Here is a 122,333-nt window from a genome sequence, read left to right as displayed (position 1 = left end):
CCTTAGCCATACTAAACCAAATCCTGCTCGGCATAAATTACCATATCTTGGATGCTTTGGTCGACGGTGCAAACTGAAGTACGTACACGTAGGAAAAGGATACGCGAGCGAGCAAGCGAGGTTCGTCAACTTGAACCATCAAACACAATAGAAGAAGTTCCAAGACTTTGATCAGCTGTGTTTCTTTGTCGGAATGATCAACGCCAATCGGAATGACTTCACCACCGCTCATTAGCACTTGAACTTTATACAACGGTTTCTTTTCTCTTTTTTTAAATCTGAAATCGGAATTGTTAGAAACTGATTTGCCGACTGCATTCTCCAACTAAATTCCTTTGCCCAATCTCTGTTACACGGATGAATCTTGCACAAACCACAATTGAAGAATGTGAAGGAAAAGAAAGAACCCAGTAAAACCTTCTTACGATTTTGATGACAAATTTGGGACAGCACAAATCGAAACTTGTCCACGGAGGACTGCTACATTTGTTGGATCCCTCCGTCCACGTCAATATAAGTTGATTCAATTGATAAAAACAGATCACTTTCTTATAAAGAATTATTTGTTCGAATCTCACTGTTGCTGTGAAGGTTATGTTCGAATGTCACATTATCAATGAGTGTGTTTGGATTGTAAGTTATTTGCCTAAATATATTTGCTTACATCACCGTTACAATTTCCAATACACCTTTTTATCTTCCCAATTACCTTTTTATCTCACATACATCACATCACAAAAAGTGATACAGTGTTGATTAACAATTTGTAATAACTCTGTATGCCATCTACGATGTCTTTATCTGTAAGAACTCTATAAACGACTTATAATGTTAAAAGGCATGTCCTGTTACGTCGTAACAACGATGAAAGTCAAATCAACAAAAACTTTGAATTTTAAATGGAAAAGACTCCTCCATCCATGGGCATGGATTCACCGAACATGGAGTAGTCGTGTTCGTGTATGGCATAAATGGATGCAGGCATGCATGACAAATGGTTGTCTGACGTGACATCTCATACAAATACGTCCCCTCTTTTTTACTTTGCCTAGTAATTCATACGAATAGTTAGAGGACCATTTTAGTTAATTGTACGTTAGGTATTTTATGACACAAATTTTTATCCCTGGACTTTCAACATTAAACGCTTAAGTACCGAAATTCCTCGATTTCTTCTGGAATAATTCCGCCTTCAAAACAAGACTTAAATGGGTAGAACATTACGAGGGAAGAAGAAATTGATAGTTTTGAAGTTTATGTGATGCAAAAAAGTCTAGTATGCAATATATATATATATATGTTAGTATTAAATTTGAATTAATTTTATATATACTACATGTGTGATATATGTAAATTTTAAATTTTAAAATTCAAATTAATTACTATCATGTATCAAGTAACAATGTATACTTTATTAATCCATTGAATTTGATGAATTTTTTGTATTTTGTTAATCGTGATAGAGCTACTATCTTCATTCAACTTCTTTTATCGTCTTTTTAGACTAAAGAAATATTCGGCAAATGACTATAAAAGTTGAATCGAAACCAAAATCACCCAAACTTTTGAACGGTATTATTTCTAAATCACTGCAGAAATTATCGAATGGAATGAAAGTCTAATTTCAACTCCTATTATTATTTTTCACTCATATTTTGATTTCTAAATCACTAACTCAATAGAAGAAGAGTTTTGTTAGCCCATTTTATGTAGGAGTGAAAAAAAAAATACGGGTAAAGAAAGAATTAGTTAGAGAGGGGTGGGGGCGGTAGAGGAGCGTGGGGCGTGGTGACGTGTCGGATTAAGACAGACAGTTACGCCGGCCAGTCGGCTGCTAATGGGCAAGCGGTTGGTTGAGAATTTGGGTGGGCCCCACCCCCCAGCGGAGGAAGAAAGTGATGGCGTCCTTCTCCTTCTGCTGGGAGCCTTCCTTACGCGCCACGTTGGGCCACAATATTCAAACAGATAAAATTGGATAGAGAGAGACCAGTGGAGCAAAGCCGACAAAAGCAATGCCGCTTTACCAAATTGATTAAAATAAATGGAAAATTGAATGAAGAAAAGTAGTGATACCCGATAGAAACAGCCGCTGGAAAAAGGGTGAGAGAGAAGGTGGAGTGCGTGACGTGAGCGTGTGTGTGTGACTGTGTGTTAGGCGCGGGGGGCGGCTGCTTCTCCAACCCGCAATTCGAAGAAGCGAAAGTGAGCGCAATTTGCTGCTGCCTCCTCAGTTGACGGCAGTTTCAAATTCCCCACCCGTATTTCCACTCCGTTGTCCGGTCCCTTCCTCGGCCTTCTTTTGTTTGGAATAAAAAAGAATAATGGAAAATCTTTTTCAGGAGCCAAAAAGTTGCCCTCGGACTTAATCAAATAATTTTGCTTTGAGCATTCATAGCGAGGAGGAAAGGAAAAATATTTTGCTTTTTTGTGCTATTGCGTGCAGTTTGTACGGTGAAGTTGACCCTTTGTCCATGCAAGCATTTTGATCCGTACTGTGCATGGGTTTATATTTCAATTCAAATTAATAATATATGTCTATATATTGCATTATATGATAGAGTATATGAAAAAATTTTCAAAAAAATGTATACTTAACATGTTGAAAAAAATTACTCATTTCGTGAGCACAAAATGGGCTTAAATTGAAGCCAAAACTTGTTTGCCTATTGTTTGTCAATATACGATAAGAATTTGAATAAAATAATTTAATTTATAATAATTTACATGATAGAGCAGTTGTAAACCTTTTTATCAATAATCGATGAAAGATGTTATGTTATATCCATGTATCAAAATTATAATATAGAAAACATAAATTATAACTAATTCATTTTTCTTGATTTTAGAAAAAAAATTTCTCCCATCTTGTACCCCTAAAATTGTTGAGTGTTTATAGAATAGTGTTTTTCATATAATTTAATATAGATTAAAAAAAAACAATTTTTGGAAGATATGTTGGTAGAGTTTTCAGAATTATTAAAAATTATTACTCTTTTTGTCAATTCTTACACGTCAATTGGCTATCTGTTACCTCTTATAACTTTCACATATCCTACCATGGTGCCATCCCTCATATTGTTTTTTACCATCTCTGTCGTATTCCCATAATTCTCTTCTTTCTTTCCTCCTCACTTCGCATAACCTTGTTGTTCACTTTCATTTTTCAATTTTTCTTGCCACTTTTTAATTCCTCACTATTCTCTTCCCCCTATCTTTAGCTTCCTATTCTCGCTACTTAATTTTGTATCCCTATCCCCCATCATTCTCCCAAACCCTTGGATAGTCCCCAACTTCTATTCTCCACGGTCAACTTTCTCCATTTCCCTTTCTTTTGCTTCTCCCTTTTTCTTCTACTCGCCCAATTATGTTATCAAAAATCTATAGTTTTCTCTTATATACTTATAAGAATTATATACATACATGTGTATATAACATGCTTTGTGTGCGTTAGAATTTTTTTTTTGTATTAATTATGATCGGCATTTCTAACATTTATTGATTTGAGAGCCTTAATTTTTCTATTTTTTTATTCAATTTTAACTTAACATATTGTCAATGTTACGTTATTATAAAGTGAATTTGGTGAGTAAAATATAAAAATGAAAATTCAATACAAAGTATAAAAACACCAACTTTAGTTATTTTTCATATAAATTTTGAATTGAATAATTTCAAGTTTTCAAAAGAGAAGTTGAATTCATATTCAACCCCCTCCCCTAAAAATTGAAGAGTTAAAATTTGAAGTAAAAGAAAAAAATATCCATAACTTATTTACTTTTTTACTTTTAGTAAGTTTGGTGATGCTTCCTTTTTATTTAGCCTCACATTAATATAATTCAAACTAAATGTCTGTGTAAGTGGAGCCACTTCTTAATTTTTGAATTCAAAAGACATAAAAGGATATATAACAATTTTAAAAAATCAAAATTCTATATAAAAAAGGAATAAAGAGTTGGAAGTATTTTGACTTAATCATATTAAAAACCCCTTATCAAATTTATATAGATATTGTAAAGCTTTTAATAACATTAATAAAATATGTTGTCTTAAAAAAACTTAGTGTGTGAATGTGATAGGATTTATGATTATTTACGAAATTCTTTTGTTAATTGTGATATTTATATGACATAAAAAATACACTATCTCTCTATACTTTTTAGTTCCTCAAGTTTAAATACAACATTTTGATTCCCTCATATTTTAAATCGCTATGATCTGAAAATACATTTTTTATGCACTGAAAAATGCATAGACACATTGGATGACAAAGATATGCTCGATCTTCATAATTTCTTCCCCTCGGTGTATCATATTAGATAAAAAAAAAAAAGATATAAATGATTCGATGTTGTGATGTTGGATTATACGCAACTTTGAGAGGGAATTAGACATAGAACAATGACCTTATCGAATTCATGGCTAAATGATTGAATCTTCTGTTGTTTTCACGTGGATCGAGTGTGTTTGGATTGCACATTATTTATACTTTATTTACATATACTGATTTGTTTGCATTATCAACATACTTTTCAATCACTTTTTTATCTCACATATATCACATCAAAAATATTTTGTTCAAAAAATTATCCAAAATAATCTCCTATCCAAACAATGACCTTAGATATTAGTACTTTGTACTGTATTTTACTTGCTTCAGCAGAAATCATCGGACCGCCCAGCAATTTGAGCTGCTTCTTGTTACTTTGCCTCATTTTGATCTATGCTGATAACCCTATATATATATATATATATTTATTTATTTATTTATTTAAAAAGATAACCCTGTATTCTTGTTTGGTAGAAATTTTACTATAGGATTCCTTGAGACTGTTGTAGAGTATCCAATCAGTGGACATTTATAATATCTTGTGGCAGCAGCATGGAAAGTCAAGTATGAGAAGCTTTGGCTGGGTTGTCTGCTATAATGCATAATTTTCTTAGATTCAAATTATCCTCGATTTTATTAGAAAAATGAGATGTGAAAATTCTGCGTCACTTGTTCTCATTTTCACCTTAATCTCTAGCGAAATCCACCCACCAAATAAGGCCTTATTGCTCCAAATTATGGGTAGAGGGAAATACATTATTAAGGGGACGTTTGATAAAATTAAAAATTTAAGTTTGAAATTTGAAATTTGAAATTAAAATTTAATAAATGAAGTCTTAATTTGTCGAATCCATAAAGTTCGATCTACTGGGGACAACTGGTTGAATGTAAGCGTTGAATTAAAATAATTTTTTTTTATATGGTTGAATAGTAAATTTATGTTCTATTTTATATTATATTAAATATTACTATTTGATACTAGTAAATAACATTTTTTTTGTCACGATAATATTTCTATAACCTAATCTATTTTATTCAGGGGAGGAGGAACCTAAAAAAGCAACGTGAGGAGCTAGCAAGTATGCAAATCTGACTAAATTAAAGGGGTGTTTTGACACCTCATTTTTTTCAAAACAAATAAAGTTCGAACTCCCGACTTATAATCAAAAAAGAGATTTAATCACTTTTTGATGGCCACTAAGCCAAACAATAGTGGTTATACTAGTAAACTACATACTAATACGAAAAGTGTGCTTTTATGTGTGTGAATGAGAGAGAGTATGTGTTAATACTGTGGAAATGTATGTGTTCGAGAGAAGATATATATATATATATATATATAGTGTTTGATGAAGAAAGTATGGGTGTGTTTACGTAGGAGATTATTTGAAATAATTACTGCAGTATTTTTTGTGATATGATGTATATAAGGTAAAAATACAATTGAAAAAATAAAAATGTGTGTTAAAATATGTGTTTGTGATGTAAATAAATAATTTTTTGACAAAAATACAATCCAAACACGTATTTTGAAGAAAATATGTGTAAGATGAAGAGTTTGTATGTGTATGATGATACGTGGAGTATGTGTCTAAGTCTAAGAGGGAGAAATAATGTCTTTATGGGGGAAAAGAGAGTATGTTTATATGTATGAAAGTATGTAAGGATGTAAGAGAGAAAAAGTGTGTTTGTGTGTGTGTAAAAGAGAGAACGTGTGTGTGATGTATGTATCAGTGAAGTGTTTGCATGTATGTAAGAAAGAGAGTACATATATGTTGGTGTCACTATATGGTGTGTAAGCGCAATGGATCTTCTGTCCCACACTCTGTGTCACTCTCTGTCCCACTTTTTATTATATTGCTATTTCTCCTACATAAACATCATATTTTAGTTCTTTTTTGTTTCCTTAAGATCTAATAACTATTAATTCAGTAAAAAATAAATACAACAGCTTCAAAAAAGTAATATATAATAGAAAATTAAAAAAATACAATAGAAAATTTATAAAAAAATATCATTTTTTATGCATTTTGATTTTTTGAGTTTGATAAATTTTGTGTATTACTGAATTAATAGTTATTGGATTTTAAGGAAACAAAAAAGAACTAAAACATGATGTTTATGTAGGAGAAATAGCAATATAATAAAAAATGGGACAGAGAGTGGCACAGAGTGTGAGACAGAAGATCCGTTGCGGTAAGCGAGAGTACATGTGCGTGTGAGATAGATTGAAAATTCATTAGGGTAAAGGACTAGTCAGGAATTGGATAAAGTTGATACTAAAGCGTTCGGTTTCATCAATTGAACCGCAAAGCGGTCATGGTTTCAATCCAGTTCTATATTTAACCCAAAAAAGTCAAATGAACTGATCAATCTTGATCAATAATTGGTTCAACCAGTCAAAATATGTACAAAATAAATAAATAAAATTGGCCTTTGAACTAGTTTTTCACTAAATATTTCTTAAACAATTATAAAATCATTGAACTGAAATTGAACCGGTTGAATTGGTTAAACCTTAAACTAGAAGCTCATCTAGTTCACGCGTCGGTTCGGGTTTCAAAACATTGAGGTTATGGATGTAGATTTTTCAATTCATCTTTTTATATTCTCAATCACTTTTTTAAATCACATACATCACATCACAAAAGGTACTATAATAATTATTTTAAATAATATCTCAAATAATCTCCTATCCAAATACATCCAAAATTTACATGTGAAAAGTTCAAACTTCTTGAGTTTGACTCGAGTTCGATTTGATAAAAGGTCGTTCAAACTCAACTCGAGAAATAAATAAGTCAAACATGAACAAAATTTTAAACTGTTCAAAATAATCAAACAAATTTAAATATTAGAGTGTTTGACTTGTTTAGACTCATTTACACATCTACTCTAATCTATCTTTCAAATGAAAGTTGTTTAACATAAAATGTAATTACATATTTGCTTTAAAGAATGAGCACATGCAAAGCAAGTATTTTATTTTTTTTCTTGCCAAAGTAATCTGGTGAACCTTAAGTTTTGTTGTAACCGCCAATCATCGTTATAGCCTTATAGGTAATTCATAGTTAAATATCTACATGCATATTTTTATTTCATTTATTTTCCTACATATCTGTTGATAAAATTTAAATTAATATCATGACAATTGATTTCAACAAATCTAGTAAAAAAAAAAAACTACATGTATACGCATATACTAATTACTCATACATCACCAGACTTAGGACCCGTTTGGAATTGCGATAATTTATTGAAAAGTACTTTTCTAGCAAAACTTTTAATAAAAGTACTTATCAATTACTTAAGTACTTTTAAATTTATTGTTTAGAGACATAATTCAATAAGCGCTCATTGTATTGGATAATATGTAATTTGAAAAACTTTTTAAAAGTGTTCATCTCTTTATTTGGTTCATAATATAGGATAAGATGGTTAAATTTGATATTTTATTTTTTAAATCACCAAAACTATTCTAAAAGTACCAAATATGATCTTCTACTAAAATTACTTTTAACATCAAAAGTTCTATTCTAATTTTGTGGGATGATATTTAACAAATACGTTAAAAGTATTTTTTATTAAAACCATTGCAATCTCAAACGGGGCCTTAGAGTCTGATGCAATCATAGAAAAAACCGCATTTTCTTTTGACGACCCAAATCAGCTCATCTGAGCTGGGGCCGATATGGCCCATCAACTTGAAACATGTAAACATTTCAAATGGACGAGCCAGATCAATATCGGCTCGGATAGACTGATCGGAGCCATCAAAAGTTCTCTGCAATCGCAGAATCCAATTCTATATCACATGTGCCTTAAAATCACTGGGAGTGTTTAGATAGCACAAATATCTCAAATAATATTTCGTTTGCATCGTAAACACAACCTAATATATTATATTTTTAATTACTTTTTTATCTTACATACATCACATCACAAAAAGTGTTACAATATCATTATTTCAAATAATACTCTATCCAAACAAACCCACTAATTTCCCGGCCAGCACTGAAAATATTCCGGAACTTGAACCTTTAAGAGGAACAACTTCTAAACTCTTGGGCTCCGCTCAAACTCCAAGCTGCCAAACTAGGCGGCAGTGTGGCCCAAATATAGTGAGTAATTAAAACATTTAAATCCTCTCAAATCCATCTAAGGTTCCGTTTGGGAGTTCCGATGGCTCATCAAAATGTACTTAATTAGTAAAACTTTTTATCAAAATACTCATTAAGTGCTTATTTACATTTTTTATGTCTTTTATTTTATTTTTATTTGAGTGTAAGAGAGAGGTCTCGAGTTCGGACCACTTACTTACACTCCCTCCCATAAGTGGTTAATTACATTGTTTGGTTGCTTACTTATACAAGTACTTATTCTATTTGATAATGCACAGTTTTGAATTTCTAAAACATATTTATCTTTTCATTTAGTTCAAAATTTATAATAAAATTATTAAAGTTAATTTTGTAATTTTTTGGAACATAGAAGTTGCTCTAAAAGCACCCATTTTGAAATTAGGCGAAAATTGCTTTGTTGGCTAAAAACTTTGCTCATAACTTCAAAGAATGATGCTTACCAAACAAGAAAAAAATTGGAAACATTTAAAATGTCCTATATAACTAAATCTCTTTGCCTTCACAAAAATTTCGAACTTCTAAATTTCTCCAAATTTTATAAGTATGTGCATGAATTTTCTCCTCTTAAATCGGCACCCTTTTTAGCTGTAATCCAATTACTACCACAATAACCAAAATACCATTCAACACTACTAACATTTGGAGAAGTGCTCATTCCCAAAAGCAAAAGGTCGATTTGGACAGATTTTAGGCGCACGCAATTATTGGACTTCTCAAAGAAAATAGACACGCATAAGAAGAAGAAGAAGAAATTAATGGAAAAAACAAAAGAACACAGAAAGGTGGATAGTGATGCAAGGGCAACGACTGAGGAGATGTGTTGGACCGTTCATGATGGGAATATGTTCTGCGGCTGCTGCCAACATCAATGACCATTTACTCTTATCAAAATTCCAATAACCAATAATGTTTCGTTTCCATCCATCATGGTTCATGATAACGCCTAGGTTGAGATTTTTATTTTATCCTTGCATGCACAGTTTTTTTAATCCAGTGGGCTGCTAATTGACCGGCCTAACTTACTTAGATTTTAATAATGTTATGCATCTGAAATAAAAAATAGTTATAAATATATTTAAAAAAAGGAATTCAGAATCAATGAACCTAGTGTGTTTGAGATGTTTAATTTTGGTGGTTCATTGGGAAAGAGAAAAAGAAGTTTTCATAACAACTCGTGATAATTGAAAACTTTGGGAGACTGCATATGTTTGCATCACGAATATGATTTTTAAAATTGTTCTAATTACTCTGTTGTGTCGCACGTATCATACCATAAAAATTATCATCGTAATTATTTTATAAAAAAAAATTTTCAAATAATCTGCATCCAAACAAGTATAGTTTTTTATTAGAATCCAAAATCATTTAACTGCCTATAAGAAGGTGGAGTTTCACCACACCTTTTGATAGGCTCATATGTGAAAAAAGAAAAGAAAAGAAAAGAAAAGAAACTTTTTGTTAATGCGTTTATGGGTGATAACTGATAAGTAATGTGGTGATGCATATTATTGGCTGGATGCGCACCGATGCATGGCCAACAACACACAAGCAAAAAGGCTTGGGACATAGAAAAGGACAGGTTGAAATGTTGTCAACGTAGGGAAAAAGTCGAAGCGGTTAACGGCGCCGTTAAGCGGGATATAATGATTAAGACGAGTTGGGGGGAAGCTGCACCCCAATTGGAGGACCGTCAACGCAACAACGAGAAGGGACGTGGCCGCGGCCGCCGTAAACGACAAGAATGACGGAGCCTACACGACACGACACGTACAGCGAAACAAAACCACCACCACCACCCCTCTACAACGTAAGACTAAGACGGCCGTGACGCTTATGCTGCCGACAGATTCTTCCTCGTCGAGATACGTTTTTGTGAAGCAATTTTTTTTTTTTTTTGAACCGTTCAACTTTAATCTTTACTAATGCCACGTTACCCGTTCATTTATTATCTTTAGTCTTTCACTTTTGCACAAATCACTTCTCTACTAAGCTTGACGGAAAAATTATACGGAGGCAGCCATGACTGTCATCATTTTCTTGATTAGGAAAATAGGACCAAGAATAAAGAAATGTGAGGGGCGTTTGCCCCTTTTGCCATGTGATCTTTCGGCTTTATCCCCAAAGTTTGTGAAGTATGAGTTGCATGTGAATTTTTTTTTTTTCACAATAATATTATTGGAAATGAGTCGAGGAAATAAGAATGTGTATTATTCGTCTGTGAAGGACGAAAAATTATCATTTTTTTACGTAAGAGGCATACAAGATACAAAATCAATGTGTGACTGACGAAAAATCATCATTTCATTTGCAAGGGATATAAAAAGTAACAAAATTATATGTGAACGACTACTTATATCATTTTTCTAATTTTAAATCTATGTTTTCTTTTAATATTTAACATCAAAATCAAGTAAGGAAGCTCCATCTGGTATCTAAAAAAGTTAAAATGGTTTTTTTTTTTTTTTCTATTTACCTAGAAAAGTTTTGGTTGTTCTAGCTTCTTGATTATTTATTCAAAAAAGTTTTACACAGCATATTGTGAACAGATGAAGTAAATTATGTTGGGCTTAAGCCGATCAGCCCTTCTAAGGATTATACATTTTTTGAAACTCTTAAGGATTATACTTAACTAATGAAGCTAGGTAGGAGTATTTAATTACTCTGTTCACTAGATGCAAATTTATAACCCCACAATGACCATGACATGTCCCAATGGAAGACATAAAGAAGAAAAATTTTTATCACTGAATTACTAAGAAGATCACCATCCCATTGTCCAGAATTTCATTTTTTTTTTTTTTGAAAAAAATGTTCACAGGGTTATGCTTTAAGCCCCCCCATATTAAGGGCCCACGGTAATGTTTAAGAACTTTCTTGAGAAAGATAAAAAAAAATATAATAATAATAATAAAACAAAGAAAGAATTGAGGAGTGGGTCTTTGTCTCCACTATCCACAGATTGAGGCTGCCACAGTCATACAATATCCATCCTGTTCTTTAGAAAATGGTCCCTCCTTTCTCTTTCATTCACCTTTCCGCCTTTTCGTACTCTAATGCCATAATTCTCCCAGTTGCAACTTCCGTGAAATTATAAAGAAATTGGGTCCTGAATAAAATAATACAACACCACTGAAGATAGATTAAGCAGTAGAAGGAAGGAAAAGAGTTGAAAGTTTGAAAGAAATGACGGCCGGCTGAAAGAGAGCAGTGGCAAGCTATCAAGTAGCTGTTGGTGATAGATGCGTCATCTGGAGCGGGGGGCTGCAATATCTGAGAGAATCTGTGGACTTTCTTGCTTTCTGGCTGCTGCAGCTCTTTGTCTTTGTGCCTACTGCTGCTGACACTTTATTAGGTATAGACAGAGAAAGAGAGAGAGAGAGAGAGGCAGAAGGGGAGAGAACATATTTTATTATTGGATTACTGTGTGTTGTGCGTGTGTTTTTGATGTGGGACTGGGATGGGAAGAAGAGGAAAAAGGAAGACAAATAAGATGTGGGGACTTGCGTATTTCGCACAACTGTTCTTTCTTTCTCCTCCCATCTTTTCTCTTCTTTTGTCAAATAAGTATCGTCCGTCGTCTGCCCCTTATCCCTCACATGTCAGTTTTATGCTCTTCTGACAATTTTATATTACACCCCTTCGAACCCCCTTTGGGTTTCCATACATTTTTTAGGTTAAAGACGTGGTCCACTTTTGTTTTCTTGATTGCTCAATTCGGATTGGATCCTTTATTTAGTACAGTAGATTGGTATTTAGATAGAGTGGGTGGGTGGGAACTGTTCCCTGATGGAGGTTTAACTGTACTAATCAACTGAATAAAATAGGATTATGTTTCCTTTCTTTGGATACTGGAAATAGACAACATAAATTTCCGATGGAATCTTCATTAATAAAAGTTGTTGCTTTCGAAGTAGCAACCATTAAAAATAAATCCAACGTTGCATGTCTTATAGGATTGTTGCACTACATAAACTTTGCATATATTATTATTACTTTTTTTTTCCTTAAATAATCTCTCACCACTTTGACAGCAACTAGAATTCGTTCATGCGTACTCCTGTTTGTTTGAGGACCTCTTGACACGTAAAAGGCAAAACTAAAAGACAAGTATTCAGTTTGATTATTGTGTTTTGTGCGTCCATCCATTGCACCTATTTAGACCCCCTGTTTGGATAGTCATTTTCAGTCGAAAAATTGGGAGTCTCTTTCCGTAATCACATTTTCTTATTAACTTTTTTCCTCACATACATCAAATCACTACAGTAATTTTTCTACAAAAAAATCTAAAAAAATGCAATCCAAACAAATTTTTGTCATAAAAATTCATCATAGTATTGTATTGAATATACATAAAATATTTTATTCATATATATTACTTCTATCTGAATATAATAATATAATATAATTATACACTAGATTATGTAAAAAATATATAGCAATCGAATCGAAATACGCACAAGACTTCAACCGTCCTGGCCCCTCTCCCAAACTAAAATACTAGTTGGTAAAGATGCATATTTGTTTTCAATGGAAGGTAATTTAGAATAAGAGCACGCTTTCACTTCTTAATTAGACATGACAATATTCACGACTCAAAAAAAAAATTTTTTTGAATGGTATCTCTACCATTAAGTGGAATATCAAATATCCATGTCCAAGTGATTATCACTTATTTTTTGGAAACTATATAAATATATATATGTGGGGAAAACCGATTGGATCCAAGAAAATATGTAATGTCGAATTATTGTAGCAAGTCATGAGTCGTGACCAATAGCAAAGTCAATTAAAATGACGGAGGAGGAAACTGGTGTAACGCGGATAAATGAAGGAGATATATTATTCTGTCCCTTTCTTTTGTTTCTGTTATGTGGCAGCACTGCGGAATCTTTAAAGAAAGTGTTGGCATGTTGAATAATGACTTGGTCCCTTTTCTATAATTTCGATGCAAACTTCTATTTGGGCACCACCAATTCCATGACTAATTCAACCCATAATCATTTCCCTATCTTATAGTCTGTTAAAAGTATGTATCAAAACTCAAAAGAGAAGACGTTTGACTCCTATCATGTAATGGCCGTCTACACCCTGTGTGCAGTATTGTAGTAGTAGTAGTTTATTTGGCTATACATAATAAACAAGGATTTAATTTTTGGGTCAGGAATTGCAGTCCTTTATTTGCAAAGAGGATAGACACCATATATAATTATATACAAGTTGTGTTGCATTCAACCATAAAAAACTGTAATACATCACAATAAGTTTGAGTCTTTTATTTAATCATTCTGACAATGCCATGCACTAAGCAAGATCTTTTGGTTATGATGATATTCATTGAGCTGGCCTATATTTGCTAATGATGCACTCTTAAGTCTTCACCTCCTCTAAAGAAGTAGAATATAGTAGTTTAAAAGCTAAACATGTTTAAACATAGATTTCAGTCTGCTCGAGGTTAACTAACATTTGGATATTCCTTTTTTCAAATAATATTTCGCTTGCATCATAAATACATTTTCCAATCCATCTTTTTATATTTTTAATCGTCTTTTTATCTCATATACATCACATCGCAAAAAAGTGCTACAGTAATTATTTCAAATAACACTCGATCCAAACAGACACAAGCCGGATTGTCATTTTCCAATAGTTTGACAAACATTTTATACGACTTAGAATAACTTATCAAACGCCAAATTGCATCTAACTATTTTTCTAAAAGCTAATTCTCATTTTTTTTTTTGTTCAATTAGTTCACATCTGACGGGTACCTGGGCACGGTCATTACTAAGTACTAACCAAACACACCAAAATCGGTGGACTAACAAGAGAAATCAGAGCTCAGCAGCTTATTTTGTTCGCCAACAAATTGTACTTGTGGGCGGGCACGCTCTTGGGAGTTGAGTCCGTCCATATTTCGTTGAACAGTGCACTTGTGAAACATTGCTGGACTGTTGATCATGTCCTTGTTCACCAAATTTGTGAGTACAATTGGGAGGACAAGATTCGTGGAGACGATTAGAGAGAGAGCGACTGAAAGCCGGCAAAATCCCACTTTCAAACTCCCTTAACAATCCAATTGTAGGCTATTTAATGGCCTTTCCATCTTTAATCATTGTAGAAAAGAAATGCATGTAAATCTATAGTGTTAGCGTGTTTACGTTCTTCACCATCTAATATTTAGATAGTGGGGGTTCGACAACGTCATGCTACACAAATAAAAGTTAGAAAAGCAATTTTCCTAGACCAAGAAAGTATTTTACGCTTGAATTGGAGATTTCATGCAGCTGGATTGCTTGTTTCCGTCGGAAAATATTATCGTTTTCCGTGATCACATTTTCCTATCACCTTTTTTTCTCACATATATCAAATCGCTACAGTAATTTTTCCATGAAAAATGACAAAAAATGCAATCCAAACACAACCTTAAATAAAAATATTTACGTTTTCCGTGATCATAATGTTTTAAATATTTTTTGATCTCAAGTACATCAAATCATTACAGTATAATTTTTTAGATATATAAAATTCAAAAAAATGTCAATTCAAACGAAAATTCGATGCTTCTGTAGCTTTAGGCTTTAGCTCAATAGCTGTCCGCCGGTGTTAAAGATTCTTTTATTAGCCATGCCGCCATTGAGGCTTGAGCTCGAAACATTTCTTAAGGAAAAATTGTGAAGTGAGAGAGGTAGCCCTACGTTGGAAACTGGGGAATCATGGCGGCATACGTGGGCTAAATCCATAATAATCTGTGACGGCTATTATACCATAACTCTATCCAATTACAACAAAATTTCGGTGGACAATCTCCCGGTCCCCTAAATTTTAAAATATTTCTTATTTTCAGGAGTGTACCCTAGTGGCATTCATTAGTTTATAATATAATAAATAAATGAATAAAATATAAAACACATGTACTGCAGAATAGAGTCACGCGCTGGTAATTAAGAAGTTTCACTCGAGCCTGAACAGCACACATTGACATGGAAAAAGGTTGAAAAGGTTACAATCCCTCATTTCATTTTAACCTCCCAACCCAACTCTGCCCTCGTCCGATCAAACTGTAAATTCATTCCCAAGAAAATGAACATTTGAAACCAGAGATTATTTGTGAAATGAACCATTTCTGAGTAAAGTCTTGCAAGGTGAAATGAACCATTTCTGAGAAGTCTTGCAAAATCCATAAACAGTCCCTCCATCCAAGTTGAGAATAATGATGAATAATTTTTGTACGTTGACTGGAAAGGCCAGAACAAGATAAGCAGCAAGTCGTACGAGCTTGAAAAGAAATTGGAAAAGTGAATCTACCACTACTACAGTACTACTACTCATCTGTCCAAAGAAATCTACCACCATCAATATGGAGGAGTCCTTCCTATTTTCTTGCAAAATTTGAGCTGAAAAAGTAAATAGGACCAAGGGAAACCTTGTACCATATTTGCTGAAAAAGGGGAAGGGCAGCACTTGCATTATATGCTCTCTCACACGTTTGGCTCTCGTTTTTTGCAGTTGCAGTAATTTCCTCTTTTTACAGTTCGTGCTCCAAATATTCTCTACATCCCATTATTCATCGTCCTTTCCGCTAACTAGCTTTTCTCGCGCGTGGTCCATATACTAAACTTGCAACCAGAAGAGAAAAAAAAAAAACAATTATAAGACAATTAACTTATTATCAACTAGTAGTAGAGAAGAAAGAATGGTGTTCTTTAGCTCACGGTGAGACAACTTGCATGATCTCTGCATGCAGGTGTTTATATATACATATACATATCCGCCCCCGGCCGAGAGGAGGTTGGTGGCGCCGGGAGCCGAAGTATCCAAAAATAAACAAAACAAGATAGAAGAGAAACAAGAAATCCACACGAAAACATTCTAATGCAAGAGTGGAGAAAGATCTCATCGGGTCAATACTCAGTAAGTAATAGAGGATGATTAGGAAATAAATATTTACAGCCATAAAGATAACAACATCTCTCAAGTTAACCCTTTTTTTTTCCCGGCTCTCATCTCGAAAATAAGAACTCTATCCCGAAATGTTCAAAGCAGTAGTATTACAGGAGCTAAAACGAAGTCGTGGAGAAAATGCCACACCTCCATCCACATTCTTCACATCCACAAAGGCGGGGGCTCGTTCAAATCTATGGGCAACCCACGTCTCACAATCCCAAAAAAATTCCCGGGCCCTTCGATTTCCCTAGCCGGAAGCTCGCCGGAGGCCGCCACGTGTTGCTCATTGGCTACCTGAGAGTCAACAGCGGACCTGAAACCGACATCGTTAAGCACTCCAGTCTGCAGAAACTCCCCGATCATGAGCCTACCAGAAGGCGAAACCCACCGGTTATCAGAGGGCAAGTTCAAGTCCAACGAAAGCCCAGTTGCGGCGGAAGGCGGCGCCGGAAAGTTGGTTTTGGCTTTAGCACCTCTGAGGGACCTAGCAGCACCATCGTAAGCTAAAGCAGCTTCTTCCGGGGTGTCAAAGGTGCCCAGCCAAACCCGGGTTTTCTTCCATGGATCGCGTATTTCAGCAGCGTAGCGACCCCAAGGACGCTTTCGTACGCCTCTGTAGTGGCCTTCACGAGGAGAAGCCATGGGGATTTTTTTTTTTTTTTGGGGGCCTTCTGAGAGGGAAGATTGGGTGGGGCGCTCTCTAGCTAGCTGGAGCTGAGAGCAATGGGATTGTGTGTTGAAGTGGAGGAAAGGGGTGGGGGGAGGGGCCGTTATGAAGTAAGGAGGAGGAGAGCTGCTGGGAAGTTGTAAAAAGTGGAGGGACCCACGGAGTCACCCGTAATCGTCGGCTGGACGGCACGACCTCTCCTTAAATAAACTGCTGAGAGAGGGATTGTGTAATTTTAAGGACAGGGCCGTCTTCCCATGTCTCCACCGTCCGATTTGATGCATCATACAGCATTATGTCACTTGTCCAGAGACAGTACTAGTAAGTAAATGAAAAATACTTGGACAAATTTTTTTGTCTTTTAAACTAGAATGCGACTTCTAGGTACGTTAGCATAGTACTGTATGCTAGTAGTATTGAGTGCCTTTGAATTATCTTCTATTTCACTTTATTTACATTTTATTTAAACATGTTAATTTACTTGCATCATCAACACATTTTCTAATCATTTTTTTATCTTACATACATCACATCAAAAAAGTGCTACAGTACTTTTTCACAAAATTATCTCAAATAATTTACAATCCAACGAGTCAATACAATTATAAGATATAAGACAATCCAATGAGTAATTTATAAGATAAGTCACACAATTATAAGTGAGTCAATAAATTGGATTTTTTAGATAAGAATTAATATTATATATATTAACATTGTATACACTATCATTATTAGACACATAACAACTAATCTCATGAGTGCTTTTGGATATTCATTATTTGGTCAAAATTATTTGTTTGCATCACCAACACAATTTTTATCTTTTCAATTATCTTTTTGTCTTACGTACATACATCACTCTGCATTGGTGAATTGAATCAAGTCCGGAGTTTGAAGGTTCTCAAGTTATTTCAAAGGCAAAAGGAAACAAATGAAAGAAGGAAGAAAGAAATGGATACGAGGCATAGCATTTCCAAGTAACTGTTTAGAGCATACTTAGAGCACCAGTTAAATTCTTTTTTTTTTGGGGGGGGGGGGAGAGAGAGTGGGAGGGGTGATAAGAGAGTACCAATGAAGTGTACAAAGTGAAAACATATGTCACCTTAAAAGGGTCTACATATCTAAGGATAGACATTTATGACATATTAAGGTGTGTTATTAGCATTATAGGAAGTATACTTCTAGGAAGAAACATGCAAGATCGTAGCATATTATTAGCATTTACGGCTAGATCAACTTTTTCAGACACCGGGGGGTCAACCCATTAATAAGAGACACCAGAGTCTCTTTTGCTATGCATATTATGTTCAATGAATCAATGTATAAGCTTTAATTTGTCTTTCCTCTCCATCAAAAATGTGTGACAAATTCTAAAGCTTCGAGTGTTAAACAGTTGTTACGTGCTGCGGCCGCCTACTCCTTGCGTTGTAATGAGATTGTAAAAGTCCTCCCCACAGCTTCGCATTTGCTAAACTCTGTGTATCAAACTGTCATGCCTTAAACCGTTGTTGATATGCATATTAAATCAGAACACATCACAACCTAACTTTGAACTTAAAAAGTTCTTGTCTTCTACCATTTTCTCTTCTGCAAAACCCTAGTGAAACTTATCTCCAAGGCTATGATTTCATGTCTCAGCAGTATTCTATCTGTCTGCTGCCATCTCATCAAATGAATTTACTCCCACAAATTTGTTCCCGGTTTTATGCAATAAAAAAGCGGTTACAAAAAAATCATTTCCATATCAAAGGAAGAAAGGAAAACGCTTGAGTTAAACTTGATCCGTCTATTTGGATACAAAAAATATTTTACTTATTATTTATTTGGATTATAAACATGTTTTTATACTTTTAATTATTATTTCATCTCACATATATTACAACGCAAAAAATGCTACTATAATTATTTTAAATGACATTATTTTAAATAAAATTATTTTATCTCATTGCAAAAAAAATGCTACTATAATCATTCTAAACAATATATTACATCGCAAACAATGCTACAATAATTATTCTAAATGATCGTGTGTTTGGACATTAATTATTTATAAAAAAATTATTTGATTTCATCACAAACACATTTTTAATACACTTTTTTATCTTTCCAATCTTCTTTTAATCTAACATATATTAACGTGCCATTATATGTGTTTTGCTAAATTCATACGGATGTGTAGTACACCCATCTAGTCTGACAATTGTTTAGTCCCCGTTGATTTTCCATTGGACCTGTCCCAATTGTGTTTGGATTGCATTTTTCATGGATTTTTCGTTGAAAAATTACTGTAGCGATTTGATATATGTGAGGTAAAAAGGTGATAGGGAAATGTGTTCACGGAAAACAAAGCCATTTTTCGGTGGAAAATGGCTATCCAAACAAGCCAGAGTGGGAGTAGGAATAGACTAGACTAACTGTTATGGTCTGACTAAAAAAAAAGTGTTATACTAATTATTTCAAATAATTTTTTGTCATGCACACCAATGTTTAAAAGATTGACACAAGAAAGGCGCCGCTATTGCGACCTTATGGACCAATTTCTTAAATAATAATAAATATTCTTAATAAATTTCATCAGTTCGACCTTATGGTATTAAGCATATGGTTATTGCATATTTTAGACACTATATTCATGTGTCAATCTCTAGAAGACGTTTGAACGGATGCTGGACAGTGCATGCACCTTGTATCTAAATGACTTTCATCTTTTCAAACCTCAAACAGGGCTTTTGAACATTTTGAGCCTGGAAAGTCTACATGACCAATTGCCAAGCAATAAAACAATGTGAAAATTTCGGCTGAAAGTTTAAATAGACATATATATATAAAGGGATCCAAAACCAAGACTTGCCAACAGCAACAAGAATAAGTATTTTAGTGTAGAGACTAGAGAGAAGAGGCCAATCCAATCCCTATTCCCTGGTCGCAAAATGGTAAGAACATCCAACAGAAGTTCTAGACTAGGGTCTGAGGGGATCCGTGGTTGTCCTAAAGTGGACTTTAGTACCCACAAATCATCATTTATTCAGTTGACCAGTCAATTGCAGAGGCGGTGTAATTTTTTCACAAATCGGTGCAGTCTCTTGATATGATCCAACGGTGGACGGTGGGGTGGGAATGGGATACCAACAAGGCAGCGGTACACGTGACAGATTGAAGATAGGAAATAAAAAGGGCAAAGTGGTGGGGGCCGCCGCTGAAGGAGAGAAACAGAGGGTGGGGGCCTCGGAGGAGGCAAGCAGGAGCCGCCGCCTGATAAGACGTGTCGAAGTGTGGGGGTGTGGGCTTTTGTCTTGTGACTCTACCAACAATGCCTTGCGTCAGCCCTACCCTGTTGTACGGCTCTGCTCAGCGGCGCCTCCCATCCACCTTTTTTTTTTTATATAATTCTTTTCCTCGTCCAATTGTTTATCCACTCATGCAATAAATTATGCCGCCTACAGACATAGTAAGTAAAATAAAACAAGCACTGCTACTATTTTTTTCAACAGATACTCATTAATACTACATCTAAAATACATGTAACTTATTATGTAAATACACACTATCATAATTAATTGTACCTCCACATTTAATACTTTTCTATTAGGCACTCATCAGTCAAACAAATAAAATAAAGAGTGTGTTTGGATAGTAGATTATTTAAAATAATTTTAAAAAAATATTGTAGCACTTTTTGTATATAATATACGTGTCAGAAAAAATGTGATTAAAAAATATGTTTATAATGCAAAAAAATAAATTTTAACAAATAATTCACTATCCAAGAACTTATAAATAAAGATTAATCTTTCATATACTATCAATGTATATGCTGATGGGTTTACATGCATGCCACAATATTTAAATTTAAATTTAAATAAAATTTTTATGTATGGCATATATCTAAACCCAAAAGTATATATCTATTCGTCGAAATGAGGATAATTTAGTATCTTATTTGGGTTGTTATGAACATTTTCTTGACATATTTCTCATGCACTATTTTACTTTATATACATAACATTCCAAAAAAAAACGGCTGCTTATTACAAAAAAAAATTCCAAAAGATACAATTTAAACAAAAAAAAAATGGGAAAGATAATTAAATCGGTCACCTTTTACCTTATTTTCTTAGCACATAGATGAAAAGAATCTAGAAATAAATACTCCTGCATCCATTCTTACCACAATAAATTGTGTATTTTTTATACAGTGGGCTGCCGCTGCTGCTCTGATTGCTGCTTACATCATATCATGAACAATTTTTCAAAGTCACCAAATGCTTTTGTTTTGCACTTTTGTCCGCTCCATAATCCACGATATCGTATTGGGAATTTGTAGTCTCCTGTGAGACCCTAAAAAATTGTCGGCTTTTATGGGTTCTCACGGGGTTTAGGTCTGTCAAAATATCAAAAAGTCCTTTGGGTTTGGAAAAAAGACATTAGCCTTATCTCGGGGGGTTAGGGTCTCGTTAGGTCTTAGCAGCAGGCTCCCTTGTGGAGGTTGATATCCCACATCGGGGTTTGGGGTAGAGTAGATAAGTCTCCTGTGAGACCCTCAAAAGTTGCCGACTTTTGTGGGTTCTCACGGGATTTAGGTTTGTCAAAATATCAAAAAGTCCTTTGGGCTTGGAAAAAAGTATTGGGAATTTGTAAATGTTTTTTATTAAGCATTTGTCATCATTTTAGAGTATTTCTTTTGAATAGGTTAATGATGAAGATAAACAAAAGTAGACACTGCTAATGAACTGCAATGACTATTAGTAACTTATTGATCACATAGATCAGATTAGAGTAGTAATTATTAAAAGTCTTTGCATTTTGGCTGAAAACATATTTTGGTCACGCGCGTACATCTCGAAACGTTGCGTCTTTCTCAGCCAATGGATTCTCTCCGCTTTCTTTGTGGATTGTGACCAATTAGGCGATAATGTTTTCAACCCAGCATTTGGATGATGACACTATAAAAGTTTGTTTATATGCTTTTGACTATTCAAAAAGTTTGTATCTAAAAGTTACGTAAATAGTTTTGGGATAATTTCAAACCTCTCCTGAGGATTTTGACACTTTTACTAATCACCCCTAAAAAAATTTGCTTGCAAAAAATGTAATGAAAGGATTAGTTTGAATTAAGATATTATGCTTTTATTACAAATGGATATTTGATAAAAAAAAAAAAGATTAGGGTACTAAATAAATGGGATTAATTAATTAAACCAATATAATGAGTGTTTCATCTCAAATTAGTGACCATAATTATAATAAAAAAAATGGCGTCAATTACAACCATAAGATGGTGCCATTTTGTGATAAGGATAAACAACATTGTATTATCTGCATAGAAGGATTTTATGAGCAAGAGAAGTAGAAGTATTTTTCGACTGACTTATTTTATTAAATCTTTGCCTAAACAAAACTAATTCGTGTATTTGTTGCTAATTTGTTGACCAAGACTTGTATATTTTCTACACCAATACTTTATTTTCACCTTGCTAGCTATAATAAAAAGAATTTTCACCTCAAAGTCAGATGCTTCTACTGATAATATGATAGTTTTATAAAGTTAGTTGTATTCTTTATATGTTGTTGTAAAAAGATAAAAAAAAATATGGCTGTTGCAACTTGCACTAACTATTGCAAAGGTCACCGCATGTTACTTCGGGTTGTTGCCAATGCATCTGTTCAAAATTTACTTATACCTCTTGATTTTATTAATTATTTCATTCTTTGCTAATACAACTTGAGGAGACAATTAAAAAAGGACATATATAGAACAAAATTATCATCTCACTCCTCAAAATACTATTTTCACTTGAATTGATTATGTTACCAAAACCTTAAGTTTAAAAGATGTTAGTATAATTTTCAAAACCTCATAGAGATCAGTGAAAGTGTTAGAAACTTCAAGGGAGGTTTCTGAAATTATCATAATAGTTTTTGTTGTAAACATTTTGATTTGTTAATCTTTTTTTGTATATTGAAGTATTAATTCCGCTTCATACATTTGATTTTTTAAAAGTATTCTGAGAATAAAAATAAAAAGGGTTAGACTTTTATTGTGTGTGATGTATTAAATTACCGAATAAAGTAAGCTAAACTGCATACACATATAGCTGAAAAATCGAACTGAGATGATCATGCCACTTGTCATCTGTTTGTTTTATTACCCTGTAGGCAAGGATAGATTTGAAAGTCGATTCCAACATATATGAACGACAAGACCATAGTAAAATTTTCTTGTTATTCTGTTCCTTTGCTGTTCAATAGTGCATATTATTAATAATAATTGAGTCACAAGCCTGCATAAGTTAGACCGATAGAATCTAAACAAATGCAAAAGCCAAGAGATAATTTTATCAAAGGGATAATTTCAGAAACCTCCCTTGATGTTTCTTACAATTTCACTCGGCTTTTCTCATGTTTAAAAAATTACACTTACATCTCTTGACATAATAAAATAATATAATGCCCTCTACTTAGTAGACAGTTTTAAATTTAAGGTAATAAATTTACAAAACCTTAAAAAAATATATTTTTCTACCTCTTGTCTATTTTCTAGTTAATATAACCTCTTTTTTATTATCTTCAATTTTGTGGATGTTAACAAATTGAAATTACAAAATCTGCAAAAGGAGTAAATTATGTGTCCAACTAGAAGGAAATGAAAAGACTCGCAGCGATAGAGAAATAAATAATGAAATTGGAAGAAGAACTAAAAATGTAGAATTTGTTATATTTTGTTTGTTGTTAAGAAATTTTTTTATAAAATGTCAATAATTACTTAATGATTTCTTTCATTGGATTAGAAAATTTTTATTATGATTTTATTGTAGAAGTAGAATTTATTCTTACTTTTGAAATATTAATATTTTTAAGGCCATAGGAAAGTTGTAATGTTGGTTTTAGGTCAAATTAACTTATATTGAAAAGGTATTTGAGCATTTATATTTAATTTGGGGTAATAAAATTTGATTGTCAATGGGGTTTTGTATGTTTTTTTCTATCGTGATAAGTATTAATACTGTATATACAATTTATGATATTTTGGATGACTATTTGATTTTAGAACTTATGCTTGGATGGTTGTTAGGGATTTAGCTAGTTGATTTATGCAAAATATGGAAAAAAAAGATTGAGTATGCTACGTTTTTCTTTCTTAGTTTTGTACAAAAGGGCAATTTAGAATTGTTAAAAGAAAATGTAATTTCTTGGACTTATATTGTTACTAAACAGAAAAAGTAGGGGAGTTATATATAATTTTTAAAATCTAAGAGGAGCTCTTTATAATTGTGAGAAATCTCAAGGGAGCTTCGTGAAATTATCCCTTTATCAAATCAATTTTCATGATTGATCTTTGTCCAATCGAAGTCAATTCTGCACTGGGGCCTTTAGGTACAAAAGAAAATGTTGGCTCCTTCGTTGGAAATCCTAACCAAGAAAAAAGTTTTTTTTTTTTTCTATAAACCTAAATCACAACTCTTAACAAATGTGTTTATAATGTAAGCTAAATAATATTTGAATTTTGTTTCCAAATTATGGTATTCAAACAGACCAATAGTTTTTTGTTTTTTTTAGATCAAACTGACGTTCAAATTACAGAATGAAGAAAATAATTACTCAATTTCTTAACATCTAATCTTTATTAGCTTTATCTAATCAAACTGTTCCCCACCACTTACTGCAACAAAACAATTATTCAAGAATGGCTTGATGTTTAAAATAAGGCGTATGGGTGCACATTCTTGAATCTTGCTACTCAGGCATTATGTTGAAAGCATCAACATTGTAGAATATTCACTAGTAGCTAATTCATCAATTTATCTATATTTTATATTTATATAAAATTTTTAATAAATTACAATTTTTTACTCACATCAAATCACTAACACAGATCACGATGTATTTCAAAACTATAAATTACTTATAAGTTACTACATACTCCATCCGTCCCACTTTGATAGCCCTGATTTTTTTTTTACATAGTTTGAGAAAAAGTAGTCAACTTTGTTGGAACAATTAATTTAGGTAACTATTTTTCTAAAATACCCTCACATTAATTAGAGTACAACTTTATGGGAACTTGAATTGACGGTAAAAAAAGAATTAACTCTCATTAAATGGGGTAGGTTTATAGTAACAACAACTTACATTGAATAAGAGTATTTTAGGAAAATTAAAATACAACTACATTATTCAATTAAAAAGTGGACTACAATTTGGGACAGATGAAAAAGGAAAATAAGACTATCAAAGTGGGACGGAGGGAGTACAAATTATTCACCAACATAATTTTCACCCATCCTTCACATATTTATGTAGCACTGAACCATGGAAACCTCTTATAATACTCGGAGCAGAAGCAGAAGTGGAGGAGTAGCAGCAGTGGATGACACTGGGCAGGTGTGGTGTCACATTACTAGTGGAGGACAGTAGTAGTATTTGTGCCCTGCTGTGGGGTGGGTGAGGGGTGGGTAGTACAGAGAGAGACACCCTGGCCCTAGTCACTCAGCACAGTGGAGGACCCCTACCCTGCCCCTGGCCTGGCAGCTGAATTTAGAAGAGAGGGGGAGAATGGTGCGGTGCGGTGCGGTGCTATCTGCTCTGCAGGCAGAAGACTACAGATTAGAGTGCAGTAGTAATTGGTGTCAGAGGCCCACGTGGCGTACTGGGTACATTACGTGGTGTCTGAGTTGAAGGAGACAGCCGATTTTGTGTTTAGTTTTGCTGCCGTTGGGTGGTGGCTTGGGTACGTGGGTTGGCTCGGGGTAGGGTGAAATCTGTAAATTGACGCGGCTTGCGTGGTCAAGTGGGCGGTGGTGGCAGGGGCGCGGGGAGGGGATATGGGGTCCTATACTTTGTGTCCTTTTTCTGTGTCTTGAGTGTTCTGAGTGAAAATTTTGTAGGGTAGAGTGTAGTAGGGTAGGGCAGTAATGGAAGTTGGTAAAAACCAGACGTAAGCACTGAATATGGCAATAGACCCGCTTGTTGCGAATGACACGTGTGTGATGCTTTGGTTGGAAACTGGTTTTTGACTTTTTTCTGATTGATTGACACTTCTGCCCTTCTGTATGTCTCTTCTGTACCAACACTCGATGTGTCTCTTTCATTGGGTTTGCGTCATCAATCCTTTTCTTTTTCTTTTTTTTAAAAATTTTTTGTTCTATGAATCATTTCTGTCTAATTCATCGTACAGGAAGTTCCCATGTTGCTCTCTCTCTTTACCCCAATTCTTACGGAACCCTTTAGTCAGATCTCTTTCAGCAGTGACAAGCTAATAATTTGTGAATTGCGTAAATAATTTGTTTTACTGACAAAATATTTCACGAGAAAGCACCAAAGAATTTTTAAAGAATATAGACGTCATTTCTGTTGCAGGCTGAGCGGATGGAGTTACATTACATATTCGGTCTTCCTTTGCATTACTCCTTGTTATTTTTTAAGAGTAACTGACAGTAGCTGTTAAGAACGAACCACCAAGTCCTTTAAGGCTTGGTGGAGTGGAAGGTTAAGAGTTCAAATCTTATCTCTTATCAATTGCTACGATATGTGGTTTCCTTAAAAAAATTTATACGGATGCATAGTACATCCGTTTGGTCCAGTGATGGTTCAATTCCCATCGATCCCCGTAAACCCAGTTGAGCCTCCCCCTTGTATTAGGATAGAGTAGAATAATATAGAAAATTCATACGAGTGCATCGTCTGATCCAATGATGGTTCAATTCCCATCAATCCCTCATAGGTCCAATTAGGCCTCCCTATTAGATTATGATAAAATAGAATAATATAATAAAGTGACGATGACAACAACAAAAAAAAAAATAGCTATTAAGGGTGCAAAATGAGAACAGTTAAATCTTTAAAGGTGCCACGTAGAATTAATCTTGGTTACTCTGCCTGTCAAAAGCTAGAAGAGTTTTTTATCCAAAATAAGTAAACTTAAACCCCCCCCCCCTCCCCCAAACAACAAATGCCCCAAGAAGGAAATTAGAAAAAATAAAACAAGGGTTTGTCTATATATGAGCACCTGTTAGTATGTAAATCACGTGTTAGATTTTGAAACGATAAGATTAATTACGAAAATTATATGAATACAAAAGAAGGTATTAGTTATCAGTGTGTGTACATATATGATAGGATGGTGGAATCATAAAATAATAAGAAATTTGTGAAGAGGAAAGAACAATTAGGACTTTTTTTTTGGGGAAATAAGTAGGACGGACTTGAACCTACCTCACTAATCTTAATGTAGCCTATGCTCTATCAATTGAAATGTGAAAGAAAAAGGTCCTATGCAGCCCAAACTTGTATTTAAAATTCCGGAAAAGCAAGAGCCCTGGCACTTACTTAAGCAAACGAAATCAGTCAGGCTACGTTTGACCCAAAAAAAGAAAAAAGTCCCAATGCTAGGCGTTGCTCTTCAATTCACAGACAAACCAATGGGCACGGAGTCCAAATACTTCTGCATTTTTTGTGATCAGCATTGGGCTGGACTTCCATCCAAAGATATTCTGGGGGATCTAATCTAAGGTTATCTACGACTGCCCCTCTGCGTGTTAGTGGATCAAAACCCGGCCCACGATTTAGCTACTTAATGTTGAAGGTTTCAAGTTTGAAGATTTTAATATTCTGAGTAAATCTTATATGCAAAATATATACACAAGGGAAGTGATATTTATACTTCCAAATTAGTCTCCTGCACTCTTTGAAAAAAAATGATTAAAAAAGAAAAAAGATGCATGAGAGCCCTACACCACGCTATTAGCATCCAAGTAAAAAGTCAAAAATAAACAACAGCATCTTAAACATTAATATGAATGGCAAAATTGATAAGTTGACGAGGAGGATGGAGAGTCAATTTGGAACTGCAAGGAGGTCACGAGGCTTTTCTAATCATACATCCTTGGACGCTCAAGTGCATTAAGTTTTATACACGGGCTTTCCTAAATGCTACGTATTTCTGATACTGCTGCCAAAAAAAGAAAATAATGACACAGATTTACAGCAATCTTCCCATCTCGGACATTCATATCCAAAACAGCACCTGGTTAAAGATTAACTTAATAGTTCTGAGGGTATTGCTATTTTGTGGTATAAAAAATAGAACTTTCATGCCAAAATCATGCAAATTGACACCAGAAACGAATGGTAATGTACACCTCATCCAGCCAACAAAAAGGGATGTCAAGTATGGCTGCTAATAGCTAGCTGATCATGCAAGCAAGCTTGGCCCATTTTCAGCAGCTGTGCGAGCATGTTCATGACCATGATGTCTAGTCAATTGCACATCACGGTTGAACTGAGTTCTTGCCTTTGCATAAGGAGCATCTCTTGCTGAAAGATCAAGATTTACAAAGAGCAACTTATTAGAATTGATACTCGCGTGTTTATCTAAAACAGCATCAAGCAATACACCTCCTACTGCCCTTTCTCCCCTTTTGCAAATTTACATAGTATGTGCAAGAACATGCATGCCTCCATATGCTCTTTCTGAACGTGTTTGTGTGTGTGTGTGAGAGAGAGAGAGAGAGAGAGTGTTTGTGTTTGTGTTTGTGTTTGTGATGCATGCAACCTTGTTTGTGGCCCAATATATCTGGTTTTCCATTATGGCAATAGATAATTAAACCAAGAAAGGAAAACCAAAGCACATTTTATGAGCATGGGAGGATCATCAATTTCAGAGGGTACTAACTTCCCAAAGTTGCAAATTATTGCGAGAATATGAACTTGAGATGAATGTCCTTACCTGCAATTCTTTGAGCTCGGAGAATATTTTGGCGCCTTTTCCACCAACAAGTCAAGCAGGTTGCAATCAGCAGGAATGATACACATACCCCCAATCCAATGCCAACTCTTGCACCGGCTGAGAGATGAGGCCCACATGTTCGCAAGCCAGGAATACCACAGAGACCAGCATTGTCCGTGAAACTAGAAAAAATCCAGAGTGAGTTTCTGAACAAAAATCTGCACATCAATTCTAGTAATTCTGTTATTTGATACAGTGCTGATGTTTACTGTAGCTGACACATAAGAATCCAAATCCTTCAGACTTGACTAGTAATGAATACTTGTTTTTCAAGACAAATAACTTTTAATCATATAACATGACAAAAAACATAGACGGGAAATCATGCAAGTTATTTGAACATGAGTAGTTATTAAAGGTCATAAAACCTTTTATCATGAGGGCAATTTAGGCAAACACAAAAATGTTTACCAAGGAGCTGCTAATATTTTATTAAAGTAGTAATTAAACCAAAGAGGGACAAGGGCAATGCACAGTAAATAGTCATATTCCCAAGGCTAAAGCGCTGGAGGAGCTAGAGGTTAATGTTTTCCATTGTTTTGGGGGGGGGGGGTGGTTGGGGGTGTTGGATGGGTGGAGAATGGTAAAGATGTGCATTTAAGAAGGTACTCTTATATGTTGAAAAAAAAATTTTTGGGGGGATGAGGGTGGAGAACTCTAGTGTTTACATGGAAATTTTTGAAGTTTTCAAGGGGATGTTGAAGGATTTATAAAATTTTGGGGAGGCAAAATCAAACTTTGATACGATATAAATGAATACTTCGATTATTTTAAAGGATAACGAAAGAATTCTAGAAATCTTGGGGCCGCTCACTGCCTGCCATTAGATCCACCAGTGGGCTAAAGTAAGTTAACATTCCACACTGGGATGGTAGCTACACTGACATCCTGGGACAAGTATTTACCAGACACTTCAACCTATAGTCAAATGTTTTGAAGACCATGAGACTACAGCCCAGTCATCAGGAATTCATGGTATTGTACACATCTGGCTTATACACATTAAACCAGTTCGCAAGCTAGACAAGGTTCAAAACCAGCAAAAGTTATGGTCTTAAGACTAAGTGCAGCAGCTAAATAGTACCCTGAGAGGCTTCTATCAGTGAAGCATCCCATCCCAATGGGCCGGATTTTGACTGAAACAGAATATCTAGGTCATACTAAATCTGCTATATTACCAAGCATGGAAGGATTTAACCACCCACAACTAGGCCATCCTAGGCCTTGCTGAATATGACTACCCAAAATCAAGCAGATGCATAATCACTACCATAGCCTAAAAACAGAGTCAATAGTGAACATACTTAAAGCTAGCTCTGTGCAACAATCTTCCTCCTAATGCAGCTGGGACTCTTCCTGAGAGAGAGTTACCATTGAGATTCCTAAACAAACAAATCCAACAATAGAAGCCAACTCCCAAATATCAATACGGTATTGTGATTGTTCACTAAAACCCACAAAGCAACAAATTTGGATAACCTTACAGTATTCGTAATGAAGTCAACTGGCCAAGGCTTTCAGGGATCGACCCATTAAAGAAGTTGTAAGAAAGATCCCTGTAAATCAAAATGGTCTTCAGCAATCAGAAAGAAAGATCAAAATCAACATAAGCATCAAAATAGTTGTGCCTCGTACAAATACTAAAGATGCAGAAAGTGAACCCAAAAAAAAAAAGAAAATAAGGATGATGCAATCAGACCATCCATAATTGGTCCAGTTATCTGCAGCAATTAGATTGGACTGTTTAACATGATAGGAACAGTATTATCTTCACTTTATGACAAAAGAATGACAGTGTGAAATCATAAATGTGGTGTCACTCAAGGCTCACTAATTCTAGATATATATGTGCATGCACACTACAAACAATCACACAAATGATGACCTTTATGATTCATAATGAGTAGCTTTTGCAAAACTGAATTAGAGGATAATTAGGCAATAACACCTCTAACAACCCTCCCCCCAACCAAAAGTAATAGCAATGAAAATGTCAAAATTTGCGTAATGCTAAATTCCTATGTAGTATGTATTGAGATAAGAAGCATAGACGGTGACAGATAGAATAAATGCTTGCTTGGAAGTTCCATATGCATCTTATTTGTAAGTCTTTTACTTTGCGACATCAGAGATTAAAAACATGCAAGGCATAAATTTGCAGGATAAAGCTAGTGAAAGGTCTACTGGTTTAAACTTATTACACCATAGTAGATTGCTAGAGATATATCACCAAACACAACAATTATCAGAACCTAATGAACCATAGCTAAGTAAGAAGAAGTACTACACACACAACCCACATTTAAGTGATATTCTGTAATTATCTTAGTTTGATAATTGGTACTAGTCATTGTGAGATGAACTGCAACAGCACATATCCATGAAGAAGCAACAATAGTTGTTAAAAATTGAGAAATTATTCTTTTAACTTGGTTTTTTGCTCATTTTCGCATCAAGAACAAAATATCAGGTCAGTGCATATGAGCTCACCAATGACTCAATTTCTAAGTAGAAGGTGGAGAGGGAAGGTGCATCCAGCATAAATGTTAAAAAATAAAGTATATCGAAGAATTTTTGGCCCCGAACAGTAAGCACAAAACTAAATCACCGTCTTAATTTTGAGAAGGATGGGGAAAGGGAATCCCAAATGTAAAGGATGTGGTGAAGGAGTGGATACAACTAAACACATGTTGCCCTTTTGCTATTTTGCAAGAGGGTGGAACTGGCATGGAAGGAATTTCAAATACAGACACATGCCTTAAAGGAGGAATGAAGGAATTTCTGGAAATGGTGGAGAAATTTCAGCTAGCAGAGTGAATGCAAGAGATCGTACTGAATTAAATGCAAATTTCTTATGGAAAGCAAGAGATGAACATAACTTTAATGAAGGTAATATAGATGGTAATTCCATAATTACAAAAGTAGCAAAAGAGCGGGGAGAATTTAAATAAGTGAGGAAGCAGGATAAACACGAGGAACAGTAGGCTGCTGTAGCTGAGGAGGAAAGATCAATTTCACCATGTCCCAAAATAATCAAAATCAACACTGATGCAGTACTGCACAATAAGAAAATCCAAGCTGGAGTGGGAGCAGTAGCTAGAAACTGGCAAGGGACTGCTAGGAACCTGGGCTATCCATTTAAATCATTCCACAGATGCAGCTGTTTAAGAGGCAGCTGCAATCTGACTGGCAATGCTAAAAGCCAAAAGAGAAGGGCTGGTGAAGAATTACCATCCAATCTGATTGTACATCAGTCTTCAACAGAATTAGGGAGGATTACACTAATGAGAGTCTTTTGTCTACTTTGTTAGAAGACAAGAACATGCAAAACTACCCTTTTGAGAAAGGTTGGGAACCGAGTCATGGTTTGGGAAAATTTACAACCTTTTGAAAGAAGTAAAGTCAGAGAATGGCTTCCCTCTTTGGCTAAATTAGAAGGCATATATAATTACCGGATACATTATTCATTACACATTCACCACTGGCATTTTGCCAATAAAAAATGGATGTAAGTTAATAAATGCAGAAGATTTACTCACAGTACTTCTAGGCTAGAAATTGTTCCAAGAGAGGAAGGAATTACTCCGCCAATGCTGTTTCCACTAAAATTTCTGCAATTACACCAATTATAGAGATAATATGATAGACAAAATGATTTTAAAATCAAGAAAACAGAATTTAGTACAAGAACAATTGACATGATGACAAAATAAAGCTCGTGCTTAGCACTTCCCCTTCTAAGATTATGGTTCATTACTCAATAAACATGATACTAACCAATCTTAGCATCAAAATCAACTACTGATCATGCAATGAGATGGTGTAAGAGATGTTATGATTTTGATGCCAATGAGGACTAAATGGAGTTGTAACCGTGCTTCTTAAATAAAAATATAGCTTACATGCTCTGCAGATTGTGCAATTTTGATATGTCAGCTGGCAAAAAGCCCCTCAACCCTTGGTTGTCAAGACCACTGTCATTGCAAAGCAGATAGATTTTAGGAAATAAACATGAGACGTCAACATCAAATAGTAATTCACGGGAAAATCATTTGTGCTGTATCATATACAGCAATATTTTGACTTTTCCGAAGTTAGAATTCAGCATACAAACTAAATCTTAGAAGTACTGCTACATACCTAAATTTCTTATATACTTTCGCAAGAATCTACAGAAAGATTAATCTCACTTCTTGTGCCTGATACTTTGCTTCAAGCAGACTAAAAATCAGTACAATTTTGGAAAATTGCCACCTTTTGTAAATTTTGTCGTCAAGATGTCTCATGAAAAAAGGGGAAACAGTGTATCATGGTCAACAGCATAACTAAAAACCCAAAAGACAAAATTTGTACGATAGAACAAGTAGAATAATAATAATAAAACCAGGGAGATGTACTTTGGGCAAAGGAAAATTAAAATAATATGCAGATGTGGCCATAAATTTTGTTATAATTTGTTAAGTACTTGTATAAAAATAAACTTGTCTAATAACATAAAGTCAATGATCAAGTAAATTTCCACTCTCTGTGCCCTAATCGGTGTAACACTTCTAAGCAGCTGAGCTGTATACTGCTAAAAAGACTGCCCATAATGCCATAAATACAACTGGAAGAAGCCCCACAAAAGAGATCACTAGATCCCATTCTAAACAATGTTAAAAATATGACTTATTCAATTATCTTCTCAACCAACTTAGAAGTTTACGTACAGACCAGTGTCTAAAGGTCTTCCAATTTTGCAGTTTTGCTCCATTAGCTCAAGAAATAATTTCACTAAAACTTAGACACTCAATTTAGTGGTGGTAATACATATTTGGGTACCAGTAAAATTTATATCATGAATAAAGGGTATAAAACTTCAATTACGTACAGCCCATCAATAACCCATTTATTTGAAACTTTGTCAAATTGGCAATCAGCTCCACTCCACGGATGCTGCTGGGGAACACAAGGGTCTCCATTCCATCCAAAACGAAGAGGAAGCCCAAGAGCAGTCTTCAATGACTGCAATGCTCGAACTATCACAATGGAAAACAAAAGATTTCCCAAAAGCTTAAAATGGCATGCCTTAGTATAAGGGAAATAAAATCAAACATAGGCGACAACAGTGGTAAACAGCACCATGCAATGACAACATAAGAATGCGGCGACGACTCATGACTAGACCAGTAAACCTACACCCTCAAAAGAGTTTCCAACATGAAGACACATAGACTATCATTTGTAACATTATCTCCACATGCACTAATAAGCATCCCAACATACCATGCTCATAGTAAATGAAGGGAGACTAGAGGGAAGAAACATATCTAATTAATGTAAAAGCTTTTAACAAAACCATTTAATCCAGAAAAAAAACAAATAAAATGTTGGGATGATAGCTATGTGACAACCATTTCAAGGAATGAGAACAAATTCTATAAGCACTATGGTAAATTCCATGTCCCGAGTTATGAAGGATCATGAACAAATTCCAGTTTTTCACTCCTTCCAGGAGATTATGGTGGTGTTACATCTCTCTTGTTACATACAAAAGTAAAAATTATTGAACAAGCCATCCCAAAGCCAGCACGGTAATAAGAACAAAAGGAGAAACTACAGAATAGTTTCATTTTGCTGCATAGCTTGACCATTACATTGTAGGTAGCCTATGATAGTGTTTCTAGTTGTAAGGGAACAAGGAGATTAGTGTACATGAGTCAAGTGAGCTTCACCCCAAAACAAAAAGGAGGAACTGCAGCATAGTTTCATTTTGCTGCATAGCTAGCCTCATGGACCATTACATTGTAGGTAACCTATGGTAGTGTTTCTAGTTGAAAGAGAACAAGCAGGTTAGTGTGCATGAGTCAAGTGAGCTTTACCCCAAAACAAAACATTAGCTAAGAAGACATGGGAGAAAGTGAGAAAATTTTGCTCTGTACCTTCATCAGGTAATGTTTTGGATTCTGCTGCTACAATCTCAAATATCTCAATAGCATTGATTATGGCATGATTACCCTTTGTAGGGTGCAAACTGATTGTCAAACCTCGACCACTAACAGGAACAGTTGTATTCAGCACTAGAGCTGTATTAATAGCACCAGTCATTTTGACAATGTCAACATCTCGAAACACAGCATCACCATTTATCAAAATGTCAAATACCCTTTTCCCTGCAGCAGTTACTGAAGGATCAATTTCTGCAAAATGCAACCAAACTGAGTAGTTTCTGTTTGGGTCAATATCCATTGTGTAGACTAAATCAGGTTGATTATCTGTACTAATAAGAGCAGTCTGGTAGAGAGCTTCAGGATAGAAGTTAGGTGATGATGAGGGTACTTTGATGCTGTTTGTTGTAGATATGGTGTGATCATTACTCTGACCAAAAGTTAGGCGGGAATCCCAAAATCGATCCCCACCCCAACTGTCAGCACTGTAGTCAGCACCAAACTTTTGATGCTCGGAACCACAACTATATCTTTTAACAGTCCTAAGAATTGTCCCTTGACCATGTCCAGGGCCAAAATAGTATGCTCTATCATCAACTTGAAGAATTTCGATTGCCATTACTGCTGGATCTCCGTGACCAGTGCTATGGAAGCAAAGTGATGCAGTCCCATCCTCAAGGAACACAAGGGCTTCGACAAATGCCTGCTCATCATCATGATTGCTCCACCCAGATGGCAAAGAATAAGCTAGTGTTCCTTCTATGGAAACATCAAACAAGGGTTCATTGTTAAAATTTGGCTCTGCAACTAATCCAAAGAAGATCCTAACAGTGTAGTGGCCATGAGGTACTCTATTGATATTGTAACAATTTTCAGGTCCCTCAGATAAAGGAAAATAGCGAAGAGTATCAAGACTTGGAGTTATAAAACTTGGGCGGGTTCCATTAGCTGGTATTCCTCCCGTATATGCAAAATCCTTATACCATAGAGTATTAGTTGGGGAAGTCCGGACATCTGCACGAGCTCCACAACTTATTCTCATCACATATGGTGCTGCAATAAACAAAGGAAATCATGAATCAAATCTTCTTCCATGTCCTTGGCCTGTATACACTTTGGGTCTCAAATTAATGTATAAGTAATTTCATGCATTTGTCATAGTAAAAGTTGTTAACTAGATAAGAACTGGAAGAAGACTAGCTCAGATAGCAAGCATACAGCTATAACAGTTTAACTATTTGCCTCATTGTATGATGGCAAGGTACATCTTTCTGTTTATGTTGTGTTTTTGAGTCTTAACATCCATTGTCACTAATACTCTAGCAATAACTCTTCATTGATCTTCCAAATAAGTAAACACGGTTTAAGAAACCAGTAATATTGTTGACACTGCATTTGAAGTGACAAAGAACTGTGCTTTTTATTCTTCTACCTTACCTTCACTTTGCGGGAGAGAAATAAAAAAATTTAGAGAATTAAGCATGAAAGAACTTCAGAACTCTTACAAAGCTAGTAATTTGACTTCCAAAAGCCCAATTTAGTGGATGAAGATAGAAACTTTACTGGCAAAATACCTCATTTTGCTCATTTCTTTTTGGTCCTCGTTCCCCCCAACCCCTTCTTTCACCTTCTCTTCCCTAACCAATTTGTGTACCCCAGCAAAGACTAACAATACAAAAAACAGTTCCTTTCATAGACTGATTTCCTTCCCTTTTGGGGGAAAAAAAAACAAAGTGTGGTGAATATTAGGAAAGTATCACAACTTTAAGTAATACTTTCCTCAACCACCAACTAAACACTCACCAAATTTTGGAGCTAGTATACAATTTCCTTAACATATCAACTATCCACTCTATTAAAAAAGAATCAAAATTAGCCCCACAGTTACATCCAACACCCCGAGTAATTATCCTACTAAATGAATCAAGAACCCATGTTTCCAAATTATCCAGGTCAAAAAAAATTCGATTTGACCTTTCAGACAACTACCAGCCAACTCACAGAGAGCACTGAATTAGTAAAGAGCACTTTCCTCATTACCCCAACAAAGTGCATAATCCCAGGGATTGAAATTTATAAATCAAAGACCCTTTGAGTAATGCAGACTAAATGCAATTCTGGGCTCTATCCACAAGTACATAACAAATCAGTTCAACTATAGATTATGCAATAAATGTGAAAAAAGATAGTACTACTAGTTGCTTGCTACTATATAATGAGAAAAAGAGTAAAGTAAGTAAGGAAAAGAAAGACTAACCAGGACGAGGGAATGAAGGTTTGAGAGATGAGAAGAAGCAGAAGGAGATAAAGAAGAGTACGAAGAACCCTCTTGGTCTCGGCATATTGCAGACTTCTTTTGCCCTGCTCTTTTGCTTGGTTTTGTTTATCCAACCTTGTCTATGTACTATGTGGTGCTCATATCACATTCTTCTCCCACTGATCCACAAAGCTTATTCTTAATCTAGTAGTATTTTTTTTCTCCGAGGTGTTTAGTTTCTACTAGGAGCAGGGGACAGGGAAGTACGAGACAATGCACTGCGTGTTTGTGCGTGAGAAGAAAGGAGAGCGTTTAGGGACGTGCGTGATGTACAGGTAGAGACAGTTGAAGATTAATTATTTTTATTCAGAAGCTGCTAAGTTTTGATTGGAGTGCCGAGAGAGGCAAGCCGGGTTCCCTTGGTGGAATTGGTTTACTATGGAAAATGATTCCGCGGAGCTCCAACTATTAAGGAGGTGATTGAAGGAGGTAATTGAAGTAATTATGTCAAGCACTAAGGTAACGGTTGCCTCAAACAATAAAATCAAATCAATTTATTTATAAAGGAATGATTGGATTAGGTGATAAGATGAAAACAATGTATTTGGAAATGGGAGCTCTTGATATTGTTATATCATATTTTTCTAACATGACCTTGCAATTTAGAGGATTACCACTTGATAATTTATTCCATCTTAGCTCGTCTAATCTATTTTATATGCAATGTACACCATTAATATAATTCTAGTATTTTACCAAAAGTTAATATTATTGGGTTTCATTTTGTAAATACCACTTAATTTTCTCCATGCAGCTTTTTTGTGGAAAACAAATTATGAAGGAGATGGAGTGCCACTAATAATGCCCTTCACTAGAAAAGAAAAAGAAATACAGGTTTGTCTGTACATTTTCATGTCTTTTAACAAAAAAAAATTATAAGGGAAAGGGCGTGTTATTAACAATTTTCTTTACCAATATATTCTAGCACTTCCATAGAATTAGAGGGTTGTCTCTTGATGATTTACATCACTTTAGCGTATCTAATTTTTCTTTTTCAATCTAATTTATTTTATGCTATGTACGTTATTAATATAATTTTAGTATTTTACCAAACGTTAAAATTATAAAATGAATAAGAAAAAAAATAAAAAGCGGCACCCTCATCGGGCAATTTTTTCCTTCTTCCGGAAATGAAATTTGACTAACTAAACCTTAATCCCAGAAGTCAACCAAAAAGCCGGCCCTCATCGGCCAATTTTTTTTTTTTTTGTCAATTGGGTATGCAAAAAATATCAGAATCTATCACATCAAAAAAAGGTTGCATGCACCGAGTTGGGATTTAAAAATCCGCGTGCCGGGGCCCCGACGCCTGCCTTTGTCCTCCCGTGACCATTAATTCGTCGCATAACTCTCCGAGTGGACTTCTGAGTCATTTTCCCATTTAAATAAGGGATAATTTCAGAAATCTCCCCAGAAATTTCTTATAATATAACTTAGCTCCCTTGAAGTTTTTAAAATCTCACTTACCTCCCTTAAATTAACTTTTCTTATAACATTTTAACCCCTTTGGAAGAAATACAAGAAAAATAAAAATAAAAATAAAACTTTTGTTCTAATACTACCCTTATGTTATCCTACTTATGAAATTTATAACAACAATAAAAATAAATTAAGGTTAAATTTTTATAACTTGTAAATATCTTGAAAAAATCGCACGTATGAATAGATTATTTGAATTTTCAATACAATTTAAACTACACTATGAATTAAAGCACATTTTCCTAAAAAATATCTTGACTTCCTTAATTGTAACTTAATTGTGCACGAAATCATTTAAGATATTAATTACTCACCAAAATCCTTGCAAGTGGTTGACTTTAATTAGTTTTAATTTATTCATGTCTTTTGCTATTCTACCATGATCCCAATGTAAATAAATATGAACCATTATTAGCTAACAAATTTTTTTAAAATTTACATTTTTTTGTTTTAAAATTTTATTTTGTTTTGACTTTTTAGTTAAATAGTTATTAAGAGCAAGGGCAATGTTGTCAATTTGTGACATTTGATAGAAATATTTAATCTTGTCAAGTTAATAAGAGAGGTAAGCAAGATTTTGAAAACTTTAGAGGAGCTGGGTGATATGAAACTATCCCTTTGAATAATCAAACCTTCTATTGCAAACAAAGTTCCAATTGCATGAATTAATGCGCCATCAACGGTGCTGCCGTTATCCGCAATGTCAACATGAAGTTGGTTTATTTCCTTTCTTTTTCTTTTTTCTTGCCCGGATTAAAATTATAATTGGCAAAAATTATGCTTGTTATCTTTCTAATTTTTTTGATAAAGTTTGACTTCTTCTTCTTTTCTTTTTTTTTTAAAATTTTATTATAAGGCACTGGGTTCCTTTCCACACGTAATTATCTGATGATAATTACATATTGCAAAACTTTATTTGCTTATATTATCAATAAAATTTTCAACCATTTTTTTTATCTCACATGTATCACATCAAAAAAGTGCTACATTATTATTTTTTAATTATTTCAAATAATTTATTGTCTAAACACACTCATTGTCTCTTTATTGCACCATAAGTTTCTAAAAAATTTCATATATACCAGTGATCTTTCACTTTGTATGGGTTCTTATATAGTGAAGAAGAAAAGAATTTGATGGTTAAATATTTACTTTGAAAAATTGTGGAAGGTTGTCGGCTAGGCCTGTCAATTGAGCCATTTGAGATGGGTTTTAATAAGTCCAGATTCGATTCATATAGTTAGTACCATTTTAAATTATGAGTTTCGAGTTAATAAATATGAAATTCATATTCAATTCACAAAATATTCGAACTATGAGCCTAATTCAGGATTAGCCCAAACTCACTTATTGCTCCTTAATTTCCTTAATATAACTGCTATAACTATTAAATTTTAAAGCTAATTTAATATCCACAAGACCACAATATTAAAACTATACACAAACCAGTAACAATTCATTAAAAAGTATATAAACCAAGAAATTTTCAGCAATAACATGTCCAATTAGTTCAATGTACATGAAAAATAGTAATAAAACGTGATCAACAACCAATACATTTTAAAAAATCCTTAATTCGCTTGTATTAAGATTTGTTCTTTTGAATCTTTTGACATAATTTTGCATATTTAATATTTCTTGTATATTATTATATTTTGACACACAACTCATAAATATAAAAATTTAATATTATACACACACATACATATATGCAGGTTTAAGGGCCAAACTTATATCAGGTTTGAATCTAATAAAACCAAAACTCGACTCTCATTTAATTTGAATCTAATATTTAAGTTCAAACTCAACCCAACTCAATGAAAGATTAGTCTCATTGAACCTTTTTTGGGTTGAATGGGTTGAGTTCGGACTGATCCAACTCCATTAACAGTCATATTAGTGGTTTAGGTAATCTCTTGCATGAAATATTGGCACCGAGTTTATACTTTCCCATAAAGTATATCAGCACTGTAAGAAATACCACGAATAGGTACACACCTAGCAGCTCTAGTTTTATTCTTTTTTTTTTTTTAATGATTCCACTGTTGGATACCATTTTCAGGATTTAATTCAAAGTAAATCTTGTGCACAGTAACTCAAATCTCTTGGTTGAATATACTCTCTGTCTTTGAGGGTCTCTCTTTAATAGCTGTGCAAAATAGCTTTGAGGGTCTTTGAGGTTTCAGTTAATAGCTGTGCAAAATGGTAGGCTGCCATGGTGAGGAGGAAAAAGAAGAAAAAAAAAGGGAGATAAAAGTAAGAAACTACAGAAGAATTACTTTTATGCACTTACGTTGATAGACATATTCGCATTATTTGATAGAATAAATATATACGAACTACACCGATGGTCTTGCCATTGAACTTGTGATACAATAAATGTTAAAGGGTAAAAAAAAAAAAATTTGTTTACAGGGAGCCTTGTTTGATTAAGCCTACATTCTATTGAAAAGCTGCACTTGTAAGTTGTAGAACCCTTGTAAGGCTATTTTACGTTCTCACATAAACTTGCATGCTTCTCCACAACAGCATCTCTTGACCTTTTCTAAACTGAAGTTTAGAAATTCGGCTTTTATAAACCTAATTCCAGAAGAAACCTCAAAAGCCGGCAACTCTTGAGGTCCTCCCAGGGACTTATAAACCAAACCCAAACCCCCCCCCAGAACCGATGTGGGATGGCAAACCCCACAAGAGCAAGCCAGTAAGGCCGCTGCTGCTAAGAAGTAAAGACCCCTCACGACACTCAGTAAACTACCCCTGCATGAATTTGCCTCTTGACCTTTTCTAAACTGAAGTTTAGAAATTCTCCACAACAGCATAAAAGGACACTTTTTGAAGAAAAATTGCTTTCTGAACAAGTAAACTACGCAAAGTGAATGTTCAACTCATCTTGCATATTAAAGAGCAACGTGAAATGGCCATAAACATACGTAATGCTTCTCATGGTATTCACGTAACCTCGATGGCGAAACAGGAATTCGATCAAAGATATGTGCATCAGTATATGCTGATGTACCAAATGAATATATTAGAAAATATTTTCAATGAATATACTTAATTTACATAACAGAGTAGTTTTTTCACGATGGATCTGCCAAGTATTGTGATGATATGTGCTTTGTTTTGGTAGATTCAACATATTTTGAAGTTATCTCTATTTTATAAAGCATTAATTCAATGTATATTGGCAATGCATATTATATATCAGTGAATGCACGGCACTTGATCCAATTCGAATTTAAATTCTAAATTTTGCATATATTCATCTAAATTCATTAATTGATAAACTGTGAATTTAGGAAAATTTGTTCTTTTTCACGAGGGAATATCGTATGCGATCGTTCTATAGTTCCTTTTGAAAATCATTCCCTCAATTTGAATATCTAATAATGATAATTATGTACTTTCTAATGCTTGAAATTATTGCAATCTAAGAGTTAAAAATACTAACCTTTTTTTCATAATAAACTCGTGAATTTAATTCAAAGATACGATATCAAAAAATAACCATCAAAATATCCCGTATGACATGAACTTGCATCAATTGTTTTTTGTTCTCTCTTTTCTTTTTGGTTTAACAGAAGGCAAAGGCCCATTAAGCGCAAACTAAAAGTATCATTGTCAGACCAATTACATTGACGCCCAACAGACCACAACTTAATGCGGTTGGATCCGTTGTTCATTATGTGTTTAGATTTTTTATTTTTTATTTTTGGGTAAACGAGCGAATTTGAGTGCAATGTTTCTTACTTATTACCTTTTGAAACTAATCATCATAATTGATAAAAAAAAAAAAGAAGCGAACTAAGCACTAAACCAGTAACAAGTAATACACTAGGATCTAATAATGAACCAAAGCTTCTACTAAAAAATGAATAAAAGAATAAACATTTTTCTCTAATCGATGCCCAGAAGGCAATAACCCTTTTAATTTTTTTAAAAAAAGAGCTCGATTTGTTAGTATCTTGAAAAAAAAAAAAGTTAAATTAAAAACTATTTGAACGTGGAGGTAACAGATGTTAGTATGGTACATTTAAATGGTAAATAAATTAGAATTGCTTAACCATTTAGAAAAAAAATCATAAATAAAACACACAACCAAAAAATCAAAAGAGTCAAGCAAATTGTTATTAACACTTTCCTCATTCCGAATTCTAAACTTTTTTATTATTTCAGTTACAGATTGATCACAAGGGGTGTTATCAATAAAATGAAAAAAAAAACGAACTAAAGAATCTTTCTGCCAAATTTAAGAGGTGAGAAAATCAAGAGTAATTAATGAATTGCCAATAAAAGCAATTCGCAAATATGGAGTTGCACGACTCCATTGCATGCGAGACATTCGTCCGCCAAACCTATAACTTATAAAGCTGTCGAAGCCTCGCTCGTCATCCGGTCCACCCAGCCGTCTGACCCCCGCTCGGTTCTTGCAACATGATGCCATTTTTCCTACTCAAGCTCCAACTTCCAATTTCGCCTCCTCTCCTGCAAAAGTTTTCCTCCGATGACTCTACGTAGCTTCTTTAATCGACTAGGTTGTCTTTTATATTTGCGATTTCTTACCCTGACCCCAAATTTTTAGTTCTCTCGTCTCGTCCACCGTTGAGAATGGTGGCGGCGGCGACGGCCAAGGATCCGTCCTCCGCGGAAACAAACTCCGAGGCTCTTTCCGACGAAGACATAGAGTACGAAGAAATTGAGGAGGAGATTGAGGTGGAAGAGGAAATTGAAGTTGAAGAAGAGGAAGAAGTCGAAGAAGAGGTCGAGGAAGAAGTGGAAGAAGAAGTGGAAGAAGAGGTCGAGGAAGAAGTCGAGGAGGATGTAGTAGGAGGAGGAGGAGATGTCAAAGGAGAAGTAGATGATGATATTGATAAAGAATTTGGCGAAGAGTTAACTCCAAGTAATCAAGTAAACGATCAAAATGGTCAGTCTTTTCTCCTCTGTCCTTTCAACGTATGATCCTAATTTACTGGGTTAATAGTAAATTTATTTGCTTAGTGATTGGTGATTCTGTGATAATAGGATTTTGTTGAATTTTGGGTGGGTTGTTCTTGTATTTATCTTTTTATTCATCTAAATTTTACTCGTGTAGTTGTATGACGTTGTATTATATTGTCAGTGGCTATCATTCTGTTTCCTTATGATTTTCATTTTTGAATTACATTCGACATCGTCTTATCGTCTTTGCTGGTCAGGATTTGATTCATTAGTTGATTCATGACGAGCATTGGCTTGAAGCGTATATATTCTGTTAGTTGTTATTAGAAGGTTACGGATGTTTGCGACTGACTGTATGTGAATGTATTCACTTTCCATTGACTAATTTTTTGTCAGAATGCAAGAATTGGTTATTTGCACATTCTATTGACTAATTTTTCATCAAAATGCAAGAATTGGGGCACTCAGTTGTCAGAAATGATATCTAACATTAGTTCAATCTGACTGTGGTTTATCATAAGGGACTATTTTTAATCATATAAAATTTGCAAGGCAATTGACTTAATAAATTATTAATTAGGTGTTCAATCCTGTAATGAAATTTGGGGAGAAAATGCACATTGAAACAGTTAAGGAGAACATAAATTGCTCAAACTGGATGAGATGCAACTAGTTCATTTCTATGTTTGCGCGGCACATATTGGTCTGTTCACATTCCCTGTTACGTGTTTCCCTTCATAAGTATGGATTTTGAGTGACTATCTTTTTCCATCATGTCTTGCCCCGCTGTTGTTATATTGTAGGATTAGTGACCCTTTTAAGCATCCCTTGGCACAGTTGCTCTTTACACATGCTTGGATGTTTGGTTGCTGTCCCAATTCCCTTAATTGCATGTGAAATTTGTCCAGCCCTGAGCCAAAGCCTAGAACTAGCCTTGTGCTGGACTTATCTGTCGTTTGCAATGGGATTTACAAATTTCAAGTGGATGTCTTGAATCAGAGTTGAGCTAATTCAAAGTGCTATAGATTCTAGGGCCTTGGGGAACTTATACTTCAAGACAAAATGAGACACGCATATGTGGATTTTAAGGTTGTTTAGTGATCGGTTATCCTCTTTTAGTGGTGAAGGTTTGATTTCAACTATGAAGGATTAAGCCGGAAACTCATTTGTCAGTTGCATTTATCTATATGCAAGCATGATATAGAAGATTAGAACAGGGCGTACTTTATGTATAAATTGCAGGGTTTGGCTTTTTTCCTAAAAGCAGAAGAGATTAGTCTTGGACATAGAAGTAAAGCTTGTCAGAGTTAGAAATGGTATTTGCTTTAGCGTTTTAGTTTTGCAGATATTTGGAAGATGAGTGAGAGTACTTCATAGAATGCTTCTGTGAACCTTCTTCAGTTAGTTCATATTAGATGGCATCTCAGAACTCAATGTTTACTCATTTGGGGTACAATGTACGTCCTTCATTTTTCCAGAAGAGAGGTTGATGGAGTAAAATAGTTTGGATGATTGATGCTACAAGTCTGGAGAGGTGACTTTTATATTTTCTCTTATTTATGTCTGGTGCAATTGTAGATATAGTTAAGAGTGGTCAAACGAAAGATCATTTGGAGCAAACATTTTCCTGTAGTGTTGACTGAGATTATATGAACTTAATGCATTGAGAACCTATAATTACGTTATTGTTTTAAGAGCAGAATTTGACCATTTCATGCTTCCAAGTCAAGCAAAAGCATTGTGGATTGTTATACTCATGAAATTGTGCAAAGTACTTTCAAAGAATACAGTGATAGAGAAACATGATCTTTGGTTGGACCCCTTTTTGATCTGGGGGAACACACTGTTGGTTCTGTGCTGCAGAAATAATTCCCAAGATGCTCACGGTAGCTCAGATCTTTTAGATGAAGGGGTGTGAAGAGGTGTGAGGCAGTTATGATCAGGTGTCCACAGCACATTGACAAGATAAAGATACTGCATCAAAAGAGGGGGTGTTCAATGTGTGTTACCTTTAGATGTGTGGGTACTTGGCTGATAAAGCTTGACATAAGACAAGCGATAAGTTCGGTGTAAGAGTGAGTGAAGTTGTAGCTATTTTCAATGAAGGATCAAAGATGGATCATAATGCAGGCAAATAGGTTTGACTTTCATTTAGCTATGCATGTCTGCCACAATTTGGGTTAAATTTTCTAAAATAGGATAGGACCAACAGAATCATATTCTAAATGGGAAAATGTGGGCTTGACTTGGGATTCCTATGAGAGCATTTACTTGTTGTTGTTTCACTTTACTTTGGGTTAAAGTAAATTGTGGAAAATAGATTAAACTTTCATTTAGTTACACATGCCCGTGATAATTTGGGTTAAATGGAGTCGATTAATAGGGTATGGGCCAAAAATGAGATAGGACCAACACAGTCATAGTTGAAATGGGAAATCTGGGCTTAGCTTGAGATTCCTATGAGAGCATTTATTTTTTATATTTTTTGTTATTTTTTCACTTAACTATTTATTTTATTTTGTCTCTTTTCCTTCTCATCCGACTGAAGGTTTGTTGCTTGCATCAACCTCTTTTCTTATCGAAGTCGTCTTAAGCTTTGTCATAATGACAAGCATAATCCCACAAAAATGTAAGTGGCAAGTGGAGCTAGAAGCGTCCACTGAAAATGTTAAAATCATACAAAAAGCGAGAGGAGCTAGAAGTGGCAGCTCCATCATCCAATCGCACTATCAATACAAATTCAAAAGAATCGAACAAAACCTCCTTCTCATCGTCAAGAACAGGGGTGTAAGTGAAAGGAGCTTCTAGCGAGTACCTCAGCTTGACTCCATTTTATCAAAACACAAGGTAGAGCATAAGCTGCTCAAGTAGCAAATGAAGTTGAGCTCAAACTCCACAATTGAAGGCACGAGGGCTAGTGAGCCTAATCGAGCTTGTATTATAATTATTTTTTCTTTTTACAAAATTACTTCCAAGCCTTTTTAGGAGAAACCTTGAGTCTCTTATTTCTTTTGTAGCCGCTGCCCAACTCTAGTGATTAATCTCTTTTGTCATCAGTCATCCCTCTTTCCCGCTCTTCTTCACTAACAATTTTCATCACTCCCTCTCTGCCATCTCTCTCTGTCAAGTCCTTCCTCATCTTTCAATAATCAAACGCATAACCATCATGTCAATAATTAAATATGAGTTACTTTGCGGATTATTGAAAAGAAGAAAGCGAATCTTTTAATGTGAGACAGAGATGGTGGAAATTTGTGCCAAAGTTATGCCATGGTATCCTTTCCAATGAGATGTAGTAGATTTGTATGAGGGGTTTGAATATATTGCTAATTCGCTATAAAGGATAAGGATTAAAAATAAAGAAAAAGAAAAAAAGTAAGATAAGCAAAAATGGAGTATTAATGAAACACGGTGATACCATGTTTCAGAGAAATTAGATGCATGGATATATGGGTGGTGGCAATATGGCACTTAGCCCACACTGCTAGCGCCCATATTAGTCCCATGACAAATATGAGACTATTTGGCTGTAATCCATATTTTTCAATTCCACATAAATTTCCATGTGAATCATCCATCTGGCCCATTTGCCATTGTGTGCATGTACATAATAATTAATTTCCCAGCACAAGTCCCGTCCTTCTTGCCCATCTATATAAATACGCACACATTTAGTAATCTGCTTTAGGTAGATGGCCAAGATGCGAGCGACTCGCGCGAAGAATTAAATTTACACACATAAGCTAATTGATGGGATTAGCATAGAGGATATCCTCAGACAAACATGTACACTTGTATAATTTATTCCTCAGAAATGGGCAGATGGATGGGACTTGCGCGGGAAGTTAAGACTGGAAAGTAAGAGCTAATTCCCAAGGAGTCACATATTTGTTGTAGGACTAATAAGGGGAGGTGTATATGTTGAGTCATGACTCCTTAATGTAACTTCTTTCTAGCTTATCCATGAAAGAGGGAGTAGAGGTTCTTCAATTGTCTGTATTTTATGTTATCAATGGAGTTTTTCCAGATTTGTAATCTCTTATAGTGCTGTAGTGACCCTTCTCATTCTGGATAGTAGTTCCTTACAACTAATGAGGTGAAAAGCAATGTATAGAAAGTTAAATGGTCAGTTTAGGTTGGATGGTTTTAACTGCTCTATACTCTAATATAATGAAATGTCTAGTGAAATTGGAAGAAATCTAGGCATCATTCCCAAGAGATAGCTGCATCACGAACTCCTATTCTCTGAAGAAATATTCTTCACCTGTCTCAAAGATGTCAGTAGGATGATAGAAGTACATAAGTAGTTTCCCAAACTTTCTTGATAAACCTTATGTACTTCTGGACTCCAATTTGGGAACACTCCATAGACTAAAGTGCGCAATATTGCATGCTTTATGGAGATTATAGAATTATCTCTAGCATGAGATAAAGTACGGGTAAAAGTTTTTTGGAATATTATTAGATACTGCTAGATATTCGCCAACTCAAGTTTTTGCATCATAGCAATTTGAAAGTAGATATTCTTTGGGTCCCTTTTTTGGATCTCTTCAGGCTGCCTTGGGCCTTAATTGCTACCTCACAGACAGTTTTTTATGCCAGAAAAACTGCATGAATATGATATAGCTGTAGTTTGTGTCGGTTTAGATGACTAAGTTGTAATTCCTATAAGATGAATTGTATCCTTTTGGGGCCTGCTTGGATGATCTTTTGTATCCATCTGGATGTATATCATCCTTTTCTCTTTGTTGAAATTTCTATAGAACATAAGCTGTTTGGACGTAAAGTGAGCTAAAGCCACTAGAAATAAACTCATTGAAAAGAAATCAGGAGTACGAAGGTTCTATCATTTGAGGAGTAGATGCCTGGATCTCCTTTTAGAATTGGGCACGTGGATAATGTACTTATTTGAGACTTGAAAATTCTGAGAAAGATTGGAGTCAGGTTTCGTGATTTTTCACTGTAGATGGGCACTCTGATCTTTCTGGCAGAAATTTGACCTCTGAATTCTATTTGACCGAGAAGAAGCATTTTCTGCTTAGTTGCTCTGTTTATGTTTCATGCTCATGTTGAGTCAGCAGATTCATCCCCTTGTAATGTTCTCTAGGAGCTCTACTTTTCTATAATGGAATTAGTTTGTCTGAGCAGATGGCTGGTGTGCTTCATTTGTTGATGTTCTGTTTCTTCATTTTAGATACTGGCCAAGTTATTGAGCCTGATTGCAATGAGGATCACTTCATACCAGGTTTTGCCACTCCAGGAATATCAGTGGCAAATCTACTGCCAGATACTCATGTTGTTCAAGGCTGTGCTGGTGATTACAGGATTTCTGGGTCGAGTGTGACGACTCATAATGAGGAACCTCATGTTGATGGTGAGGATTTTTAGCATCATAATGAATTTTAGGGAGTTCCTACAAGTTTTATGATGCTTCCTTATCATATATTGCTTCTAGAGTTCTACCATAAGAACTGCTGGTTCAAAAATCATTGTGGGCCCTTGCAGGAAAATTATTTTTTATGGACCATAATAATGGAGCTTCACTATGTGACAAGTGGGGGAGGAGTGGTGATTCTACTAGGCTGCCCGTTCACGAATTGGATGCTGCAATCTCACATATTGATACTGAAAGTAAGAAGGATAATGAGGATCCCTATTTCGAGAAAGGAACTTATGACATCTCTGGGAAAGATTCAAAAGGAGAGGCTCCAAGGTCAAATAATGCTAGTGTAAACTTGTGCTGGGTTTTAACTTTATAGTTGAGTCTTGTCTTTGTTCTATCCTGGCTTGGAGCCAGCACTGATTCCTCCTAGAATTTTCAGGATTAGGCCAAGAAGTTCATCTCCTGAATCCGTGTTGAATGATGGAAATAAACGACAAGCAGTTGTTTGTGATTTTTTTGCTAAGGGCTGGTGCATCAAAGGGCATTCTTGTAGATTTCTACACATAAAAGGAGGAGCGGCTATTACTAGTCACGATAAAGAAGGAACTGTGGATGCTGCAGCAAAGAAAAGTGAACTACCAGACAAGAAAGGTAATTTATATGTTGTTGTGGTGTGTGAGGATGCTTATATTATCACGTTATTTTCCTTAGGATTCCTTAGTCTTTGTTGATAAACAACTAAAAGATTAAGGCTGCATGATTTTCTTTATATGGCAGCTTCTTCAGTTCAGCTCACCCCACATGGTGGAGAAAGCCCAAACAAGAGGAGTGAGACTAAGGAGTTGCCTTTACTTAAAGATGATCGATTGGTGCTCTCTTCCCAAGATTTTGGGCGACCCTCTTCCCAAGATTTTGGGCGACAAATGAACAGGGAGGAATATCTTGGCTATGGTTCGTCCATGGCCAAAGGCAACTCTCTTCATGGAACTTTCTCGAGAAGTTATGCTAGAACCTTAGAAACTTATGGGAGCACAATAGGTACCCCTCACAGTACAAGTTTGGAAGAAATGACTTGTACAAGAAGCAACTTTTTGGCAACTGACCACAGTTTCTCTTCCCTTCATAGGTCTCCTTTGTCTTTCGCTTACCCCTCTTGGAATACAGATTCACTGAGCACTCAAAAGCAGTTAGGGAGTGGTCAAGGGGATTATGCTTCTAGATCTGCTTCTGTCCAACGAAGCTCTTCACCTTTTTCTGGTTCTGAATCAGAAAATGTCTCTCAAACTAATGCTGTTAATGATAAGCAATGCTCGGCCTGGTCTAAGACCAAGACACTTTATGATTGGGAACCATCTGTTCCTTTTCGACCCTCATTTTTTATGACTAGGCACTTATTGTCTTCAGCAAGCCTATATGATCCCATACGTGATAGCATTGAGCAAGCCAGCTCAGTTGTTGGACACTCAAAAATTTCACAATCTGGTAAGGAAGCTTCAGTACTTGGAGCACACGTGCAGGCAGATGCTGATTCATTTCCAACAGGAACTCTTGGTACAGAATGTAGTTCCAACAAATATTCAGTTCTTTTTTCTGCCAAAAACTTTTCTAGTAAAGATTCTACAGCAGAAGCAAAAGAATCTGTTGGTACTCAATCGCAAAATAAAAAATCTTTTCTGAAGGAAGAGAGGTTTTTGGAAAATGAATGTGTCAGAGATGTCATGGAAGCAGACCAAATGCCTATTGATTGTGGTTCAAAGTCAGTAAGCAGTGGGCGACATAGGACGGAAAGTAAAGAAGAGATGTCTAGACAAATGATTGAAGCTGATGCTGATCTTAAAGTAGAGGAATCAAGAGCGTTGAAAAATTTTCATGCATCACTTGTGGAAGTTGTGAAAGAACTCTTGAAGCCAAGTTGGCATAAGGGTGTTCTGAGCAAGGATGCTCACAAAATCATAGTTAAAAAAGCAGTAGAGAAGGTCCTTAGCACGTTACAACCTCACCAGGTCCCAAGTACTTCAGAGTCAGTGAAGCAATATCTTTCTTTATCTCAAACAAAACTTGCCAAGCTTGTCGAGGTGAGTGTGGGAGTGATGATGTATTTGGTTAGAAATATGTCACTGAAAAATATATTCACTTTTATAGTTATTAATACTTAGATGTGTTAACTGCAGGGATATGTTGATAAGTATCGAAAATCTTCACTTGGCTGACTAGCTGCTCTCACTTTTACTTTATGGATGTTGGTGAACCCTTTGTTTGGAGGCTTTCTTTTTGTCAAAATTTTAACAGCTGGATAAGGGCTGTAAAATGGAGGTCATAATCAGACATGTTTTCATGGACAAACTTGTTCTCCTTGTACATTCAAGTAGTTGTCGTTGGTACATCTTTTCTTAGTTATTGTTTTTTAATCCAACAGCTTGGACCGAATTGTGAACCTGAAAATCTTGATAATAAGGTTTCTCATTATCTGGATGCTTGATGCAAGTTGTTTTACGTCTTTGTAGATTGTAGTTATATGGCAACTACTACTTTTTTATTGGCTGCACACCAGAAAGTATGAAAAAATAAGTAAACAGTATCTATTACACCTTCGGTAGACGTGACCAAAGTTGCTAAGATTGTCTCCTAGCACTGACTCAGTTATTGTATGCTTTTGCTACTTTTTCATTTATGCAACCTAATTCTGCAGTATGAAGGCTTTACTAAGTGAACCTTTGGTAAACGAATTTACATTTACTAAACGGATAATGTCAGTGGAGAGGTTTCTTACAGTTCCACTGACCTTCCTTGAACTTTCAAAAATATCAGGTACCTTACCTGTGAGCCATATGGGCTCCTATGTCAACATCAATACTGATAAATTGACTCTTATATCCTCATTGGTCATGGTTGTCCCCTATTGTTTACAACCTCGAAGTTAAACTGAAGATAATTTTGGCATCATTCTTAACATAAATTCCATCACAAATTTGGTGCAAGTGTAGGCTCTTGAAACTGTTATGTACCTAGGCATAGATGAGCTCTGTCCTATATTTCCTTGCAGATCTGTGAGTTGTCAATCTAGAGCACTTGAGAGTTTGCTTTTTTCCTGCAAAGGAGGTGCATCGGCTGGTGGGAGATCACTTTACTGAATGAACCTATATTTGGTAAGAGTGCTTCCCCCTTTTTTTGGCTACTGAATGTACCTCTCTTTGGGATTCAATAAGTTTTATTCTATTTTATTTAAGTGGATTATGTCAGATTTTACTTGTTTCAGTTTTTCCTCTTCTATTGTTCTTTCAATAAATTTACTTGATTTATGAGGCTCCTCAACATTAAATAACTGGGCATTTAGATATTTGTTTGTTGGGCTTATCCTGTGTACATATATACAGACAGGAAATCGCAGAAGTAAGCTTATCATTTTGCCTGGGACGTTCAGTATCGAGAATTTGATTTTTGACAAATCTTTGATGGTTTATCTGTTAACCATTTTCAGTTTCTATTGCCATTTTTTCGGATAGCAATTTGAAAATGCTTAAATTCTTAAACACAGTCATGGAATGAGAAATGATATATGGTAATGAACTTCTGTGCAATATCATCTGACGATATGACATTTTCTATTGCTAATGTAGATGATATGGAAATCATTACTCATATTCTGTTAATTGTTTAGAGCACGTCTTATTACATACTTGTGCTACACTACCTTAAATTTGCATTTTCTCAATTGTGCATCAACTTGGATTGCTTGGAATGGCTTTGTGAAATATTTTGTATGTTTGGTGCCTTTCAAAGTATGTTTGTTGAAATTTAGCTCCCTAAAGGTGGAAGACTGGTGACTTTCAGCAAGCTTGCCATCAAACATGTGTTGGTAAATGAATTGCGTATGGTGTACTGGTGAGTTGCTTAGTATCCATGACTTCATGCGTGTTAGTGTTAACTGATGGGTGAAACTTGCTGTAATTTCAAGAAGAGCAAGGGATGCTATATATGTGCTTATGCTTCGACTGATTCGCCTGAGTAATATAGGATCAGCTGTTCTGTGGCTTTTGGTCTTGTCCTCAATAGTTGTAGCATTTATTCCCTCAAAGTAGTTAGCAACCTTGTATAGGAACACAAGCATTTTGAAGCTAGTAGATTTTGATATTATGTAGTACAAATTTGATTCTACGCCTACTCAGTATGTTGTGCTTTGAATAGCTCTCTCACAATGCTTGGTTCATCACCTGTGCCTGGTCCATAGGTTTGTGATCATTGGTGCTGAAGTTACTTATTCAATGAGTTATGACACACTTTATGGGCTGCAATTAGCACTACGCCATTGTATATACTTTGAATCGAATGGTAAATATATATGCTCCATACTAAACAAAAAAATCCCTATGGTCTATGTTAAATATGTATGCTATCCAGTTATACTATGCAAGTGTGGATATTCTGTTGTTCTTTGACTCTAGACCTCATCTCGTGGTTTGATCTATGGGTCATGACCATTTGCTTGCCCATGCCCGCTTGTAATATATGCTGGTTGAGCTCCAATTACATGCGCACAGAACTGGGAATGCAATGGGGAGGGCACCCATCCACGTGGGGTGCAACCTCAGGGTTGGAGGGACGAGGGCAGGGATGGATGGAAATTATTCCTCTGGTTCCTGCATGTTTATTGTGAAACATATAGCGTGTATGGTATATTATATGCTTTTTGTTGTTTGCCACAGTCAAAAGTGCATATTAGTTTGGCATTAGTTGACAAGAGTTTTTTTACTCACTTACATTTAATATTGATTTATTGTGAATCCATTTAGGTCAAGGGGAGTCGTATGTGTTGATCTATGAATTCTTCAGTGTGTTTTGGTTATTGCTAATTCTTGCTAGGCTAACTAAGGTTCATTAGTTTGAGATTTGGGGCCAAGTGTTTTGATTGTCTTCATGTTAATCAAGGTGGGAAAAATCGCAAGTGTGGTTATTGTGTCAAGTTTTAGTTGTTTAATCATATTGACAGTTATTTATTTTTGAACTTTAAAATAGTTATCCTAATTCCCTTCAAAATAGAATTTAAGTGTTTTTGTGACTAGATGGCTCTTAAACTGTTTATTTATGAGGAATTTAGTTTTGTTGGGTATTACCATCTTTTCATCTCTACCTTTGCTTTTCTTGGCTTCTGTTTTTTCTTTAGTCCCTAATTGTAGTTTATGTGCATCCTTTATATGGTACCATTCACAGTGCCAAAACAGTCTCAAACTGCTAACAAAAGGAGAGTTTCTGATTGAACATATCCTGGATTACGAGCTTTAAGATGATAATGGTACGAGTGATATGGTTGCTGAAAGAAACAAGAGCATATTCCTATGCGGCTAATGCAATAGCCACATCCATTTTTACCATTAATTGCTATGCTTTGGCAGAGTAGTCCAAATTTTTCTGCATCTGGTCACTCTCTACTGAATTAGGTTACTACTTAAGATGCTATACTCGAAAGCAGTAATCTGAAAGCTTCAGTTAGTATTTTCTGTGAAATCAAGGCAATGGATATGTAAAACAATTTACCTTCCTTCATGCATTGGTTTAATTTTGTAGAAAGAGGTTGGCACTTAATTAATTGAAAAGAAAAATATCTCTCAGGTAAAAGCTTAAGATTTTGCAAGGTGCAAATGCACAAAAGTTTTTTTTTTTTTTTTTTCAAGAAAGTCCTATCAACTCTTCAGCAAACCAAACATGTGCAGAAATAACAACTGTTCTAAGTACTGGATAGAACAAGGAGAAAGCAGCAGACAAAATTTAGGTGCTTATATTGTTGAATGGTGAGGTCATTTGGCAACTTATAGACAATATGATAGTGCAAAGTGCTACATATTTCATGGATACTACAACGTCAGCAGGTTTGTTCCTTTTACCTGCCTTGTGTTGTTTCTCCTGTCGCTGAGACCTGATGCATGAAATTTAAATTACTTGAAAATTGGACTCAGAAGCGAGCTTATAATCAATAGAAACATAATTAATGTCTAGTAGTATCTATTTACCTGTTCAGCATTCACATTTTGTTATTTCTCACAATTATATGATGCATTTTTACTTATTCGTTCTGCAATTTTATTTTGATGTTTGAGCAAATGAGATCTGATTGAACATTAATGGATATGCCATGCTGATTGTTTACAATGTACATGCTTGGTTATAAGAAGAGGTGTGCTGAATTGCTTCTCAAGAAATGAGGAATCTTAGTTCTTCCAAGTATTTTGCTCTTTGGGAAATTGAGTTCCTGTTTTAAGCTTGAAATGAGATACAGCGGTCACAGATAAAATTTGATAACATAGAGCAATTCAAGATTGAAATGAACCATGGAAAGATGCAATGTCGACATATTGGAATGAAATTTTGCTGGAAATGTATGTTGCCTATTCATTGGAATGCTTGTTGTTTAATGAAGTTTGTCGGTTTCAATCGCACGGCAATCTCTGCATGCAAATGAATTAAAAATTTTCTGACTAAACCTGGAGTTGGTCCACTTCTTTTCTGCTGCAATTTTAACTCTAGTATTTGATTTTCCAGTGCATCTGTCTCGACTTGATTCTTTTGCATCTGATCTCCCATTGTTGATCTGATCTTGCCACATGACTGTCTTGGAGCAGGTTAGTTTGCCTGTTTGAGATTGATTGGGAGGGAGTGCAATCACTTGTTTAAGGAGCTGGCCACTTGAAATATCGGCAGAGTAACTTTTTCTAGGAGTAGCTTGCCCAAATTCAAATTCAGTCGAAGCTGTGTCAGCATGAGCTAGTTGGTGGACGGGCTCCTCTTGAGGCATTAAATTCTGGTTCTGAATGCATACCATGCCTGCAAACGAGAGTGAGTTATCTGAGGTAACATCGGCAGCAACATCCAAAGACATTTTATTGAGTAGAATTAGCTCTCTCTTCTCAAGGCTTTGTGACAGATTGCATTGCAACTCTCTCGCCTTTTTATAGGGAGCTTATGTATTTCTTGTTGGATGCTTGCCTTTGTCCTTTTGCAGATATTTTTTTTGGCTGTCAGGCTTATACCCAAAAATGGCTTGATCTGGGTTTCTTCATCATTTTAATGGACTTAAGGTTGATCAGTATTTTATTCTGTTGAAGTGGATTGCAAGTATGATGCTTCTGTACCCCAGCAAATATGAGCTGTGAATTTGTGGGATGAGCAATATTAATGGACTTGGTGAAGAAAGTTGGTTAAAATGAGGTAATAGATCAAAATCAATTGGGCTTTCATGCTAGTCTAGGAACAAAAGTCTAGGAACAAAATTGTATTTTCCTTCGTGGCCTCATGAAAATGTACTGTTTAACTGATACAGGCAATTCTGTGAGCGTGATGCCAATAAGGGCAACTGATTAAAATTCCTTAAAGCTCCTTGAGTTCCGATATGCTGCTTCTGAAAAACAGAACTGGAGATGTTGGTGAAATTGGAATTGTCACATTACCAAGGCACCATGCCAAAATGCGTTGTAAATTATGCCAGAGTTTTTGAGTGATCGCATTGATAGTGTCCAAGATGTGTATATACGTAGTGGAGTGACTTGAGCAAATGGACAATTCAGAATTGTGAATTTTATTTTATTTAATTTTTCTCCGCTCGCTTGTGGAACTTGATCTTAAAGTCAATCACCTTCTGAAAATTTGGTCACGAGGGTTATCATTCTTTTAGTTAGAAACAGAAGATAAACTGCAGGGCAAAAGTACGACCTCGTAATAGTTTTCGATTAAAACAAAAAGAAAAGTCGATAATACCAACGTTGATGCACATTTGTTGGCCTTTCTCACAATACTGAGTAGGTAACTTCAAGGTTATAATTTCTGTGATTTTTTCTCATATGTCATATGGGTTATATTTTTCTTGAAGAACGGTTTTTTTTTATTTTTATCCGGCTCATATTTTGGGTTGTTATGTTAAGAAAATCATTTTTGAAAAAGTTGATGCTGTTGTTTGCACGCATCAGGACACAATCCTTTGGATGGGAATGAATCACAGCGTCTTGTGGCTTCTTCCTTAGTTGAATCACCTGGATTTTTTTTCTTTTTTCTTTTTGGTATTAAGGAGGATGTGCATAAACAGATTGAAGACTTCCAGAAGACGAATTGGACTACTTTTCCTGGTTTGTGAATTTTTTGAAGATCATCTGATTATTCTCCCTCCTAGAGGCTGCACTTTGTTTTTTTTTTTCGGGAAACCGAAAGAAAATACACACACGCACACAGTTAAATTACACTCGGAGTTAACGGATAAACCGGTCCGAAAGTAGTCTAAGGGAGACCCACAAAGAACCACGTTCAGCCAATTGGTGACTAAACGAGGCCCCTGGGGACCTTAAACCTAGAGTAACTACCCTACGATCTTCCGAAATTTAGATTATTTAATTTAATGTGACTTGAAAAGAGTAAGTAAGGGAGGTCATTTCTAGGTGACAGATGTTGGTAAATTGGGTGCGATAGTCCATCCATTTGGTTCTTGGCTAAGTCGTAGTTAAGCCCAGCTTTCCATTTCCAGAGAGCTTGAAAATGATCAGGCAAAAAACAACTCAATGCCGAGGAAGAAGACTTCACCGCCTCCAAATGGACCTCAGAATCGTTTGTCAGACTGAAAAACTTAATAAAGAACTCAGAACTTAATAAATACTTCTTTTTTTTTTGGACACGATAGAATCTGTTTTAAATTTACTTCTATTCTATACTAGAGGAGGAGGGATCCAAATGAGTCCAAAGGGAACTCGAAAGGGACTAAACCATCGTCGCCTCAAAAAGGTGACTACACACCCGCTAGTAAACTTTTTTAGAAAAGTTTGAATTTTTTAAAATGCAGATTAAACCTACATTCAAGTTAGATTTAAAACTTTCAATAGGTAATTGGTTAAAACTTGATAAAGAATTCGCCTTCCACAGATGGATGCTACAATTGCGTCGTACCAGTAGCCAATTTAATAGCAGTTGAAGTAGACATTTGACCCACTCCTTCCCTGTCCTTTTAGAATTTCCATAGTAGAGGATTCCCGTTCTTTCTTACAGCTAGTTTCTTCCTTTCATTAGGCCGGTCCAGGAAAGGCCCACAAATCTGAATACTGGGGCTTATTTGGAGACTCCAACTTAAATATACCTACACCTGACTTATGGGCTTTCCAAGCATCCTGCAATTGAACAGCGGGTTGCTGAGACTTGAAAGGCCAACGAGCCCCCCTCAGTCATCGGCCTGTTTAGTCAAGGCATATGGGAAATATTATTTGCATTTCATTTTTTATTAATTACACTTTCAACATTTATTTAATCACATAGTCTAATAAATGAAAATTATATGATAAAAATGATGGTGAGAATATGATTAATAAAAAAAAGAGTGCTATATTTAAATAGAGGCCTATATAGGAATATAATCTAAAACAAGTGAAAATAACACAATTTCTTTTCACGGAAAAGATATAAAAATAAAATAACACCCCTTATAACTATTAGCTCTCTTTGACAAGGTTAGTGTTTTTCTGTTTAATTTACTCAAAACACTCTGTATTTGATACTGATTTTTCCATGATTTTCAACAATTATGAACTCTAAAATAAATACAAATAATTAAATTAGTTAAAAGGAACTAAATTAGTCAGAATCAGGATCTAATACATTTGTAGCAAAGGTCTTGAGTAGGCTGAAGGAATAGCAGTTAATAAAATGACCTGCCACGGTCACTCCAGAGACAACCGTTCCTGAAGGTTCACAGCCACGATGTGGCCTCAGAAATTTGTGCGGCTCAGATTACAGCATGTAACTCGATTTTCACGCCATGTATGAGGTCCACAAAAATTTGTTCTAAAGTTATTCCATGTGTAAAGAAAATTACGTGACGTGCACAAAATATTACGTACTGTTGAAAAATGCACAAACCGCCACAAACTGTTGCACCTGCAATTGTTTGTGCCCTTGTCCCCTCACTCCAGACCCTTCCAAAATAACCTTTGATCATGACAAAGATAAATTCAGCACATTTTAGTGATAAACAAATCAATGCATTGATTGTCAACGTCAGTGGAACAATGCACTCCATATTCATGGCATTGGGTCCCTAGACAAGGCATGGGCCAAAAGGTGATAGAAGTGGCCCGTGATGTTGATTTATTTTATCCCATGGTATGGTTAGTTGAGAACAACAATAATAGCCTATCATGTAAGCAAAGAAGGTGATGGGATGCTCAATAAAAAAATAATAATGATCAATCCCATGATCTTATGAATTAATTTTTTGTATACTATCTACATTATCATCATTAAATATATATAATTATTTTAAATATGAGTTTGAAATTCAAAATTTACATATGTATTATGCATCCAACTATAATAATTATATACAATTAATGTATATAAGATTAATTCTACTCTTACTTTAATTAAAGTCAAAACAAAATTTCTATTGTCGGCAACCGCAATTATCTAACATTGTCTGATAGGGGAGGGGTAGTCTGAAAAAGCTTGTATTGGAGTTGGGGATGAATCACCAGAGTAGTCACTAATCTTTTTTTTTTCTTTTTTTTTTTGTTAACGACAACTATCTAACCTATTCCTATGGGGAGAGACTAGCCTAAAGAGAATTGCATCAGGGTTAGGGGTCTGATTTGTTTAAGAACAAGAAATATTATACTTCTTGTGTAATATATTAGACGGAGGCTGAACCTCCAATCTAGTAAATTGCACCAAGTTTTACGGGCTCTCATTGGTCATTGAACCAAGTTCGAATGTTTCAGTAGTCACTGTAATTAGTAAATTGTACATATCTTACAGTTAGCGGAAAGGTTATTACTACAGCAATCCACGGGCTTTTGTAGGCAAAAAAGGTTGTTATTCTTTTTTTTGAAGGATCCGATGCCAATTTCGAATAACTAAATACAACTTGACTACAAAAGCCCGTGGATTGCCCTTTCAAAAAAGAGTTGGAACCCACTATCATATTAAAATTGGACTTCAATTCGAAAGGCATCCTAATCAAATTGGATATAATTGGCACTGTATCCTCCTTTCAAATCGTAAAACATTTCCTTTAGGCCAAATTAACAGCCAAGCAGTAAGGTTGTGTTTGGATTGCATTTTCCGTCATTTTTCATGGAAAAAATACTGTAGCGATTTGATATATGTGAGAGAAAAATGTGATAGGGAAATGTGATCACGGAAAACGACAATATTTTCCGACGGAAACAAGTAATCCAAGCATGGCCTAATTCTTCTGATTTTTTCTAACCATGGGTGTGATGATGGCAAAGTAACTAGTTCCATCGTGTCATGTGGATAGCGGATCCCAATCACTCTTCTCTTATCAAAACTAGAGGTACTTGAGCTGCAGCTTGGGCCCCCTAGAAATTTAGTCAAATACATAACATCAAATTATTTTGGCACATGATAAATTAATAGAAATATAGGAGAAAATTGGGTCTCAAAACAATTAAAATTAGCAAATGTTATTTGAACCTCATTTTTGTTAATCACATTTTCACTATTATTTTTATCATATAGTTTTTATTTATTGTAGGAATACAATTAATAAAATATGGAGTATAAATAAAATTTCCCTCAAAATTTGTTGTGAAGAGAAATTCCATCTATGAAGTTAATGCCTCTATTTATTGTGATTTGAATAAAGATTTTTGAACTATTATTATGATAATACCCAAAAAAGAGAGAAAATCAATGCACTACAAGTGCATTGATGTATTAATTAGCAGCATAGTCTTAGTTGTAACTAAATCAAAAGCAGTCATAATGCTTCCAGTATTTTAATAATGAGAAAAAGTTTAGAAAGCCACTAAGACATGTCACAATTTTCAACATCAATATAACTTACTCTAAAGTTTCACATTTTTCTTTCTTTATTTATTTAAATCCCGTTTAAAGGTGACAACATTATCCTGCAGTTCCAGAATATAAATAGCAAGGTTAGATAAAAAAATATGAATTGCTACGTTTCCATATCTACATATACAAATTAGAATTGAACCATTTTTTTTATTGCAAAAACATCTTCTTAATCAAAATTGAATTTTCTAACAATTTTTAATTGTGACTTCTACCACCAACTATAATTTTTATATGCCAACTCAATTGATATTACAGAACCTGAATAATAAAAAAATAAACAAAAATTAACGTTAGTTTAAATATATACAAAATCTTATAGAACACAGAGGTAGAAGAATGCCTAACTAGATTTATCTTGGTGGAAGCATCACATGATATATCTTTTCTCTTTAAAAAATACACAAAATTGTAGATAATTACAAAATGTAACCAAAAAACAAAGAAAAAGAAAAAAAATGTGAAGTAAGAAATCAAATTGTGGGAGGAGAAAAAAAAAAGAAAGAATTATTGTTCTATTCTTCATAGAAAATGATCATTGGTATAAAATGAATTCTAAGATCTTTTTATATATTTTAATATTTCACCTTTTATTCATGAAAAATACCAAATAATAGCATCATCCTATAAATTTAACAAACAAATGCCAGTTGACTATAACATTATGATCGAAGAATAGAGCAAATATGAGAGATTAGACATGAAGAAAAAAAGGAAGAAAAGAAAATGTAAAATGGGATAAAAAAATAATAAAAACTTCTCTTTGTTAAGTAGCTAATCATCTCGACGAAAAAAAAAGAACATAGCAACAATTTTAGTTAGATTAGTTTTAAAAAATAAAAAATAACAGCACTTGCTGCAAGAAGAAGAAGAAGCAACACAGTTGATTTTCTGAAGAAGAAAAAATATTTTAATTATTTTGGCCCAATTGAATCAAAAAAGGGAAGGAAAAGTTTAGCTAAAATGACCAAGAATCCACTTGTCAAAAATATGTGCAATACATGTGTCAAAAAAGATGGGGTGCTACAGTAACTTGGCTTTTTTCTTATATAATAGGTAGATCATTTGTCAAAAAAAAAAAAGAGAGAAAATAAAACTAAAAAGACTTCCTATTCTGCAGAAACCAAAGAATAGGACAACATTGAATGAGGAAGGTGACATTTGTACTAGCAACCCTCCACCTACGCTACCGCTAACTGATAATATCACAGCGGTCCCACATTTCCTCCCAGTCTTCAATCTTCATCCTTATCCGCATTGATTTAATCCACTATTTTTCTTCCACTTAGCAGCCCCTCCGTGTCATGCTACAAACTAAACAGGGCTGTTGTGTACTGTACATAGGAAAAAAGTCTTGGGAGTCAGCATCTAAATTATTGAAAAAGAAGAAATAAAAAATAAGATATATTTTTTTTCTTTTGTTAAAACTAATTTCTGGAGACAAGGAGATATTTTGGCTCTCCCTTCTATTTATTCCGAGCAGTTGAGGCGTTTCATCAAGAAAAAGCAGAAGAGGAGAAAAGAAAAGAAAAGAAAGAAAAATCAGTAAGCAGCTGAGTGGCTAAAGCTTGCAGCAAGATGGTTCTGATAGACAAGCTGTGGGATGATGTTATAGCCGGACCTCAACCTGAACGTGGCCTGGGAAAGCTAAGGAAGCTCCCCACCCAGCCCTTGAACGTCAAAACCGGTACCCCTTCCCCTTCATCATCCAATTCTAAAGCTTCAACTTCTACTTTTATAGTGTGTGTGTGTGTTGTATATTTGTGGATGTCAGTTTCTTTTGTTAGAATATGAATTAATAAAGGCCTGCCTGCATGGGTGAGCTGCTATAGAGTACATCTTGCAAGTGTTACAGTCACTTGCAGGAATCAGCATGATGATCTGAATCTCTGCCATGAGATTCTGTTTTTTTTTTTTTATAAAAAAAAATTAAAAATTTGACGATGATCACTTTGTGTACTAGTTCTATTATGTGTGACAAATACTGGGCATGTGGTGTTATTGATTTAGATGGGGGGGCAGGTGAAGCTAGCAGCAGCAAGTATCAGAGGTCCATGTCTATGCCACCCAGCCCTGCAACCCCGGCAACTCCGGGAACACCAACCACTCCGTCGCCGACGGCAGCCCGCAAAGAGAATGTGTGGAGGAGTGTTTTTCACCCGGGGAGTAACATTGCTACCAAGGGGCTTGGATCAGATCTGTTTGACAAGCCTCAGCCTAACTCTCCCACTGTCTATGACTGGTACTTGTTTCCCAAGTCGCATGTAAATTTATCCAGATTAAGATAAATTTAACTCGAAATTGAAAAAAAAAAAAATGGGGGTAAATTAGTGACCAAGTTGCATGTCCTAAGCAGAGAGATCGGTAATTTTTTTTTTCTTCCCATTTGATTCTTTTTTTTGGGAAGATCTTCCCATTTGATCCTTGGATCCTGGCTTTTTGGCCCTCATGAAAACTTGGAAGTACGTATGATAAAATCTGCAGTACAAGTTGTCAGATCTAGAGTAGCCATATCGTTTTTTTAGTTAATGAACTATGACAACTGAACAGACTTAATACATGCCTCAGACCGAACCTCTCCCACCGTCTCAACTTAGGCAGTAGTAGTGTTTTCATTTAACATTTCTTATGGAGAAATTTACCCAAAAAAATGGCAAAAAACATGGCAAGGGGAAGAAAAAATGGGAAAGTAGTTTCAAAGTTGCATGTCCTAAGTAGAGATCTGCACAGTATTTTTCATTTGATTCTTGAATCTTGGCATTCTGTCCTAATAATCTTTCTTGATGCATGATAAAAGCCTTTAGGACCAGTTGTCAGATCTAGTGTCAGCAGTAGTACTCTTTTTATTTTGGATGCCCAAGTGGAACTATAAAAACTAATCAATCGTGTCCATTGAGCATACAAGCAGCAACTTATTGGGGTTCTAAAATTTTTGATTTCTTGATACTATGGAGAATAAAAAGTACTACTTGCTAGTGGTAATCAAGATAACCATATACTAGTAACTTATACATAAACCTTTCTCTCTGTTTTTTTTTTGTTGTCAAATTTAATTACAGGCTCTACAGTGGGGAGACTAGGAGCAAACATCGCTGAAGCGAGCGATAGCCGATGGCTCCTACTACTACTGCCTATGTAAATAGCGCGTTGGAGTTATTCTCAACCTAGTAGCTCTCATATGATGTTGCAGCTCTGCAAGAAGGCATCTCAATTAATGGGTTTTTTTTTTTTTTTTTGTAATTATGGATCCATGGTGTCTTTTTAACTAGGGAGTTTTCCAAAGCTGACTGCAATGCGTTTGTTTTTCATCTCATCTCAAGTGCTTTTTAATGTTTGATGAAGAATCGGTAGTGTGTGTTGTGTGTGCGCCGTGGAAGGTGGACACAAGCAACCTCCTGTTACTGCTTGCTTGCTCTTATCTATGCTACTGCTATTATTAAATAAGAGAAGTTGGATTTGAATTTTGTTACAGGTATCATATTACCATGTTCTTGTACTAAGTGTGACTACTTCGTGCTTATCTGACTCGTCCCGTGGCATTAAGAATTGATTGAGACGCCGTACATCAATTATTGAGGTCCAGTTACAAATAAAAAAAATTGATGTTGATGTTGATGTTGATTATTTTAGTCTGATTAGTAGACAAAAATAATTGAGGGAAGGATGACGGAGTGGTTAGAGAGCAGCTTCAAAGGACTAATTATATGCTTACAACTCGCAGTAGGATTGCCATGTACAAACTAGCCTGGTCTGTATCGTTACAAATTGGAAAGAAAAGGTTACTCAAAGGGAAATATATAGAAAGTCTACGATTGTGATTTATTCCTTAAACGGGGAGTTTAACACCACCCCTTGGATGTAGATATTATTGATTAAGGATCAAATCAAGTGCGGGGCATTCCGAACATAGAAATTTTGTGTTGCTTAGGAGCTCTTGATATAAGGGTTAAAGTCGAGACTCTAAAGTGCTGAAAATTTTTTTTCAATTATTGGATCAAATCTTATCCAACCTTAAAGCAACCCCTTTTCGATTAATTGTAGTATGTAATCTCTGGCAAAGAACCTAGATTGTGTTATGTGAAGGGAAATGAACCTTGATATGTCCATTATTTCAGACGTAATCGTGGGCTTCCAAATATTTGTGGACTTCCAGTGAGCGATAAAATACCCGATATAACAATTGTACGCAAATGCGTGTGGGCTTAATTTGTCCATCAATCAATCGTCGGCGTGAGGCTTCCAAATATTGATGGGCTAAGGGGTTTGTGAAAGCTAAGGGGTTTGGGTTTCACACGTTTGACCCTCTTACGCAATACATCAGTTCATAAATTGATTTTCTTCCGAACCATCCATCTTTTCATCTGAGGAAGTTGCTGCATTTTCCGAAGGGAGTCTTGGATGGGAAGCCTCTCTTTGTTTTTCTTACTTTAAATCTTTTTCTGAAATACACGTCCAACATAATGCTATAACGCTAGATAGAGGAAAACCAAGAGTGAGAACTGTGAAGTGTAGGGCGTCAATCTTAAAAGCTCTTGCTTTCATTGCCTACTTTTTTTGTAGGAAAACAAAAAAGAGGAACGGAAATAAGTTCTTTAAGCCTACCCACTCAAACAGCACAATCCCTATTTCAGACCAACCAACCAACCCATTCTTAATCACTTATCCATCATCACCGGGTTTGTTATGTATGCCATTTATGAAGCCTAATCTTTCTTGTGATGTTATAGAAATTTTGTCACCTCTTCCAGGATAAATCTTGCCTGTCACTTGTCACGACGAGACATTGCCGGCTGATGCAAAACTGGTAATTGCCAATAACAATCTATCTATTGATATACTAAGTAGCACAAGCAGGTTTTCCATGCCAATATTAACTGCCAATAACAGGGTAACAAGAGAACATAAAAGGAAGAAAAATATGTCCTGGAAAACATAGATGAACAAAATCAGCGGAACAAATCCTTCCATTCGGACTGCATCAAACATGCAACAGGTTATGGGCTTCATGAAGCAATAACTTGGAACGAGTACTTGTTTTCGGATATCAACGAATTAATTAAGCGAGAGTTTCATATACGTACCTAAAAAAACAACAGCTGAGACAAATATTTAAATAGGGTCAGATGGGGACTATGTCAAAAAGAATAACAAGCATCTCCAATAACTCAGACAAGTACAAAATCATAAACAAGATTATGTATAATTGTCGTTGAAACTTTATCTATGCATTCTTCGGCTACTGAGAACAATCCACTCAAAAGGGCCATACATACAAGAGCTTCCCAGTTTCTGAACTAAATTAGAGTTCCCTTAAGCACTATATCTGTATACATCTTTCCTAAACCCTTCTACTTCCGCCTATATGCCAAAACCTGCAAGCAGCAAGAACATAAGCAGAATACCACTGATCAACACACAGGGCATGAGAATTCTAGTTTAGTATTTAGTAAATTTACAGTTCATGTTCTGCATGTTAAAGTCATCTCAAACAGAAGGCTCACCAAATTGCACTGACTGGAACTGTAAATAGTTCGAATGTCACCCAGGGTCTGATGCTCTTCCAACCTTTCCGTATTTTCAGACTGATCAAGAAAAGCAGATGCACTAGGGGCTTCATTGTTGTGTTTTGAGGGAAACCCCTTTTTAAGTTCTCTTTTCCACCAAATTTCAATTTCCTCAGCTTGCATAGAAGTTTGGAGAGCAACATACTGTACAGTATAGACATAAGAACTAGTTACAGACTAGGAACATAAGCTCCTCAATGTGGATTGCTATATATGAGAAATGACAACTTAGGATGTGTGAGCATCTTACTTGGCACAAGTGTCTCACTGACAAAGTAGGCTTACAACTAAGGTAAGGCCTCTGCAAATTGGGTATTTCTTCTTTATCCATGGCAACAAGCTCAAGACTGACATCCAACTGAAACAATCAAAAGAGAAACCATCCTCATGCTAGAACATTGTGATGTGACGAGCTAAAAAAGCAAGTTATGCTATTTTTGTTGCAGAAGTTATCACTAATCTAGTCCAACATCCAGACAAGCAGGATGTCCATGGCATGTACCAATAAAAAGAGAAGTAAACACTAATTGGAACAAAATCAACGTACACCTGAGGAAAGCACATAATGTATAGTCTACCTCCTCATTCTTTACATCTGAACAACGTAAAGAGTCCATCAGCTTTGAAAGTCGGCTGTTTCTAGCAAACTTGCCATTGCCACCACTAAAACCACCATGTCGGGTATGACTGCGCATGCCACCTTTTCCCCATGCAAGAATTTCTGTGCCGCCAATCAGTCCAGCAGAAGCACCAAGCAGCTCTCTGTTTACTTCTGAATCATTCTCATCGTACCCTGCATCAGAATTGGCTGCCGCAGAAGACTGTGAAAAACGAGCACCTCCCCATCTTTTTTGTCTTTTTGGTTTCACTTCTGGACTGCGCTCATCAGCAGAAGATGAATCTTTTCCACCATAAATTCCATTAGCATCATCATCTTCGTCAGATCCCTGATGTTCAGAAGTTCGAAGATTTCTCCTTCCCCTCACATTTCGGTAACTGCCATGAGATCTCCTTGCTGCAGCCCTAGCTGATCTTTTTCTTCCCAGTGCTTCTGTCTGTCGGCGAAAAGTCTGGGCAATTGAAGCTTGTATCTGACCAAATAACCAAAAAGATGAGTAAATGACCAATTCTAGGAAACCAATGGTCCAAAGCAGACATGCAATTGGGCTGTAAACAAATCAAAGACAAAGCCATACATTGGAATGGTCATTTTATATTTGTTAGAAAGCTAATGTCTTGTTTACATGGGCATATACAAAAGTGTGCTAAAGAATAAACAAAATTGACGCATAGGAAATGAGATCCAGACAAAAGGCAGAAACTGGGATTCCCACATTTGTCATTCACAATTAAGGCAAAGCTATTCCTGCAGTGAAGGTCAACTGTTGGCTGTGCTAGTTACTGCATAGGAATTCAATTCTCCTCGAACTATTTATAGCATACCAAGGTAATAAGGAAGAGAAAGTGAAGGAAATCTAGACTGAACTCAAGTTCTGAGGTGAAACAGAACTAACTCACTTGCTTATTACGAGCTTTCTCCTCTTCATGGAAAGCCAATTCCTGCTACAATACCAGATAAAGAGAGTGCTCATGTTCAGCAAAAAATTAGACTAATTGGTCCCTTAAACGAAATGGAATAATATATTAAACTATACCTCCTCCTCATATTTATCTATATCTGGATATAGAGCAGCAATGAGAGCATCATATTTTGGATCATCCCTCAAAGAACGTCGACTAGCACAATGCGTGCGACAAGCTGGGCACTCGTTGTTCCTGCATTAAAGGTCAAAAAATAAGTATGGATACAGGAGGGCAACCACAGTTTAAACATGAGCATGATACAGTACCCAAGTCGCATTGACTTGTCAATGCATTCTCTGCAAAAGCGATGAAGGCATTCCATAACTGTTCTTGTCTTCCGAATGATGCCTATCCATGATATATGGGAAAGAAAATTATTAAGAAACATTTAGTTGAAAGTAAAGTTGGAAGACTAATAGATCAGAAAGTACAGAGATCTCAATTTCTTGTTTGCCTTCACAACCAAATGGTGGAAAGCCATGTGAGCCATCTCACAGTTATAGCACAACCAAGTCCCAAACCAGTAAAAAAGTGCCTCCATTTTCTTGTTCTTTTTCTACTTCCTAGCTAATGCTTGCTTTAACTACAGTGCTTAAGGAACAAAAGGATAACTGATCAAGGAAATATTTCCTTTTACAGGGTGTTTGCAATATAATGTTTTTGGATATCTTTCCAACCCATATCTGACACAACTTGTAGTGCTAATACAAAAGCAATATTTATTTCTAATCAATTTTCAACATCCAAACTACTGCAGAATATTTAAATCAAGGAATGTGAACGAGTATCATGATAAACAAAAATAAATGGAAAAGTATAGCATATAATACATTGTCATAGTAGCAGAGGATATATCTAGCAAAAGGTACCTGCTGAATACTCATAGAAACAATCAGAAGACATTGAAGATTTCTGTTTATAATAGTCATAATACCAATACACCAAAGAGCTCTTAATTTGGTAATTGTTACATATTGTATTCATTCAACTAAATGGCTAGCTAAGAATAATTATTTAGACATCTATATATTTGATACCTGACCCTATAATGAACTAACAATGCCGGCATTTTGAAATTTCACTAGCCCAAGAAAAGGTTTTCATTTCAAGAAGCTGCGGCATACTGGCAAAAGTCACTGACTTGACACAAGAATAAGTTCCTGATGACAAATTCATTCTGCATCATTGTTCAGACAAAATATCCACTATATAAACTTTTGACCTTCAAGGACAAGCAGCTTCAAGGATTTAAAACTCAGGGAATCAAATCTCACATGAGAGTAAAGCCAGAAAAATCACAGACAAGTTCCTCTCCTCCACAGCAAAAATATTTCCAAACTTTTCTTGCAAAACTGAATAGAGAACAATTCTATTGATATTTTATCCGTCTCATATTCATGATCAGGTATTGAATCACATACTTTAACTTGCAGTTAAGAGAAAATTAATCTAAACTTTTTAAAGCATGTCACATACCCAAGCATATCGGACACTGGACTTCCTTCCGTATCTCTGACAATTTCACGATGATAAATCTGCAGAAGTGGTAAAGCATAAGTGCAGAGAGGTAATTTTCAGAATTCCTTAAAAGCAAATCAGTGGAAGTTTGTAAACAACTATGCAGCCAGCACCTTTCCAAGCACATAACCCTGAAATTACATGACAACAGATAAAGTAAGAGATAGGGCTGTTGGATGGAAGTAATCATACTTATGGGAACTTAATCTTCATTCTCTCAACCTCATAATTCACAGAGAAAATTTCATAATTGGTGAAAATGAGGTAGCTTGGTGTAAAACCATGCTGTTACTGGCCATCGAGGTTTTCAATTCGTCCAGTAGCTCACAAAATTAGACAGGAAACTTTTCTAATGCACTAAAAGACAAACAACGGCTGGCCAAGATATTATGGTAGGTGTCTTTCAAATGCCTTTTCATTCTAACTAAGATCCTACAGCAAAAGAGGACCAAAAGTAATCGATGACTGAAACATGATGATAATGATGCATGGCTCCTTGAACAAAGGCCAGGTACAGTGTCTACTGTACTGGAAACTTCAATTGTGTAACACCCTCATTTCAGTGGCCTAATGCAAATTTGAAGACTGAAGGCCCCTCATCTTCCAAATCACCCTCTCAGTATTTCAACTCTTCTCTCACTCGCTTCCCAAAGTACCCTTTCATCCTCACATCTCTCAGAGAACTGCATGCGCTAAATCCTCTCACATGGATATAGAGCCTTCAGGAAATCACCTAGCACATCATGGTAAAAATATCACACGTGGCTTACTAGACTGTCCAATTATCCAGCTACATATCCTGCGTAGTAACACCAAAAAGCAGGGAAGGAAGGGGAAGGCGGGGAGGGAGAAGAACAACTTCCAACAGCCGAACTAACTCCCCCACAGATCAAATCAAGTTTAAGCATAATTTTTAATAAGTAACTCCCAATCAGCAAATTCATGCACAGAACTTTAAAGGAAAAATAGGAAACCTATTCCATCTCAGCAAGCTCAATTAGCAATCGCGACCACCAAGTTTTCAACGTTAACTAGCTTCAACGAAATTTGAAATATACCCATTTGAACTTCCACAAATGCTGAATAGAACGTGAACTACAGAGCTGGAAGACCGGGAAAAGTTAACAGAAATGATAGCTACAACCACTAAAACCAGAGAAATCGTGCGGATCTCAAACTAAGCGCCTCCAGCTACACATTCAAGCCTTGATCAGCTCTAAACATAAAAAATCACAGTCATAAGACAATCAATCACAATGCCGAACACATAACCAGACATGCACATGCACACATACAAGTATCTACAAAAGCAGAGAGGAACAGTGAAAAAAGTTTACTCGTCCTTTTCCCCGTCACTCGACGATGCACTTCCATCGGAATCTGCTAGTGAAGGAAAAAGAAATCGAGTCAAAAAAAAGTTGAGATGAAAGAGTAGCAAAAGCAACCGACCAAAATTTCTCCGCTAGAAAATAACGTCTCGAATTAGGTAAACGTATACGAATCTGTAGGCCGTAGACGTGTAGGTAACGTACCGTCAGCGTCATCGGCTTGTTCGCCGTTGTCGTTCTGGTTACGTTGGAGCGAATCATCGTCTTTATCCTCAGGCGGCTGCTGCTGCAGTGCAGGAGGTGGAGACGCAGGAGGAGGCAGAGTCGGAGGTGGAGGCGGAGGAGGAGTCTCCTGTGAACGCTTTTGTGCTGGCATTGTCTAGTCAAAGGCGTGGGTGGAGGTGTTCGCCGCCGCGGGAAGTGGCGGACCTGGCGGGGAAGGAAGGAGAGAGAAAGGCAAGAAAGACTAGAGAGAGAAGCGATTCGGTGTGGCTTTCGTTTACTCTGTTGTGTTTATACATATACACTACTACTACTACTATTTACGCTGCGCGAGTTGTATAAATTAATTAATAATGAATTGTTTACCTGAAACTGAAAAAAAATAAAAGAAGAGAAATTTTGGAGACAACTTTTCTTTTCTTAGCATTCAAAAAGGTACTACTGTGCATGCACAAGGAACAAGTCTTTGAATTTCATGGCAAATTGCTAATATGACCCTTTAACTTGTTGAGAATTTTATATATCAAACAATAATTTTGATCCACTGCGCCTCGTGCTTTGAATTTGCTTTATAGCATGTAACAATCAATTGCTCGAATGGATCCAACCACCTCGAATATAGATATGCATTTAGTCATGGAAAATGAAGAATTAGTTAAATGAGGAAACATTATTAGTTTTAATTTTTAAGGGGGAAATTTTTTTGTGGGTTTTGTATTATCCAAGAATGGAATTTTGTGGCAAATTCCAGTAGCAAATTGGTGAGAATAAAGTAGTTAGCTAATTTGGAAAGGCAAATGTTATATTTGCACTTCCATTTTGGTTAATCACACTTCCACTGTCACTTTAATCATATGATTTTCATTTATTATACTATATGATAAAATAAATTGTAGTAGCGCAAAAAATAAGAAATGGAGCGCAACTAATGTTTCCCTTTAAAAAAATTCTTGATTGTTTGATGCTCGTTGGTGATTCTTCAACCACTCTATACTAACACTTTTCCATTTAACTTGCTGGTTTTGGTAGGAGGGTTACTCTAACTTATGCTCTTAATTAGGGGCTGCATATCCACGGGATGATATCTGCTCGAGGACAGACTTGACGTCCACTTTCGTACTAGCAAATTCCATTGCACATTAATTATATAGTTCTATACAAAATTGTGCTTCCAAGAGTTACTTATTAAAAAATTGCAAAAAAGAGCAAAAATAATTCGTCATTCAAATCATAATAAAAAGCATTCAGCAATCAATAGCTACATGTCTTAGAGATGCCATTAGGGTCACCTCAGTGATCAGAAGAGAGCTCATGAAGTCTTTTTTGTTATCAAGTTGGAAGTTCGAATGATGTAATTGGATTCGAATCTTATGTCTGACAATTAGGAATGGAAAGGATGTGGGAAGGGGTGAGAATAGAAAAAAATCTAAAAAACATTGCACTTTGTTTGCCGACCGACCGACCGTCGGTTTTTCTTTCTTTTTTTCCTTCCAACTATTCTGCTTTATTGCTAGATATTGTTAGGGAATACAAATAAATCTCGTGGTCGGTATGTCAAACAGGTTAAATGAAACCACTGAAACGAAATCAAGGAAATAGATAGTAGAAGTAAAAGGACATACATTGAATATCAAAGTAGAAAATGTATGATTACAAACAGAGGTGTCAAAATAGATGATTCGAACGGATTTGGGTAATGCCCATTTATACCCATTTAATAAATGGGTATGGGCATACCTAATTACCCGTTTATGAGTCATTTAAAATTTTATTTATTTTTTTGCATGTTATTTGACGAGAAATATTGGTATTTTATTATTATTAGATTAGTAAGATATTCAAATTTATTTGTTTAACACTTATTAAAAGTTGAGTTTACATGCATAATTATTTTTAAATGGATATAAATGGGTTAATTGAGTCAACCAACTACTCACCAATTAAATTGGTTTTTTTGGGTACCTAATTAGACTCATTTAAAATTAATGAGAGGGTTTGAACGGATTAACATAATTGGATTGTGATCGACACCTCTAATTACAAATACTTAAAATTGTTCAATTATGAAAAAACTGGTCAATTGCCGAATATCTATTCTGTTTGGGTACTTGGCAAATTACTGCCAATTAAGTTTGACTCGAATTTTCTTTTCATTTCGTGAAAGTCATCTTTACCTTTCGAATTTCGCATATGAGGATGGTAAAATTAATTGTGGTTAGAGATACATCGGAAGAGGAGATAAAAGTTTAAAAAAAAAAAAACAATGGAGAGATAAGAGAGGTAATTCGAGTAGCTTCATAGCAAATGAAAGATTTTAGTGTTAAATTGGGAGAAATGCTACTACTGTGCTAATATCCTTAACTCTGATATTGTATGGTAGCATTGCATTTGGACCTTTCACAAATATAAGATGCAACATATACATTAACACAATAATCACGGTGCTTTAGCCAGTGGCCACTAGGAGGGATTTACAGCCTTTCTTGGGTGCTAGATCACTGTACTAATGCGCTAGTTGGATTGGAGGTGATTTCTTCCCCTCTTGGTTCTCTTGAGATCTCATCGGATCCTTCTCCTTTCCTCGGAGTGTAAGTCTAGGTTAGCTAGTTACAATTGTGATAAAGAATATATATATATATACATATATATTAGGGTAAATTTTTATGCATTTATTGTATATATGCTAGCAGATTTAGATGAATGTCAAGTCACGTATATAAAATTAGTTATTCAAATTCAAATTAAGATGCCGCATCATACATCTCGACCTATTAGTATATACACTAATAGTGTAAAAAAATTTATTTTATATAATACCATAACAAATATAATGCTTAAATAACAATGCACGCACACAACAACATGAAAATATATAATAAATTTAGGCTAACAATAGAGTTTTTTTTTCCATAAATACATTTAATTTAAAATCGAATGAAAATAAAGCATAAAGCATAAAAAGCAGTGATGATTGAATAGATAAAGAAGTATTGATCCATTTGTCTGGGTCTAGCACTGTATGAGCATGACATCCGACCCAAAGAGAAATTTTTTTGAGGGAATCTCGAAAGGTCTATAAATATGGACCAAGTTGTGAGCTTTTTCGGGAGCTCGATTCAGCTGGATTGATTGAAGGTTAAGAATGCCCAAAAACAAGTCTTCCGGTTTGGTTCTCTTTCTATTTCCGGTAGCCGTTAATTAACTGTCTATCCCGCCTCGTAAGTAGCAAACCTTAATCCAAGAACTATTACCCCACAAGTCCACATTCCTTGCAGTTGATGCTGATTCAGAAATCAGGAGTCACGACCAGCCCCAGATAAGATACCAGACAAGTATGCTTCAAAGAACCAATCAACAGGGATGAACCATTATTATCTTTTACTACTTTTTGGAAGTTGATTTACAAATTGCTTGTTCTTTTCTCTCAGTTTATACTCGGTGGAAAAATTGTATGCTCCATAGCTTCATCATCATCATCGTCAGATTCTTTGGAACTGAGCTGTCACGTAAGCTCTGAAACATGGGCTTCCCTGAAATTGTCGATTTTGCCCGCAGTTTCGCCGTCATGGTCAGAATTCAAGGCCCCGTGAGTCCCTCTTTGCAGAAACTCATACGTCAAACTACGTTATATTCCATATTTTTCTTCGCGTTGAGAAATTTATGTGTTGGCTACTATTTTTTTGGTGTTATGGTTATTTAAAGAATCACACCACAATACTGGTAGTTGGCTATTCGATTTTGATGAAGCTATTCTAATTTTATAGTGTTAGATTAACTGGGTTTCAGTTTTCATTCTGAGACACTTGATTTCAGGACCCAAAGGGCCTAAAAATGCGGAAACATGCTTTCCACCACTATAAGTAAGTGTTACATGGGGTACTTTGATTATACAATGTTGTTATGTATGTACTGTGCAGAAACTATATTTGATATCATAAAAGACTGATCTTTTCTATGTTTTTGGCCCATGTTTGCATAATTTTTTTGCTGTAGTTCTGGCAACACAACATTGTCGGCGTCAGGGATGCTTTTACCTGGATTTTCTTATTATCCCTCAAGAACCAAGGAAATCGGTAATGAGAACTGGGATGCAGAGTCTGTGCGGAATTCTGTGTTGGTTTTGACTGTTGCATCAGTCATTGAGCCTTTTGTCAGTAAGCAACACAAGACAGACATCTATAAGGTTGGTGGAGCTTCTTAAACACGTTAATGCATTGAATCAAAGAATTGCAGCTGACATATGTATAAATATATATATATATTGTTTTTGTACTGAAGTTGCTTCCAATGTCAAGCAGGATAAACCCCAGTTGCTATTTGGTGTTCAAATTGAAATATTGGTTGAGGTACAAGTCTATCAAAGGATTTTAATCTGTTGAGCTTTTTGCTGTCACGAGATTTCTTTGCTTATGTTCATAGGTAATGTGCTGATGTACAGGGGAAAAGGGAAATAGATGTTGAAATCACAAAGGGGAAGACTTCTCAATGGATTCCAGCGGAACTTCTAACGATGGTAGGCTTTTTGTAAAGCGTTTGTGGAGTACAAGCTATAGAACTTTTGAACAAATTGTTTTGCCATTCTTCTACATGTCATCTTGTCTTTTATGTATCAAGATCACTGTAGCATTGCAAGTTGCTTTTCAGACTCTTTGCAATGCCTAGTCAATGGCATTTGGCCGAAGATGATAATCTCTCAATAGGATACTGTGTTTTAGCTTGTTGTGGGTCTTTAGATGAACTAATATGCTTGGTTATTATCAAACTTTATTCTCTTCCAATGATGCATTGTATTCTTGATTTGGGATTATCTAGAAAGGCAAACTTTATTCTCTTCCAATGATGCATTGTATTCTTGATTTGGGTTTATCTAGAAAGGCTCTTGACACTCCTCATGTGATGTTAAGGTTAACATTCCTGTATCATCCAGTGCTGTACAATCTCTCATTGAAACTGCTTCTGGTTCTTTGGAGCATGGTTGGGAAATTGGTTGGTCATTGGCTTCCTATGCCAGCGTTCCCCAATCTGTTATGGGTGATGCTCAGTCAGAGGTAAATTGCTCTTCATGGTTGACATATTTGGTTCCCTCCCCCTTTTATACAGAACATCAAATTATCAGTTAATGTTGAATTCAGAATATAATCTGAGGTAAACTTTATGCAGATTTATACATAGGAGGTTATTTCTAGTCATGGCAAATGGTTAACACACTAACACACATACTGTTTCCTTTTGTAATGGTTGATGATGAATCTGAAGTACCACATTCCTTGTAGTAAATCTCTATGCTGTTATACTCTCTTATCTGATGTTGCATCACATTTTGTCTAATCAAACTAAGATAATTTCCTATTGTGGAAGATTATATGCCAAAATTAGCAGCTTCAACTTCCTAAACAAAATCTTTAAGTGTCACAGCAACAAATCCTATTCCTTGGAAACAGCTGTTTCCCCTTGCATATCTTGACCAAGGAGTTCATTGCATGAATCCGACTTCTAGCCTAAAAGCAAACTTTTAGCAACATGTCAATTCCTTTCAACAGGGGTTTCCACTTAAGCCTTTTTCACGTGAATATGTCATTGATATGAATCAAATGCCTCATGGCAACTTGTGGGATCTCTTTAGAACTTCCACTGAATTTAACCTTTCCTTCTGCTACTCAGTGAAAGTGCAAGCTAATCACTGGTTTTAGCTGATTTTTACTTATCTTGGAGCAGAGTTACTCAATCCTCCTAAATTATCTATATGGAATTCTATTATGTATGAACTATGATAGAGCAAAATTTTGGCAAATCAGTTGCTTCTTCAATGATTTGTACGTCTCCTTGAAGGAATGAATGAGTGATGATAGCATGTGATTGTTACCTTTCTGTAATCATGTTTTTGAATAAACCTCCCAAACTGTCAATGGAAGCCTAAATTTAATTTTTTTAAAATTTTATTCATCTACTTCATTGTAGTTTTGAGAGGTGCTAATATGGATCAATTTCCATTAACTAGCATCATGATATATTTTTTGACCTTTCAAGCGTGCAAGGCTCCTGTTCAGAGTTCTCTGAACTTATTCAGCATTTGGACCTTGTCTTGATTCAGAAGTATATTAGTTGATAGAAGATAGAAAGTCCATTTGAGACACAGACTATTGATTACAGAAAAAGAAAGCAAAATACAAGGACTGTTGGATATGCTGGCCACTGGCTTGTTATATGCACCTTCTTGGAAAGTTGTCTATACTATTTAATTGCTTATTTTCTGCTTCCCAAGTAAAGTGTGACCAGGTGCATTGGTGCTGGACTACTAGTGTCTTAAATGTAGCTAGTTCAGTAATATTGTACCCTGTGAGACCCATTGATTCATCTGGCAACTTAAGACTGAATCTTGTGTTAAATTTTCTCCTACTTTGTGAAAATTTTCACTTCCAATTGAAACAAGGTATTTTGTAGAGTACATAATTCCAGAGTAACTGTTCTATATCAGATAAAATATGCCCATGATACATGTCAGTAGACAATAGTCCAAGTTGATGTTATATGTAATATGATAGCCTAGTAATCATTTGCAATTTAGTAAATGCTTAGTAAAAATTTGAACTGTTATTTACCCAAAAAAAAAAAATTGAACTGTTTAAATTTAATCTTATATTGATGATAAATGATTTGCTGCAACTAGTGTGGTTTGAATTGCTCAAACATTTTACATACGTACTTCAATTTGTAATGGTCCATAAAAGGTGTTCTTCTGAGACATCACAAAGTTTGACATGAGAGGTTATGTACTGTGTAACAGGAACTCTCAATTGATGATTTCAGGTTGAGCAATCTCCTTTCCAGATGCAAGGGCAAATGAGGGGGTCAGAATCAAGCAATCCAAGTATTTTGGCTGCAATGACTACAAGGATGGCACTTCTTCGTGTTTCCAAAAAGTTTTGTAAGGTCATAATGGATTTTCCTCTTTTTCTGTGTATTTCTCATGTAATAGAAAGATTGAATTTTCCTGTTTTTTGCTTTTGTTATCAGATTCTCAATTATCAGGGCAAGATTTAGTTTATTTCCAAGGTAGTAGAGACCACTGTTACGATGAGCTGAATGGAAAAATGTACTTAAGATGGGTACATTCATTAAGATGGATACATTCATTAACTATAACTAAACTATGGAAAACACGATTGACAAGTACAAGAATAAATTTTAATCCCCTTTAATTGCATATGCCATTAAAAAAGGTTGTGAGGTTTAATAGCAGTAAGTATAATTGTTTTTAACTGCTTTTAGGTTCTGCCAGAGTTGAACACATCTCCTCGAAGTCAGAAAGGAGATATTCTTCTGGCAATGGGTTCTCCTTTTGGCATCCTGTCTCCTGTGCATTTCTTCAACAGGTATGGTTATCTTGATTTCTGGATATCTCACACTTTTTATTGTCTAGCAAGTTGTTTTTTGTCTGCAATGTGATTTAAGTATCATGTGATCACTGCATTTTATTTCTTCTACCAGAAAAAAAAAGGTTTCTTAAGTTCTTCCCTTGGTGCTTAATCCACTGTTATGGCTCTGATTTCACAAATAATGTGATATATACTGTAATTTCTGTACTTTGTGTTTGTTGCAATTATCTTTGTCAATGTTCATGTTGAGTCTTTTGACTATTGAACCAGTATATCAGTGGGATCTATTGCAAACAGCCATCCGCCTTCTTCCTCTGACAGATCACTGTTAATGGCTGATATTCGCTGTCTTCCTGGTGCGAGAAAATATCAAAAGCTTGTCTGGTTCTTCTGATTAGTATATTCTGTTGTGATCTTCAATTGTATGTATTTAGGCATGGAGGGCAGCGCGGTTTTCGGAGAACATGGCCAAGTTATTGGTATTTTGACTAGACCCTTACGGCAAAGGACTAGTGGTGCAGAAATTCAGGTAACTTGGACTGCTTCCTTATGTTTATCCTTTTTCATAGTATTATCATATGCGAATTGATGTTGGGTGAAACTGTTCTTGATTTATTAGCTGATATTGTTGAACTTGGTCATGGTCATGGTTTCTACATGTCTAGCCCTTGTGAACTTTGTACTCATGCAAGTACCTGATTTTGTACTCTTTGTTGTGCTAGAGATTTCCCACTTAGATGGGTGGTGTATTTTACATATTTAAATGACTGTCGTGGTATTAGAAAATACAGCATTTTTATTTTGTTCCTCAACAATCAACATATTGGATTTTAATTGAGGGCGCCTTTCATCTATAATTATTTTTCCTGTACATCATCGTGTAAAGATTCTCAAGTAATTTAAATTAGTCTTTGTTTTCTCATTACTCTAGTGGATATTGAAACCACTTGGGGTGTAGGTGTTTTGTTAAACTTGGAAACGAATTAAGATTCAACTGTTTTTTAGTGAGCTTGCATGTTTTAGAGTTCTTAATGTCAATTGTTATACAAAGTCAATAACTTTGGATGACAGCTGGTGATTCCTTGGGAAGCCATTGCATCTGCTTGCAGTGACTTGCTGCAGGAGGAGCCTCAACTTACGTGGAAAGAGATCTCTTATAACCATGGAAACTTGAATGATGTAGGAAAGATGTCAACTGAAGGCTTTGCCATAGATAGATCACTGAAGCACAGTCATGAGTCTCTCCTTTCTGGTTCCATTTCGCCATCTCCTGTTGAGAGGGCAATTTCTTCTGTTTGCCTTATAACCATTGATGATGGAGCTTGGGCTTCTGGTGTTTTGCTCAACAAACAAGGTCTGGTTCTCACAAATGCTCATCTGTTGGAACCATGGAGGTTTGGGAAAGCAGCTTCAAGTCGTGAGATTAATACAGAAAAATCTAAGTTAGTGTCCTTCCCCTGTGAGGAATCTTTGTTTGGAGACGTGAAATTCAATAACCATTGGCGGAATAAGGATTTTCTATCTGGAGGGATGAAAAATGAAGATTCTTCTCGGGGTGATGAACAGGGCAGATCTATATTCAAAGTCACGAAAAGCATAAGCAGAAAAAGCATACGTATTCGCTTGGATCACAGGGATCCTTGGTTATGGGTTGATGCTAGGGTAGTTTACGTTTCTAAAGGACCCCTCGATGTTGCACTGCTTCAGCTTGAGTTTGTTCCCAATCAACTTCACCCGATTAGTGTGGAATTTAAATGCCCCTTACCTGGATCAAAAGCATATGTTATTGGCCATGGACTATTTGGACCTCGATGTGGTAAGTTTCTATTTAGTTTCATGGTTTTTACATTCTCCTTTCCTTTTTTGTTCATCAGACATAATTATTCTTGTTCTAAACAACCTTTATAACGGACCATCAAATGCTTGTTGGGTGGTTTATGCTTGAGGTTGAAACTATTGGTCAGTGCCGTGCCATTTCCTTTTTATCTTCTCTTGGTAGAGATGTCTCATGAAATATATAAGTTTTCTCGGATTTTATAGAAGGAACCCTCTTGACAATTTAAGATTTAAAATTGCAGTTGAAGTCATACATTTTCTAGTTCATGGATGCCTACATTTAAGGAACTATTCCTCTAGTATGCATGACAGAGTTGGGGCTCTGAAATTTTTTCTGGATAGTGTTTGTTGAGAGCTTAAGGCCCCTCAGAAAGGCTTTAGTTTAAGGATGGAATTTTCTTTTAGTCTTGACAATTATTTTAATTTTATGTTTTTTCTATTAGTATATCCTGGTCATGTATGGCAAATAATCAGTACATTGGCAACATAATTGTGGGAGACTGGTAGACTTCTTTACAGGGCGACCATTGGTTTCTGTGTGTACTTTGACATTCTTTTGTTCGACAATGTGGTTGTCTGGTCTCATATTGAGTGAACATTGCTAAAAGTTGACTGTATGGTTAGATCCAAAACCAGGCAACAATTATTTTGCTACTTTTGTCTGAATTTTCTTCAGAATTCCTTCCATCTGCTTGCCTTGGTGTCATATCAAAAGTTGTTGAGGCAAAGAATGAGTTGCATCATCAATCCAGTCTAGATACAAATATGGATGGTCAATTTCCAGCAATGCTCGAGACCACAGCAGCTGTACACCCTGGGGGCAGTGGGGGTGCTATTGTGGATTCTGATGGTCATATGATTGGCCTTGTTACCAGGTGATTAACTTCTGATAATAAGCAATGTTTTAGTCATGAGCACGATATGGTTCTGCTGCTTGGTCATTTCCAAAATTTCGAAAATGCTTTCACTTGCAACTGTAAGACTTGTAGCTTCAACTTTGATGGCAACAACTTCATGAATTTATAATTTCCAAGGCTAGTTTTCTGGTTATTCCCCTCCTGATGCCATTGCCACTTCTTTGCGGGGACCTAGCTGCGCTGGCCTTCCTCTAGTGAAAGCATGGTTGATGCCTGAGCTATCATATAGGGTGTAAGTTGAAGCTTTGAGATTCTTAGGTTTGTATGTAGCAATACCAATTGCAATTTGGGTTCACTGGCAGCAGCAGATATTTACTACCAACAAGATTGGAGATTGGAGTTCTGCTAATGATCTGGTTGACATGATCAAAATTTGAAACTTCAATGTGCAATACTTATTTGCATGAGAGTAGCTCTTGAATGTAACTGGCTCCTTCTAGTAAATAACTTTTATGAGCCGTTATATACTTCTGTGTTTCAGACCAACAAATAGTTCACCATGATATCGCAAAAGGTGATATATCTTCGCTCATCTGACTCTCACTGTTTTGTCAAATGTACCATTCTTGGTGTACTCTGCCAGACTGCTCTAGTTACTTCTTACCGGAAGGGTCAATATTCTAAGCTGATTTCCGAGTCCTTGAATAGTAAAACTTGTCTTTGTGTGGCACTTAGTTAACCGAATGGAGTGTGGATTGAACTGCTAGTGTGTTATGCCAGCATGAGTTGGCGTGGAAACCCTACCTGGGAACACAATTATCATTTTCTGTTCTAATATGTAAATTCAACAGTGCAGATGGAATTTCATGTCTAATTTGATTCATTTTTTGCTCAGTAATGCCAGACATGGTGGAGGAGCTGTAATTCCACATTTGAACTTCAGCATTCCTTGTGCGCCTCTAGAGCCTGTCTTCAAGTTTTCCCAAGGTAATTAGCATTTGAGATACTAGATTCTCATTGATTGCAGTCTTTCTGGTCGATAAATTTTTAGGAGGACAGAGATTTCTTTGTACCGTACAAAAGGGAAACTTACCAAGTATGCGGAGAAGCATATCACTTATGAGCTGCTTATTTTGGAGAAGTTTGATGATTTTGCTTGTCTGTACCTCTATAACAGACATGCAGGACTTGTCACTCCTTGACGATCTTGATAGACCAAATGAGCATCTTTCCGCCATATGGGCATTGATGCCACCATTATCACCTAAACCAGATCCGTCTTTGCCTGGTCTTCCAAAACTTCAAATAGGAGACAATGAGAAGGATGTGAAGGGTTCTCGATTTGCTAAATTCATTGCTGATAGACACAACTTGTTGAAAGATCAAAGTGGAAAGGTTGAACACCTCTCAAACAAATTTATACCTAGTAAGTTGTGACAGCGCAGTCATAAATTGTTGGATCACCGATATGTGAATGACACTTCAAAGCGCCAGAAGAAAGAGTGTGGCCAAACTTGTTTGTTGTAATCTATTAAAGACCACGGAGAAGAGCATCTGCAACAGCTGAAATTCTTTGCCTGTGCACTTCTTTGGTGATAAGAAGAGATGATGCTCCAGAAAAAATAAGGAGCAGGAAATTTTGTTTTCTGTCATGATTGTACAATAAATTCGTCATTCAATACAAAACTGGTCTTTCATTTGAGTGATTTGAGTGGACTACATGGAAAGCAACAGGGGATAGAGAGGCAATGTACCTAAGCGTTAATAGTTCAATTGAGAATTACTATGCTATTGCCGCTTTCGAATTACAATTAAGAAAAGGAAGGGACAAAACTGAAATGAAAAATGGCAAATCGTAAACTAGTCTCCCACATTTTTTGAGAAATCTCTTGCCCTTTATAGTTTTTATTTTAACATAAAACAGTCAGTATCTAGATCTCCTGTATGGTGAATTTGATCTCAGATAGCGATTCTTGTTATTTTTCAACGCAAGGTGGTAGCCCTAATTATGTACACATGAAAAATTAATTAGATAAGTGAATTACATTTTTCCTACAAATACAATAGAGTATAAAAGCCTAAACAATTGCCAAAGTAAAAAATTAGTCAAAAAGTTGAGTTCATTATGCTTATTACTACAAACTCGAAAAATAATTGAAGAAACTTCTCAATTTTTCCCCTTAAACTTACATTGTATACCATAAGTGTATGACATATTTTAGATAAAAGGCCACCTTTTTTTTTGGGGTCAAATTTTTAAACTTGAAAAGATAGAGAATTTCCCAAGAGAAAAGACTGATGAAAAAAATATGAAAAGAAAAGCAAATATTCCAAGGATCGTACTTTACCGAGCCGTGGAGCTTGGTGCGGTGGATTCCGGAAGAAGCACTATATAAGTGAATGAACCAGCATGCGTTGGTCCGCCGCCGCAGCAGCAGAAGCCAACTACCAACGGAGGAGCCTCTCGGCTATCATTATCGGTGGCCATCCTCCTCCATCACCAGCCACCGCAGCTATAGTTTGACCCAAAACAGTAATAAATACTAGTACTATTAACGTTCTATTTCTAAGTTCTAACCACTCTTGGTCTAAAGATTGATGCTGCTATGGCCACTGAAAAGCACCACCTCATGATTTTGTTTCTTGTTGCCGACAAACACATTCCCCTCATACAAGTTTGAAACAAGGAAAAAAAGAAAAGATTTCCCTGGCAACAAGAATTCTTCAAAGAAACCACTAGAAGATGGGGGAGAGTTCAGGGTATAAAGAATATGTGGCAGGTATGTGGGCAGGCGTTGCAACTGTCATTGTTGGTCATCCTTTTGACACTGTCAAGGTATGCGTTTAACCCTTTTTCTTTTTCTTTGAGCCATTAATACTTTCCTAGTTATTGGGAACTTTGATGTTTACTAGCTACTTTATGTAAAAATTTCTGAATGTAGAATGACTATATTTGACTTGGGCTTTTACTTTTGTGAGCTTAAGTTTATCTATCTTTCAGCTTTCTCGTTTGCATTGTACTGAAATGGGCTATCAAATTTTACTGATATGAAATGTAATATATACTACATGGAAACAACTGGCTTGCCCCATCTGCGCTCGCAGATTGGGAGTTCGATTCTTGGTAGGTTAGAATAGAGTAGGTTAGTCTGGTTGCCTTTGCTGCTGTTTTAAAAGAAATGCATAGACATAGCAAAGGGAGAAAAAGATGCGGACTGGAGGGTAATTTTCAGTCTGGGGTGTGATGCTTCTAAACTTGGAAGCAGGCTTTGAGTATCTAAGAAGCCTTAGCACAGGTTGAAATGAAGTGGAATAAAATGATTATGCAATTGGAAGAAATGCTAACTCTAGACATCACAACATAATAATACCAGATACTATTCATTTTATTCTTGATTTCTTTGGCTACGTATTTCACCAATTTTGTGCTGCGGATCTGTGCTCAAAAGATAGAAGATTTTAGACAATGACCCGAAAAAAAAGTATGTGCATAAATACCCAAGTCATACCATGAAAAGTTCTCTTCTCCAAACTTTGTTTTTCTGTTGCCTTTTGTGGGACCAGGATCACTGCTTTGCTAGTGTTATATAATTGGCTGTAGATGACGTAAGTAAATAAAACATAGCCTGGTTAAGAACTCATCCACAGCCTCAACTTGTGTACTCACAGTCAGAAAGAAGTAGACTTGACGTGTTCATTTCTACTATGCATCTCTTCACACTGTTTGTTTTGCGCATCCTTTGTTCATCACTTACTTCTTAGTTTCCCTCAGAAGACCAGCCAGTAGTTTCACCCTCATCTATTGATGACAGTTAGAGCTGGTAGAACGTGTTGACATTTAAAATACCTGCTTTTCAATTTGAAATTCACTCATCTGATTCAGTATTCTTCTCCATAGCTGTAATGTACATCGATATGATGCCAAAATGTGGGACTTAATTTGTGTTTTGTTTTCTTGTCTTAGATATCTAGAAGCTTCACCGTCAACCATCTTGATTTCTGAGATCCTCCTTTTATTGGACTTGGGTTGTCCTTGGACATATGGGTTGGAATGAATGAATTGATGTTAGATTTATTTGTTTCTGGAAGTGGAAGATTTTCGTTTATTATTTTAGACAAGAATGGTGTTTCAGTAATCAGTGTTAATTATCAACTGCAGAAGTGGGTTGATGAGTCAGGTGAATTATATTTGGTGCTCTTGTTTCTCAATGACTGTCCATTGCTCATCAGGTCAAGCTCCAAAAGCACAATACAGCAGCTAACGGGATAAAGTACAAGAATGGCCTGCATTGTACTGCTAGAATACTGAAGACTGAAGGAGTATGCCTCTTTACTGCTTGGATTCCAACCATAGCCCTTGTGTCTCTTGTGCTTGCATGTTCTTCTAGAATACTAAGACTTAAGTGTGATGCCTCTTTACTTCTTTATTACCTAACCTTACCTTTGTGTTTCCTGTGAGCATAAAGAATTAAGTAGCATCTACTTGTGTTTTCCTACGTAATTACATCCCCACTTATAGAGGGCCAGTCTTAGTCTGGTCATGATCTGACAAGGTGGTAAAGGTGAACCAGGTGATCTAAATTTGATATTTTTGATCTGCCACCATGTCTGTCCTCATGAAGCAGCCAAATGTATTGCTCTTGACTTTATGAGTAATATTTGTCCTGTAATCTAAGAAAAGCTAAATTTTGACTTCTTTGTCGGCATTTGGCTTTTGGATGTGGCACAGACACATGAACATAATCCCATTGTACATGTCTACTTTAGGGGAATTTCCATTGAAGTTTAATGCATGAGATTTAAATGGATAGTCCCAAGAACTAATTGGTAATAACATTAAGAAGTTTATTAATTTATTAACTAAGAGGTACCATGATGTCTAAGTAAATAAAATAAGATTTTTAACTTTGTTTTCCTAATTTAATTTCTCATGTTTTTCTTGAAAGTGATGCATTGTCTACTGCATCTGATAAGCCATCGTTGTCCCCAACCTTGTCCATTGGTTCTTCTGCTTATATACATGTTATCTGTCTACTTTTAGGCTACGAAGGTATTGGCAGAGGACCAATGACAGACTGCATCTTGTTTGCCTGTATGAATTGTTTTTGTGTTATTTCCAGACGATCAGCCAGAGGCTGGATTTCTCGTCATTAGGAATGTGTTTCTTTTTGTTCAACAGCATGAGTAAACAATGGTATATAATCTCAACAATTTTGAATGACAAAATTCAACTTGCTTACTCAAACAATTTCTTATGTCTTTGTCCTTTTGGCCTCAAATGCTGTTCACATAGCCAAATTGTTGTCAGATGCTCTCTCTCTCTCTCTCTCTCTGTGCTTGTGGACCTTGAGTTATTTCAAATTTTGTATCCCACTATAAAACAAGTTAAAGAAATTATTACTCCTGAATTGGCTAGGAATAACTATCCTTGAATTTTGTCTGCTTGCGATCAAAGGTGAAACTGCATCCTTCACGTATTAACTTTACTTCTTGCACTTGTTGTAAAAAATGATAAAATGGGTTTGATCAAAATCTTCTTTGCCATCTTTTGTAACCTTTACTATAGGTTTTGTTATACCACATCTCTGTTACTGTTTTACGATGATCAACCATTTAAGTAACAATTCCTGTTCTTGTCTGTCATTTATTCTTGTCTTAGTTGAAACACATCCTTGTGTGCAATATACTCGTTTCAATGTATTATCATATCGACCTTTTCCTTCTCCCCCATGCCAACACAAAATACGACCAATTTCATTCAGGTAAAATTCTGATCGAATTTCTTCATTCAATATAAATTGAGAAAATGACTCCTCGCAATTTATGAGCCGCAATTGGATCTCTGGTAAATTGAATGACTGAAATGGCAGAAAGAAATAAGATTTTTGGTGTTTTAAAAGGTTTGAAGTTCATTAGTTGATGAAGATGGATCAAACTAACATGAACAAGAAGTCTCATAAAGCACAATGTACTTTGACCTTATTTCAGTGTACTAAGTAAGGTCCCTTTATTCTTTTTGGAGGTGAGGTCCGAAGGATGCATCTTAGTTCCATGCTTGTTGCCTCCAATTCTTCTTCTTCTTTTCTCTTCTTGGTATTTTCCTGCAGATTACTGATTTATTTTTATTTGATAGGTTCAAGGTCTCTATCGAGGTGCAACGTCTTCTTTTCTGGGAATGGCTTTTGAAAGTTCACTTGCTTTTGGCATTTACTCTCAAACAAAACAGCTCCTGCAGGTCTGTTTGACTATAATGGATGAAATTCTTGTTTTTGCCCCTTTTGAGCATCAATCTTCAAGATTGTTTGAGAAAGATGCTATGAGCTCCTGTCACATCATCTGCTTATTGTAAGTTTCCTTCTGACCTCATTGTTTGTATTGGAAAGGGCGGATTTCATAGTGATAAGCCGCAGCCTCAGGCGATTATTCCTGCTGGAGCTTTTGCTGGATCTATTATTAGTTCTATACTCTGTCCAACGGAGCTTGTGAAGGCAAGTGAATCAGATAGTTAATTATGACTAGCTGCATTAACCCGGTGCAATAATTTTGCTGACATTGAGATTCTCCAGTGTAGGATGCAAGTTCAAGGCACAGATTCCTTGATCTCATATTCCAGTAGATACAATAGTCCTCTTGACTGTGCCATTAAAACAGTAAAAGCTGAGGGGGTGAGAAATTGCTTGCTCAGTTTTTAGTTAAGGTATCTAATATACTTGCAAGCTGACATGTTGAATCTCCAGCCTACAGGCATTTTTCGGGGAGGATACACAACCTTGCTTAGAGAATCGTTGGGTAATGCATCTTTCTTTACCACTTATGAATATGTTCGCTACTACATGCACTTGCAACTGAAAGATGCTTCCCCTCATCAGACCCACTTGATTGATGTGGGAATCGGGATAATGAGTGGTGGTCTTGGTGGTATAGCAGTAAGTATCTAAATCACTTTGCTACTTTGTGTATTCCTTGGGACAGATTAATATATTTGACATGATTAAATATAATTTCTTTTGCTTCTTTCCCATGTTGTATATGGACACTCTATATTCAACCTGTTCCTAAATCCGTTTCTCCTCACTTAATTCTTTGCAGTGCTGGTGTGTTGTCCTTCCTTTTGATGTTGCAAAAACCATTATACAGACTACCCCTGATAAAATCTCTACAAGAAATCCATTTCAGGTCTTAACCTCGGTATGTTTTGCTGTTCTCTAGAACTTTTAGAATGTGATTCAATAATGTGGGAAATTTGCATTTGATTGTCTAAATATACGATAGCTGACTTTTGTAACTTCAGTTGCACTGCCTTGTGGTGGCATGGTTAATTTTGCTTGGCTAATAAAAGAGTAAGGGCATTTTTTACATATGTTTGCTACTTCATTGTAGATTTACAGGAGATCCGGGCTTAGAGGATGCTACGCGGGACTGGGTCCTACTGTGGTAAGGGCATTTCCTGCTAATGCTGCTGCAATTGTCACATGGGAGCTAGCTGTGAAAATGTTGGGGATCATGCGTGACTAGACCTGGGTATTGGTTTCCTGTACTCAACACTTTGCAGGCAATCACTGCAGGAGTTGTTCAACTGGGCCTCATTCCAATAATAATATTAGATCCGAAAGCTCTATGCCAATCTTCTGAGATGACCAGCATTACACTTGTCATGTACAAACTGCACAGCCGATAAATACTTTTGGTATAAGTTTCTCAATTGTTTTCCTTCAAGCACTTTAATTCTCTGTCATGGAGGGATGGAAGAATGTTGTGCTGATTGGTCTGGAACAGAGAATTTCTCAAGCTTGTTGGTCTGAGTTTGGTGAGCTTAGGAATAGACAATCTAATGCTGCATGATCATCATTATCATGTCCCTCACAGAATTCAGTTGTACTAATGGTTTATCTTTGACCTTGACCTGAAATGCTTGATTGACTTCATTGATTTCCTACTGCTAGTTATTCAAAGAGTATTATGATGTTGTTACATCAGTAAACTCAGTTGTCAATTGTGTACATGCTTTGACACTGGATCATACATGATCATTTTTTTTCATGTTATACTACTTGCAAAGAAATTATACCTTGTAATTTTACATCTTCTGGATGATTTTTTTTTTGGTTGTACTCATTCTATAAAAAGCTTAAATTGTAAAGGAACTTGAATTCTGACACTGTTTGTTCATATGCCTCTGTTACTGCACTAAAATTTGGAAATAACAAAGTCAATACTGGCTGAGGAGTAATTGAACTTTCAATTGTTTGTTTCTGATATCGGAGTGTTGCAACTTTTCATTTCGATATTATGGGGGATTATTCTGAAATTTGAATCAAATGTGCTTCAACCACCCGGTGAAGCAGGTTATGAGAGGATACGAGATTCCATCAAATTGGAGGTCCATTTTGTTGGCTGTCACTTGTTTTCCAATCGATTTTCTAAGGTCATTGGTTTGGCAATCTTATGCGGCAGTATATTGAGCTGCAGTTTTTTCGCCAATTGATCGCATCAATTTTGATCTCAAAAGTTTTACTAAATTGCCAGGTTATGTACCTCCAAAATGAAAGGATTCCTACATTATGCAGGCCTTCTGGTGTCATTGGACGAAACATAGGATAGATTTTTGGAGTGCCTGCAGGGGTTGCCTTTGCTTTGGTGTGTTTCTTTGAAGAAAGCCGGCAAGGGAACCTATCCAGGATGTGCAAGTTGGACCAGATTTCTGATAGATTACATAATATCCAGGATCTGCAAGTTGGACCAGATTTCTGATAGATTACATACGCTACTGTCCTCGTTGCTTGGATCTTTTGGTATCTTACATGTATTAACCGCAACTGGTTTCTTTCTTTCTGGTGGAGCTGTTGAGGTCGATCTTTCATCAACAGTTACTGCATGAGAATAGTTGCAGACGAACATGGTATCCGAGGAGAAACCAGAGTACACTTTTGGATTTATGCACACAAATCTTATTGTCAACGTTACTAATCTAACAGTCCAGGGATTGACAGAAGAGAGAGAGCATACAAATGATGAGGGTAATGATCTTTAATTTGTCAAAACGGTTGTATCTTCTTCAGTCTTCGGTTGAGTGACCGTTCACTGTGCTTTACCCTTCTCCACGGGAGTCGTAAGAGCTTTTGCGGCGACGTTCATTGTGGCCTGCCAGGCGTCTGCGACAACTCCTCTTAGCTTCGTCAAACTCTGATAAATCATGAAACCTGTAGAACAACACAGAGACATATGTAAAAGGTTTAGCATAAGCGGGAGGATACCTTCCTTCATGAATCAGATGATTTCTAGGTTTCTGCATGAGATAGAAAGTGAAACGCACTCAGCTTTATGAATCAATTGATACAAATTGAGAAGTAAAATGCAGACTTTCTGCGCGTAACTAGTGTTCCCCTCTGAGTAAGGACTGAAAGGCACTGAAGAAAGATTGATCAAGATACTCGAAGATACCATGCTAGCGCATTCTGTTGTCCCTTTGAATGCAACTTTCGGTAATTCCAGAGCATGTATCATGCATCATTTTGTGCATTGTACTCGGAGGGTTATATTTTAGTTAAAGCTCGATTTGTGCGCGTCATCCTTGCATAGGGGCCATGCTAATCTTCTCTGTATCATTCCAATTTTATCCGGTGTCCCCTAAGGGACAATGCAAGTGTCAGCTTGTTAGAGTTCAAACTAAGTGAAATGATTTTGTTGTTTGAATCAATCCGGAGCCTGCAATCGTGGGTTCGCTTTAAATTTTCTTATGGCACACAGCATGATACCACACTAAACAGAGGCTCATACAAATGCTTGAACTCTCTAGACACGGAGGGCGACAAATCAATATTATGCAGGCTTTTATGACACCAGTTTTCTGATTTTAGCATTTAATGTTTTTTCTTTTGTTTCATAGCTAAGCTATGGTTGTCATATTCTAGCTCATTTTAATTACAAAGAATACTGGTGTCACTGAAATGAGCAAGAATCCGGGTGTAAGTAAACCAAGTCTTTTTCTGGCTCAACTACAATCTGCAAAACTCTGGCTCATTTCGGAGCATGTCAAATCCAAGTGTAGTTATGCAGATCGATTGTTCTTTGTTTCTCAAATGAAACAGTGCTTCATAATCATCGAGGCTTTCTAACTCTTTGCCACTGAATGAACAGTTTCAATGGTTCCCGGGTTAATGTTGAGTAATAATGACACAGCAGAATCTCTAAAGAAGTATGCAAAAATCAGACAGACAGATTAATCCGAGTGGGAATTCCTCACCAAGGAGCAAAGTGCTTAAAGATGGACAGAAAGTAAACTCGCATTTCTGTGAGAAATGAAGGTATCCCAACCTGCTGCATTGCTGACAGAAGCGTTGCCTGACTCCGGCAACGAGGACAATTGGGGCCTTGGAGTGATGCTCACAGACCTTGTGGCGACGATGATATGGCTTGGAATCCTTCATATCAGCAGAGCAGTCATCAACTTGACAAGAAGGTTGGATTGACCCTGATATGCCGGTGGCCTTTTCTCCGGAGAGGGTCAATGCTCTTCTCTTCTTACTCTCCTCCCCAACATCTTCATCATCATCTCCATCCTCCTCCGCCGCCACCTGTTTCATGCTCCTCTTCCCTTCTGCTTTGCTTGCTTCCATTCCTTTGAGAAAGGTAAGCTAGGGAAAATGGTCTAGCGACAAAGCAGAAGAGAAGAGGGTGAAGAAAGTGAAAAGAGAAAGAGTGGGAGACGAGAGCAAGAGCATGTGAGGACCACAATCTCCATGTCTATTTCCCCTGGCTGAGGGTAGGATCCTGAGACAAGGATAATTTGTTGGGTAGTTGTATATACATCAAGAGATGTAAAATACAGACAGGCTACCAGGTACTATAAGTACTTAACTTTCCCCTTAAAACTTGCAACTTATAATGTGACTACTAAAGTTTATAGTAAAATTTATTTTGGTAACATGACAATCAGCATCTCAGAAAAAAAAAGTTCACCAGATCTATTTATGATTCTCTAGTTGGCATTAATTTTTAAGACCCTTTTAGGAGTACAATTTACCGCATGTAAACAAATTTAGCATAATGACATGTAGCTGTTTTCTCAGGAGGGGTGCTGCTTTCTGCCCTTTGTCAAGCAGTCATTGCATCTGGCAAATCTCTCACCAACCATTTGACATGGTTGTGAGGTGATGGTAAGTATGATTTGCCTTCATTTTCAATTATTCTGATCAATCATAAGGTGTAGACACCCTAATTATATATATTGGCTCTGTTAAATCGAGGAACAATGCCTCAGCAAAATGCTACCACCTTACCTAGTAGGTTCATTTGTTATTCTTCCCTAAAGCTGAAGTAACTCGGAGGAAAGTGAAGTTCTAGACAAACCATAAATATGTAGAAAAGGACACTTACTAACTACTTGCATCCCTTGGCGATTGCACCCACAGAGTAGCGCTGAACTTGAATAGCTTTTCGCCTTCTTCGTGCAAGTAGTTTTCAGCAATTATATCTAGAATAAATTAAAAAAGAAGGGTTTTGTACATTATTTGTGGTAAATTGAGTTTCTGATGGAGAATCAAAAAGGTTTGATTATCTGCAAGTTGTCATGAACAATGAACACGGGCTAATAGTGCTTTGCCACGCTTAGAAGCTCCTGTCCTCGTTGATGTGTCCTTGCACAACTTGGTTTCTTTCTTTCGGTCCGAATTTTTTCTACCCTTAGATTTAGAGCAGCCAATTGATTTGCTGCAAAGTGCCCGCCGAACTTTGCGAGTGGTACGGCTACATCAATTATCACGTAGGGTGGATATTAAATCAAATCAGCTCCTTGGTCCACTTATGTACTATGGGAGCTCTTTGATTAATGAACTCACAAGTTAGTCATCTTTTATTTGTTGGAAGTTAGTAATTCGGGTAGCTACCATTGAAACACGACATTACATTTTAGGGAAGAGATTAGAATTTTTGATTGCAAAAGGGGGTTGAAGAAGCCCATTTTTGTTGGAGCCGTTTGGTTGCAAACAACAGGTAACATGTAGGAGCGTAACGAACGTAATCAAGTTGAGCACCTTAGTATTTAAATTTATTTGATTATTAATTTTAATGAATTTAAAATTTTATTTAAATTTGACTTGTTTATTTATCGAATTGAACTTGAACGAACATTTTATCGAATTTCAAAGATATCGAACATAAAATACTATTCAAATTTGATCTGATAAGTCAGCGAATCAAGTTCAAATGAACTCATATCAAGTTGAACTCGATTCAAGTATCTAGTAATTTGGTTAATCTTTCAACCCTAATATGATAATTTGGCCTAAGCAACGTAGCCTTCTACATATGCGATGCAAATTTTATTAAATGCCTGAAATAAATATTAGTTCCTTTAGAAGCTGCATTACTTGCTATGGTTTTTTGCTTCATGGTGCCTTAAGTTGGGAGTTACAAAACTTTAGTTTCTCCGTTTACACAAGTTTGACTCAATTGACAAAGATGAACCATTTCTTTATAAAAATGTTGTGTGTTTGAATTTCGTTATTGATATGAGAGTTGTGTTGATGGATAATTTATAAAAATCCTTGTAAATAACCCATGATCCTATGAATAAGTTTTGATTTGTGGTGGTGATAGGAATCGAACCCACCTAAACTTTCATTTTACAAAAAAAAAAAAAAACTTATCTTAGGTAGAAGAATGATTGCATTGAATTAGTCAATTGCACACCTCTATGGCATTACACCCGTACACTGACCTAATTCAATTTTCATACCATGTTTACAGATGCCTTCCCTAATAGGACCACGGGCCAAATTTTGGCTCATAAAAGGATTTACAGTGATTAAAAAACTAATGATTAAACAACACGTATTATTAAATAGTTTGAGGGCCACTTTTGCCATTTGCTCATTTTTGGACAGGATTACCACCAGCAAATTGTTCTTACCCGAATTCATCCCTAATGTGCTGATGTTGGGTAGATTTTTGGATGTGATTTTTACCCTTTTGATAGAGTTTCAATGGATGTTCTGTGATAGTTTACAAAGCAATGGAATCAGCATAGTGTAGCCTATGACCCAAATTGCTAGTTCAAATTCAAAGGTGTTAGAAGTCCGTGATCACTTTTCAAAAAGCCCATTATTTTGGTGTCACAATTTTATATGGGGCTCTAGAGCCGGGTATGATTTTCCAGCAGATGGGATGAGCTTGAACTTGAGCCATTAGCCAAGTAACCCTGATTTCTCTAATTACTGGTGTCCCTCGTTCGAGTTTGAAGCTTCCTTTGAACCGGAAAAGGAAAAAAGAGAAAAAGAAATTGTCACCAAAATAATGAGTAGATTGCTTAAGCAATTGGATTTGGATCTTGGAGGACCACAGATTAAGATCAGGATTCGAGCCGATAGGTTGGCCCCATGGTTTGCTTTCATGTGGCTTAATTATGAACTTTGTACCATTTTTTTCTTTTTCTTTTTCTTTTTTTTTTTAAAAAGAGAATCAATAAATTAAAATGATTTTCCACTTATTTCTTAGATGACTCGAACTTATAATCTCTATCGATTATAGGCGAAGTATTTTACTAATTAGGCGCTGTCATGAATTTTGTACCATCATTTCTCACAAGGTGAGTACTACTAAGATAATTTGAAGTTGACTGGATTTGATTAACATTAACTGGAGTAACTAATGGACGGCATCTCATTACTTCGACTTTCCAGTACACAAATCATCTATCAAGATGAGAAAATGGAATTGATAATTTATTTTGATTTTACAAACGAAGATGAAAGTTAAACTTGAAAGAAGAATTATTTACGTAGTAAGAGTTTTTTCTTTTCTTTTCTTTTTTTTGAGGAACGAAGAATTTTGAAACCCATAACAAAGGATGATTTTTTATTTTTTTTTGAATTTGAGGGATAGTGAATAGTGACATACACGTATCATTACATTTAAAATGTGGAGAAAAGAGTGATTTTCAGAGTCTGAATCTTGTAGTTAAATATGAATAAAAAATTAAACTAGTTTGGTGATAAACTCTGAATTTAAGTGGCTCAAGCATATAATCAGATTAACACTGAACTAGCTCGTGATACAAAAATGGCTAATCTTTCTGAATCTGTATGAAACTAAAACTCCGAATTTTGTCAACCAAATTGTGCCGGACGATTTCCAACAATCTCATCAATAAAACCCTCAGTTTTTCTTATATATAAAAAAAAGATTAACACTGATCTACATTACCAAAAAGAAAAAAAAAAAGGACAAACCTAGCTTGTATATATAAGTATTATTGATTTTCTTGGTTTTGATGATTCTTGTGGCACTTAAGTTTGATCGGTTAGCCACCGGTGAGGGTCTATGGCATAACTTGCACTGAACCATGAGTTGATCCTCCCATGTAGTTTTGGTTTGGTGTTTGGTAGTACAGAGTGAGAGAGACTGGAGGTGATACCATTAGAATGAATGTTAATTGGTAGAGTTAATATTATGAGTGGATTAACGAGCAAATGGCCAAACGCTACGAAGATGGCGGTGAGGATTTCGTGTAATTCTCTGGACGTTGTTATGTCCCATTTTACAGTCACGACGCATTCTTGACAGCTTACAAGAAAGTGACCCTTCTAATTAATCACTAATTGCGCAAGCAATTATATCATTAGTTACATTACTGCTTATAAAATTCATTAGTTAATAGTGTTTATCGTTCTAAGAATATCTTTTGAAACATTCTACGAAAACAAAAGGCTTAGTCCCAAAAAGCCTCACTGTAACGTTATTTCAATAGCTAATTGTTCGGTAATCACGAAGCATACAAGTTGCCCCAAAAAATTGAGTTTTATTTCCATCAAGCTATATTTTGAAAAAAAAAAAAAAAGAAGAAGCTACAAGCTATTTTTGGCATGTAGCTTAATCATTAAAAATTCTTTGTAAAATTTTAAAAAAAATAGTTTTGGAGTCAAAAGGTTAAATTTGGGATACAGATTTTGGTATACAAATTTGGTCTTTTGACATCAAAAGATTAAAGAATAAGTATACAAGGACATGGCTATGTTTTCATGCTTTAGAGGGGACAAATCGCATATTTCATGACCACGGGAGGTAATTTGTTACTACCTAGTATAAGTAACATTACGGGGGAACATTTTGAGATCGATTAAGCCCAAATGAAATTGCTAATCTGATTCAAACAGTCAAACAAACATTTCTGGTATGGGCATCGGACCCATCGAACAAACAATATTAATGCCTCGAAAATTCCGAGGGAAACAGTCCATTGCTTTCCAACCATATGTCATGAGAATATGGTTAAGATTCTATGTACGAAGAACAAGAAGAAGAAACAAAGGCCAACCCCGTGATTATTGACCAAAGCAGCTGCGAAGTGGATATCCCCCAGACACAATCAACTGTTCATATTCTTCGTCTTCCGTTGACCCCCCCCCCCATTAATTTCACATCTCCTCTCTAACAAGAAGTTCATTATAGACCAGTTTGCTGTTCGCAGCAACGAGATCAGCTCTGACTCAACTCGACCGATTATTATAAATTGAGAATACTTTAATCAAATTATATATAAAAAAATCACAATAATTATTTGTCATATTCATTTTATTAATTAAAACCTGAAATTCATGACGTACATTTGTTTATATATGGATGGTGTTTAACTGCTTTTGGACTTCCAACATTTTAATATGTTTTGACGAGTGATTACCTTCGTTTAAAATACTACTATTTATTTATTTATGTGTTCCTGTAACTTCTAAAGAAATCTGGGATGTGTAAAAACTTTCCCATCTTCTTCTTTTCCTAAGTTACCTACCGAGGATAAATTCTTGCTGATTATTCCCGCAGTTGTTGGGATGATGGACCCCCACGAATCTCTGTGTTGTAATAATTTACCTTAAACCGGGGTCTGCATATACGGACACGAAACTATCTGGTATTATGATCAATTTAACTTACGTTTGAAAATACTCCATTTCTGGAATCATTTCTGAAGCCTAGCCTGGGCATATATAATTTTGCCCCGTAGGTCTGTTGCCGATACTCTATCAGCTCTGTGGTTTTTGACCATAACAGAGAAGAAAGTGAAGCACTTATTATAATAACAAATGCATTTAAAAAAAAAAAAAAAAGGAGAGAAATGTGATGCCACCAATATCATATATTTTTGTTACCGAGGACTTGATCCTTGTGTTGGGAATACTCGAGTTCGAATTTAAAACTCGCTGTAAATCGCTTCTAATTACTTACAGAGCTGATGGCATGCTCTAATTAATCTTAGAATGAATCTTAGAATGAGGTGAATTTCCTCTCCTTTAAACTTTATGAACAAAAAAAAAAGAAGAAAGAACTATCGATTGATGAAACAAGTTAGTAACAAGAATTGTAAAAAGAAGTCAACTACAATTACCCTACTCAGCCACAAAGAAAGAAAAAAGAGAAAAAAGAAAGTTTGAATAATTCAGATGATACTAAAAAAATCAAAGTAAGTGGAGGGAGATCTTTGTCTGAAGATTGTTCTGGGGTGGGGAATGTGGGGGAGTGTTTGATGAGTACAGTTGCACTGATTTGATGCTTTGGTCCCCCCAATCTCATCCTCAATCTCTATCTCTTTTGCTGATACATAAGTAGTGGTCGAGTCTTCCCTCCTTCTCCTCCATCACTTTGATTCTACACCAAACTACCCCATTAACGTGTGCATTGGGTTTCTTGCTTTCATGCTTGCCAATTTGGAATCTCTTGTCCAGACCAGAGTCAGTGGTGGGTTGGCAATTGAGTGATTGAGCTATCTGTGCTTTAGATTGGACCCACTTCCACCTCTGAAATTATGGCCATTTGTTGCTTCTTGCTACCACGTATCCACATCCAACTTAATCAACTCACAAAAATTTTTCTTTTTTTTTTCTTTTTTGTTTTTGTAAGGAAATCGATTTTTATTTTTTATTTTTTTAAAAATAATTTGGTTCCTTCCGAAACAGACTACCATAAAAACTAGAGTAAATCTTTCTTATACTGACGGTGTATACACTATCATCGTTAGATTTATGACATGTGTGCAAAAGTTAAATTTCAAATTCAAATTTTATATAGTTGTCATTCATCCAACGCTAATAAGGTATACACTGTTAGTGTTAGTGTAGAAAAAATTAATCATAAAAACTATGGTCTGTTAAAAGATCTTCAAATTGGTAATTTTTTTACTCTTTTTGGAATGTAGAAGCGGCATAGTTCATGTTGTCGTTTCAAGGAAAAAGTACTCCTAAATTTGGTTGTTAGCTAATCGAATCCCAGTTTCTTCATCGTTACTTAGACTAAAATCACGTTGTCATAATCAATAAAAAGCTGATTTAATTTGTTCTTATCTCATGAATTTCTATACCGTTCCTTTTTTTTCCTTTTCATTTTTCCTAACTGATTTGACATACCCCCCCCCCCCTCTCTTTCTGAAATTGTGACTTCTTTTTTCCATTTTTATAGGTGCTTATAAATCATGATGTCTTCATTAGTCCTTTCATTTCATGGCCCTTGCGGAGTACATATGCATGCTTCACATAATTACTAATACGAGCACAGCCACAGCATTTCTGATCAAAAGAGTTAAAACATAATTATTAATGCATGCACGAGTATTATTTTTTTGGATTCTTTTCTTAACTTACCCATGGTCTAATACTATCAAAGCACAGCACATCATTGAGCAAGCTTTGAAACGAACCTGGGGACTATGATCTGAAGTCAAAAGTTGGATCTTCATTCTTGTCTCCCGTAGGTAAAAGAATGATTTTTTTGGGGGGGGGGGGGGAAGGGGGGGAGGTTAATTAAGGCCTTATCTTGTTTGCTTTAGATTTTAGAAAATCAGATTATAGAAAGTGATTATAGTGAATAATCAAAATTAATAAGAGTTACTCTTTAGTTGATTATGAATTTTAACTTTTTTTTATTATTAAAAAATTGATAATCATTATATAAAAGCAACCAAGAGCATCACAAAAGCTTATCATCCAAAATCAGAATCTGTAGTCACTTAAAATAATCAACTAAGAACAAGCCCTAAATAGCACGACTTGCTTAATCTCTTTTGGGATGATGATTTGTTGATTGACGTACGCTCTTCATAATCCGGAAAACAATGAATTAGGGGGACTACGGATGCAAACTGCCATAGTTTCTTTCTCAATCAAGCATTCAGAATTCTGGAGGCAACATATTAATTCTGAGTTGCTCTATAGTGTATGTTTATTAGAGTTAATTTCCAGCTTACAATCAGGTCCTCAAATAAACAGAATATGATTTTCACACAAAATTTACTTAAAATTGTCAACCCTTTAATTATGTGTCGTCAATTTTTTTTTAAAAAAATAAGAAACAAAGAAAACAATATATAGAAAACTCGGCGCCGTCTAAGGGGCAAATTGAAATTCAAATGAAGAAAAGCGTCAAATTTGACCGCATTATTCTCCCAATCCATCGTTGTTCATACTGCGAAGTTGATATTCATATATAGAGTATCTTCAACATTGAAACCCGGCCCTAATAAAATGTGAATGTAATTTATTCAAAATTTTAGTTGTAATCATGAGATTCTGACTTTGTTGTTCATGCCGTGGAGTTGGTATTCAAATATCGTAAAAAATGAAACCCAAAAAATTTAAATGTAATTGTAATCATGAGCATGCATCAAGTTCGAACCGGAAGACCAAGGGAACCTCTCTGTTGTGTGTCTGTGTTTTAAACCTGACTAGTCCAAATAGCGTTTCTTTCAAACTGTTAAGAATTCTCTACTTTCAAAATTTTGGATTTCTCAGCATGCATGTTAACCTTCAGAAATCAGAAGAGAACTTAAAAAAAAAAATAATAATTCTTTTGAGCCTTCTTCAGATGAGAAATTGAATTCTAGCAATAAATATGAGTAGTACTCAAGCACCACCTAGGACATCAAGTAAATTGACTACTACCATCATAGTCATTAGTTAAAAGACATGATTAATTTACTGTTATTAACGCAATCCAGTAGTATTATTTTACTGACCTAACATCTTAACTTTAACGATCGAGGAAAGATACTACTGCAGTAGAAGTATAATGATGAGTGTTAGGAGAATGAGAAAATCCCTTGGGAGACTACAAAATCCATTTGTTCCCCAAACATTACTTTGCTTTTTCCTTCTTTTTACCTCAGCAGCCACATGGGGCTGATACATGTTCAAAGTTTCTGTTTCCACTTTCGCTCATTTTTCCTCAATAACATATGAATATTTCTTTTCAAGAAAATCCATGCAAGTACTAATCTATGTGTATTTGAACCGACTGACACCTGTATTAACGGTTTTGTTTTTCCTCCAAAACTAAGGGAGAGACTAGCTACGAGAGTATAGTAAGAGAGAAGAAGAAAGCAAAAACGTACTGAACAAAAAAAGGGCTCCTTGCGAATAAAGCGTGGTCTAAACCATATGTTTTGAGACCAATAGATGTAGACATCCACATGCAGACATGCTCCCCTCTTGTCCTTTTCTCTTGGTATTTTCGTTCTGCATTCAGATTTGGAATATGTGTTTGTTTATTATATAATGCAACTTGACAACTTCCTGCAAAGTTTCCATCAATTGGCCTCGAAAATTCTTGTCAGATCAGATGATATGATTCCATTCCATATTGTATGCACCATGTAAAGATGTGAAAGTTTCATAGCACATACATCTCAACCATATGATGCACGAAAAGAACAAAAAAGTATATGGTGCTATTAGAATTTTTGGTTCTCTTGGTGTGGTGAATTATGGTTATAACTTAATGCATAATATTTTTTTTTATCTTCGTATATCATATTGTAGAAATTTTTACCGTACGTATTCTGAAAAATAAAACAAACAATCCTCAATTCAGACACAAGCGCGCTAGCTATTCTTATTTAAAAAAATAATAAGCTGAGAAGTTCACTCGAGTCCATATTATTGTGCTGCCAACGTCAATTAATCAGCAAGTTTAAATATAATGGCCGGTAATCATGCTATATTTTCATTGAACGACAGCCCATCATAATTCACAGATTATATCGGATCATGATACGGAAATAAAGTGGGATTTTATATAGGGGTGCACTACAGGATAATTACTGGATATATGGGTGTGTAGGGCATATAAAATATGTGTACACTCGCTTTAGTCTGGAATAGTCATGCTGGTCGTTGTTGAGTCGTAGTAAAAAAATAGACAAAGTGGAAGTGGGATTTGCTGTGCCAAACGCCTCGAGTAATGAGCTCTAGGGATTCCCTCTATCTCTCTCTATATACCTATCCATCTGTATCTAACTAAGGAATGAAGTAATTATTTTACGTACTAGCAGCGATCTGACCTGTTGGGGGATGCCGGTTTCATGAAAATTGTTATTTTTCTTGAACCTCTCAAGATTCATCTGTAATATGCTCCTTTATCCCTCTGTCCTGTTCCTCTACTAGGAATGTCTCTCAATTGTATATTCTTTCATTTTCACTTTTTCTCTTTGCTAAAAATCTATTCAAGATTCAATTAGACCAAACCCTTCACGTGAAATTATAGTTAAACAACAACGTTTTAACGTTAATTTCTTGCTAATACTCTCTCTCTCCATCCATATTTCAACCCCCCCGTCAACACACGACTACTATACTTTCACGTCGCCACCTGCATTTTGTCTTCATACTCCTTGTTTCAACACGATTCCCTTGCTCCTCAGTGAGTAGAGATGCTAGGAAACTGTGAGAAGATGGTAGTCATCTCTTCATCAACCAGTAATGAATGGCCACTGCAGCCACAGGTTGCTTCTTATTCATTTCTCTTTCTCTCCTCTCCCTTTCAATTATTAGACAAAGCATGACCCCATTTTGTTTCTTAGCTTTTGGAAGGGAATACTATGTTTGTGTTGTTAATTTCAACCCCAAAGACTGAAGCCATCCCTTTTGAATCTTCTTTTCTTTCCTGATCTCTTTGTTTGTTTGTTTGTTTTTTTTTTTAATCTTAACTTCATCTTGATTTTCTCTGGTCCAGAATCAGATGATAGATGAGAAAGGGTTGATGGATCAGTCAACAGCAGCCAAGATGATGGAGAAGCCTAGCCAAGACCAGCAGCAACAGCAACAGCCACCCCTCAAATGTCCTAGATGCGATTCATCAAACACAAAATTTTGCTACTACAACAATTACAGTTTGTCTCAGCCAAGGCATTTTTGTAAGGCTTGTAAGCGTTATTGGACTAGGGGTGGAACTCTCAGAAATGTTCCAGTTGGTGGTGGATGTCGGAAGAATAAGAGGGTTAAAAGACCAGCTTCTACTAATGAGGCTACTTCAACTTCAGCTCAAACTGCAACTTCAAACCCTAGTCATGTTGTTCCACCAGGCCAGATAGATCTATCTTGTTCATCAGCAGGAAATCATATTAATCCTTTGTTTTATAGCTTGCTTACTAACAACCATCATCCTTCGGAGCTCAATTTTCCATATCCGGCCAGGTTCAACCCTAGTAACGGTTATGATCTTCTTCAGCCTCAAATGAATGGTCTTGGATTAGGGTTTTCATCAGGACCTCTTGCTAGTGATGTTAATGGGAGTGATTATAGAAATGGGATCAATTCAATTTCTTCAAATAAGCAGATTCAAGATGTTGGTGTTATCCCTTCAAATTCACTTCTTTCAAGTTATAGTAATTCTATCTTTGGATCAACTTCTACTTCTACTACTTCAACTATGGCTTCCCTCATAGCTTCTACACTTCAGCAACAAAAAATGATCTTTGGTGGGGGATTTGAAGGGTTTGAAGACATGCAAATGCATCCCCCGCGGAGTGGTGAAAATTCTGTAGTGGTGAAAGATGTGAAAATGGAGGAAGGCCAGCATAGGCTGGATTGGAGCGTTGCTAGTAATCAGAATCACATTGATCAGATTAACTCTTCTGATCCTTCGCTTTTGTGGAATGCAACTGGAGTCGGTGCCTGGCTTGATCCATCAAATGTGGGGTCTTCAGTTCCTTCTTTGATCTAGCGTATGGCCTTGCTCCATTCCTGTCCTTGACGGATCTCCCTCTTGTTCATTATTTCTAGTAAATCAGTCTTTCAGGTAGTTAGCCTTTAGTTTTTCTCTTTCTAGTAAATCTCATTGGTCAAAAATGGTGGTTTTATTACCAAAAGGAGCATAAAGAAGAAAAAAAAGTAGAAAAAGCAAAGTTCTTGAATATTGAAGAACTGATGGGAGGAGATTGGATCGGAGTGATCATGTCAGCTGCAAATGAACTTCAGCCTGCATGTTTTAACTTCAAGGGTTGATCATCGGAATCCCATTTGCGCTGAGAGGAACCTCGGATCCTTTTTGTCTCATCTGCCCAAGTTCAAGCAGTGCCCTCCTTCCCAAAAGCCACAGATTTGAAGGGATGCCTTGAACATCTAACTTGGGGTTGCAATTTCTAGTCCAAATGTGAGTTGTTTTAATGTTCATTATGTATATATGTGCATTGAACTTCCATTTCTTTAATTATGTACTAGCATCTTGTATTAGGTTTTGGGGTTTGGGGTTACTGAGATACATATGATAGAGTCCTAATGGGATAACTTCTCATGGGGAACCACTTTTTTTTTTTTTTCCTTTTTTATTAGTTGTTCCACTTTATGTTGTTTAATGTAGTTCATATAAGGGCAAGGGTCGGTACAATGGTATACAAGAGAGGGAGAGATTAATTTCTTGGCTCAATTTGGGGTGCTTGAGGTTATTAATTTGTTCAGTTGCCCATCCATGATCACATCTTGTCAATTTTGTTAGTCTTGGTGCCAATGTGCCATCACAATTGAAGTACTTTGGGCTAAATGCTTGGATCTGAAGGCTTATACTTTATACATATACAGGTGGGTGGATGTGTCTTAGTAAAAGTGTTCGGAGTTGCACTATGTATTTCTATTTGGCTTTTATCTCCTCCTCTATCCATCCACTCCACTGCTGCATTCTCACATCTCATCTCAGACGCACAATCTGACACAAAGGCACGCACAGGTGCACACACACACACAGACACAGACACAGTGGGTGGGAGGGTCAGCAACGTAATTTGGACCTGAGTGGTCCTCCGTCTCCATGCTGTGGTTTGGCATTAGTTGGATTCGGGCCACTTGATTTTACCGGTTTTAACCTTATATGCATAAAGCTTTGTAACTTCGAGAAAGTAAACAGATATAAACGTGTTTACATGGCAAAGTTTCGCAAAGACTCCTGTGAATAACGTAGATAACAGACCAAGAAAATTACGTGTTACCGTGAAGTAAAATGAGGATTGCTTACTTTTGACCACATATATATAAATTTTGTTGAAGAAGAATTCTTGACTCTGAAATTTTCGTTCTCACTCAATTTACTTTACACCAATACATGAATTTCCAGTGCAGCCATGTATCAGTAAAAGCTTGCACTGGCTACTTTGGCGTATGGCTAAGTAGATGTGCTGGTTTGCTATGTCTTTCATCGGAAATTCTTTCACTTTTCAATTGAGACTGCAATATTAGAATGACCTTTTTCTCTCAAATATATAGTTATATAAGTAGTCAATTACTCTGATCCTTTTTTTTTTTCTAACCCTACAAATGTTGTGACTAGCTAGTGGTTTAATTCTTATATTATGAGCATATATGCAACTATTCTGATCATCTTCTAGTTTTCGATCGAACATAGTACTGTTTAACCCTTTTTCTGCATGGGATTATCTGGTCTACAAGGAGAGTTAGGTTGGAAAACTTGCTTCCTGGATTCTCAAGTCAAAACGATTATTATGCCCTCGTGAATATAGTAGAACTTAACTAGGCGAAATAATTCTTGTTGAATTTCACACAAAAATTACAATATATATATATCTTATGTATAGGAACGGAAGTTGCACGTTGAAAATCTTCTTCTTCAAAGTGATTTCTAGTGTTTGTGCAGTTTTGTATCTCTTTTTTTTTTTTTTTTTTTTCTTGTGTGTGATAAGAAAAAATGACTTGGTAATGTCCAGAGCAACGTCAAAGATATCTAATCATAAACCAAATTGCAAGGAAAATTAGAATAATTTAAACATCTATAGTATTTACATTACACAAGATTTAGAAGTTTTTACTAATACCATGTAATGGAATAATTTTAACTCTTATAAATTTTTAAGTATTTTGTAGAAAAGGGCATGTGTAGTAGTTGTGAAGCTGCATGGTCATTCTAGACCTAGAAATTGTCTGCATAGAAAACCATAGATATCGTACGGAATTAGATGCGATGAGTGGACGAGGTTATGACGTGCAGTGGAATCAAAGGACGGCCTGGCGTGCTTGCCATTTATAAATAGTTTAAGAAATTTTAGGAACTTCTACCATACTCCATCCGCTCCATGAAAATATGACGCTTTTCATTTAGAAATATTTTAAAATATATTTCATCTTTCAAAATCAAAATTATTTTGGATCTCTTTTTCCAACCATTATTTTCATCTTTATTTCTATTTTACACTAAATTTTAATTTTTAAGGATAATTTTAAAAATAAATTTACTAACATCACTATCAATTCACTAATTTTAAAAGTTTAAAATTCCGAAATACGACAACCAATTTAGAACGGAGGGAGTAGTAGAATTGGAGTAACGGCTTTTTTTTCCGCCACAAAGTACATAGAATAAGCAAATACTTTCCGCCACCAATAAATAAGTACTATGCATGCACATAAGTGGTGATCATCCTTGACTTAACAACCCGGTTCCACCGTTTCAGGGTTGTGTCCGGATCATAATTACTGACACCATTAAGTATACCCTATTGCCATAGAGCATAATGTGGAAATGATAACGCTATTAATTTGGTGGAAAAAAGAGGTCGTTTGAATCACCATATAATTACTAGCTCTACTTTTTTCTTTTGACATTTTTTGAATACAAACTCGATCGATGTTTTAATTCTTTTGTTGCTAAAGCTTTAAATTTATGTTTTTCTTAACCCATTGAGTACTCGTTAACACACATATAGTACACCTAACTTACTATATTACTACACACAGTTAATGCAACCTTTTGTATTTAGATACTTTATCTAATTAACTACATTTTTCAAAAAAAAATTAACACCTGAAGCCCCTCCCTCTTAACGAGTGTTCAATGTGCACCAATTAGTCCAATCATTAAATTTATCCAAGACTGAGGTTTCTGATAGGGTGTTAATGACTTAAAATTGGACTGTAAATGTATCTAGTCGAGTCATACTTGAAATTTTGTTTGACTTGATTTGTGGTATATTACATATTTGAAAAAAACAACATATTTTGACGTATCAAGTTTCTCATAATTTCCTGCTGAAAAAAGAAAAAATAAAGATAGGTGGTCGACTTTGTGCTACAATGCAGATTGCACTTGTATTGCAAACTTCAGCTTGAGTAACTTCACTTGGTATATCAATAAAGATTCACTATTTGCCTTAAATAAAGTATTCAAGTGATCATCTACCACCCATTAGTCTTAACTCTAAAGAGTTTTATGCCCTAGACAATGCTAAGCATGTTACTTTTCTCAATCAGAAAAAAGGCAGATTTGTCCAAATTACTCTCCACATTTAAAGCTTTTGAGAGACTTTATTGCTAGTGTCACCACGTTTGAGATATATGCATAACTACGATTAAATACTTGTAGGAATGCATATGAAACCGGTTTTTGAGAATCTGCATCCAATATTTTACTTCATTAGGTAGTCTTCTTCTTCTTTTGGGTTTCTAGCTGAAAAACATAATAATGTAACATCCCTTTACCTGTAGCTGTAAAAATGTGATGCACTATTATTTTGGGCTCTCATTCACTTACACCAGCAGAAAGAAGGTTCGTTCCGATGAAATTTTTGATCATTCCCAAAAAAAAAAACAAGAATGTTGGCAATAATTTTTTGAAAGCAAGATTGAAAAGATTTATTATAAGCATTTAGAAGAATCACAATATTAGAGTGATTGTTTTTCTTTTTTTTTGGAAAAGATACAAGAGTGATTGTAGGTAATAGGAGCTTTAATTTGCCATGCATGAATGTGTAATAAGGATTATGTTTTGATTCACTACTCAAGCAAATAAATTCTCCTTTTGTCTCGGAGTAGCCTAGTTAGGTCTCGAGATCGTGTGTTCGAGTCACTTCTTTACCGCTTGTGTATCTTTGGGGGGCAAGGTGCATAAGTACAAGGAGATTAGTCTGACAAAATTAGGATACTCCTGTGTTGAAAAAAAAAATCAAGCAAATAAATTCACAGCTGCATAAAATGATCAAAACAACCACATAATACAAGCCCCTATAGGTTGACTAGTGCTGTAGTGGTCAAATCTTGGCATCCACGTTCAACCCATTTTATTGGCGGGCCAAAAGTTTCCAGCCCTACCCATTTAATTATTCCACATTGCCCAATTATCTACTTCGAGGCCCTAGACCGTGACCATAAACCAGCGAGGTTGTAAGACCAAAACGTTAATTTCTGAAAAATGCGAAACCAAAAAAAACTATGCACGGTTAAAAAGTTAAAGTAATTTATCATGTGCCGTTAGTTTGTATATTTGAGCGACTCTAAATATATGTCACATAATTTAATTTTAAATTTTAAATTTACTTTCTACATATGTGACATATATCTACACTTGTTAGTGTAAAAAATTCATTACATTGATAGTGGATAAAAATTTAATCCTAAAAAATATTTTTCTTGCAAAGGGTTCTTTTTTTTTTTTTTTAAATAAATTCCTTGTGATTGCTAACGTATGAATATTTTCAATACTTAAACCAATTTTCCTGTATCTTTGCTTCTTGTTTCCCAAGTTTCCAATCAAACGAAGTGCGAAGACCCTTCAGTAAAAACAGTTTCTCTTCCCTTGTGCCAAAAGAGCTAGTAACCACGGTAAAAGCAAATATATTTGTAAATTTGTAATTAAATTCTACTCTCACAAAATATCTTTAATTTTCTTACCGAGATAAACTTTAAGGTTCTCATCTGTGTTCACAAAAAAAAAAAAAAAAATTTCTTGCACCAGCTTTCCCTGCTATTTGTTCACATGGCATTATGCTATAATTACAGAATTCAATGACCATATCAATTTAATTTGAAGAGCAAACCGATACTATATATTTCTAAGCTTTGGAGATAAATTACGTTAACACAAAAATATCAAAATGTTCCCATTTGAAGAATTTCTTGGTTGTGATTTTTTTTTTCTTTTTAAAAAGCATCCTGATTGTAGTTATAACACCTTTATAGTAAGAAGTATACAAGTTGATAGAGGTAAGGCAAGGTCACGTGCAAGTTGGGTGTAACTGTTATTAATTATTATAGCAGGGTAAGGATGAAATTGAAAAAAATTCATTGACCGTGTAAGATGCAGATTTAGGGCGATAAAATTGATGAGGGAAATCAAATGTAAGGTTACATGAGAAAAGATCTAAAGCTAACGCCATAGTTTAGCTCTATCTTAAATTATGAGAGAGAAATCAGATTTTTTTTATCTTTCTCCATTAAAAGAGTCCTTTCCCTAGTTTTTTTTTTCCAATTGTGTGAGTAAAGTCTATTCTAGAGTTTCATAGCGAGAGTTTTAGGTAATTTTTTCGTTTTTCTTTTATTAGATATGAATTTTTTTAGATTTTGATTATTAGATCTAGAATTTTTTAGATCTATTCGGCAAATCTCACCATACTATCTGAACTTGAATCAGTTAATCAGTAAATCTAGCGATTGAAAACATGCACAAATGTGTTCATGGGGTTACAATTATTTTATCTCATTTTTTAAAATATAACTTTGTAGTGTAATTTTTATATGTTCTTCAAATTTGTAGTATTCTCTGTTCATTTTTCAAATTTATTATTTGATATCTATGTATGTTTGATGATGTAATTTTTGTCATTAGTGCAGATTTTAATGAAATTATGATGTTTTATCCAAAAAAAGGTCTATCTTAAATTAATTCGATTAACCTTAATTAAAAAAGTAATTCGATTTAGGGATGTTGTTTGCTCCAGGCTCACGGAAATACATGATAGGACTACTAATCCACGAATTTCTGTTGGGGATAACATGCTGAATTACGTTAGTCTATTTGAAAGGACCTTAAGCTTCATTATTCGTATTATATATGTACTACCTAATCATTTCGGATAGTATTACTACATCTTGAGTATTTGCAGCCGACCTCCCCGTTTTAAGCATCGCTTGCCACATTCTACGCTTTTTCAGATCAAGATTGAAAGGAAATGGTATTACTACTTTGCAGAAAGAAATCTAGTAGTGGTCTAAGAACCTTAGGAGAGAGTTTGAGCTTCTAAAGATGAAATAATCAAGCAAAAAAAAAAAATGAAAGAGTAATCTGAAAGGCTCTTAAATGTTATCGAAAAGATTATGAAGCAGTATTCTATTTCTTTAATCATACTTTTATAGTTATATGTGTGTGTAATATTTACATGAAAAAAGCTGGACTTTGTTTTTAAATCTATATACGCATACAAACGATACCAAAATTTAGAGTATAGAACACCAGCGTTGTTTATAGCCAAATAAAATCCAGGGCATGCAATACTTTCAAGAGATCTAGCATCCATAAAATCAACCAAAAGAGCCCAAGAAAAACAAGAACATTATCAATTCATGTATATTGGAAAAATGCATCTTAAGCTAGCACTATATAATATAAGAAGCTAAAATGATAACTGATGGTGGAGGTCCCATATTTTGTTTGAGGAGGGACAAGCATTACATTATTGCTCGATGAAAACTTTTGCAGCAAAATCTTGGATCTTGAATTTGCTCGACGAACGGCTGAAACAAAGTAAAAATTATTATATGGGGTAAAGAAGTATGAGCGAAAAGGCTTTTGGGCTCATGCTATATATGTGTCATATATGTGCACATATGTATGTGTCATATACTATATACTAGGTGTGGTCCCCGCACAATGCGCGGGCGTCGAGGGAATTTTTTTTTCTATATTACTGTGTTGAGGAGCTGAGTGAGAAGTATATTTTGCAAAAGGCCGCTGGATTGCATTTGTTAGATAGACAATTTTCCAGATGTTTTTAAAAGGACAGGTTTATCTGGATTATTGTCTATATTTAGTTTATAGGATCATTCACACATATTACACATATTTACAGCAAAAGCTTCTAAGAGCTTTTTAGAGTTTCAAAAGTATTAAAGGTTTTTAAGCTTATTTTGTATAGGTGTCGGTGCGTTGTTTTTTGATGGGGCTCTCTGTGAGTTTGAGTGCAGTGAGGAGGTTGTTGTCTACATTTGCTGAAGATTCAGGTATATGTGCAACTTCGGTTGTCTCTGGTTGTGGTGGAGAGTCGATGAGTATTTTTGTTGTATTTTTTTCTCCAGTAATTGCGTTGGAGCTACTTTCTGAAGTGTTGGTGATATTGGGAAGTTTGTGTACTATGATGGCTGAGTATTTTGTGTTGGTTATTGGAGCATAGTTCGAAGCAGTCTTCTTGATAAAACAGACTATTATGTTGTTGCTGACACTGTCTTCTATTGCTTGATAATTTAGTGCGTTCTACAACGTAAAGAGAATCACATGTTTTTATCAGTGTAAGGTATATGTAGGTGTTTGTGTAATAATAGCAGGTTAGAATGTATTTAGTTTGTATATGCTTACCTGTTGCTCTTGTTGTTGAATTTCTTGTACTGTAAAAGGAAACAATTGAGTCTTTGTTTGGCCAAGCGAATCTCCTTTTCTTGAGGAGAGAGTGCAGTGTATTGTTCTCTTAGTTTTTTATTACGTTGGTTCTTTCTTTCAGTTATTGAATCAGAAGAATCAACAACAAACTTGGACAAGCTCATTTTATTAGACAACAACAATCAGATAGCCAATAAACAAAAGTGCAACATTTAGCAATTCAAAACCAATAAGACATTCAATAAACAGCAGAACAACGAAAAGAAACATGCGCACAAAAACTATATAACGACACTCCTAACAAACGATAAAAGAGCGGCGATATTAATAAGAAAGCACAGAACCGAACCTGAAATTGGTGAGAAGACTCCCACGGATAAGAAGCAGTTAATGAAGTTGCAGAGATAAGAAGCAGGAACGATAAACTTTGCTGGGATAAGAAGTACTAAACGAAATCGCAGGGATAAAAAGTAGCAAATGAAGCTAGAAGCCGACAAAAGAAAGAAAATGCATATTGTTTAAGAGCTGCAAAGAAGAAAATGGAAGATGATAAAAAAAATGCAAGATGGAGAACAAAGAAACCACAAACAACGTTTATATTGTTTCAACAGAACCTCGAAGAACTATAGCTTGAGCGGCAACGTACAAACACAAAGTGGCGGCAGAAATGGGATTAAAGATATCAGATGTACAATTATACCCGTGACTGTGATGCATTGGTTGCAAAGAAAACAAGCATCTCAAAGGACAATACAGTCATTATATACTGTGATTGTTGTATTGCTGTAGGCCGGTCAAATAAGGATTTCAATGGGTTATCTTCTTTCGTACAAACAAAAACCAAACGTCACAAAACTAAAGCTCCACCTGAAATGCACAAAAACAATGTGGCGGCACAAATGGAATTTTAAAGGTATCAAATGTACAATTGTATCCATGACTATGATCCTTTGGTTGCACAAAAAGCAAGCATGTGGAAGAGCAATAAGGTCATTATATTTTTGATTGATGTATTGCTGTAGTCCGGTAAAACAAGAATATTAATGGCTTATGACAGGAAACTACCGTCTATCTGTATGAATTTTCTGGAGCAAAGGAAAAAATGATGGTTCCCTCTGCATAATAAGATACATCTCCCTAGGATATTAATGGATTATGGCATGAAACTACCGTCTATCTATATGATATGATGAATTTTCTAGAACAAAGGAACAAATGGTGCTTCCCTCTGCATAATAACATACATATCTCTACATTTTATATTTTTTCTCACCAACAAAGCAGATGAAAATGCAAGCCGAAAAGTACGCCAAAGAGTAAACTCCAACTGCTTCTTATATATGTGTATAGATACTAAGTTGATATCCATAACAAATATATCATATCTTTTCTTTTCCCAAAACCTATGTAGACTGTAGTTAACTTCCACTTCCACTACACCTATATGTAGAATCAAACTGAGCTGCATTTGTGTACTTGTGTGTCATCATTTAATAGGTTTAGTATTTTTGCAATTGTAATTGCAGGATGAATTTTGATTGCAACTTTGTAGTTTTTCTTTTTTCTTTCTTCCTGCTATTGAGTATTCAATTAAAAAAAAAAGAAAGAAAGAAAAGTCATAGTTGCACTCTCATTTTTATTAATCAGATTATCATTTTAATTATATATATTTTATTTATTAGATTATATGATAAAATAAATAATGAAAGTGCAAATAATATTTATCAAAAAAGAAAGAGTATTCAATTCTTAATCTTAGTCTTTAGTCGTTCTGGACCACCTTGCTTCAGCTGCATATACATGTACTACTTCATGCTATATGAATTAGCATGCATGAGTTTGAGAAATGAATAATAAATTAATTGAGTTTGCCGTCCAAAGCCTTAGTGCTGTGTGTGCTGGCCTCATTTCTTCTTTCATTGTCTCTACTGTCAAACATTTCGTCTTCAGAGATTAATATATTTATCTACTTGAAGATGAATTTATTTCCTGTAATATTTCCTTTCTTCGAACACCTTAATTCTAAAATTTTTTATATAGGTCATGATCTTTTAAATTATGACTACAAAAGTCGAGTCGTATTATAATGTGCACAAAGCTCAGAAATCATGGATATAAGCCATCGTCTACGAAAACTGATGAATACCAAGATAAGTAAAGACGACTCAAATGAAGTTTTAATCTTAGCATACAAGACAAACCTAAACTAGAAGCCCGAAGAATGTCCTAGTATTGTAATCAAAGTCATGTAACAAGTGGTTATGATTAGTTGTATTACAAGCTATTGAAGAATCATATTCTTGATGAACCATATATTTAGAAGAGGACAAGTAGCATCTACGTGGAATTTGATTATCATTGCTCCAACAGTCGCAATGCCATTAAATTATCTTGCCCATGATGACCTCCCTCCCTCAAACCCATAGTCCACGCAATTCTAAAGAAAATATTACCCACCAAGGCAAAACCAGCAGTCGAGGGGGTCATTGCTTATGCATGCACCAATTTCACAAGCCAATGAGAATTATACATATATGTATTTATGGCTCCAAACCCTTTTCCCCTACGCAACCACAATGCCCGGCACCTTCGCCAGGAAAGAAAAGGACGTGCAGATTCTGTGTCTCTCCAAATTCTAGCCTAGAAGGCTTCAGATCGACCCATGAAGGGAGACAAATAACTAAAGTTTGAAAGCAAAAGGGTACAAGTTGTGGGGCAGGGCAGCATTAGTGCTTTCATGCATCAAAACCTAGCTTTATGGTTAAATTAAAGAAGACAATACTGCAAGATCCAACCTTCTCTGCCATAGGCAATTGCACATGGAGGATAAAAAGGACAATCCAGCAGAAAAGAACAAACATAACATGAACGATCATGTTTATTCTACCATCCCGTATTTTATCCTAGTAGGTATATCAACCATGACGTGAAGGAATACTTTTGCACAGAAATGTATTTCTCATTTTGAACTAAATATATATGAAACAACGTTTCATAGCCAATTAGAATCTCTGTGTTGCACAATAACCATAGTCATGGCAACTACTTCAAGTCACTTGGAGGGCTTGTTCACCTTACAAGTCTATTATGATCTAGTTAATTTAGTGCAGCTTTTTCATTTTAGAAGGCCAGAATTACGATGTGAACCTTAAGTGTGGACGAGTTATAGCTTACTCTTGAAGTAAAATTGGGAATTCAACCGAGAGGACAATCAAATTTTAATTCCCAACTGTTACAGCAAAAAAAAAAAAAAAAACACGAATTAAGGAGAAACAATAGGACTTTATATCGATCGTTAAAATCTTTCATAACACAGCATAATTCAAAGTAACAAGTTTGGCCAGAAAAGTGTCAACTGCTGTGCTGTGATTGGCCACTGAAAATGTACTCAAAAAACAGGAAAAGTTCTTGAACTCTCCGGTCTCCACAGCACAAATTTGACCAAGACCGATTCATGACCAAAATGATAATATCGTGTGGGGTATCAAGCCCACAAACACATATGAGAAGTCTAATGAAATACTTAATTATGTAGGAAGAGTGCATATGAACATGTGTGTGATGGTATATATTCAGAGCTATGATGTAGGGAAGGGTCCCGAATTCTATCATGTTTATGTACTTGTGGTGTTAAAGCCAGACAATGGATTGTTCCCCTGTGCATTTGTCACCAATCCCTCAAAAGAAACAACAAAGATAAAGTGCAACTCCGAATAATTAAAGCAGCTTTTACCCACACAAGTTCACTCATAATGCTTGTCCGGGAGCCTGCAAATGAACCGGTATTTTCTATTCTACTCAAGCCAGATTCTCAAGGACCTCTGCCTGAATGTATGTGACCGGCGCTTTTCCAGGAAGCACTATATACACAAGTACAACAAAGATCGAAAAACTCAGTAATAAAAAAAAAATGCTACCATGTGCCATGCCATTGTTTCCATGTCATTTCTAGTGTACACCTAAGATATTAGCATTTGCCGAGCTAAGAGGAGTGTAATTAGTTATATCTTTTGTTTTCCTTCACATCTTTAAGAGAATTTCTTGTTATTTCAATGGATGATTTTCTAGATTTTCCCAATTAATGGTGTACATATTGGGTTGAAGTTGCTGTTACTGGTTGTTACAGATGACCTTCTATAACTTTTTAAAAGTTCTAGTTTTACACGATTTTATGAGATGGATTATGACCTTCTGTAACTTTTTCGTTTTAGATAATAAACTTTCAACCTTTTGATTATGAGATGGATTACCTCAGCCCTAAATGCAGACGCTATTAATTATCAGCTAATTGAAAACTTATTCTTTCTGCTTCTTCTGTTAATGCTGTCGAAGATAGCTACATCAAGCAGCATGAATTGTCAAAAGAAAAATATATTGGACAAAAAAACCATAATTCATAGACGAATGTCAGTGAAGATATATTACGTGATGATGGTAGACCTGGTAAATGATAATCTTACGCTTGAATTACCAGATACCACTAAGATCGCACGTGCATGTGGCATATTTTAGAACTTGCTAATCAGATTGAATCAGTAGTATCTCAATGGAACTTCTTATCACTTCATGCAACAAATTTTGCGTAGAAGCCAAAACTTGTAGACCTAATGGTAAATTTTCCAAAATTTTCAACTAATGTTCTTACAACGGTTATATGTTATTTTACCACTATATTGTACCAATTTAGTTCCTTTTTTTAACTTATCTTTGCTGCTCCAACATTAGTTTATTGTTATATCTGATATTGCTATCGCAATGGTAAAGTTATGTGTCACAATTTCTTTGACACTTTTATCTCAAACTAGTCACCAAACTTATGCGTTCCTGAAAAGACATTGTGCTAGATTCATTCTTCCGATATGTTTAATTAAGCACGGTATTTTTTAAACCTTTACGCAAATCAATTTTACCTTTTGATCCATACAAAACAAGCCTGCTATACGAGTCGTTTCTTTTTACAAGATTTGGTCCTAGCAGAAAAGGGTTTGATCGATTCTTACTTCCTCCATCTTTGAGCATTTTTAAGGTAATAAAAATGCGCATTTACCAATATTTCCATTAATGCCGGCCCATTTCCTGATGATGCACCCTAATTTGTTGTCTTGCTGATATGGTAGAGCTAATTCAACTCCCTTTTACATCACCAACTTACGAATTTCAGCTTGTAGGACCGTTGCAATATGACTAAGTAATATCAGCTTTCACTCAAACCTACTGCCCCGCAATGCACAAAAGTATTTGCCAAAGGATAGTTCAAGGGACTATAAAGGTATATGGTAGGTGGACACAGATGACATATACAAGTAATTGTCTATGTAGTACATATTATAGACTCGTTTAGTTTAAAATTAATCAAAGCCTACTCCACTTCCACCACAAGAAATTAAGTATGTTGATGATTCCTAATGTTTCTTTATCTTTATTGGACTCACATTTTTCCTACCCTCTTTTATTTGCTTCAGTCCTTTTTAAAATAGCAGGTCAACTTTTTAAAATATCTTCTTAATACTCTTAAAAAAGATAGATGAAGACCACTTCATTCACGTACTTTCGAACTAGTATTATAAATCAATGACGAGGATGGGTATTTCACTTCCGACTCCATTACAGGCTTAACCACCTATCTAGGTACATGACATCTCAAAGTCACTAATGACTTAGCAATAACTGTTGTTCCACTAAATTGCACTACATATGAAAAAGAAAATGGTCATACCTATAGGTTGTATAAATTTTTTCCTTTAACTTTGAAGAGATTATACATAATCGGAGGAGCTTGGTAAAAGCTTTGCCTTTTCTCCAAATAAAGACATGAATTGGAACATGTCTTCATAATAAGTGGACAACGTACGATTCATTTTAAATTGTAATTCTTGAGAAGATTGAGTTGTAAAGTTTTTTTTTTTTTTTTTTAAAGATTGAGTTGTAAAGTTGATGGCGGTTCACTAAAGAATTTAGAAAATAGTTTTCTTTGATTCCATGCATAGAGATTTAAGTTTCAAACAAAACATGATGATCGAATAATATGAGAGTTATGAGTATTCCCTCTCATCTGTCTTAGTTAGAATGAGCCTCTCAAAGTTGTCGATTCTGCTTTCTTACATTGTCTTTCTTCAAAACTTTTTTAAAGAATGTTCAGAAAAGGTTGACATAAAACAATAGAATAACCAATATTTTCTTAGCTTTTTGATTAGCTAGAATACTTCATAACTCAGATCTAAACCTAGTGTGAGATGATCTCATATATAGCTACAAAAACTTCTAGCAGGCATATCAATATCATTCATATGACACCAGCTATTCCGTGCGCATATTCCCGGAATGAAAATCTTCAATGGCAGTGCTCAAAGATATGCTCATGCTATGCTCGAAAAACCCCTTCTCCAAAACCACATAATCAATGGTTTAGCAACTTAATCCCATCAACTTATAATAATTACGTTAAGCTTAGGGCACAGAAGCCTCACTCTCTCTAAGTTATTTATTGCACGTACATATAATTATGATTAGGACGAATTACTTCAACCCTACATGAATTTGATCTCTATTGCAAAACCCATAAAGCCAAAATTGTGCATTGAATCTATCAACGTATTGATGGTTCGGGTGTGCTCTGTGCCAACTATTCTAAAGTCACCAAATCCACAACCTATCTTCTCAAAACTGTGTACGGACGTGCACGCCAACCACTATGAATTTGAGTAACCAGAACCATTGATGTTTTCAAATGAATGTGGGCGTGTGCGGTTTTCGTGTTGCGGATTTATATAGAAATATTCTAGGGATCAGAATATTTACGTGTCCCTCGAATGGTGATTCGAGAAAACGCCTTGCATGGCATCATGGTCTTTCATCATGTAGCTCACGTAAAAGTTGAAAAAAGGGCACCACCTGGTGTAAGTCCCTGTTGTTATTGACAGCTAAATTGTTCTGCGCTGTAGAAATACAAAAGTAAGCTCTAGATAGAGGGTTGTGCACTGATAAAGTACCCTTTTGTGAGTTCTAAATTCCCCTTCATTGATCCTAATGGGATGAAAGAACCTAAAAAAAAAAAGTTAACTTGTCACACATCATTCAGCATTCACGCATTTTAATTCTACCTTTTTTAAAAAAAATTTGACTTCTTGTAAGTACTAACTATGATTTGAGAGAAAAATAAAGGTAGACCAATCTCGATCATGCAAAGCTTTTGTGATGATGTTATTTGTTCTTGGCCATAGATTATTTGTTAGAGATAATTTTTACCAATGATTGTTGAGTATGTATTTTGACCTATAATTTGGTGGGACTTAGAGTGTAAGTTGGGGATTAGAAATGCATTTTCAAAATAAATCAATAAGCAAATTTCAATTCTAACATTTCTACTGTGAACAAAGTAGTGATTCTTTTGAAAGGTGTGGTCCAATGTGGACATACCCATGATTATTCATTTTCTCAAAATAAAAAAAAAACACTCTTTTATACAATACAATCAATTATATTTACAAAAAGTAATGTTGAAGCGTGGCAACATTTTGTCACATTTAGGGTTTATGCCTTGTATCATTCGCTATTTGCGGTGAGAGAACCATTTCAATTCCAAATTAGTACGTGCAACCCATGGAAGGTATTTTTTGCTTTAGGTAGAGGAACTCCATTTCATGGTAATGCAGGATGGAGCATTGGATGATTGGAATGTTTATTCTGATTAGAAAGGCACATGCAAAAATAAGATCCATCTTGTCTATCACCTTTTGCAAAGGAGACATGTGAGCTCAGCCATCCACCCACAAACATTATTCTCTTCACCATAGTGCTTTTCTCTAACTTTAATCTGCAAAGTACCCTAATTAACTACTAGTTAAGTTCAATAAAGCGAGGACCTTTTTCTTTTCTTACTGGTATTGAAAAGCATCAAAGGAACAAAACAAAAGCGTTAACACGCAAATTAAATTTAACTTTTGATCAAAAACTCAAAAAGTTTAAAGCACAAACCTAAACCGAATGCCAAACATTTTCTATAAGAAGGTAAACATTAAACATCATCTAGCCATAATCTGCTGGCTATAGGCTGCTATTATTCCATTTACATAGATTCCTAAACCTTTAAATCCCGATTTTCTTTCCACTCTTATGTATATCAGATCTATAAGGCAACACAGTGATTCAACGAAGTTTCTAATCAAAAGCACATGATCTTCTGCAACTGATTTCTCAGCAATCAGAAAATTATTCACCATCATCATAGTCTGGAATATTAGGCCAGTCATTCGGGTTGAAAGAAGAATCAGTCGGGCCACAAGAGGTGCTTGCTCCATTGGTGTTGGTCCAGATGTTGGAGTTGGAGGTACTAGCATTGCTGGAATTCCCGGCAGTGGTCCAAGAATTCAGATTTCCTGCAGTCAAAGCCATGTTTCCATCAGGTGTGAACAAAGGTTGCTTGTCCTTGTATTGATTACCTATTCCAATGGATTGACTGGGCTGATCGCGAATTTGCAGCGGTTGAGATGGAGCCTGCTGGGGTTTCATGGATGAGAAATCAAATCCATGAAAGATTGGGGTATTAGCACCCGCTCCAGTAGTAGCATCAATCCCACCGCCAATATGGAGTGGTCGACTCATTCCTTGACCTTGGCCGCTCAAGGGTGGCATTTGCATGCCATCAAATCCAGCAAACAGCCCATTTGGATAAATTGAACTTGGTATTAGTGGATGAACCCAAGAAATGGTTCTCGAGGACTGCTGGGTGCTCGGGGGTAAGTTAACAATCCCTGAAACCAAGGCAGCCATGTTGGCTATGTTTGGGAAAATACCCTCTGGCTGCTGCTGTGGTGGTGGTTGTTGTGGTCTTGTCGGTGGGAAAGGTCGAGATCTTGAGCTCTCTCCACCACATGAAATAGGCGAAACTCTGCCCCGTTTGGCCTTTCGAGAGCTACCGCCGACTGGAACGTTCCTTAGGGTTCCACCATGAGTCCAGTATCTCCTGCAATTCTTGCAGAAATACCTAGGCTGAGACAGATTGTAGTTGTTGTAGTAGCAAAACTTGGTATTGAGCGACTCACACCTAGGACATTTCCTGGGTGGTGGTGGCTGATGTGGAGCAGGATTTTCCACCTCTTTGGATTGCCTTTGTTGCTGTCCTTCTTGCTCCATTCTTGATTGAGATGTTGGAATTTATACCTCTAACTTGTTTTTTTCCTAACAAACTTGTTTGCTGTGAAACTTTTCGGTGCGAATATAGCAAAGTGCAGGCGAGTATTTATGATGGAAATCCTCTTGCCCTCAAAAGATTCCGGTGTAGCAGCCTTGACGGCATGCACAACGAAATAATAAATGTTTCGACTGGAAACTTAATGTGATATACCTCAAATATGGAGTCTGAACAAATGTGCTGGTGAGATTACGAGAATTCAGCTTGGTGGAAATAAATACTGGTGTGAAACTGAGGATGTTTATCCAACTCGGGGTTTAAAATCATAACTCCGGCTGCCTCATAATGAAGCTGAATTGAATACTTTCCATAGCAGAAGAAAAACCAAAACAAGAATTAAAAGCCCCTCAATCTGCCGCATAATCTTTAGTCAAATCCACCAACAATCCACATAGATTCACTTCCCTAATAAGAGGTCAACCCGTGAAATAAACTGGACTGGAGAGAGAGGAGGGTTGAAGGTCACCTGCTATATTCTTGTTTCTTCCGTATCCATAAGGTCAAGGTCTTCTTTAAGAGCCTCCCCCCCCAAGCCTAGAGAAAAATAGAGACAATAAAAACTGTACTTTTGTACGGTGTCCGTCCCTTTAGATAACGCTGAACTTAAGGTCAAGTTTTATCAAGGGAAGGTATCATAAACCTGAAGAATTAAATTAGACAAAATAAAATGGGATTCTTTTGTCGAATTAAGTCCAAAAATTCCCCAAAATCCTACTTATCACTCATTTCCTAGAACACCACATCACCTGTTAACATGAAACGTAGTAGAGGATGAACATCGAAAGATAGATTAAGCAAGAAACGAAAAACAAAGATTAAGCAAGAAAGAGACGTATAGCTAGTTAAGGTCAAAAGAGAGATGATATATATGATGAAGTAACAGAAGGGATTGGTGTTTTACAGGGTGCAGAGGCGGCTGAAGAGCGGCCCGCCAGTAGGTTGGGTGGTGGCGGGGCGGTAGAATAGGGGTGGTGGGCTTTGTCAGATCACTTGCTATACTAAGATTCTTCTCTCATGAACTCTTCCTTTCATGCTTTTCTATCTGTCTCATTCATAAAATATATTTCTTCCTGCAAGAAAATGAAACTGTCTCTATCTCACTCATTCCACTTTGATATCTCCCTCTTCTTTGTCATTAATTTTCATTTCTTTCTCTTACGAGTTGGGGAGTTGAGAATTTTCTTACTCGTATTTCAATTTTTTAATGTCTGTTCTGACGTCAGACGAGGACCTTGACTTAGGAGTCCTCCATTTTCTCATTCTCGGAAGCTTTCCTGTTACCATTTTACCAACGGTCTATTCCGAAAATAAAACTTGACTTGAGTTGGTCACCAAATTTTACAAATTAGTTATTCTAGGGCATTCCTTACAAAAGGGGGGAAAAGGTATTTGAATGTTTTTCAAAAAAGTTTTAATTTTCTTGAGGGTAATTGATTTTTGCACTTCATGGCTCCACTCTAACATTTTATAACGTAAAGAAAGTGTCAAAAAATTTAGTTTAAAATGCAAATATCATTTGTTTTCCAAGGGAGAAATCAGCAAGCTTTGTATTCCTATAGGAACTTATGTAATTAGACAGAGTTGCATGCATGATTTCAGAGTTGGCGGGGACATGTGTAAAGAATGTTCTACCTAAAAAAAAAAATTTCTAGAATATTTGAATTTTGGCTAGCCATTGACTATTAATATATTATTCACAAAAGTTAAAAGAATGCATGTTTTGATCAATTATTCCAATTTTAAAACGTTCATTACGTTTTTAGTCCAGAAATTTTATTATTATTTCTTTTGGTCAGATGGAGGCTATAAGCGAAACTATAAAGAAATAACACGAGGATAAGTCAATCCTATACAGTAAAGTCCAAATTTCATCAGAAGGATTTGTAATAATTTGAGGGCCAATTTGGGATTGCAATAGCTTATTAAAAAAATACTTTTTTAATAGGGTTTTTAATAAAAGTATTTATTTAGTGTTTAAGTGCTTTTAAATATGCTATTTGGAGACATCGTTCAATAAGTATTTACTGTATTGGATAACGTGTGATTTAAAAATTTTATATATATTTATCTCTTTATTTAGTTTATAATATAGGATAAAATGATTAAATTTAATGTTTTATTTTTTAAATCACAAAAGCTACTCTAAAAGCACCAAATTTGAAATTTTGCTAAAAGTGCTTTTTACACTAAAAGTTCTGTTCCTAATTTTATAGGATGATGTTCATCAAACGCTTTAAAAGTGCTTTTAACACCTAAAAATTTTTTTTTTTTTTTACCAAAAGCACCTCGATTCCAAATGGGGCTTGAGTCCAAAAATTTTATTTTAGTTTAGCATGGAAAGTTTTTGTTAATAAGAAAAATTTACTATTTTGCACTTTTGCTTGGTCAAGATGGAGCAAATGAAATGTGGAGGCCCATATGAGTTGCTCAAGGGTAGGAAGCCTTTTGGAGGCCCCATAAGGAACGAAACAAATATCCTTTGA

General features: G+C 35.6%; 10 protein-coding genes, 1 long non-coding RNA gene and 1 other non-coding gene across 17 annotated transcripts; 6 read left to right on the top strand and 6 right to left on the bottom strand.

Annotated features, from left to right (window-relative positions):
* Positions 1-16,176: 16,176 nt before the first annotated feature.
* On the bottom strand, positions 16,177-17,159 carry LOC113763052 (ethylene-responsive transcription factor 12). The gene has a single exon (XM_027306736.1). The coding sequence runs from the start codon at positions 17,053-17,055 to the stop codon at positions 16,573-16,575; it is 483 nt and encodes a 160-aa protein (XP_027162537.1). The 5' UTR covers positions 17,056-17,159; the 3' UTR covers positions 16,177-16,572.
* A 10,701-nt stretch (positions 17,160-27,860) lies between these two features.
* Positions 27,861-37,400, bottom strand: LOC113762324 (receptor-like protein 4). Its single transcript, XM_027305718.1, has 9 exons — positions 37,050-37,400; positions 34,787-35,845; positions 33,736-33,883; positions 32,768-32,839; positions 32,405-32,476; positions 30,350-30,421; positions 30,170-30,247; positions 28,806-28,987; positions 27,861-28,393 (listed from the first exon to the last, which is right to left on the bottom strand). Exons 1-9 carry the CDS (start codon positions 37,132-37,134, stop codon positions 28,272-28,274), a joined length of 1,890 nt encoding a protein of 629 aa, XP_027161519.1. The 5' UTR covers positions 37,135-37,400; the 3' UTR covers positions 27,861-28,271.
* A 5,796-nt stretch (positions 37,401-43,196) lies between these two features.
* Positions 43,197-51,406, top strand: LOC113756889 (protein FRIGIDA-ESSENTIAL 1). Its single transcript, XM_027300361.1, has 6 exons — positions 43,197-43,512; positions 48,721-48,900; positions 49,032-49,239; positions 49,349-49,560; positions 49,687-50,984; positions 51,081-51,406. Exons 1-6 carry the CDS (start codon positions 43,197-43,199, stop codon positions 51,117-51,119), a joined length of 2,253 nt encoding a protein of 750 aa, XP_027156162.1. The 3' UTR covers positions 51,120-51,406.
* A 357-nt stretch (positions 51,407-51,763) lies between these two features.
* LOC113760739 lies at positions 51,764-56,454 on the top strand. 2 transcript variants are annotated; one of them, XR_003467100.1, is made up of 4 exons: positions 51,764-52,055; positions 55,524-55,751; positions 55,904-56,109; positions 56,222-56,454. It is a non-coding gene; the product is annotated as an uncharacterized LOC113760739 (long non-coding RNA). The 2 variants fall into 2 exon arrangements; XR_003467099.1 differs by lacking the exon at positions 51,764-52,055 and having other exon boundaries at positions 54,060-55,751.
* A 5,744-nt stretch (positions 56,455-62,198) lies between these two features.
* LOC113762525 (auxin-repressed 12.5 kDa protein) lies at positions 62,199-64,221 on the top strand. 2 transcript variants are annotated; one of them, XM_027306013.1, is made up of 3 exons: positions 62,199-62,437; positions 62,773-62,992; positions 63,810-64,221. In XM_027306013.1, the coding sequence occupies exons 1-3, from the start codon at positions 62,329-62,331 to the stop codon at positions 63,844-63,846; spliced, it is 366 nt and encodes a 121-aa protein (XP_027161814.1). In that variant the 5' UTR covers positions 62,199-62,328; the 3' UTR covers positions 63,847-64,221. The 2 variants fall into 2 exon arrangements, with proteins under 2 accessions (XP_027161814.1, XP_027161813.1); XM_027306012.1 differs by having other exon boundaries at positions 62,211-62,437; positions 62,761-62,992.
* A 1,665-nt stretch (positions 64,222-65,886) lies between these two features.
* LOC113762358 (putative E3 ubiquitin-protein ligase RING1a) lies at positions 65,887-71,234 on the bottom strand. Of its 3 annotated transcripts, none has more exons than XM_027305772.1 (10): positions 70,949-71,234; positions 70,754-70,799; positions 69,375-69,433; positions 68,165-68,246; positions 67,970-68,090; positions 67,833-67,877; positions 66,893-67,405; positions 66,565-66,672; positions 66,252-66,458; positions 65,887-66,122 (listed from the first exon to the last, which is right to left on the bottom strand). In XM_027305772.1, the coding sequence occupies exons 1-10, from the start codon at positions 71,118-71,120 to the stop codon at positions 66,099-66,101; spliced, it is 1,377 nt and encodes a 458-aa protein (XP_027161573.1). In that variant the 5' UTR covers positions 71,121-71,234; the 3' UTR covers positions 65,887-66,098. The 3 variants fall into 3 exon arrangements, with proteins under 3 accessions (XP_027161573.1, XP_027161574.1, XP_027161575.1); XM_027305773.1 differs by having other exon boundaries at positions 67,833-67,874; XM_027305774.1 differs by having other exon boundaries at positions 70,754-70,796.
* Positions 71,235-74,091: 2,857 nt separating this feature from the next.
* Positions 74,092-82,746, top strand: LOC113763197 (glyoxysomal processing protease, glyoxysomal). The gene is made up of 15 exons (XM_027306940.1): positions 74,092-74,298; positions 74,395-74,552; positions 74,780-74,826; positions 74,960-75,149; positions 75,265-75,312; positions 75,405-75,479; positions 75,871-76,014; positions 77,774-77,896; positions 78,236-78,339; positions 78,613-78,698; positions 78,777-78,871; positions 79,414-80,158; positions 80,855-81,053; positions 81,931-82,022; positions 82,213-82,746. Exons 2-15 carry the CDS (start codon positions 74,487-74,489, stop codon positions 82,470-82,472), a joined length of 2,274 nt encoding a protein of 757 aa, XP_027162741.1. The 5' UTR covers positions 74,092-74,298; positions 74,395-74,486; the 3' UTR covers positions 82,473-82,746.
* Positions 82,747-83,377: 631 nt separating this feature from the next.
* Positions 83,378-89,080, top strand: LOC113760478 (mitochondrial arginine transporter BAC1). 2 transcript variants are annotated; one of them, XM_027303062.1, is made up of 8 exons: positions 83,378-83,871; positions 85,266-85,355; positions 87,169-87,270; positions 87,419-87,523; positions 87,602-87,700; positions 87,773-87,961; positions 88,125-88,223; positions 88,416-89,080. In XM_027303062.1, the coding sequence occupies exons 1-8, from the start codon at positions 83,779-83,781 to the stop codon at positions 88,548-88,550; spliced, it is 912 nt and encodes a 303-aa protein (XP_027158863.1). In that variant the 5' UTR covers positions 83,378-83,778; the 3' UTR covers positions 88,551-89,080. The 2 variants fall into 2 exon arrangements, with proteins under 2 accessions (XP_027158863.1, XP_027158864.1); XM_027303063.1 differs by having other exon boundaries at positions 83,791-83,871; positions 85,195-85,355.
* Positions 89,081-89,916: 836 nt separating this feature from the next.
* LOC113761063 (squamosa promoter-binding protein 1) lies at positions 89,917-91,810 on the bottom strand. Its single transcript, XM_027303881.1, has 2 exons — positions 91,350-91,810; positions 89,917-90,235 (listed from the first exon to the last, which is right to left on the bottom strand). Exons 1-2 carry the CDS (start codon positions 91,649-91,651, stop codon positions 90,124-90,126), a joined length of 414 nt encoding a protein of 137 aa, XP_027159682.1. The 5' UTR covers positions 91,652-91,810; the 3' UTR covers positions 89,917-90,123.
* Positions 90,569-90,671, bottom strand: LOC113764290. The gene has a single exon (XR_003467568.1). It is a non-coding gene; the product is annotated as a U6 spliceosomal RNA (small nuclear RNA).
* A 9,532-nt stretch (positions 91,811-101,342) lies between the features above and the next one.
* On the top strand, positions 101,343-103,786 carry LOC113761453 (dof zinc finger protein DOF1.4-like). The gene is made up of 2 exons (XM_027304448.1): positions 101,343-101,796; positions 102,027-103,786. The coding sequence occupies exons 1-2, from the start codon at positions 101,725-101,727 to the stop codon at positions 103,014-103,016; spliced, it is 1,062 nt and encodes a 353-aa protein (XP_027160249.1). The 5' UTR covers positions 101,343-101,724; the 3' UTR covers positions 103,017-103,786.
* A 14,882-nt stretch (positions 103,787-118,668) lies between these two features.
* Positions 118,669-120,299, bottom strand: LOC113762594 (dof zinc finger protein DOF1.4-like). The gene has a single exon (XM_027306108.1). The coding sequence runs from the start codon at positions 119,790-119,792 to the stop codon at positions 118,869-118,871; it is 924 nt and encodes a 307-aa protein (XP_027161909.1). The 5' UTR covers positions 119,793-120,299; the 3' UTR covers positions 118,669-118,868.
* Between the last annotated feature and the right edge of the window lie 2,034 nt (positions 120,300-122,333).

The sequence above is a fragment of the Coffea eugenioides genome, chromosome 2, assembly GCF_003713205.1.
Source record: "Coffea eugenioides isolate CCC68of chromosome 2, Ceug_1.0, whole genome shotgun sequence".
NCBI lineage: Eukaryota > Viridiplantae > Streptophyta > Magnoliopsida > Gentianales > Rubiaceae > Coffea > Coffea eugenioides.
The sequence above is the reverse complement of the archived record's forward strand: the minus strand, read 5'-3'. Positions and strand labels throughout refer to the sequence as shown.

What these genes read in the sequence shown, in the direction of transcription:
- LOC113763052 (XM_027306736.1), bottom strand. Translation starts at nt 17,055, where the DNA reads ATGGCTTCTCCTCGTGAAGGCCACTACAGAGGCGTACGAAAGCGTCCT.
- LOC113762324 (XM_027305718.1), bottom strand. Translation starts at nt 37,134, where the DNA reads ATGCCGAGACCAAGAGGGTTCTTCGTACTCTTCTTTATCTCCTTCTGC. An exon ending in CAAAACATTACCTGATGAAG is followed by an intron (nt 33,884 to 34,786) that starts GTACAGAGCAAA and finishes CCATTGTGATAG; the next exon opens with TTCGAGCATTGCAGTCATTG. An exon ending in TTGACTTCATTACGAATACT is followed by an intron (nt 30,248 to 30,349) that starts GTAAGGTTATCC and finishes TTGTTTGTTTAG; the next exon opens with GAATCTCAATGGTAACTCTC.
- LOC113756889 (XM_027300361.1), top strand. Translation starts at nt 43,197, where the DNA reads ATGGTGGCGGCGGCGACGGCCAAGGATCCGTCCTCCGCGGAAACAAAC. An exon ending in TCAAGTAAACGATCAAAATG is followed by an intron (nt 43,513 to 48,720) that starts GTCAGTCTTTTC and finishes TCTTCATTTTAG; the next exon opens with ATACTGGCCAAGTTATTGAG. An exon ending in TGAGGAACCTCATGTTGATG is followed by an intron (nt 48,901 to 49,031) that starts GTGAGGATTTTT and finishes GGGCCCTTGCAG; the next exon opens with GAAAATTATTTTTTATGGAC.
- LOC113762525 (XM_027306012.1), top strand. Translation starts at nt 62,329, where the DNA reads ATGGTTCTGATAGACAAGCTGTGGGATGATGTTATAGCCGGACCTCAA. An exon ending in GCCCTTGAACGTCAAAACCG is followed by an intron (nt 62,438 to 62,760) that starts GTACCCCTTCCC and finishes TTATTGATTTAG; the next exon opens with ATGGGGGGGCAGGTGAAGCT. An exon ending in TCTCCCACTGTCTATGACTG is followed by an intron (nt 62,993 to 63,809) that starts GTACTTGTTTCC and finishes ATTTAATTACAG; the next exon opens with GCTCTACAGTGGGGAGACTA.
- LOC113762358 (XM_027305772.1), bottom strand. Translation starts at nt 71,120, where the DNA reads ATGCCAGCACAAAAGCGTTCACAGGAGACTCCTCCTCCGCCTCCACCT. An exon ending in ACAAGCCGATGACGCTGACG is followed by an intron (nt 70,800 to 70,948) that starts GTACGTTACCTA and finishes TTCCTTCACTAG; the next exon opens with CAGATTCCGATGGAAGTGCA. An exon ending in CCAGTGTCCGATATGCTTGG is followed by an intron (nt 68,247 to 69,374) that starts GTATGTGACATG and finishes TATCATGGATAG; the next exon opens with GCATCATTCGGAAGACAAGA.
- LOC113763197 (XM_027306940.1), top strand. Translation starts at nt 74,487, where the DNA reads ATGGGCTTCCCTGAAATTGTCGATTTTGCCCGCAGTTTCGCCGTCATG. An exon ending in ACAAGACAGACATCTATAAG is followed by an intron (nt 75,150 to 75,264) that starts GTTGGTGGAGCT and finishes AATGTCAAGCAG; the next exon opens with GATAAACCCCAGTTGCTATT. An exon ending in CAGCGGAACTTCTAACGATG is followed by an intron (nt 75,480 to 75,870) that starts GTAGGCTTTTTG and finishes TGTGATGTTAAG; the next exon opens with GTTAACATTCCTGTATCATC.
- LOC113760478 (XM_027303062.1), top strand. Translation starts at nt 83,779, where the DNA reads ATGGGGGAGAGTTCAGGGTATAAAGAATATGTGGCAGGTATGTGGGCA. An exon ending in ATCCTTTTGACACTGTCAAG is followed by an intron (nt 83,872 to 85,265) that starts GTATGCGTTTAA and finishes ATTGCTCATCAG; the next exon opens with GTCAAGCTCCAAAAGCACAA. An exon ending in GTCCAACGGAGCTTGTGAAG is followed by an intron (nt 87,524 to 87,601) that starts GCAAGTGAATCA and finishes GAGATTCTCCAG; the next exon opens with TGTAGGATGCAAGTTCAAGG.
- LOC113761063 (XM_027303881.1), bottom strand. Translation starts at nt 91,651, where the DNA reads ATGGAAGCAAGCAAAGCAGAAGGGAAGAGGAGCATGAAACAGGTGGCG. An exon ending in TTCTGTCAGCAATGCAGCAG is followed by an intron (nt 90,236 to 91,349) that starts GTTGGGATACCT and finishes GTTGTTCTACAG; the next exon opens with GTTTCATGATTTATCAGAGT.
- LOC113761453 (XM_027304448.1), top strand. Translation starts at nt 101,725, where the DNA reads ATGCTAGGAAACTGTGAGAAGATGGTAGTCATCTCTTCATCAACCAGT. An exon ending in AATGGCCACTGCAGCCACAG is followed by an intron (nt 101,797 to 102,026) that starts GTTGCTTCTTAT and finishes TCTCTGGTCCAG; the next exon opens with AATCAGATGATAGATGAGAA.
- LOC113762594 (XM_027306108.1), bottom strand. Translation starts at nt 119,792, where the DNA reads ATGGAGCAAGAAGGACAGCAACAAAGGCAATCCAAAGAGGTGGAAAAT.